Consider the following 143,661-nt stretch of genomic DNA (forward strand, 5'->3'; position numbering starts at 1 on the left):
TGATCGCAGAATGGTAGCGCAACAATGTTGGATCCAGTTGCACAGTTCCTCGAACATTGTTGGGGCGAGGGAGGTGCTTTACACAAGGTCTCCTTGGAGTTCACTAAGTTTTATGGGTTGCGTTCTTCCCACGATGCAGTGCAGATCCCAACATTGTTGGAAGTTGTTACATCCGTTTGCACACCACTACCAAAACGGACGCAACAACTCCCAACATGGTTGGACGGTAGACCATGATCATGGGCTCCTCAGGTAGCTTAATAAACGTAACACTGCAACTTATGGGAAAGCCTTTTTTCACAGTTTCTGTCTTGTACGTTGTTCCAGTTTATACTCTTTGGATATGCAGTTCAATGTTGCAGTTTTATCTCGTGGCACGTCACTTTTTAAATCGATCAAAACAAAAACGACTACTCCTGCTTGGCAAAATGTCTGCTTCTACTATTTGCTGTGTTATTTTGGGTTTTTGCATGAAGTACTTCATTTACCGAGCTTACAACAAAGAAAAGAAAGAAGAAAGAAAGCTGGTTATTGCCCTTTTTTCTCCTCTTGCTGGGCTGGTAGTAAAGGCCGCTTCACGAATTTGTGTTCAGCGTCTTTGGAACATCACGCATCCGGGATATTCGTACGTACTTTTAGCACCTTTGTATTTTGTGTCAGCGATAATGGTCCGTGGTTTACAAGCGGAACTTAACAGCCTCCAATCCATCGCAATTCTTGGAATAATTCACGGTGCTGCAGAAGTCGTAGAACGAAGCACCATAGTTGTGACTGATCACGTTTGTCATTCGCTTCGGACAAGAAAGGCATCTCCATGGGGAAGTTTTCGAACTCCTCGCCGAGAAAGGCTTGTGGCCGATGTAGCTATCATGAGTATGTTGTACGAATCAACCGCTATAGTTGCTGTCAATGGCTCCCTCTACATGTACCAACTGATCTTTCTAGAAACGACTGCTGTCACAAGCATAATTCAAGAGTTTGCCCTTTCCACTTCAGTCATGCTGGTAATAGAATGGTTTTTCATCAGCGTTTCTCTAGCGATTGAGACTCGATATCAGAACATGGCTGTTATGGCTGTATGGCGTTGTCAATGGAAACGACATACTTTAGTAGCAATCTTGAATGTATTATTTATAGGCGTATGGGTCATAGTGATTCCCTTAGAAGTCGTGCAGGGACACTTTGTAGGCGAGCCCTTAAAAAAGTGCAAAATGCCTTTTTCGTGATATTTCTTTTCCTGTAAAGTAATGTGGCAACTTGAAATCCAAAAAAGGAGAAGGCAACCTTTTGTGGAACACAGAGTTGAAATGACAAAGTTGTAACAACAACGTTTTTCACCAAGGCCTTCACTTCCTTAATCCAAAATTATCTCGCAAATATTAGTTCAAAACTGCTCGTCATGTTGGATAAAACAAAAGAAAACAAGTTTCCCATGACGTCATCCATGCGTTTGCACTCCAATGACATATCATGGGCAACGACTAATCAGAGTGCGCGTAAAATTCATCACATTGTATCGTATATCTGGTTAAGTATTTCATATTTCATATACAATCAACTATCTCTAACACGAACACCTTTGGATCCGGTACTAAGTGTCGGTCTTAGAGAGATAAGCAGGGAGAACTTTGGGTGTCAGTTTTACAGAGGTGTCTGTCTTATAGAGGTGTCCGTTAAGAGAGAGTCGATTGTAGTGTCTAGTGGTCTGAAGAGAAACTGTTATCAAGGTAGCCATGGTAGTTTTTTTAACACCTCCAGACCCTTCATCACTAGAAAATTGAAGATTCCACCTTGATATGCTTGAATCCGTGGGTACAAAGATTAACGTGTTCAACTTGACAAGGCTGAGCAATTAGCCAATTATTAAGAACTAACTTTTTATTGACAAAACAACTGACTGTTAAAACCTTTTACAATCCATTTCGTTAAAAAACAATAAAATCATTAAACGTAGTTGAAATTATGCTCGTTGAAACTTGTTTCAAACTTAAGATTAACACTATGCGTTTTAAAAACTCGTTTATAAACAGTTTAGCTTTTAAGCTATGTAATATACTAGAATTTAATTCTTGCTTTTTACCTTTTTAAAATTTCTTACACTTACTTGTAACAAAAGATATGTCTTTTTATCTTTTGATGAATAAAGACTTTACTTTTACTTCATTTTTCATTTTCGAAAACAGCCTTCATTCAGAGGAAACTTTTTTCCCTTCTCGGTGTGATACCTTTCGTTTCTTTGAATTATACTCCTTGGAAATTCGCCAACGGCTCCCAGGCGCGGAACGGCACAGGTTTCTACTGTTTTGCGGAAATCGGTCAGAGTTTAAACTTGTGTTAATTTTGTCTGATGACGCGATAACCACGCACGACCAGGTTTTGTCTTCTTGCCAAGAAAGAGGTCAGTGAAATCAGAGGTACCCAACATGTCTCAAATGTTTTTCTGTACGCTTTTTAGAAGCTTGTTTGGTTAATTCGGAGAGGGAGCTGCCTAAAAACTATTCATCTAGTCGGATGTCTTCGGGGGACTTGGGTGTCCAGAACGTTTTAGGCCCGCGGGCTTCTTCGTCTCATCCGAAACTGTTAGCTACATCATAGTTAATTGAGTGGAATGGTTATACAACCCGTCAGACTCCTTTGTTATATGTTTTTGTGGACCTGAAAGTGCATAACGTTCAAAAGAATTCGTATCATTTTGACTGTATTGACCAATAAAAACGTTGCATTAATTTATTCCGTAACAATTTGCCAACAGAAAACAAAGGATTGTGCACTTTCAGGGTGCTTCCAACATAAACTGCAGCACTGTTGTTTTTATCATTGGTGTTTGCCGCTTTTCATAACCAGTCTCCTCTAATAACTATGGCTACATGTACTCTGATAGGTCTGGTCCAAAGTTCTATGACATGGTGTACCGTACTTTCATTAGAAAACTCTAGGAAATTCTAGGAGACAACTTTTTGTCTAATTTTTCAGACGACGTTTTTTGAATAATCATCTCAATATCCTGGTAACAAAATGTGAACGAAACAACCCCCGAAAATCGTAGGTAGTAAGTTAGTAGAAAAGTTGCGAATATGTTAGAGAGGAATGGGACAATTTTTCAGCTACCTTTATCCTTTCTCGAGTTTCACAAATTTCTTAATAGGTAATATTTGCTGCTTCGAACAGTTATGTCGTTGGGCGTCCCTGTAAAATGATTATTAACATTAAATCTTAATAGGTGAGAACCAGACCAAAACATTGTATTTTAAGTAGTGCTTGCCTAAACATGCGTCGTGTTTCTTTGGTTTTGTTGTGGCAATTTCAGCTAGTAATGTGGGAGCTCCGCGTAAGGTGTTTCCTTATTGGTCGCAGAAAACAATAACACATCATTGTTTATCATTATTTCCTCACTGTTTCACAGTTGGGGTATCGAATTAGTAGAGCTGCTACACCCGTTTCAGCTACTCCTAATTATTCCGCATAAATTACGAAGTTTCCGGGTGTTCTATTTACAAGCTCTTCAAGCCAAAATGCAGTGAGACACTGCTACTACTAACAAAGGAAAATGAGTAGCGTTCCACTAATAGAAGCATTTGGCCGCATCGTGTATGGTTTTACACGGAGATTAACCGAGCACTACAATCCAGAGGAACCCGAATACACAGCAGAGATTTTAGGCTACCATCCCCCGTGGGGGGGCACTGTAGGAATTTCTGGGTGGGGATGTGCCGCTGGGACCCTGGAACCCTTAACCTATACCAGAGCTAGTTCAGCTGAATTTTGCTACCCTATACTAGAGTAAACTCCTCAAATCCCCCTATCCTAGAGTAGCTGTTTACCTAGTCTAGATAAAATCTTCAACCAACTGATCAGTTTCCTGAAAAGTGATACCCTATTCTAGACCCAAACGCTCTGATTTATATACCCTATCCTAGAGTAAACTGCTTGAAAACCATACCCTTCAGAGCGGCACATACCTATATAGCCCATATATGGCAGTACCCCCCCCCCCGGGTACCATCCTCTGGAAAGCACAGAGCGAGAATGGTATTATAAACCTGTGAAAGAACTAATTTATCTTCAGAATACGGTGAAAATAGATCATCACCACCGTCATTTAATCTCAACACAAGGATTATAAATGCGAGTTCTACACAGGAGCACGATGAACCACTGCAGAATGACGATACAGAAACAGCGGGAGCAATGGCTTGGAAGACATTTAGACCTTCTATTCGTCACACTATTTGTGACTCAATGTTTATTGGATCTTTGATCTCACTTCTGGCCGCCATTGGCATATTGTACGTTGTTCCAGTTTATACTCTTTGGTTATGTAGTTCATGTTGTGAAACGTTAGAATGCTTATGATTGTATTTTCTTATTTCATTAAATTTTCAGTAGTTGATAAAATAAGCCATTATCTCGCCACCGCTAAAACAGATGTTTAGATTGTAACAGGAAATATCGTGGGATAAGATAATTAGAATTAATCAATGTTGTATTTAATCGGGTATTACTAGCGTAACCGCACATAAGGATTAGCACCATGATTGTCAAGTAAACCCACGCTTAATAGGAAATTAGTTGAAATTAGTGCCCACGAATCGATGTTAAACGTGAGCAAAGAACTTGGACCGCATTTGATTATTGTGACCACGCCGGAATTACGCATCTGGGTGTGGACTTCCTTAGCTAATATACGCAGCATTTTTGTAGAATTTAGTTAGATTGAAATTGATCGTAGAACGGAACGTGTAATGTTGAATTAGGAAGAATAAAGTCAGATTTGTACGAAAGTATACAGTCCTCGATTGTTGAACCAGCGTGTGCGGAATCTCTCTCTATCGCAAGTGGGAAATTCTGCGAAACCTGGTCCTTCGAGCCGGATAGTGAACGAAGATGAGTGAGCTGAAAAACAAGAAAAAGTCAAGATCGGGCCACAAGAGTTACTTGAAGCACGCCTTGAATAAAGTGGACGAATGCCTTGCCGATTACTCCCCAGAAAGAAAGGATGAACTGGCTCAGTGGAAAGAATCGCTACAAGAACAGCTACAGAAAGTCACAACCCTGAGCGATCAAATTTTAGCTCTGATGGAGGCAGATGAAGAGTTGACCGACGAAGATTTGTCTACAGAGTTGATGGACACCAACACGTTAAAGTTTGACGTAAAGATGCGTTTGTCTGCAATAGAAAAGATTGTAACCGCGAATGTTGCTAACGTTACGAATGTACCACCGTCGCTGCCTAGCCCCTCCGCAGATTTGCACGCCAATCAAGCTCCATTCAATCCATGGCCGGTCCCGCAGACTGCTACAGTTCGAGCGAAATTGCCGAAACTCGAGGTACGCAAGTTTGGGGGAAACATCAGCGAATGGCAGGAGTTTTGGGACTCCTTTGAAAGCGCTATCGACCGAAACGAGACATTGGCCGAAATAGATAAATTCTCCTATTTGCGAGGCCTCCTGATCGAGCCAGCGCGGTCGGCGATCGCAGGATTTTCCCTCACTTCAGCGAACTACAAAGCCGCGATACAACTTCTAAAGAAACGTTACGGTAAACAGAAAGTTATCCAGAGAACATACATAAACGACTTGTTGAACTTGGAGCCAATTTACGGAGAACGAGACACACAGCGATTGAGGACAATGTATGACGTTGCCGAGACAAAGTACCGGGCATTGGAAGCGCTTGGCGTAGACCAAGAGACCTACTCCGCCATCGTGGTGCCGTCGCTGTTGGAAAAACTACCAGAGCAGCTCCGTTTGACCATCACAAGGGGAGAGGACCATCACGAATGGAACCTGGAGCAGTTGTTGGACGTCCTGGGCCACGAGGTCGAGCTGCGAGAGGAGTACAACAGAAGCGCACGACACGCGAGGAGCTCTCGTGACGAATCAGTGAAAAAGAAACACACCATGCACACTGGAAAACAGGCGAATTATCAGAACTGTGCGTTTTGCTTAGGAGGACACAAACACGAGGATTGCCAAAAAGTCAAGAACGTCAGCGAGCGTAAGCAATTACTAATTAAGTTTGGTCGTTGTTTTAGTTGTATTCGAAAGGGACATCTTTCTAAAGACTGTAGAGCTAATTTAACTTGTAAGTTTTGTAAAAGGAAACATCATTCGTCTATTTGTAGTGCCGAATCCCCAGGGGAGGGGGGAGCGTCAGAAAATGAACCAAGTAACGTTGAGTCAGTGGGCAATAGTATGCACATAGAAACCGGGAATAGTGTTGCTTTACAAACGGCACAAGCTCAAGTAGCAGGGAAGGGCAACGCGCGAATAAGAGTGCTTTTTGATACCGCTAGTCACACGTCTTTTGTTACGGCGCACGTGGCGCGAATGTTTAGTTTAGAAACTCTCCGGAAAGAGTGGCTCGCTGTCAACACCTTTGGGCAGCGAGCAGCGGGTTCAAACTTGAGGGACGTAGTCGGAATGCATTTGACCCCAGTAGGGGGAGGGAACGCAATTTATGTCGAAGCTTTTGTTGTTCCCGAAATCTCGAGAGTTCAGAACGAGCATCTGGAATTAGTGCGTGGGAACTACCCTCATTTGGCAAACATATGGCTCTCTGATGTTTGCCAACACAAAGATCAGTTAGAAATAGATGTCCTCATCGGGGCAGATTATTTGTGGAGTTTTCAAACTGGCAATGTTGTTCGGGGAGGTGTAGGGGAACCCGTAGCCATAGAAACGCAATTGGGATGGGTTGTTTCTGGTCCCTTAGAGTCTAGTCAGTCGACAGATAGAGAGCGAGCAGTTAGTGTAAATATTATAGGAAGAGATAGTACAGTTCCAGGAAGGTTAGAGCGAGATGTTCAGGTTCTTTGGGATTTAGAAACGTTAGGAATAACAGAGAATGACGGAGTGTACGAGGAATTTGTAGACAACATTACGTTCAACGGAAAGAGGTATTCAGTAAAGCTGCCGTGGAAGGAAGGGCGTGATGTTTTAGACAGTAATTACGAATTGAGTTTGTCACGCATGAAAGGACAGGTAAGAAAGCTTAGGAAAGAGCCAGAAGTGTTGAGGGAGTATGACTCAGTTATCAAAGAACAGTTAGCTTCAGGAGTGATAGAAAGAGTGGAAGAATCAGGAAAGGCGGATAGAGTCCATTATATCCCACATTTGGCCGTCATACGCAAAGAAGCCAGCACAACCAAACTGAGAGTGGTGTATGACGCGTCAGCAAAATCAGGTAAGGAAAGCGCATCATTGAACGACTGTTTACACAAAGGACCGTCTCTTACCCCATTGCTGTTCGACATATTGTTGAGGTTTAGAGAGAAAAGGGTAGCACTGATTGGCGATATAGAAAAGGCGTTTTTGAACATTGAGGTGGATAAGGAAGACAGAGATTTCCTGAGGTTTTTGTGGCTAGATGGCGTGAGTGACCCCTCAAGCGAGATTGTCGTGTATCGTTTTTGTCGTGTAGTGTTTGGTTTAAACGCGTCTCCTTTCCTTCTGAATGCCACGCTTAGACACCATATCTCGAAATTTAAAGATGAAGATCCAGAATTTGTGAGAAGAATGATCGAAAGCTTTTACGTAGACGACCTGGTGACTGGCGAGGACAACACTGCTAAAGCCTTCACGTTGTACGAGAAGTCCAAAAATAGGCTAGCGAGTGGAGGGTTCAAATTGCGTAAGTGGATGACTAACGACAAGGCGTTGAAAGATTTAATTGAGCAAGATGAGAACCGGAAACCAGAAAACGCAAGCGTGACAACCGAAGAGGAATCTTTCGCGAAGTTCACGCTAGGATCGGAGGTGAGTAAAAAATGTCCTAAGGTTTTGGGCCTTCCGTGGGATTTTGAGAATGATGTTATCCACTTCAACTTCGAGAAGATTGTGGCAAAAGCACAAGAAATCCCACCGACTAAGCGGAACTTGCTAAGTGTTTTGGCCAGCATGTTTGACCCTCTAGGAATTATAAGTCCCGTCATTGTGTGCATGAAAATGTTGTTCCAAGAGTTGTGTCGGGATAGTATAGGCTGGGATGATGAGCTCAATGGCGAAGCTAAAAAGAAATGGAACGATTGGGTTTTAGATTTGTCTAAGATTAAAGGGATCGCGATTAGTAGGTGCGTTTACGATAGTTTAAAACAAGAGGTGCTTGAGTGTTACTTGCATGGTTTCGGCGATGCGAGTAACAAAGCGTACTGCGCTGTTGTTTACTTTGTTTACCGAACGTGGGACGGAGTTCACGTAAGATTGTTGACTTCGAGGTCGAGAGTGGCACCACTAAAGGAACTGACTATCCCCAGACTAGAGCTTATGTCCGCGAGAATTCTTGCCCAGTTAATGAGCACGGTGAAGAATGCCCTAGAAGAACAAGTGACCCTTAACGGTACCAGATACTGGTTAGACAGTAAAACGGCAATCTGCTGGATTCAAAACAGGGGGGAGTGGAAACAATTTGTGAGACACAGGGTGAACGAGGTCCTCAAGCTTTCAGCTAAAGATGAATGGAGACACTGCCCGGGAGAAGACAATCCTGCGGACATTGGTTCAAGAGGAGCGCTGGGTTCCAAACTGAAAGATGAGGAACTGTGGTGGAAGGGACCACCTTGGTTGACTCAAGAAGAGAGCAGTTGGCCAACAAGCCAGGCAATCACCTCTACGTCAGAGAGCCAAGAAGAAATGAAAAAGACGTCGACGGTAATGATTGTAGACGTACAAGACTCAGCCTCTGTTGCAAAGGTAGTAGATATTGAGCGACATGGTACTTTGAGAAAACTGCTCAGAGTGACAGCATGGGTGTTACGTTTCGTCCAAAATTCGAAACCAAGATGTGCGAAGAGAAAAGGTAGGTTGACGAGGGAAGAGTTGATCAACGCTGAAAACGAATGGGTAAAAGCAGCCCAGCAAGGTTTGAAGCGCCAGAAAAATTTTCCGAATTTAGAAAGGGTGTTAGGCCTAGAGACGGTCGGAGGCGTTCTAAGATGTTTCGGAAGGTTAGAGCATTCAGACTTAGAAGTAGAAGCACAGAAACCAATTATCTTGCCGAAAGATCACGCCTACACAACAAAAACAATCGAAGAATGTCACGAGAGAGTGCTTCACGGCGGCGTGAGAGAAACACTCGCAGAGCTAAGATCAAAGTTTTGGGTTCCGAAAGGCCGACAACACGTGAAGAAGGTCATTAGTAAATGTGTAGTCTGTAGAAAGTTAGAAGGGAAAGCTTATAGTACACCGCGCAGTGCAGCGTTACCAGAATTTCGAGTCACGGAAGCGCCGGCGTTTTCAAAGGTAGGAGTTGATTTCGCAGGGCCGCTTTACGTCAAAGAGCGAACCACGACAATGAAAAAGGTGTACATCGCGTTATTCTCGTGTTGCGTGACGCGAGCAATTCACTTGGAACTTGTAGAAGATTTGTCAACGGGAGCGTTTATCCGGGCTTTGCGGCGATTTGCAGGGAGACGAGGGACACCAGTTTTAATTATATCTGACAACGCCAAAACCTTCAAAGCCGCTGATAAAGCTCTCAAGAACCTTTTCAATCACCCAGAAGTCGCTAACGAATTGTCCGGCAAAATGATCGAATGGAAGTTCAACTTAGAGAGAGCACCTTGGTGGGGAGGGTTTTTTGAAAGAATGGTTGGATGTGTTAAGCGTTGTTTGAGAAAGGTGTTAGGTAACGCAAGACTGACCTTTGACGAATTGTTTACTGTGTTGATCGAAGTAGAGGGGACTTTAAACTCCCGGCCCTTAACTTACGAGTATGATGAAGCGGGCGAGGAAGTTCTTACCCCGTCGCATTTGATTTTCGGAAGAAGAATTAAAACAGTGCCAGATGAAATCGTGGAGGACGAAGAAGAAGGTGAGAGTAGATACACTAGGAGATTCAGGTATTTGAGCGTTAGATTAGCGCATTTTTGGAATCGGTGGAGGCGTGAGTACTTAACTGACTTACGCGAGTTCCATCGGACCAAGGTAAGTAAAGACCCGAGGTCTGTACAGATAGGTGATGTAGTCACAGTGTACGACGAGAGTAAGAGGCGTGGAGAGTGGAGATTAGCAGTTATTGAGAGTCTTATCAAGGGAAACGATAATGTGGTAAGGGGGGCAAACATTCGAGTCATTGCCGAGGGAAAGCCCTCGCGTATGTCTAGACCCGTTCAGAAACTCTACCCCATAGAAGTGCAAACCGAGATTCTACCCGAAGCGCCGCGGGAAAGTGTAAAAGAGGGTACAAAAAACCTTAGGCGCAACCCTAGACGCGCTGCAGCAGCAGATGCGCGTTGGAAAACTAACTTAATGCTTGACTCGTAGACGAGTCAAAGGGGGGAGAGTGTTGTGAAACGTTAGAATGCTTATGATTGTATTTTCTTATTTCATTAAATTTTCAGTAGTTGATAAAATAAGCCATTATCTCGCCACCGCTAAAACAGATGTTTAGATTGTAACAGGAAATATCGTGGGATAAGATAATTAGAATTAATCAATGTTGTATTTAATCGGGTATTACTAGCGTAACCGCACATAAGGATTAGCACCATGATTGTCAAGTAAACCCACGCTTAATAGGAAATTAGTTGAAATTAGTGCCCACGAATCGATGTTAAACGTGAGCAAAGAACTTGGACCGCATTTGATTATTGTGACCACGCCGGAATTACGCATCTGGGTGTGGACTTCCTTAGCTAATATACGCAGCATTTTTGTAGAATTTAGTTAGATTGAAATTGATCGTAGAACGGAACGTGTAATGTTGAATTAGGAAGAATAAAGTCAGATTTGTACGAAAGTATACAGTCCTCGATTGTTGAACCAGCGTGTGCGGAATCTCTCTCTATCGCAAGTGGGAAATTCTGCGAAAGTTCAATGCTGCAGTTTTATCTTGTGGCCCGTCACTTTTTAAATCGACCAAAATGGAAGCGAATACTCCTGCTCTGTAAAATGTTTGTTCCAACTATTTGCTTTGTTATTTTGGGTTTTTGCACGAGATACTTTATTTACCCGGCATACAACAAAAAAAAAGAAAGAAGAAAGAAAGCTGGTTATTGCCCTTTTTCTCCTCTTGCTGGGCTGGTACTAAAGGCCGCTTCGCGAATTTGTGTTCAGCGTCTTTGAAACATCACTCATCCGGGATATTCGTACGTACTTTTAGCACCTTTGTATTTTGTGTCAGCGATTATGATCCGTGGTTTACAATTAGAACTTAACAGTCTACAATCCATCGCTATTTTTGGAATAATTCACGAGGCTGCAGAAGTCATAGAACGAAGCACCATAGTTGTGACCGATCACGTTTGTTTCACTTCGGACAAGAAAGGCATCTCCATGTTGAAGTTTTCGAACTCCTCGCCGGGAAAGACTAACAGCCGATGTAGCTATCATGAGTATGTTGTATGAATCAACGGCTATAGTTTCCGTCAATGGCTCCTTCTACATGTACCAACTGATCTTTCTAGAAACGACTTCTGTCACAAGCATAATTCAAGAGTTTGCCCTTTCCACTTCAGTCATGCTGGTAATAGAATGGTTTTTCATCAGCGTTTCTCTAGCAATCGAGACTCGATATCAAGACATGGCTGTTATGGCTGTATGGCGTTGTCAATATAAGCGACATACTTTAGTAGCAATCTTGAATGTAATGTTTACAAGCGTATGGGTCATCCTGAATCTCTTAGATGCCGTACACGGACACTTTGTAGGCGAACCCTTAAAAAAGTGTAAAATTCCGTTTTCCTAGTATCACTTTTCCTTGTTAATGTTGTTGTAAAGCGAAAAAAGAGAAAAAAGCCGTTCTGATACAGAACGTTGTAATGTTAGATTTGTAATGGAAATGAATCATAGTGCTATGTATTCAAATGAAAATTAAGAATTTGTTCATGCTTAGCGAATTGCTCAGCGCGCGTATATCGAGTTATGGATGCACGCATGAAATTTGGAGAGAGCAGGAAAGATGCGTAAGAGTTGCACGAGGCGATAGCCGAGTGCAAATCTAGCTTCTCGAGTGCTCTCCAAACTTCCCAAGTGCATCCATAACTCGATATACGCACAGCTAAAAGCATGGGCAAATTCTTTTATAACATAGCGGACAAAAATGCTTGCTTTTTGATTAAGTACAAAATTCTCGTAACGCGCGACGCAACAACAAAAGCTTTTATTGGCTGATTACAACCACACCACAATGGTTTAGTTTGAATGAAAATTCTTTTTGTAAAACTGAGAAAGAAAATTTGTTTATTTATTCCTTAACGATTAATTAAAACTAAAAAGAAAGAAAGGTAAAAGAGTCTTAAAGTCCACCTAAAGTGAAAATACTCACATGTTCGTTAGAAGTCGTGGAGTATGGTTTGGATTTGCTTAAAAGATGTTTATGTTTTGCTCTGCGAAATCCAGAAAACTTGTTTTTTAGCGAAAACGACTGTCATCCTACTTTAACCTTATATTTATTTACGAACAACGGCTGATCATTACGGCTTCTTGAGAAGACCTGGCAGCAGTTGTTTTTGTGAGTAATAAATTTCTGTCTTCTTCTGTAATTTGTCTTGTTATTGCAAGAGAAATGTTCTTGCTTCAGTCGGATTGTTCGGCGATAACAAAAGTGCATAATTTTTCGCTGTTGAGCTTACTTTATACTTGACTTGTTTTGTAGGACTTAAAACAAACGTTAAAAACGGAGGACACTTTATACAAATTCAGGGGGATATTTTCCGACATGCAGAGATCAATTTATGGTCTTTTTCCACTTAAATGTCAGTCTTTACGGCAGACTTTTCAACGAATCATAGCTAATCATTCAGGCTCTATTATTTGCAAAACATTAATTTCACCGCTTTTACTGTTGGTTTGAGTGAGCTAGAACGAAGCTTAATTTCAAAAAAAGCTTAGAAAGTTTTTTATCATTGCCGTCGATTTTTGGGTACTTGGGAAAAGAGACGAAAAACACACGTCACCATGAACAAAATCTTTATTCTAACAGTCCACTAATAGAGTTCTAATAGAAGCATTTGGCCGCCGCATTATTCGATTAATCAAACAAAACTAATCAAGTGACTGTAGTATAGCGATACAGTAAATGAAGACAATTCACATGTCGTTATTCAAAAGTATTTCCTTTTGGTTTACATTAAAAGGATGTAAAAGAGGACCAAATTCTATGACAGTCTCGTGCAATTGATAAATACTGGAAATCAGTTGTATTTTAAACTATTTTTTAAAATTGAACAGGTCGTATTTTTTTTAATGCTTTCTGAGCTGCCAACAATTTTGACTGTGTTTGATACTACCTAATACTATTGAAAGCTTAATTGGTACTATATATATATATATGCCATGTGTGCTCCTAGAAATATCATGAACAAACGGCTTAGTGAATTATTTTCAGAGTATAGAGCGGTTTTCACTTGACTGTCGAAAGGGATTGGTTTTGGTTTTGGTTTTGGTTTTACTACGCCCTTTGGTTGGCTAGTGTATTTACTTTGGTTTTGGTTTTACGACAGTCAAGTGAAAACCGCTCTAAATGGCCTGTAATATTGATATATTATAACTGAAAACAATTCCAAGTGGACAATGTTCAAGGTAGCAAATTTGACCAAAACAAGTTGAAACAGAACTTTCTACCTCAGGTGTGCCGTAATAATAATAATAACAATAACAATAATGATAATAATAACGCGAATATTTATACAGGATAACCTATCAGTTCTAATAAAAAGAACTGTTATCAAAAGGGTCCTGTAATTATCTCATAAATAGCTAAAAAATAAAAAAAGAAAAAAAAAGAAAATAAAATAACACTAAGAAATCTAAGATTTAAAAATCAAAATCTGTAAAAATCATCGACTTACAAGACTGAAAAGAGTTGTGAATTATATAGTAATTATATATTATGTAGCAATATATGAACTCTTGCTATTCGAAGATGATACCCGCTTGTTACTTCTTTTAATTTCAATACAATGATTACATAATGTACATTTTTTATGGTTATCAATAAGAGAGATATTGCAATAAAGAAGCCCGAATACAGGCAGTTATGGGTTTTTTCATTTAGATTCACTTCTCGACCATCTTTTCTCTCTCGTCCGAACATATCAGACCGGAAGAGCTTTGTGTTTTTTAAGTCACAACTTGATTGGCTATGCATTGAGCCAATCAGGAAAAAACAAGCTTTTCTGGGAAGCTCTGAAGGTCTTTCTCGGAAAGAAACAACAACATCTATTTCAAATGCAAACAAGCTTGCATTTTTCAATATTCCATAAAATAATTATTACATTTAGTCTTTGAAAATAACTGAAGCTTGAAGATTTGGTTATGTAACCAGGTAAGCATACGTGAATTATACAATGCAGTAGGCGGGAGCGGGAGGCTTCGCTACGAAAAGACGCCGAAATCCGATCCGTTCTTTTGTCCCATGTTATATGTGATCAGTGTTCATTTATTATAAATTTTCTCTTTAAGGGCTCTTAAAACATACTTTGCCTTCGAATTCTATAACTTTAATAATGCAGCTAAGCATGTCTACGGACAAACAAATTTTGGTTTGTACGGTGGTTTTACTGTTATCTTCCTCGCTGCGGGTAAAAAACATTTGGCTTCCTCATAGTCGCTCGTTGCAGACGAATAATAAAGTCCGAAATAAAAGATTCTAGTCAAGTCCTTTAGAGTCATTTGGCAAGACTAAGTTTTGATTAATGGAATTTTTCAATTAACAGCGCCAGTTTTCGCTGAAGATATTACTTTTACACTGATCAATGTGTTCCAGCGACAGACGTTTACAGTAGAGTACCGAGCGCCGGATGAATGCCAACGTAGTGGTGTTACCCAAGGCAATGGTAATAGTATCTATCGGTTTTTAGGTCTTTTAGACGACTATTAAATTCTCGAACCGTTTGGCTTTGAAGAAATGACTTGAACGGTTTGTGCGCGAGCCTTTGCGCGTCCCGCATTCTGCGTAATATGACTTCCAAAGACGAAAAGCAAAAGCACCTTCAATGATCGTTATCCGAAGGCCCAGTCACTTAAAACGCATCTTTAATTAGCTTAAAAATTTCAGCTTTTCAGCTTTCATTGGTAAAATGATGTCTCGAACTTTCTCACAACACTAGAGCTGTTACAATGCGACCCCTCTGCGAGATATCTATAAATTCGTGATTGATTTTTTGTATCAATGAAGGGATAGTATCAAACGGTATTAGCTTTCTTACAGTGCATTTTCATTATTTTAATAAGGACGGTAAACAAATACCATGCAATACAGTAGTTAAACATTAACACGCCATTCGAAGAATTCTTCCTGAAAGTCTGTGAGCGCCTTGATAAGGGCTCTGTCGGATGTGGAAGATCGTGCTCGAAGGTAACAGCTAAAAATTCAAAAGGGCTTGAGGTTAAAAAGATCTAGATAGCAGCAACAATATAGATAGTCGTATAAACATGACAACTTTCTCTAATTTTCCAGACATGTTTCGACGGTACATCCGTCATCTTCAGTGTTACATATTTTGAAATCGCCGTTGAATTTAAAGCGCGCGCGATTTTACAAAGTTCGTTACATTACGTTGTCAATATTGCGTACTAAAACAAAATTAAATGAGTGACGCTTAGTTCTTTACAGGGAGAGAGTCAGGTTAATGTGTTTCACCTGCTGGTTGAGATCGGGCTTCTCCCATTTTATAAACATGGATTCCTTAAGCTTCACTTGGTCCTTTGTAAGATCGCGCGCGCTTTAAATTCAACGGCGATTTCAAAATATGTAACACTAAAGATGACGGATGTACCCTCGAAACATGTCTGGAAAATTAAAGAAATTTGTTATGTTTATACGACTGTCTTGAGGTTAATTTTGTCGGGTAAATAAACTTCGTCATAGGATTTGGTCCTAACTCTTGACTCTAAAGACAAAACCTCGAGGTGTTACCATTCAAATAAAATCTTTTTGGTAGTACTTTCACATGGTAGTACTATTTTTCAAATGTACCTTAGAAAGTCGAATCTGTAAGTTCTTGTTTAATTTAGACTTTGACCACTCCATGGATTGAAAAGGTTACAAGGGTAATCTTCTCAACACTCACAAAACTACAGGGGGAACACCGACTTTTCGAAACGCCCTGGGAAAAGCAAATTTGAAGAATCGAGTGTAAAATTACAGTGTTTGTCTGGTGAAAGGTTTGGTTTGAATTACCGGAAATTTCGAAAACCCGAGGGTTCAAGAAATCGGGATTCTGCTGCAAATCATACTGCACATTTCATCACACAGCTCACAAGTTTGAGAAGTCATTGTCATTGAAACAATGTGGCGGGTAAAACAAATCAGTTGAAAAGTGTCTGCGAAGCAAGGAAGCCTCTCGGTACCTTGACCTTTAACAAAGTCCGAGACTCAAATATCTCTCTTGAAAACAGTAGGGATCGGTTATTTAAACGAAGTCTCACTTACATAGGCCGCGGCTTAACAAATCTTTGGACCTCCAGATCTCTTCCTTAGTGGGTTATTTTAATAAGATGAATGTTTTTCTAGTCTGCGCTTAACGAAACTTTTCACCATAAACGGTGTTTTGATAATGGAAAACTAAAAATGACTTAAAACGCGGTTTTGTTAACCGCTAATTGAACTTTGTTTAAATGACCGGCCTTATGATTTTCTTCTTCCTAGGAACGCTTGACCTGGATTCAGTGTAACAAACTAAGCCACCTTGTTGAAAGAATGTCTGCTAGTCACATAAAAAACCTAATAAAAGAGCAAAGAATTTTCCTGGCAGTATTAACCAGACAACATTTCTTTCAAGGGCAGTAAAGATTAAACGAACAAAATGTTTTACTCACCCGTTGGGCGACGCCAACTCGTATTTTCTCAGGGGACTGTACAAATCTCGTTAAGAGAATATAACTGAAAGATTCAAACTCAGGATGGACAACGAGGGAAAGAATGAATGAATGTAATCGACAAGTTCCCACAATCTTTTAACACTTGATTGACATCACACACCTTGATTTGGCATGTGTCTATTTAGCCTGACGTTTGGAATAACAGTCGTTTTTTCGCTTTTTTTAAAGTTTTATCTCAACTGCTTTTGCCCGAGTCATGAGCGTTTTGCCAAAAAAAAAATCAAAATATGCCAACCTTGGGGGGCTGCCGCGCCCCGCCCCCGCCCACTAACCTCTTAACAATGCTTTCCTGCGTTCTGCAATATTGTGTGTATGTTTCAGGCCCAGCAATCAGCCCTTGTGTTATTCCGGGATCAACATGACCTCGAACAGAAAGAGGCGGTTCAGTGAATTTGACGATTCCCATCCTCTTGGGCACGATTCAAGAGAAAAGAGGCGAAGAAGGGAGGAAGCTTTTTTCTCACGTGACCATAGAACTCGTCGTGACAGCTACAGGTTTGGTGGTCGCGGTACACGCGATCAGGGCACTGGCAGTGAAAGAAGACGTCGTCGAGGTGCATGCGAGCAACGTGGTCGTTTAACATATGATCGTCGGGAACATGGTCGGGAAGAGATTTCAAGAAAAAGAGTTGGAACGCGTCGTGACGAGGAAAGCGATAAGCTTAGCGAGGTCGAGCCGATAAAGTACAAAGCTTTGGAAGAGATTTGCACATCTAAGCCTCTTGAAAATGGGATTGTCGATCTCTGGAACAAACGTGAAAGATTTCAAGCACTACTGGCTTCAAAGGAAGAAATAAGACTTGGTTTGATGCAACTCATTATCCAAGCCATACACCTGTGTTGCTCCACAAAGGGAGTGCAACAGTTCTCGGAAGACTTGTTGCGTGTCGTGGTTAAGGAAAACTTTCTCCAGCTACATCTGAATAGTTTTATAAGCCGCATGCTCTTGTTTTCGTCAACAGAATTTCAGCCATTTCATGTCATCTCACGACTGGCCGATGTTTTTCTGGAAATGATAAAGAGATTCGGACTTGACATTGTTCATTCTATACCCAGCGCTCAACTCAAAGAAACTTTTGTGGAGCTCAATAAAAGGAACCGTATGAACGAAGCAGGCGCTTTAGAACGTAAAATTCACCAGGTAGAGGCCTTAAAGAGAGAGATAATTGGCCAACAATTTGTCCAATTTGACCATGACCAACCTGAACGTGAGCCCCAGAGCAACTTTCGAGATATCAGCGTTGTTCCACAAGCTGAAGATCTGAGCGTGAGTAGTAAGCCGTTTCTTCGCGTCAACGTAGTTAACAGGAGTTACAAGGATCTTGAGCATTACCTTGATGTACATTTTCGACTTTTGCGAGAGGACTGTGTTTCACCGTTACGTGATGGGATAAGGAGTCTTCGAAAAGACTATGGTAGTGTTAAAGCGAGTAATAGTAGCGGAAATAAGACAGCAAAAGAAGTCCACGTTTACCGTGAAGTCGAAGTATTGTACCCAGAATGCAGTAGGAAGGGAATGGTTTACAGAATTCGATTTGACTCGCTGCACCACTCCTTAAGATACGTCAACTGGGAGAAGAGCAAACGTTTCAAGTTTGGCTCTCTTCTTTGTTTTTCAGAAGATGACTTCTACACTCTCCATTTCGCAACCGTTGAGAGTCGAGATGATATTTGCCGCGGCGAGCTTGACGTGCGATTTGAGGGCGTTGAGCTTGAAGATTTAAACGGGTTTATTGAGACAAAGGTGAAGTTTGATATGGTGGAATCTCCAACTTTCTTTGAAGCTTACCGACACGTGTTAGAAGCTTTGAAGAAGATTGAGCCAGATGAAATGCCTTTTCAAGAGCACATAGTGAAGTGCAGTCCTAAAGTGCGACGACCTGTTTATGAACAAATAACGGATGGTTACTATGACATGAGAAGCATTTTACGTTCTGATTGGGCTCCATCTGAGAATAATATTTGGGCTTGCGCAGACGATGACAGTGTGGCCTCCAATGACCCAAGCGAAGATTTTGATGACTACAGCATGCAGTCCAATGATGAAAGTATGGCTTCGAACTACGAACTCAGCATTTACGACTTGCTTTACCACCGTGAAAGCCTCGAATTAAATTCTTCACAGCTGCGTGCATTTCAGATGGCTCTAACGAGAAGATTTGCCGTCATTCAAGGACCGCCAGGAACTGGAAAGACATATGTTGGATTGAAGATAGCTCAAGTTCTTTTACAGACCACCGCGCTCTGGGAGAATGAGGAAGAACGGGCACCAATCTTGATGGTGTCTTACACGAATCACGCCTTGGACCAGTTCTTGGAAGGGCTCTTACCAATGACAGGTAAAAAAAAACTTTACGTGTAGAAATTTTCAAAAATAATGCGACTTTTTAAATTTTAACAAACATTTTTCGACCCCTCACGGTACATCCGTCATCGTCAGTGTGACGGATATGAAATAGATATTTAACGCGCCTGTAACAATTTATACATTACTTTGCGTTGGAAAACAAAACGCTACATAATTTTATAGTTAACAAGCACGTTTTTTCACTGTAAACTTTCATAACTGTCATACTCACGATGATGAATGTACCGTGGAAACATGTTTGTTAAAATATAAAAAAATTCGCATTATTTTTGAAAATGTTTTCAGTTTTACTGCTGTCTCGACCATTTTACGTGAGCTATTAACGTTGTATCACATGTGACGAATTTCTTTTTCGTTAGCTCAGTATCCACACAACAGTTCAATAGCCTCATCAGTAGTTCAATGACCACACATTAGTTCATTGAGCGTAAACTACGTGTGGCTGGCGGAAAAATAGCTACAAATACGTTAGTTATTTTTTAATATGAATGTGAAGCATTAAGTAAGTGGTAAATACTCAATTAGCAACAGTACAAGAATTAAATTGAGAAAAAGCTATGGCACACTGTTATTAAGTTCTAGTGAGCTCACTAATCCAAACAGGAACATAGACTGATGTTAATTTAAAAGTTATAGTCTGCTCAGAAGGTCTTCCATTCTCATTAGGGCACACTGAACAGACCTGGAAAGAGAGTCAGCGCTGAAAAGGGAAAGCTAAGTCGGTCCGGACGAAACTTCACACTAAATAACCCGACAAAGTGCGCGTTGATAAAGCAGAAAACATAACAGTTAACGGTGGATGAAACCTTGTGTTTTGACTCTCTTTCCGCACGTTTCAAACCGTTGTACCACAGCTGGTCCTACGCATTTGTGGCTATTTTTTCCGCAGCTACATGTAGTTTACGCTCAATGAACTAATGTGTGGTCATTGAACTACTGGTGTGGTTATTGAACTGTTGTGTGGTACTTGGCTATACTTGGGCTATTCTGGTATACGGCAACCATGTCTTTCCCCTAAACTGCCCGCTGTGCGCCAGATCTGTCAGCTTAGTTTCCTGTAGAAGGTCATTGCACTCGTGCGACAGGCGTCCTATTGGATGGTTGTAAAAACAGAGAGGGATGTCTTTTGGGCGGGGTATCATGGTTGTAAAACCTCGTCATATTTCATTATCATCCTTACCTTTTTGTCCCTTTTGTATTTATTTACTTTTTTTGGCTTAGCCCATAATGAAAATGTTGAACTAAAGAAGTGCTGTACATTTTTTTAGATACAAAATGGTTTGCGTATTTTGTCTATATCTTCTTTGGAGTAAGGCCTGGTTCAGACGCCGCTCCACTCATGTGCCGAACCTAACTGATGAATTAAGTACGGCAAAAGAGCGGCGTCTGAATCAATTTGGTACGGCAGTCTTAGTTTGGTGCGGCAAAAGCGTTAAGTTCGACAGAGTCTGTCGAACTTTTGTCGAACTTAGCTTAGGTTCGACACACCTTGTGTGTTATTAACACATTTTGGGACGGGCCAGGGCAATCAATCCATCACTGTATTGATGAAAAATACTCATAACTGTTAAAAGACGTATTTTCCGTAGCCCGCTATAATGCCAAATCTGGCAGTTGGTTCGCTTTAGATTGATCATCTGGCCTAGAGTCGATAATGAAATTAACTTCTTTTACACTGTACGTTGGTCAAAGTCAAAGCTCTTTGGTGTTATTTAACAGGTATTGTTCGTGTTGGTGGACGATCAAAGAGCAAGAAACTGGAGCCCTATTTCCTAAAATGTCTTCGTGAAGAAGCTCGTGAAAGCAAAGAAACCCCCGCAAGAATACTCAGAGCGAGAAGAAAAACCAACAGGAAAATGAGAGAGATCAACGAGAATGGAGGCCTAGAGCTATCCACGACCGTCCTAAAATTTTCACGAAGAGGAGTTTTATCGTACATTGTGTTGAAGCAATTTATGTCAGAGCGTCATGTTAAATGGTTTGAAAGTGACAAGAGAAAGAGTGCTGTTGATGTGTTCTGCGAGTGGCTTGGAGTGGAGAGACGTGTTTCACGACAAGAAGTCGAGGACAGTCGTGATGACGGGTTTGATAATGAAGATTTTCAAATGCAAGTATCACTTCGTTACTACACAGACGAATGTGACGTTGAAGACGAAGAGAGCACGAGTATAAACCCATCAGAAGTGGTTATTTGTGAAGTAGAAGATGCTGAAACGCCCAGAGAGCTACGCAGAAAACTTGAAGATGAGGAAACGTTGTCTGAAGAAGAAGAAATACAGGTGTCTTTCTTGCAACTTTTAAATGATCAGCAGCGCTGGAAACTTTATAGGCTGTGGCGTAAGAAAGCTTTGAAACATCACCTGCAACAAATACAGAGCAAGCAACCAGAATACGAGAAAGCATGGCGTCGATTGAATGAGTTGATTCGGGAAGAAGATTACCATGTTCTTCAAAAATCACGCGTAATTGGCATGACAACCTCGTGCGCTGCTAGATACCGTCACATTCTTCAACGCATTCACGTTTCCCCTAAAATCGTTCTGGTTGAAGAAGCTGCCGAAGTACTGGAGGCTCACATTATCCCGTCTCTGACGAAAGGTTGCCAGCATTTGATTTTAATAGGAGATCATCAGCAACTTAGGCCAAATCCCTCTGTCTATGAATTGGCCAAGAAATATAAGTTGGACGTGTCAATGTTCGAGAGAATGATAACCGTTGGAATTCCATGCGAAAGGCTTTCCTTGCAGCATCGAATGAGGCCCGAAATTGCTGCCTTGATGAAGCACATCTACCCAGATCTTGAGAATCACGAGTCTGTAGAAGAATATGAAGACATAAAAGGAATGAAGAAGAACATGTTCTTCATTAGCCACAGTTTTCTAGAGAAGTCCAGTACAGAGTCACTCAGTCACACTAATGAGCACGAGGCAAGATTTCTAGTTTCTCTGTGCCGGTATCTATTGCAGCAAGGCTACAAAGCCGAGCAAATAACAATTCTTACCACTTATTCGGGACAAATGTTTGCTATAAGGGATTGCCTCAGAAATGAAAACGATCAAGTGATCAAAACGGTACGGCTGACAACTGTTGACAACTTTCAAGGTGAAGAAAACGACATCATCCTCCTTTCCCTTGTGCGCAGTAACAAGAAAGAGAAAGTTGGTTTCATCAAAATTGTCAACCGCGCATGCGTGGCCCTTTCCCGTGCCAAGATGGGGTTTTACTGCATTGGAAACTTTGAACTTCTCTCTAAATACAGTGAGTTCTGGAGTAAGATTGTGGCAGATCTGAAAGCGGCCGGTAGCATTGGAAACGCCTTGCCTCTTGCATGTCAAATTCATAGCAGTGAGGTTTTTGTGAAGACGGCCAAAGATTTCAAGAATAAAGTTCCTAACGGAGGTTGTTTGCGTCCGTGTAAAGTGCGTTTACAATGCGGCCATGCGTGCAGAAGGTCCTGTCATCCTTATGATATCGACCATGTGCAATACCGCTGTGGAGAGCCTTGTCGCAAAAACATCAGTGGTTGTGCTCACTTGTGTCCTAAGCTCTGTTGCGAAGAATGTGAGAAATATTGTAAAGTTCCAGTGCAGAGGAGTCTGCCATTATGTGGACACATTCAAACGATGGATTGCGGTAAGGACCCAATGCGGGTTGAATGCAAAACGCCATGTGAGAAAAGACTTCCATGCAATCATGAATGTAAAGAAAGTTGTGGCAAACCCTGCACGAAACAGTGCATGGAGTTGGTAAGGAGAGATGATTGGCCATGTGGACATAAGGTTAATGTTGCATGTTCCACCACGCCCACTGATTGCCCAGTCCCTTGTAGAGCTATTTTGAGCTGTAATCACCCATGTTTAGGAAAGTGTGGCGAATGTAGAATGGGTCGTGTACACACCCGATGCAAATTAAGATGCGGTCGCATGTTGGTTTGCTCCCACGTATGCAGAGAGGCCTGCGTCATGCCATGCCCACCATGTACAAGAAAATGTGAAAACTGTTGCATACACAGCGAATGCAAGAAACAATGTGGCGAACCTTGTAATGTCTGTTTAGAGAATTGTGCGTGGGAGTGTGATCACTACAAGTGTTCTAAGCTGTGCGGTGAGTTATGCGACCGGCCTAGGTGCAACCAGCCGTGCCAGAAGGTCTTACAGTGTGGAGGTCGCCGTCGTCAGCACGTTTGCCGTGGCTTGTGCAATGAGCCGTGTATATGTAGTGTTTGCGACGTAAATGATGGTCAGCAAATTACCGAGATTTTCTTTGGCACAGAAAACGAGGAAGGCACTCGTTTCATTAAATTGCCTGACTGCCAACATATTTTTCCGGTTGCTGAGCTAGACAGGTAAATGAAAGTAATGTGTAATGTTTTTGAACATTATTTTGTTGAAGCCTTCAGTTTATCTCCGGTAAGTGATAATTACCTCTACAAAGTTGGGAGGTCCTACGTGGCACTTAGTTTTACAATCCATAGACCAGACAGTTTGAGAGGTCGAGGTGTTCCTGACACCTCCTAGTTGGCTTGAAACTATTTTAATGATTTCGATAGTTACTTTGGAAGGTATTGTTCCCCGAAGTTAAGAAATCTTCCTTTATCTCTCTTCTTTTTTCGTTTCATAGGTACATGGACTCTCCCGATGATGATGGTGGTGGTGCAAATAATCACCTGATCAAAATGAAGACGTGTCCTCGTTGTAGTACTCCAATCCGCAAAAGCTTGCGATATGGCAATGTGATCAAACAGCGACTGGAAGACATCGCAAAAGTGAAGATTGCGGCCCGTGGAAATCCACAGGAAATAAGCGGAACCCAGGGAAGACTACTGGCACGTTTAACCGAACTACGGCGATTTGGTGTCAAAGATGACCTTGCCAAGGATCTTGAGAGGTTAGAGCGCAGTATTAACAGACTGGCGAAAGGAACAATGGCAGCTGTAACTGAAAACCAAGTGACTTTGATGGAGCGGTATTGTGCGATGAACGAGAGGATAAATCAACACCTCTGCGACTTACAGAAAGTAGCTTTAAAGTGGCACAAGAAGCAACACCTTAATCTGAAAGGTGCGTATTATTTCTTCAGTAGATATGTGAATATACCGACCTCTATACCCGCAGACTCGCATCACTGCTGATAGAAAAATAGTCGGGTGATACACGTAATGCCCTTGGCATACCGTCTAAGGTAAGCAGTGTACCATTAAATGGCAGGTTGTTTAGACGTTAGAAGTTTTCAGTCTACTTCTTGCTGACGTTTCATTCATTGAAAAATATCGCAATTATTGGTTGGGAGTCCTTGGCACATTATATTTCTGAAAATTTTTGATGATGTTTTTATGAAGATGATATAGTACACCACCACCACACCAAGGCTCTCCTGCAGAACCCACAAGCTGGCTAAATGGCTTACGCGTATGCCCTGTTCTACCTTTTCTCTTATTCCTAATTTACTGCTTTTTTACCAAACGTTCTAGAGAATGCCTTCTTAACTCCATTTGTTTTGGAATGTTTATCTCTAGCTTCCGCCTGTAAAAAGGAGTTGGATTTCTTAAGAAAACGCTTTACAGCTGCAGGCGTTACGGAGAGAGAACTTCGAGAGATCAACGTAGAACTCACGAGACAAAAGCTGCAATTTGAACTGCTCTTATTACAGTACGATGTCAGGAAGTTTGGTCTTAATCTCAAAATTTGTTACAACGGCGATATGGAAACTGTCAGAAGTGAACTGTCTAGTGGACGATTAATACCTGATCGGAGACTTGACCAACTGCTTGCAATGTTGAGTGCTATCAGGTATTTTTACCATGTTTCTATGCAGTTTTATCATCTTTTATCGTTAGGATAGTCTTTATTTTGTAGTCACTTTAGGATGACGCTTGTGACAGTGTAATGTCTTGATAAGTACTAGGGTGATCACGTAATTTTCCGATAGCCCAATTGTCTGCTGAGGTGTTCAGAAAAGAGAGCTCTATTTTGAAGGGCACCCAAGCATCCCTAAGGGTGTGTGGAGGATGCTGATAAGGTAAGTTTCCCTTGAGAACAAGAATATATACGCTGAAAACGTTGGTGCAACGCTAAGGACTCCTTTGACTGGAAACTCTTAGTTTCAATAAAGATTTAATTTATTTCTTAGTCGTCCTCGAAACTCGAACCAGATTTAGTGTATAAATTTGTCTGATAACATATGTCCTTGGGGAATCCGGATTTGAATTTTAAAAAGCCTGTTAGAAATCGAAGAAGGCCATTACAGAATAGACAATCATATACCGTAAAGTTTCCAAAGTGACGATCCGCCGAAAGTAGCGATAAAATTTTACAGCTGTTAGCAAAGGCTAAAAGCAACGACCCTCCGAAAGTAGCGACTTCAAAGTGATTTCTCTTCTTCTAGAAAAGACGGAAATTATATATAGTTACAACAAACTTTTTAAACAAACTGTTCCGAGATTCATTCTTTAACGGTTACATGGTCTTTGACATTTTTTTTATGTAACTCAAAAGGTACATTACATAATTTTTTTCAAAAGTCTTCTTTTCGTCCGTGAATACCCACACCGTAATCAAACAATTCTTTTGAATATTTATTTAAAATGCAATAACCAAAATTAGTTTCACCAAGTGAAAAGTGTGGATCTTTTCACAATTGTCGCGAAAATATTTCGCTTGTACGGCCAATGCACCCGAAAATAGCGCCCTCCTGAAATTAGCGACCCTCCGAAAGTATCAATAGGAAAGGCTGTAAAATCCGAAAGTAACGAGAGTCATTACTTTCGGAACTTCACGATATGTTACTGTAATTGACTGTGTTTTTCTCTATATTATCCCTTTCAGAGATAAGTACCGCTACCTATCTCCCATAACAGAAGAAGAAAAGAAAGAGATCGTGTCTGCCATGAATTTTTCTCAAGGCCGTTGGTACAAATGTCCGCAGGGACATCTCTACAATATTGCTGGGTGTGGTCGAGCTGTGCAGCGAGGCTCGTGCCCTGAATGTGGGCTGTTGATTGGTGGATCGCGTTATCGTCTCTTTCTTGGAAACACACAAGCTTATGAGATGGACCAGGTGGGAAACAGGTTTGGCAGCCTGAGGAAAAATATGAAATGAACAGAACAGATATAAGAAAGGCGCAGTGATGGCAGAAGATTGTACATTATACTAACCTCGTCCCCAGGGCGCCTTTCCCTGGCTTACGAGATGGAAAAGAACCCTGGGGACGAGGTTGATATAATACAAATTAAAAGATACATTGAGAGATAACTCTTTTCTAGAACTAAATTATTAGTTCTGCAGGTTAGGGTGATTTTTTCGTATCGGAGAGATAGTTTATTCTAAAGAGTTATCCAGAAAAATGGCTTTTATTAAGGTAGAAATTAGATTTACCGCTCTCTGAAATTCGTTTTAAGTGAATGAGGTCATTTCACTTAACCAAATCTATCAATTTCAGTGAGTTTAAAAGGTAAAATTCGCAACTAATCAGACAAAATTAAAGTTTCTTACCTTAACTGCAGCAAATGTAATATGATGCCTTGAATACTAAACACTGAGGGAAATTTTAGTTGTTATACCTCACTAGGAAAAACCCTCCTAGCCTTTTCCAGGCTCTCAGTTAGTGGGGAAGGCGCGCGAAAAAAGGAAAAAGAAGGGACTTTCCTCCCGTTTCCTTAACTGCAGCAAATGTAATATGATGCCTTGAATACTAAACACTGAGGGAAATTTTAGTTGTTATACCTCACTAGGAAAAACCCTCCTAGCCTTTTCCAGGCTCTCAGTTAGTGGGGAAGGCGCGCGAAAAAAGGAAAAAGAAGGGACTTTCCTCCCGTTTTATTTTCGTGTTTGCGCTTCCTCACTTACGCAGACCCGACTATCTCGGAGCCTGTAACAGGCTAACCACCCTCCCTCCCTTCCCTTAGGATCGCTCATAGCGCTAGATATTAATCTGGACGTTTGGCGTCTCGTTGTATATCCACTACCATTCACCTCTTTGTCGGTGGTTGATAGTCGTGTAGTATCAGTGATGATTTACAAAACATTACTATTATAAAAGTGGAAGCTGAGCGTAATATAACGAACCTCTGTACATATAACGATAAAATGGTAAAAGGAATATAACGAACAAATTTTGCCAGACCCTTGGCCTTTCGTTAAATCGAGGTTCCACTGTACCAGCTTTCATCACGTTTCATGAAGGAGTGTCGAGGGGTAAAGTTGAGCTCTAAAGTTGGAAAACAGAATACAGAGTTTTTCAAACAAGATCAGGAACTACAAGTCACCTTTGTCATGTAATATTATTTACGTACCTAAAAATGAGTTTTTTCTTTTAATTTTTCCGAACATAAGGATAGGAGTCGCAAGTTAACTTAAAATAATAAAAAACATGAAGTAAAAGGACGAGAGTCAGCCATGATGTGCTACGAGTGTACGAAAGGACTGGCCTGATTATCAGAAAACACAACACAACACTATTCAGTATGTGTTGGTCTAGATGTAAGTTTGACAACACGTCACCAAATGAATTAAGCCTACGTATCAGGCGCTTGGAAGTTTTTCGGATGAAAGAGAGAACGGGCGCGCGAGAGGGAGAAGCGTGTTGCACTCGCGCGCAACTTTCTTTTTTGCCCCCACTACTTCCAAGCGCCTGCTACGCAGACTACAAATGATTTTTAAGTTTTTACTGCTAAGAGGGCTTCAATAAAGGATTTTACAAGGTGTTATTGAGTTTCCCTTCCAAACCTTTCTCAAACTAGGTAAATTCCCCTTTAAAACAAAGGAAAACACAAAAACAACAACAACAACAAAAACAAACAAACAACCATAAAAACAAAAACACGAGTTATTTTATGATGTCCATATAAACTGTTTACAGTCCCCCTATTTTTTTTCCTGTAAAATTGTTGAAATCAAGTGCCTACCGTTACCGTTGCCTGGGGATGAGGTTCAAATCAACTTAGTGGGCCTGACTCTGTTTGACCTTCTCTCTAACCCCACCACTAGAATCCACGACGCCCGCCCCCCTGTGCATTTGAAACCAAGTTGGCTGTCGGTAACTTCGATGACATTACGATAAAATACGAGAATCTAAACAGACTAGAAAAAATTTTGACTTCCGTTCACCGGTTCTGTTCAGCTCTGTGTGAAATATTCAGTCCCATTAACTTTGACTCCTGCTGAAAGAGAGGGCTGAGGACCCCTGAAACTCACAATAAAGAGACGGAACATTTCGATGCCCCTACCAAACAGAAAGGAAGTGCTTCATTGAAGGCAGGAGTTTTCTCAGCTCTTCCATAGGACCAGGGTTTAGTATAGAGTTAGGTTTCTAAGATGTGGCTTCTATTCAGCCGAAAGGAGAAGAGATATAATATAGAATATAGCTCCAGTTTTACATCCACTTTATCACCTGTTTTATCATTGTCGTGTTTTCTTACTCAGTTTCCTTTAGAATAATTTCAGGATAGCTTTCCCATGAAAACTTGAAGATGATCGCCTCGTCTCCAGAATGTTGGGGACATTTGCTTAAAGCGTCCATTTGGGTCGAATATTCAAAAACGCCGATGGGCATTTCGACACTTAAACTGCAAAGGACCACAAAATAATTTGCCGCAGAACGTAGGATATATAGAAGACCTGATGCGCAAAAATATACACTAAGTAGACACATTGAATTCTCCAAAGCTGATCGTACATTTCTACCATTTTTCACTGTTATCAATTATCAATTATTAACGTTATCAACTACTGTCTATGTAAAGCAGGAAAAGAAAAATCTTTCCGCTTTTACTTCAAATACTAACGGCCGGCTGTAATTTGAAACAAATGTATCGGCAATAATCAAGATAGAATTATTCTATTTTGCAACAACCCAGACAGGGGCGCTGCCCATGAATTTTTAATGTTATTAGCGGGGAAAATGGAGGCTTCTATCCAAGGGGAATATTTTTGAGAGAGAAGGCTTATTTAACAAATATTTTTGAGCGAGGTAGGGCTTGTTAGAGTGAAAATTTGTCTCCACTTACATGACTTAGATGATCGTTCTGGCCAAAAGTGGACCCATTACCAATTCGGGCTACCTTTTACAAACAAGGACGAATTGCGTGCCTACATTCACGTTCAGGAGTCTGGGTATGAGGTCGTGATGTCAGTTTGTCAACATGGCGATGACCTGATGTCCCAAGCGAGGACGGTGGTTTCTCCTCGAAGGTGTGGAAAACGTCCTTAAAATCTTAAACTTGGAATTAATATCGTAAGATGATAGGATTTATTAACCAGTATGGCATCCAGGTGAGAGGAAACTAAGACAACTTCGCTTTGGAAATTGTTTGCAAGTCGAATTGATCAGCTTAGTCGACTGTCCATTTTAGTGTAGCTTCGAGAGGGATTGTTTAGCGAATGTTACCGTTGTCATGACTTTAATTTTTCGTTCCTTTCTAGCATGGGAAATGACCCAAAGATGGAGAAAACACCCGAAGAAAAAGGTACTTTTTATCAGGAATTAGACAACTCTTTTTTGCAATGATTGACAAGTGTTTCTTCAAGACATCCCTCGCTTTCCTCAGTTTTCCGCTACGCTGGGCCTAAAGGCTTAATGAAATTCTTGTACCTTGACGTTTCTCACTCGATCTAGTGACTTTTTTTTTACTCCTCTGTATTAATTCCGTTCTTGAGGCTGCATTAATACTTTGCTTTGCGGTATATTTTAATCGATATATGAGGTACAACCTCCCTTGATAACTTGAGTGCGTAACGAAACTTCTAAAAATAAGTAGGCTTTATACAGTAAACGTTGTCTCTGTAAGCGTATTAAACAATCTCGTTCACGTTTGCGTTTTGCTTTTTTTTTTTTCAAACCACCCACAAAAGCATAGCCATCACGAGGGTATAAGAAGCAAAAATAATAATGATTCAAAATAAACAAAATAGACAAGAAAGTGGTTAAAGGGGCTATGTCACCCCACACGCATGCGCGAGCCAATGAAAACAAACTTGAAAAAGTTGGCCCGTCTTTTTCAAGTTCTGTCGGAGATTTTGGAAGGCTGTTTTTATCTGTCTAAATCTCAGCCATCGTTCGATAGTTAGTGAAGTTTTGTATTAAGAATCGTTCTATGGTGATTATAGAATAATTTTTTGGCGTTATTTTGAAATTGTTTGCCTGTGGAATGTTTTTACGTGGATTTACCGTGTCCTCTTATCAGCGGCCGTTCTAATGGCAGAGTTAATGACGGCTACTCCACAATGAGTGATGGAATCTTTGATGGAATCTTCCCTATAGTTCACAGAACCTGTCTATTGAGTTATTTTACTGGTTGCTGGCTCTTGGAATTTTCTTGTGCTCAAAGTATGTGGACATATAATGAAGCGGCTATCGAGTTGGCGGCGGCCGTTTTTGGTAAACGATTACAAGAGCATCAGGCCATGAGTTTCGTGACCAAACTAAACTCCTGGTGAAGGAAACATTATAAAATTTGGCTAGATTCCTTCTTGTATTTATCTGGATTCACGGCAAAGATAAGCACGACCGTTTGCTCGTCCAGATTGTTCTCAACGGACTTAGAGAGGCACCTTAGTACGAGTTAGATCCTGTAAATGCCATGTTTTTGAACTGTTTGTGTTCGAGCATATTTTTGGAAAATAGCAGAGTTTACTTTCCCTTTTTGTCAATGGACTGCTTATAGTGGAGTAGTATACCAATGATACTTGGTTCTGTTTTTCTCCACGTCGCAGTGATTCGGCACGATCGAACAATTTTGCGCGATAATGTATGTTTCCCTAATCAAAACAAAGACTTGATGTTTCTTGTTCTGTCAGCATCTAAATTATAAAATCACTAGCGACAGACAAGCCTAATTGTTAATGATTTGAAACAGTCTTGGTCTTTATCTTCGGTCTAGCGTCTTTTGTAGCTCGTTTGTAAAATACAACTTCGATTTATTTTGTTGAATAAGACAATATGTTGTTGTTGAATTTTTGTTTGCGCACTATTTTATGAATGGCATGCGTTTTTACTCCAAAACTACAAGTAAAATTGTCGTCACAATTTTATTCTTGATCTAGCATAACCAGAGAAGAAACGTTCCGTAAATTCTATCGAAATATCCCTTATCTAAACCCATTTCGCTTGTTAACCTCTCTAAATTCGGAGCCTTGGACGTGACAGAGAACATGTAGAAAGTCACGCGTTAAAAACAATAGAATTTTGACAGTTGAAAGTAATTTGCATAACCTCAGAACTCACGTGGAGAAAGTCACGCGTTAAAAACAATAGAATTTTGACAGTTGAAAGTAATTTGCATAACCTCAGAGCGCATGCTCTCCAGCTGACATAGCCCCTTTAATGAATTACTAAATTAAATTAATGAATCAATTCATGCAAAAACTGTCCAGTCCAGCCTTGAAGCCTTTGAGATTTGGCTGAGTATTGACTTTGGGAGGTAGGCTGTTCCACAAGTTTATTGCGGCAGGAAAGAGACTCCCGTTGTACACGTTAGTGCCACACAATTTTTGGAAAAGCATTATGCTACCTCTCGGGTAAATCAGAGGACATACTACGCTAATGTTAAAAGAAAACTTCATTACCCATGGTAATGTTGTTTTGTGACTTTGACATCGTCCTAACTCAGAGTATAGTTTACTCAAGTGAGATTATTATTCCTCTTTACTGTAAGATGATTGACAATAAAGAAAATTCTCCGGACATAATGTCCCAGCACATGTGGGATTTCATTGGATACTAGCAAATTTTGGTTGGCTAATGTCCGAAGACCCAGTGTTATTTGCAGCCCTGACAGCAACAGCCTTGCTCTTTCTTGTCTTATCTTTAAAGGCACCCTGCAAACTAGTCACTGTCCTCAGTTTCTCTATCCCAGCCATTCATGCAGAAGTGGGTGGCCTTGCGCTGTACAGCCTGTATATTCTTATTTTCTGGTACTGTTGATGTGGTGACCATACAGAACTGGTGTATTCCACATCTGGATGGACCAGAGTGCTGTATGCTTGGACTTTCACCCACTATGGATACTACCTCAGATTTCCCTTGACAAAGCCTAGTGATCTAATTTTCGATTGTAGCAAGAGTTAAGCCTATAGGCACTTTGAAAAAATACCAGAAAAATCGTAGAGAGAATTAACAGAAAATGCTGTGCCCAAGCATCGAGACATAAAAGAGTTTCAAATTACACAAACATGTAAGTCGTTAGCTACAATAGACAGTTTCAACTGTTAGGAAAGAAAAGCTTCTCTTCCTAGCCCCTACAGGGACATAGCTAGGATTTTTTTTATTGGGTCATGGCAGAGTCACACTATGTCACAAAACCAGGTTACCAATTAGATTGTTGTGTCAAAATCCGTGCTGTTGTATATTAAAAGTGACAATTTTTTGATGTGCAGTGAGTGTAGGAAGAGGCGCAAGCCTGCAAAATGGCTTCATAGAGTCATATGCCAAGAAGAATTGAATGTGTTGACTATTTTAATCAAATTTTGGCCCATACAAGAAGCACCAAATGAAATTTCTTGAATCAAAGACATATTCAACAAATTTGCTTTCACATTAATGAAGGTTCTTACAAAACATTTTGGATAAGAGTAGGCCAAAATAATATCATTTAAAACCAGAAAATTTTAATATTTAGTGTGGACTTTATTTCATCAAATTTCTTGTGTTTTTGCACAGCTGTAATGCTGCAAATTATTCTGTTCTCTCCACATTAATTATAATAGAAGCAGATTATCTGCTTCGGTTATTTTCCTCCAAGTGGAATTCAAAGCAGAGATGGATGAGGAGCATTTGATCCAATCACAATAAATTATGATCATTCTCGATTTTAGAAGTGTCAACCCAAGTTTCCTTTTCTGTCAAATGATATTACTGTAGGTAATTTTATCTCAACGAATATTGTTACAGGGTCTGATCCTGAGGAACTCAGTGGACAGGAATTGTCGGAGCAACACCAGCATGAAGACAAACAGTGAGTTAAAATGTTATACATAATTATTCTTGTTTTATAAGGTGGAAGAGGGAACAAGTTAGCCATTTTTGCCATCAGCTCTCTATTTAATAATGATTTTGCATGGTTCTTTTTAGAAATTTCTATCTCTTACACCCCTATCCTTTCCCTCCATCCTTTGGATAGCCATGGAAATTGTTTTAGGCTAAATTAGGGTTTATGAGGAAAGGATGCACAAGTAGGATGCACAAGTAAGTTAAAGGAGTCAACTTACGACAGTACTGTTGAGTGCAGTTACATGTAATCCTTAGATCACTGGTAGGGTTAAGGTTTTCTCGTCTTGTGCATTATTAATATTTCAGAGGAAGTTTATTTATAATGAAAAGTAGTGTGCCCACAGATATTGAAAGTGAAAGTCTTTATTCTTATGGCCCAATAGCATCTTGCCCTTGTTGTAAACAAGTGCAGAGAGCCAAAAGCATGCCTCTCTGCAATGAGTGACATTAGGGGAACATATAACTGTACTACTGAGGCACTCTTAGGGAGGTTACACACATTTTTATTAAAATTATGAGTATTTTCATTGACTTTTATTCTTAACATTTTTCTAGTATTTTAAAGTGTACAATGTGTACATGTATGTACACGTATAATACTTGTATGTCATCTAGGCTAGAGATTTTTCTTATTTTCCTTTCTTTTTTTTTTTCCATGTGAAGTGCATTGAGGATGGAAATGCACCCAATAAGAGCAAATAATTATATTATTATTATTGTTATTATTATTATTATTATGTTCTTGTATGTCCGTGGTTTGAATTTCAAAACGTACTGTTTTGGGTATTGATGAGGAAGCAGGCTTTTAGCCAGACATTAAAAACTGGCTATCCAGAAGGCGTGCTTTCCCCTATAATTTTTAAGCGGTTAAGTGAACTTTCCTTGTATTTCTTCAAAAAAGCGGCATTTATAGGATGTCTGGACACCCTTTTGGCTAAAACCTTGCGAGGAAGGCATGTCGCTTTTGGCATTTTACTACTGTATTTCTGCTTTTCTCTTTTGCGGTTGCAGTTTCAACCATCTTTGTGTCGTTTGTTGACATTTCTGTTTTGCAATGTCACTGTTTCAAGGCCATGTTGCCTGTTGAAATTTACCCTAACGGGGCCTCAGAGGAGGAACAAAGTTTGAAAGGAAGAGTCCCTGTGCATTGTTTTTTCTCTTACTGAAAAGGGTCCACAAGCGTTTCCACCTACAAAATATAGCTACAATCATTGTCAAAAGTGTTGGGAAGGTTACTTTTTTTACCTCTTTATTCCCCTGCCCCAGACCGAATGTTGAGCAAAATGTTAATGTTTGTGCACGTAATAATAATTATTTGTTCTGTTTCATTGAATAGGGGGGACGGGGGATATTTAGCAACAGAGAAAACTCTCTTTTTTGAGGATCAAAATGGACTCCTGTTAATTTGTACAACCTTTCCAACCACTTGCTAAGATCCCTTCCCAGCCATTTTGTTTGTGAAGGCTTTCAACTCAAGACTGAAATTTTCTTGTTTATGTTGTTAGACTAGATGCATCATGCCAAGTTCCAGCTCTCTCCAAGTCAAGAGTGTTCTTCCTGAACATATCTTGGTTTGGGATGAATGTCATGTACCTCATTCTATCTGTTGAAGGTGAAACCTACACTGACATCCTGTTACTACTTTAAATAATTTGCACATGCAGCTGCGGTATTGGTATTTTGTACATTGTTTGTGTTGTTGAGCAAGTACAAGGTCAACATGACTGGATAATGGCAACTGGTTTTTCTTGCTGTTTTATGGATCAAGAAAACGTCAACAAACAAAAAAGAAACAACCAAAAACATGGCCACTGTTTATCCATCTTACTGAACAAGCTTGGCCAATAAGGGATTTATTTTGTACATAGCATGAAAAGTATTGTTTATTATTGAATCAAAGTGGGAAATCCCAAGCAGCCAAGGCCCATCTAACTCTTTCAGGTGGCTAATCAGAACTCGGGATTTACTTCATTTTCCCAGTCATGTAACTTGCCATAAGATCAATGACAGGTCACTTCTGCTCATGAAATTAAGTTAGTCACTAAAGAGGGTACATGTATGCAGCCTTAAAGTAGTTTGAGCACTGAACCTGCACCTTTTAATTGATCAACCACAGAGAAAGATGCTTTTGTTTCGTGTTAATTATACATCTATTTTGTTTTCATTGTTGTTTCTCAGTTGTGCCATCTCAAGTGTATGCGCTTGTGGGTTCTGAAAAGAAAGGTCAAGTGTTGGGTGGTATGGTGGCAGCAGGGGCTGGTAAGTTCTTATTAATATTAATTTTTCAGTTTGATTTCCATGTAACAGGGTAAACTTTCAGATGGAACGTCAGATAATTAAATTTTTATTGGACAGCACAATCTTTGCTGAAAATACAATTTTAACAAGATGAACTTTACATTCAGTAGACTGAATCTCAAATGTGTTTCTACCCCTTATTTCACTAACCTCCTAAAAATGTGAGTCAGTTTCCTTTTCTCCAGGAGGGGGGGCAGGGGGGTTGGGGGGGTTCGATTATCAGATTGAGACTGCACTTCTTAGGAATTAAGTGATAATCACTGAAGATATCTCAGGGTCATATACATGTACTTATTGATAACCTTTAAAAACCCAATTGTTAAGGCCTTGATGGTATGCCCTTTAATCACTGAACTATTTTTCTTGTTCCTTGAAAGCCCTTGAAGTTTTATATGCTTCGTGTTATATATATACTTTTACAGTGTATAATTTATTTAATTATTTTAGTAAATGGAACTTCTTTATTCTAGTTACTTTAGTTGCTTTTACATTTATTAATGAATGTTTTACACAATGCATGTTGTGAAGGATAGTATTGGGTTTAACTGGCAAAGTAATGAACAGTGTTGCCCATTGTTCTTCATCATAATTATGTTAATTAACTTTGGATGCTGATGATGACTTATATTTTTTCCTTCAGTTGTCACATTTTTCTTAAGTCCTCTAGTTGGGATGAAAAGGTAAATACAATTGTAAATTGCTAAATAAGGAATTTCATGACAATTTTTTTTAAATTTTTGTCATCTAAAATTGTGTTTTTGATATTGTGTTAGTAGATATTTTTTCTTAGTTAGAGCCATGTTAGGGGTAAATCAAGGCTCTATAAAGTCTTGTCTGATTGTCCGGGACAAAATGATTTCCTTTTTTACAAGTAATGTTTTAACCTCACTTCTCTAATGGGCCAGGCAAGCCATCTAGCAATTAAATCATTGCTAAGGTAACCAAGCAATTATAGCTCTAGTAAGCTTGAGCAAGGAAAGCCTGGAGATTTTAATTTTCAGCTTTTCATTTTCATGCTTCAAAAAAGCTTTATTAAGGCATTTTTCATGCCCTGTACAGCCTGTATAAGGATGGCCTCTGTTTTGAAATGTGTTGAATGTCCCTGTGTCAAATTATTGAAAAGGTTACTAATGTCTTTTACAAAATCATGGGAATATAAGAGACTCCAAACATTAACATTCTTAATGTATTCATTTTTGTTAACACATGTGTATAACCTCATTAATTTTATCAACAACAACATATTTAGTAAGAGCTACTGGAAATGTGTGTGAAACCTTTGTTACAGTTAAACTGTCAGTAGTAATGGAAAGTTGAGTTTTCAATTTGTTTTTTTTTTTTGATAATGAAGGGTTTTGCCAGACCATTCAGTTGTTTATGGGTATTATTTTTAGTGGCTCCTCTGTTTCTGTTTGAAAGCAATGACACAATGTACTTGTACAGTGCACCCTGTCCCAACTGACCTGAAACAGACCCTAAATACTGTCTTACAGTAACTGAACATTAGTTTTCTTTATTTCTAGTGACCGTCTTGTTTCTCAATTTGGAAAGCGACGTCCTCTCATGCTTGGTGGTACTGTGCTACTTTGGTGAGTTGTGTGATCACTCCTAGACTTCTTATTTTCTCTTTGGACGGAACATGTTTTTATTTGTAAACCTTTAAGGTTATTTTAAACTGACAACAAAGATATTGTTTCATAATGTATGTAAGATCCATCAAGAGTGGTTCTGTACTAAGTGTTCAGGGCTGTTTTTAGAGAAGATCTGTCTTATTTAGGATGAAATGAGCTATTTATATGGAAGTTTGCACCTAATTTAAGATGGAGATAAGTTACGTCATTTTTCCTCATATAAATGGCCTTATTGTTTCATACAGTTTGATTGTCAAATTATTTTCTTTGACTCATTATGGGTTGGAGAAGGGAAACTGATGACATTATTCATAATCATGAATATCATTAGGGATAGGAGACAGAGAAATTAAGAATGATGTAGCTTGAAACCATTTTAACCTTGTCAGTTAAATTTTAAATTAATACACTGGGGCCTGGTGTGTTTTATCTTTGCAGTATAGCTCTGTTTGGCATGGCATTCAGTGCCCCAGATATTGAAAGGTGGGAATGGCTCCATACAGTTTTTCTTTTCAGAGTACTCTTGATCAATAAGCTCATCAATATGGTTGCTGGTCATTGAATTAGCCGGTCAACTACTTTTTTATGATAATAATATTATTATAGCTGGTAAATCAGCAGGCCTCAGTCATGGTCAGTCCTGTTCTCAAACAATGAGTTAAGTAATCCTTCTTCACATCTCGGACTTTGTCCTACACTAATTACATAATTTTTGTGACATGCTTACCTTTAATATCTTAATCAATCAGTAAATTGTCTCGTCTATCAGTCTGTCAATCAATTCTTAATCTCAACTAGTCAGTCAGTCAGGCAATAGCTTAATTTTTCAGGCGGTGGTCTATCCGATCTTGTTAGTCAGGTGACAAACTATGTAAATGATACAGTGTATTATTTTATTGTGGTTTAAATACATGTATGAATTAAAGCAAAACAAATTTAAACCAAGTGCAAACTTGAACGAGAGCATTATATTATACTGTACATACAAGTACAAGTAGACAGTATTAATGCTGCAAAAATAAGATATCAATAATCAATATTTATTTCAACTTGAACTAGCTGATTGCTCTTTTTGTTTTGATTGCAGTGACATATCAAATGTAACAGTAAGTTCATTATGATTTAGTTATTTGTTTAGATTTTGTTTATTGTTATCCCACCACCATTATTACTGTCAGTTACTTGCTGTTGTTTTGTTGGTTCAGAAGTGTTTTTTCTGTCTTGTGCCTACAGTAAAGAGATTTTATTGATCTATTTCTGATTGTGATGTCTTTCTTCAATCAGTGTTCCATAGATTTAAGGCTGCGGCGATGTATTCCTTATTTTAACCTGTCAGTGTTAGAGAAGCAAGAAGATAACATGACAAGTGAATCTGATGAAAGCTTCCTACTTAGTATCCTCATGCAGAAAGAAGATTCACGAGGAAATATAGGTTTGTGTTGACTACATTTCCTTGCTTTATGCAATTTACTGGCAGTTTAATAGACTGAGGCACTAGCTTATGATCATAAGTCAAGAGCAGAACTTGCAGTGTACATCAAACTAATACTAAAAGACTGAAAGTAACTTTAGGTATCTCAGAGGCACCCAATGACCTTTTTTTGTTTTAAAATACATGTAACTTTCGAAGGAGCAAAAAATGGTACCACTTAAAAGTCTGCTTGGAGAGGTTCAACTGGAATGAATTTTGTTTGCACCAGAAAATTTCTTTCTCAAACTCCAAATCAATTAATAGTATTTTTAAGAGTACGTCGATTGACTAGTAATTAACTATGGAAGTAAAGAAGTTACATTCTGTATTGGAGGTGTAATTTATTTTAAATCCTTATTGTTAAGGGTATGATTCCTGTGAGTTATACATAATTATGCAGAAGCTGTGGAAATGTTTGGTGATTAGTGACAAGACAGAGGTATTCCTGGTGGCAACAAGGGATAATCAGGAGTACTAAGCATCAATTTAATCTGGAAATCTCAGAGTCGTGTATGGGTTTTTATGAGTAGATTTTAGATTTGGAGACATTTTGGTACAAGTTTTTTTCCCAGTTTCTGAACAAGGTCTTGGTGAGGGTTACAACTTGGTGTTATGGAGCGCGAGTTTATGGTAATTAGTATATGCATATATCATGGTTTACAGATAATCATTAGCATATACTAATTAGAATAAATTCATGCTCCGTAACACCAAGTAATAACCTTGGTGAGCATCTCAGTGAGGCTATGATGATAGTGTGACTATAAGTCGCCTATCAATTACTGTTGTTGTGTTTGTTGTAATTTGAATAGAAGTCAATTTCCTTTTCCATAGGTCTGTACATAGCTTTTTATCTGTGTGTTATGGCATGTTATTCCATTATGAGCGTGCCATATAATGGATTAATAGCTGATTTGACACCTTCATTTCAAAGAGGTAAGTTGTACGTGTACCCTGTGGCAATGACTTAGAACTGTTTGGTCATGTTAATCTGTTATTTAATGGGGTTACTCTCAACTCTCAGAAAAAAAAAAATTATAGAAACGTTTGATACAAATTAGTAATATTACTTATAACTACATAAAGAATGAATTCGAATAAATAAAATAATTAAATACTTTTAAACTTATTGATACATGTATTTTCTCTGATACTGTAGTTGTTTAATATGGAAAAATGTTTAACTGTATGTACATGTTTGAAGTAAAAGATGTCAAAAGTTACTGAACTTAAGTAAATCACTGCTATTGTTATTCATCCAAAAAGTGCATGTAAGTATTACAGTGTTCTTGACCTGACTACTGGAGTTTGCACATTGTGCAAAACCCTGCTTATACTAAAGTAAAAGAAGATTGTTATGGTTACTAAAAATGGAGAAAAATACTGCATAAGTAATAATAATGAGAGAAAAATACAATGTCACTATAATAATTTATGAAAGTGATTTTTCAGCAAAGTTGACAAGCAACAACCTACACCAGAGAGTTTAAAGTGAAGTTAGTTTTTGGAAACATTTACTAAAACTGAGTTTTACAGAAATAATTAAAAAACCAATACTTTGACCAGTACTTGACTTTTGAGGGACATTTGTAGTGGTAATAACTTTTAAATGAAAATTAAAAACAATTCTTAAAATAATAATCACAGGCTTTAGTTCTGGTGTTATGGGGGCCATGACATTAGTTGGAAATGTTACTGGAGCACTCATTGGGTTTTTCTTTCCGGTGAGTATTAATTTTGCACAACTAATCAATTGATCATAAAACAACAAGATTGAATGTGAATTGTTAAATAATTCCTTCTGAAAGATGGATTAATATTTGCTTATACTAATGTAGCTATAAAGAAGACAAAGTTATAATCCCAAACTTTAAAATAGTTCATTATATTTTCGCACAATTGGAAGACTGGTAAACATTTAAACTATTTCTAATTGAATTATAACTGATATGAAACGTTTTTAAAACAGAGAAGTGAGTTACTTTCATTGTTGAGAGTGTCCATACTGCATGAAGTTTCAACCTCAGCGGATTCTAGACTAAAACTTTTGAGATCTAATTGATGAATCTTTTCCAACTCAGGAGGAACCGTAAAATTTTGACATCATTCTGAGATCTATAACTAAGAGTGTCAACAATGCGATAATCATTTCAAAATAACGCTGAACTTTCTGAATGCCCAATTCAGGTGAAGTTTTTTGGCAATTTGCTCATACGTGAAAATAAATACACATAAAGGTGAAATATTGGAGTTGATTCATTAATTTTTTATTAAAAATGCTATTAAAGAAGTAATTTATCAAGCTTTCCACACATATTGAAAGAGATTGATTAACCCTTTAAGTCCCAATAGTGACCAAGATCAATTTTCTCTTAACGATATCCATACATTGTCAAGAGATTTGATCATGAGAATTAATAAAATGATCACCTACTGTTTTTTCTTTGATCTTTTATCAAATTCTCTCAACTCATTCTTTAAGGAAATATATAAAGATCAGTTTGGAGAATTTGTATGTGGATATTAGGGCTTAAAGGGTTAAGTATGGGTTTGCACCCAACTGGGCACAGAGTGCAGTGGTACCTTGCAACCTTGTCTCCAGCGGTTTTTTCCCTTATAAAATTGGATGCTCCCAGTTTGTAAGGGAATACCCTGGGAATGAGTGGAACGTGAAACTGTTTACACCTCGACTGAGTCAACTTGTATTGAAACGACTTTGTATCGAAACGACCAATACCCCGTACTTTAGACTAGTTTCAATGCAGAAATGGAATAAAACAAAAGAATCATCCTGCAATTCAGAGATAAAAAATCCATTTAATTTGTTTCACCAGTACTTGTTCATGACTTGGAGGCAAGTATGAATTTCGGTCCAAAAGGACATGACTTACCCGAGGTCTTTCTCTTTCACCCTGTTTTAGAAAATTGGAATTGTGGGTACATACTCACTGGTGGCTGTGCTGTACTTTATATGCGTGTTCCTCACAGTGGTGTCATGTCCTGAGCCCCCCATAAACGTGACCCATAAGCCCATTGGTGAGTAATGGAGTGTTATTGTACAGTGCACAACATGTATCAAATCTGGCTTTGTTTCACTTGACGTGAAATTAAATGTCAGTTGGTGTCACTTCTGTTATTACACATTGGTAATTCGACTAGAGACAGGAATCCATAAAAGTGGATATGAGGTGCATTAAGTAACCAATTTCTTCACTATGTGCTTTAAAGATCATAAATATCATGCTTTCTCTTAGGGTGAGAAGTTACTATCAGGCCTGCAAGTATTTTTTTTCCTGAAAAAGGACAAGATGTCTTGAAAAGGACAGATATCTGATGAGGTCACCATTTAACTTTGACAAACCAGAAGAGTTGTTGGACATACATTATGTTGACTTTTTATTTTTGTTATTGGTTTGAAAATCTTCAGCTACAAAGTAATGTGATAGTCTTAAGTACCTGATCTGTCCAGGATACATGTATTTGTAGTTCTGACTTTAACTAAATTTGCTGTGTTTTTTGCATTAATTTCTCGCATATGTGCATAGATGTGCCGATTTGTTTTTTCACTTTTACTTCGTAATACAGAAGTGTACAAAAAGTAAAATGTAAATGTTGTTTTTTTATAGGGTTGAAGACTGTATTTTTAGCTTACTGGGAGCCACTGAAAGGTGAGTGAAAACAAAATATAACGTGAGCAGTTTGCAATCATGTGTATGTGTGATATATTCTAATATGCTCTTTTTTGTTGTTGTTTTTGAACAGAGAGAGATTTTAGATGGGTGTTTCTCACCAGATTTCTCATGCAGCAAGGTGTTGCTACAGTAACTGGGTAAGCCTGCCTGCTAGATCTGCCTTGTTCCCAGTCGCTCTTGATCTCTTATGTTGAAGAGAAGTGAGAGACGAGAAGGGAAAAAAATTTTTCTTCCCATCATTTCCCGCTCGTGCTCCACGCTCGTCCCACGCAATGAAGTCCACGCGTGCCGCTTCGCCTTCTAAAGGCCTGGGGAGGAAGCAGCTGGTGGATTGACAATTCACGACTCGGGTCTTTTTCATGAGACAAATGTAGTCTGCTGTCATCCATCCGTTTTTCAAAATTATAAACACCTTTATCAAGTTTTAACAGAAACCCATAAGGGGTTGTTCAACCCCTTATGAGTTTCTGGTTTTAATTAGCAACCAAGTCTATTTAAAAAGTTTAGTTTGCCCCATAGAACTATATTGCATTTCCTTGATACTTTTTAACCTTAGTGACTGTTATTTAACCAGAGTAAACCGATGTTAACAATATTCTGTGTACTTTTTGATGACTTTTCTGTGTGGTGATTTTCAAAATTTTAATCTTCAATCAGCAAATGGATTGCGGAGTTTGACGCACTTTTTCATCACTACTTTGACGAATTTCTCTGGGAGTGCCCCGTCCGAGATCCGCCTTAATTTTGTTTGCTTTTGTTTGTTTATGAACTCAACAGGTTTTTAGAGTTTTGGCTAGGAGATATGGTGAATTTACCAAACTGCTGGTCACCTGAGCGAAGTGTTGCAATGCTTTTGTTACCGATGCTGTTTTCTGCTGCGTTATTGTAAGTCCGGGGCACTTAACAGAACCTAGGAACAAGGAAAACTCACTCGTTCACTTACAAGTTTGTTCAATTTGTAAAAACTTGAACGTTAATAAGATAATAATAATAATATTGATGTTAATGGTAATGATAAGTGATTGATAGGGAAAATGATAATGATAAAGAAAAGCACCGGGGAGGCTGCACAACGTTACCCTCGAAGGTTAGGCTTGATATCATGCACCCAGTCTTGAAATCAAAAATTAAATGATCAGGTACTATTATCTTTATCATTGAACTGATGAGGCCAAGTATGATATGAAGTAATATGCAGATGAGGGCGAACAACACCCTCTTAGAAAAAAGATGCAAGTAAGAACTTATCGTGGCAGAAATGGCATTCATGAAAATTTTAGCATAAAAAATTGGAGATAAAGGTATACTAGAAAAGTTGTTACAAAGAATTTTGGCTCTTCAGCATTTTTGCCACCTAGCAATTCTCCAGCTTTTGGTGGCTGATATGTATTTCGTTTAATATTGCCGGTAAAGAAATGAAGTTTCATCGATTTTTCAGTCAACCAATAATTTCAACTCTACTGTAGTTTTTGCCGTGACGCCTGCTATGTAAATTTAGCAAAAGCGTTTATGAGCGACGCAAGTCATCGGCGAGGCCTTTTTCTTTTTAATATACTGTGATGCTACAAGTTATAGTAGTGCTAAGTGTCTTTACCCGTGCAGAGACGATTTGCCAGAAATTTGGGCAAAATCACTGCCAAGAATGCGAAACGTCCACTTCCGTTTGACGTGCGTTGCTCAAAAGCGTCTTTCCTTACGCGTCATAATATTTTAACAAAACCTTTAAAACCATACCGATTTCGCCCATATAACCCAGCTATTGTATGTCTTCACGGATAGTAATCGCGCACAATACTTTTTAGTTCTGTTATAGGAGGGTTTCTCTCCGATAGACTGGGAAGAAGAAAACCTCTTGTCATAGGATCAGGTACATTTGCCTTTTTTGTTCGCATTGTAAGCTTGTTTTTTGGAGAGTTACAAATTTGTCAACTTGTAAAAATCCTATGTGTGGTTCTCTTTTTCAGCAATATTAATGAGTGTCTGTGCTGTCATATTGGCTGGATTACAGGGGAAGTATGCTTTTTATGCAGCAATGCCAGTGGCCTTGACTTTCGGTGAGAAGTTTAACAACTTTATACTTTTATATTCGGTTGATGTCCGCATCTATACAAATCAAGACTTTTTCCGTTAGAGCAGCTTTTTCACCTACTAACAAGCTTGGTTTGCATAATTTGGTTATTACGGTTGAATTAAAGCTCCCTCTGAGACCACATCTGAAGGCAACAACAACAACAACAACAACAACAACAAAACAAGAAAAGAGCTCAAATCCTCATGGGCCAAAATTTCTTGCTGATTGTCAACACCCCCACCCCTCGCACAAATCTTGATGTTGATGTAGTTATTGGTTGTATTTGACAGTGTATGTGAATTCCCTTGTGTTTTCAGGGGTGGGCTTTGGAGCGTACTGTGCTGTAGATTTTGCGCTTGTAATGGATGTACTTCCTAATGACAGAGAAAAGGCCAAAGATTTGGCAGTCTGGCATCAGGTGAGTGAGTAAAATTTTACTAATGTAAAAACAGGTTTCGTGGTTGGAAAGCAGTATTCAAAGCTGTCTTTTGAAATTTCGTTATGTTGTCAAATGCCAAAATTAAAAAAAAAAGAGAAAAAGGAAAGCTGTAGTACATCTGCTACTAAACAGCAGTCATTATAAATGATCACTCTACGCTTCATCCTTGGACTCGAGCGTACAATGCACGGGGGAGTAAACCTCACCAAAGTAGCCTGCAAACAAGCTCTCCATTTGAGGGATCCGCGTGAAGTCACGCGTGAGCCGCGGCACGCGAAAGGAGATGCGAGCCGCTTCTCCCGCCGTTCTAAATGAAGAAGTTGCTCGCAGGCTATGCCAAAGCAACTTTCATTTGTTTGGTTGCAGATAAAATTTTTTTCAATAGACTCGAGCTAAATAACTACCCACTGAAATCTTAGAATTGTCCATGTTGAGACTGGAATATGTCTATTTTTGTTTTTACAGGCTTTAGTTCTACCACAAGCTATAGCCACACCCACTGGAGGTATCATATTAGACATGTTTGAAAAGCTGAGATGTGACATCGGTCTTGGCTACATCATACTCTTTCTTGTAACAGCTGTCTATTTTGTCCTGAGTGGAATATTTGTCTTCAACATCAAGAAAGCAAAGTAGACAGGGAAATTGTCAGTCTGCGTGCTGACGTCTCAAAGAAATAGGTGTTTAAACGCCAGCCAGCCAACGCCTTTGTGAACAAAACTGCTCGGTTACTGTGATGCTATTTCGGGGTCTGGCTAGCCTGATTCTTAAGCCCCGTTCACACCAAAACGGATATAGAATTTTTTTTCTCTCACCTTCCACATACCCTGCGAGCAGCGGTTTCTCCAGGCCGGACGCCTGGAGAAACCACTGCTCGTAGAGTACCTTCCAAACTAAAACGGTCGGCGAAAAAGGCGTAAATTTTTAAAGAGGCGTTAATAGTCACTTGAGAGCCGAGTCAGCGCCCGATTGGGAAACGTTAACATTCTTTACCAAATCTATGACCGAAATTTATCCGGATTAGCGTGGATGGTGATATTATTTAGAACGCGCTTGGAATGATAATATCCGTTAATATGGACGGAACATTTTCACTCCTTTACTTTTTTTTAGCGTGAATGGTAGACTACGAGTAGTCCCCCATTTGTCCTCAGGGGTAGTAGAGCGAGCGAAAATCACCCAACGCGAGAAAAGGCGACACGTGGAGGGGAGCATATCACCAAAGAAAATTTCTTATGGGAGCCAGACAAAATGATTGTCAAATTTCACAAAATTACATCGTACACGTGAAACTTTCGGAATTTTACCTGTGTTTTCACAGTTCTTGTGAGATTTGCAATTCATTTTCTCGGACGTCCATGCGAAGTTGTCTTTGGTGTTATTACAGATGACTAATTACATATTTAGCCCTTGAAAAATGTAAAAAAGGATGGAATATTCTTTAAATTTTTCTGGTACAAGGTTTTTGTCCACAGAGAATTAAAATTACTCAATTTCCTGGTGGATTCCGTCTTAAAATCTGATGCCACATTCACACCTGTCAACTGAACATCTTTAATTAAATTAGGTTTTAAAAAGTGAAAATCGAGACACGGAATACTGGAACACAGGTCTTCACACAGGATTGACATTCAATAAGTTTTGTAATTTGCACAAATTTGCAATCAACTTAAGTCGGTAAGCAGCTTTAATCAAGGAAACAACGTGTTTTACTAAACAGCTTTTAAACATGTTTAAGCTTTGGTGTGAATGGGGGTTTAGTTTGAAATGGTTCTCACAAGTAAGCCAAGGGATTGAGTGGAAATAAAATAGAAAATGTGCATTCAGTTTTATGGGTTATATGATTAGGATTATTATTTTACAAGAATTTTACACTATTCTTTGTTTAGGCAAAAAATTGCCAGCGTTTTTCTTCATTTTTTAGAGGATAGTTGCTTCACATTTCTCGGGAATGGATGTTAAAGCAAGCCACTTCTGCTGTTAAGTCAACAAAACGTAGCCACACGTGTAAATTCACACTTGTAAAATGTTTTACTGAATTATTGCCAGCGTTGGATAAAGTTTATTGGTGTCTACGTTTTTTACCAAGAAAATAATAATTTCAGCTATTATATTGTATATAAAATTTCAAGAGATGGAAGTAGGGTTTTATTTATTGTTTACATTTACGTCGAACAGTTGATCATTTGTATTTAAGTATCATGTTACCTTTTACATACGGATTTATGGACTGAGATAATTAGATGAATAAACAATTAATGCGATTGTTAGGAATAACAATAAGGCAGATCAGTCCTGAGAAGATAAACAAGAATATTTATATAGGTACAGAGCACAGTATAAAAAATTGAGGTGCATTCAACAGGCACAGAATTTTGCAATCGTTTCTCCTATTAGGATGATGGTTGCATGTAAATGAACAGGGGCACCCATCGAGAATATAGTTCAAAACCACTTAAACATAGCATTGTTGAACGTATTTTAGTATTTAAACGGTAGATATAGGCATATTTTTATCCCCTGAAAATTTTTCATCTGTTCAGATTTCGTAGCTGAAAGTCTAGTGATCCGAAAATTATAGAGATCAAAACTTACCTTTGCGAAAATTTCAGCCAGAAAAAAGGCTCCCGAAAAATTCCAGGTGACTTTGTTAGGGTAAAAATCCGTTGAAAATGGGCAATTATACCATTTTTTAGATGTTTGAAAATCCTAGGAGAGGCAGGCAAGCAAAAATTTTTCAACAAATGTTTCGAAAATTCTAGATCTCAAATCTTCTTCCGAACAGATATTTTCCGAAAATTGACGTTGGGTGCCCCTGAATGAAGTTATATTTCAGTAATGAAATGCCCCCCTCTCTTTCCCACCCTACATGTAACATTACTGCACATGTTTAAATTTAATACTGACTTAAAAAAATAATGACACACATGAATCTCACCATAGATTTTATTGCATTAGATGAGCCCATGCAATGTCTACATTAGTGTGAGCACCAGGACCTTCCTTGAAACCTCCAGTTAACTGAAAGCCAAGATTATCTCCTGATAGAAAAGCAATTGTTCCGGCAAAAGGTTTTCTTTCTTTGTGTATCATAAACTGGTGGCCTCCATTCTAAGAAAAAAAAAAGATGCAAATAATGAATCATTAGGTAAGATGGTATTATGATAAAATGTTACAATGTCATTGATGCAGTTAAAAGAATTTTTCTTATTTCAGGTAATGAATTTTCAACCTATATCAATTCACAATTTTCTTTTTTTTACCAATCCTGTCTTTCCTGTGGTGACAACATAAATTATTGGGAGTCAACCCAATTGAATTTAAAGTTTTGTGGACTGCGACCGGATTGTACACACTGTATCTGTTTATGAATGTCAGAATATCTTTTATGTTTCTGGCTTAGTCTTGTAGCAAAGTTGTTCATTTTGCATAAGTATTGTTTCAATTTCTCTTAAGACGGCTGTAATACCCAGGAGAAATGAAAAACAAAGGTTACGCAAAATTTTGGGGGGCAAATAAGGTGCATTATGGGAGTTGTGCAAGTGGTGAATAAAGTTGTTCTTTGAGTGAGGGGCCGAATTTTATTTTCGTACTTTGTTTTGTAGTAAGGCCGACTTCCGTTCGGCAAATTTAAGCTCTGAGGTAATTTTTTTCAATGACTTTGTGAGGGTAGCCTCCAGGCGTGTGAGTTAACTGAGTAGTTTACTCCTGTTGAAAGGTCTTCACCTTTCATGAGACCTTTTGTGATCTTTTCTTAAGCTGAGTCTCGTGCGTGCACTTCCCAGATCCGAAGTGTTCTTTGATTGGTCTAGGTTTTTTACCTTTTTTACCACTCGGTTCAGCAGACGTTTGTGGGGCAAGAACCTCTAAGAAATTCTGCGTGGAAGGCTACAATTTGCATTGTTTTACGTAAGAATTTTAGAAGGCCAATATCCAACATCTTTATGTGCTAGATTACTGTGTGATAACGCGAATTCCCTCACGTACGAACCACGAAAGTCCTACTCTTTCACGTGCAAACTGTTTGACTGTACATCTCACGCAGACTGGCTTTTCACAGTAAATAATAGTAAGTTGACCGTATGAAGACCTCTTTAGTTTTGTAACCAGTGCCTTAAGTGAAGACTCTTTTCTTTAACTTATAACACTTGTAGTATCAAGTCATCTAAGTAAAAGACTGTTCCATGAAGTAGAATTGCACGTGGCAACCTCGTGAATAATGATGATGCAATCCTCTACAACGATGATGAAAACAGTAACATTTCTGAGCTATTCGGTATTCGAAGAACCACATTATCTTAAGAAACCTTCGAGTCTTCCCTCTAAGCAATGTTTGGTGAGTTGATATTTATAGTATTTTAACACTTTGTTTATTTCGCCCAAGATGTCCGAAGGAAAGACAAAGAAAAGTGAACCTATAGTATGAGGATCGACGAAACTGTGGGCAGCGTCTCGTGTTTTCATCAATGTACAAAATAGTCTAAATTTAGGATTAAAATAGTAGATTACTGGTACGGTTACACTGAAGCATTTAAAATAGCTCAAGCATGCTCGTTAAACGTGCCTATGTTTGCTAATCACTAGTAGTTTGGAGCAATTCTCAGAGTGGGTCTATTAGACAGGGTGGCGTTCATTAGAGAGGGGCGTCTAACAGCGTAGAGGTGGCGTTTATTAGATAAGAGGCGTTTATTTGGAAGTGGGCTTTTGTTAGGTCACTTTCTGCATAAGCGTTTTAAAAGATGTAGCACAAGCAAAATTTTGCCGTATGAAGATTCTTCCCCAGTTTCCAAAAATATACGCGTCCTCACGTAGCGTATTAGAATCGTTTTCGCCTGTCCACATGAAAATGCTAAAACGATGGAAATCCCTTACAAAGCATGCGTAATGCTAGTAGTATAATTTTATAATGTTCGATGTTTGACATCAACCTCCGTTTTCATCCATCCACTGTAAACGAGACGCCGGCTTTTTTAAAAACCCCCACTATGGGGACCGTTTTTGAAAACCTACGCTTTTGGTGCCCGAACACGCCCTTTACGTGTGGACAAAGGCTAAAACGGAGAAAACAATCATGGTATGAAGTCTTCAGACCATGACTCTGGCAAGGTCGCGGGTGTTCTGGCAAATTGGCCAACACTCTCATGTAACATACTGTCTATGTGAATTACAGCGCTATTGTTTACAGTCCAGCGCAGTTCAAGAGCTAAAACGACAAATCGAAACAAAGAAACGGTGAAAAGGGACGACCGCGATACGACGGAATGATAAATGGAACGACAAAACGAACTAACGAAGTGAAAATAGGAAAACGCTCACCACGACTTCACTGATGAAAATTGAGGGTGCCCTACTTTTAAAATATACATACCATATTTGCAAAGAGTTGTGCCCAAACCGCTTTTCACGCAATCACCCATGCTTTTGTCTCTCACTCTTGTCATATTTAATCTCCTCCAAAGTTCCTTTTCATCGCTCTTTTAATCTAGCCCTTGGCGTACTCGCCAGTTTCTCTTGTCATAATTACAGACCTAAATGCGTTAGCGAAAAACAAAAATCAAGCGAATGATGAGTAACATAAAGTGGATTCGGTTTCCTGAAAATGTTAAGCTCCTTTGTTTTCCTTTAATGGAAAACTGCAAAACTTCTGAAAACAGTGGAACCCCGCTCCACGGACGCCCGTGTACAGCGGACACTTTCGTTTGTCCTGGCGAACAGCTCATATGTCTTCTCTAAAATAAACCCGCTTAATACGGACAACGGGTCATTCGGAGAACATGTGCAAAGTGGATGGCAGCAATTGCGTTTACATAGCAACGGCAATGAGAAGTGTTCCGTAGCAGATCGTTCCCTTACACGTGTCTTTTCAGACTCCTTGTCTCAAAGAAATAACCGGCCATTTTAGACTCTAGTCATGAAAGCTACCAAAATTTACTCATTTCAGGAATGGAAACGTTAATCTCTGATACTAACCTTCAACTTCAAAACGTGGGCTAAGTGCAAAACTTTTCAGGTGATAATGAGTTTCATTTGCATGAGAATTAAATTTCATTTTCATAGCAATGGCTTCGCACGGAAATAAAGGCCAGAGGAAACTCCTGTTATATATATATATATATTTTTCATGATTATATGTCCTATTTGACAGTGAACTGTCGCTCAAACAAGGTCCTTTTTTCAATCCTGGACTCTGTCGTCTAAAACTCGTAGACCCGTTTTTTGCCCCACATCTAGGAATAAAGCAAATTAACCAAATCCATATACTCCCCCACTAAAAAAAAATCGACGAAATCAAGATCATAGGCTCCTGATAAAAGTTATTACATGTAATTTACTAAAAGAGATTGAATAATAAGAACAACATCACGCAATAGTTAAAGAATACATAGAACATTCATAAAAGTGAAAAATAAAAACGTACATGGTAATCTGTGTCCAGAGAGATCTCCTTTCCACGCACCGCTGTACACAATTCACTGGCCTCTTCCCTTGTCATATGAACCCCAGTCAGGAATAGGTGAGTCAGCTTAGAAACACTACTGAGATGCAGGCTCAGTTCAGTGATCCCATGACCCAGTGGGTTTTTGGATAGGTTAAGCTTCTCCAGTTCTGGTACATCCTTCAGTGCACGTGCTACAGCTGTGGCTTCCTCTTCACCCATTTGTGTATCGCGCAAGTTCAGCTCGGTCAGGTGAGGAACACTGTGCAGGTGCTGACATAACTCACAAATACCCCGACCTAGCTTGTTGCAATGCAAATCAAGGACCGTTAAGCGAGAAACATTATGTAAACTACGGGCTATAGATAAGACTTCCTCTTCACCCATCTGTGTTTTAGACAGTCTCAGCCCAGTCAGATGAGGCATACTGTGTAAGTTTTTGGCTACATGAATAAGCCCACGACCAAGAGGGTTTCCTGATAACCTCAGCACTTGTAAATGTACCAAATATTTGAGTGAAATGGCAAGTAATTGGAACTCTTTATCTTCATTTGCCATGTCACGTTCCGCACTGCAGAACCTGTTATCTGACAAGTCAAGCAGTCGTAGCTTGGGGGCCTGATGTAGTGACCTGGCGATTTCAGAGACACAAGCAGTTGTTAAATTTAAGTTATTGAGTGTTAGCCTGTAGAGATTGTCCGTAAAATAAGCGAAAACCTCAGGAAAACAACGTGTCAACACACCAGGGTAGGTGTTTCTACGAGAAAGTGCACGAATAAACACCACTTGAGGTCTCTTGAGAAAAGCTAACAAACCATTCACATTCACACGTTGTAAACCAGAGATACTCGAAATCATAAGTATAATCTCCCTGACATATGATAGAGAGTGCTTCTGAACCCGACGTGATGTTGTTGTTGTGCGAATAGACGGCATTTCAAGAGAAGTCTGTGGAGACTCTGATGATGTTAGTACTCTGGGTAGTTTTAACTGGTTCAGCATCCACTCATTGACAAGGACTAGGCAGAGAACCATTTTTTGTTCTTCTTTCTTTAGGCAGAAAGTATCTTCACTAAAAGCGTGGCACATGCATTCATTCACAGACCTGGTTTCGCCATAACAAGTTACAAAAACAGCTTTTAAATCACACATCATGGAGAAGATGTAATGATTATCCCCGTATGAGCTTGAATTTTCGAACAATAAATAGTTCGGTTTACATGAATTTAAAAACTTCAATACTTTCTTTTCGGCAATGCTACGTCGCTGATCCCTGCCTACCACTACAACACCGTGAACACTGTTTCGGAACAGTGGAGACACAGCCTGCATGTATGCGACCGGGCAGAACTGAAAGTAATCCAAACACAAGGTACAAAATTTTCTTTGACCCTCTGGCAAATCTTTAGTGATAGGCGCCTCGGCAAAGTTGTATTCTGTCAAACCTTCTTTTTCTCCTACCAACTGAAGAAGACTAAATACAGCTTTAGCACTTTCTTCTGACCACTGCAGCATGAACACAAGAATTTCCTTCACTTTTGAAACTTTACTTAGTGAATCGATGCTTGACAAACAGTCTGCCTTTCCATCCTTGAGACCTGCCTCGTGCATTATAAACCAGGCTGCCAAGAACTCTTGAATTGACTTGTGAAGAAAACAGACAATCTCATCAGGAGATGCACTAGACAGCTTAGAAATCTGGAAAAGACCAGAACGGATCATTGTTTCGCTCAGTATTTTACTTTCGGTATGAATCTGATTGAGGGGAAAATAAAGGGTTCCCTGTAACAGAGCATCTAGAGCCAGCTTTCCAATCTTGGTTAACTCTTCTCTGTAGAATTCAACGACGTTACTGCTCCTTTTCATACTTTTGCCCGACTCCTTTAAGGCCATTTGATAAAGCAGGGTCTCCACAAATCTCTCGTAGAGCTCTAGCTTTGATTTGGGCAATCCTTTACATTGTCGATCTCTCCAAACTAGACACATCATTAGCAAAAGCAATGGAAACTTCGCTATATGCCAAATCTTCTCTCTTCTTAAGTACTCTACAAGTTGCGAAGCTTCTTTTTCACCATCGACATACTTGCTGGCGAATTCTATAACTTGCTCTTCAGTATCAAAACCTATGATCTCCAGTTGGACGTCACTTGACCTCCTCACCTTGTCAATCTCTGTTAGTCGGGTAGTCATAGAGTGGTTTTCGTTTGAGTGTCGTAAAACCAAAACCAAAGTAATTACTCTGGCCAATCACATAGGACACAGACAATACATTGAACCAATCAAAACTCGAAGTAATTACATGTGGCTGACGCAAAGCGCGGGAAAATGCATGCGAGCGCGTCACAATTGGCTTTGGTTTTACTTCTGATTGGATGAAAAGGTGGCGCGAATCTTTTAAGCCAATCGCATCGTGTAGAAAGTGCAAAACCAATTACTTTTCGACACTCAAATGAAAACCGCTCTAATAGCACAGCAATCTCTAAGAAGATCTCTTTCCCTTATACGGTCGATGGGAGACGAGGCTCCAGCATGGTACTCATCATAGCCATCTAGGACTAGTAACACTTTATCTTGGTTCTGAAGGATATAATTATGCAGGTCCTCAACGGTGATCGAGTCATCGGCGGCCAATAGTTTGGAAGCCTTTAAAACAGCTCTAAAGTCTTCTGAGCCACAAACATCTCGCAACCTAATCATCAACAAAACATCGAACTTTTTCAAGATTTCTTTTCGGCCATTTGCCCAGTCGAAAGCAATTTTTTGAGAGAAAGTGGTCTTCCCTATCCCAGGTCTTCCATAAATAAGGATTCGTTTGGGGTTTGGAAAGCGATCGGTGCCCTGGAAAATCTCGCCGTAGTCCTTGAGTTTCTTCTGACTCGTACCACGGGGAGTCTTATGATCTCTCAGCCATGAGAGATTCGTGTACACCTCATCAATGTGCACCCTGTCATCTGGGTTCCATGGAGTGATTTGTACCATGTTTATCATGAGTTGTAGAATGTCTGCAGCTGATCTTGACACCGCTTTAGGTCGAATGGTTTGGAAGCTCGAACTGTTCAAAGAAACATAAATCATTTGATGAGAAAGGAGGCTTCTACCAAGTACTATTACAAGTACATTGCAATAAAACTACACTAATTATTGACATGCTTCACGTTTACTGTTCAAAGTATCCTGGCGAAATAAGACATAAATTTTAATTAGAGTCAAATTGCTGAATCATGAACCGGGAGTTATTTTATCAATGAAGTAATTACATCTGTTAACAAAAGCGTGTTGCAGAACTAAGTAGAATAGAGTAAGGATTTCGAAAACCATAATTATGACACTAACATTACCATCAAAATGAGGCCAAGAACGAAAAACAGCAGGATTGCCCAGGATATGCTTTACCAGAGAAGCCGCCATCACACTGGCACAGGAACACCAACTCTCTGTAGTCATGTGAGCACCATCTGCAAAATCAGCAATTCCTTTAACCAGCAGCCACTCAATCTCACTGTCAAATGCAGCCGTAAAAATGCCTGCAACAAAATAGTATTATAATCCTTAATGGAAAGAAGAAAAAGATAAAGGTGCATTGTTACTGGCCCACAAGCCCAACCAGGCAGAGCTTAACTCAGCACTTAAGGGTAATGCTACTCTGACCTGGAATAGCCTACATGGCAGGTATTTAAAGAGAAAAAGAAAGGGCGAGTTACGGTCTGCGAGTACGTAAAGAGCGTTCTCCGCACCTTCAGTTTATTCCTCTTCTTTTTTCCCTTACAAATGCCTGCCACATAGGGTACCCCCTAGAGAAGATAACATTCTACTGCAGGGTCATAGCGGAGCTCCTTGCGCGCGCAGCCCCATAGCTAACAAAATTTACGACATCCCGTCTGTACAGACGCTGAGGGAGGGGGAAGCAAGTCAGACGTCAGCCCGTGGGGGGAAGAATATGTTATAGCTGAGGTGAAATTTTGCATTTCAAGCACCTCGCTCGTTTCGGCGGTAAATCTGGCCGCCCGGACTTTTAGAGAGGAAAAAACAACAACAACAACAACAACAACAAAAACATTTTTCTACTAAATTTCAACGTCTACATTAACAGGGAAAGAGCTAGAGCTAGAAATAAATAACAACCGAGGCCAATTTCGTTAGAAGAAAAACATGAAAATTATATAGAGGCGGTTAGAAAATGAGAAATACAGCGGCTACCAAAGTGAAAATGAGTGGCAGTGAAAATAACAGAGTGAACCGGACTACAAAATATGATACATTTCCTCCATAAAACATGTAAATAGATAGTTAAAAGAAGTTTTCACGTTCTAGTCGTGTAAAACGACGGCAAGGAAATGTTCAAAAAGTGTGCTGCACGTGCAAAGTTGCAATCGTCGTTCTCGTTGTTTTCACCTTGTCTTTAGTATTACTCAATTTTATGTTTTCTTTGAGGAAATTACAAATATTAAAGAGAGCTTCGCTTCTAGCCCTGGCTAAATCTATGTATTATACATTGTACAACAGCACGTCGCCGGTATCTATTTACACACCTGGGTGAAGAGAAACAGAATGGAACATAAAAGTTTCTTGTCTAATTGAAAAACAATGCAACACCAAGGTTTACACCTGGACCTGCAGATGTTCAGGGTGTAAGACTGCTTGGCGTCCCCTCCCCCACCAGCGGGAAAGGAGAAAATACATGAAATTTTGCAGCATATTACGTTAACAATATATATGTTGTGGTTTTCCTTGGTTTAAAATTTTTCAAACCAGTATAATTTTTACTTTCCTTTGTCTAAAATCAATTACCATAATCAAAGAAAAAGAAAAACAAAAATTAAACTAGTTTGAAAATTTTAAACCACAACATATACACCACTGGCTGTACATAGTAACCTTCATAAGTAGTGACTAAATCATTAATTATTTTATCAAAACCATTCTTCACATGAAAAGCTAGGGACATAAAATAGTACTTATGTAAATGTACATTTTATTCATTCAACAGCCTACCCTAGAGATGTTGAGTGATGGTTTTGACAAAGAGGCCATTCTGCCAGTGCCAGGCATGCATATTAAGCGCGTCATGATTGAATACAAAAGAATCCCAGTGTTCTCCCTAGGATTTTGGAAAGTCCAGGGGCTCTTCTGACTGAGATTTTTAACAGTGTTTGTAAGAAGCCTGCTGTAGCCAGAATAAAATTTAATGAAGACTTGGGAATTTAATTTCAGTTGTTCACTTGGTTAGCAAGTAATTGTTTTTTTGTCTGTTTTTCTGAGCCCCCTAAATGGCAGCTTCTTTTCTTATAATCAAAGTCTTCTTCTGATTTTCAGTGTTTGGAATTAATCGATTTTGGAAGATTTGGTATCATTTTAGGTGACTCAACTTCTTCCACCGGATTTTCATCACTTTTCTGTCTCTTTTCCACAGTAAAAAAAGAACTCAATTTGTTTTGATAAGCTTTTCCATTTTGTTCCACATGTCTTGGGTTGACTTGAGTTTTCCACTGTGATTTGTGACACTACATAAAATGTGAGAGCGGGAATTTCAGTTCTTACTCCATGTAAGCTCCTTGAAGGGCCCTTGTGTTTCTCAGACAATTTCAAGATGACTGCCGTTCGTCCAAACAAATACATCACAGGTTTATTCATCCAACGGTAAATCACTCTTATATACAATTATTAATTCCAAGAAAAGAAACAAATGAAAACACCAAAGAAAATGTTTCATCAACGTTGTTGCGTGATTTTGTCTCTGAAGTTCCTACAATCTTGGACAGAATAACTGGAACAGCAAACCCCCATTCCCCCCTACATGTATATCAAAGATGAAGCCATGCAAAAGCCAAAACGCGCCATTTTCCCATCCCCGATTTTTTTGGGGGGAGGGGGAGGGGGGTATAAATTTCCCATTTTTATTTATTTTGTCCAAGATTCTAGTTCTAGATGTCAACATAAGCTTCCATTGGGATAAATCTTTGGTTTTTAAGCCAGGCGGCAACGATTTTCCAGTGAATTAAGCCAGGCGGCAAGCCTAGCCTTAAGTACCTGGGGAGAACACTGAATCCTGCTGGAATTTCAAGCAGTCAACTAACCTTCAGCTTCCATCTCCAAGGCAACTGCCTGGGGATGAAGCTCAGCAAGTTGTTTACGTCGCCACTCAGCACTGACAAGCTCTGGGCCACTAAGAAATTCACCACAGTGAATTTTGACTTCATGATCTTCAGAGTTCTTCAAAGGTGCCTGCCAGCCATCTGCACAATTCTTGATAAGATTAAGAAAGCGTTTGCTTACATAACTCCTCATACCAGTTGATTGCTCTTGGTTATTTGTTACTACTTTGGAAGCATACGTTGCAACTTTAGCTGAAACAACAACATCTCCCAGTTGAGTCCTCTCAGAGCTGCAGAGACCACTGCATATCCCAACAGAAATGATTGCCTTGGGTTTTAGCACAGTAACTGCATTCTTTGCAGTAATCAGGGCACTACCTGGACCAACGCTGCCTCTTTCACATTGCAGCAGTGCAACTTTCACCCTATCTTCTTGATTTTCATCCACATCTTCAAAGTAAACGTAACCAAGGTCATCAAACCACCATCTGTATGGATCTTTTAACTGTCGGTAACAAGCCAAAAACTCATATTTTTCCACTGTCAGTAACACAATTTCTACAGGCAGTTGTGGTTCCTTTGCTCTTGTTGTAATATCACTCACAGAAGGAAGATCAACACTAAGAAGAGGTGGGCAACTGTTGCCAGCCTCAGAGCAGTTAGCAGCGTCGTCTCCTGAAGGTTTTGGCACATCCATTACTAAACTGTTTGAAAAGGAAAGAAAGTGCAAGAGAGCAAAATATATACATGTAAGCAATTAATACATATTTTAACACATTTGCCCCTGAACTGCCCATAACTGCCCATGTGGATCCCCATCCCTTCTACCACTTGTGATGTTAACAATCAAGGACAGTTTTGTCAGCAAACTTGTGAAGAGTAAAGAGATCTTTCCAACCATACATGTACCAGGATGAGCGAGATTCGGTCAAGAAGGCAGGGGAAAAAAGCAAAAAACCATGCAATGTTGATGCAAAACTTCCCATGAAAATCTTGCTCCCGTACCCACCTACCTCTTTCCTAAAATCCTTCCCAAAAACATTTCTTACCAAAATGTAGCCTACTAAATGCCCAGCAAAAGAAAAAACAAGGTAAGAAAGCCTGAGAGGAGGGGAGGAGAGAAAAAGAAGAAAGAAAAGGTCAAGACCACTGTGTCATTCTTAAACCCAAAATCTACATGTATCTTGAAATTTTGGTTTCTGCACCTTTTAACATCGCAAGCTAATATTTGCATCTGGATTAGAAGACCACGAAGTGTACAGTGTATGAGCTGTAGCAGCTTTGTGGTACATGTACGTCTTAGCTCTTTATGCAGACCGTGACCAGAAAACCGTTTGACTACAGCTGTTGCTTCAAAATGTGTTTTTCAGCAAAATTCCAAGGGGAAAATACATGCAAGTTAATACGCAAAGAGAGGGGAGCAACAAATTGCTTGTTACAATATGCTTCAATTTCATGTACATTCAAGGCATACTACTAGTTTTTAACAGTTTTTTGACAAGCCTTATTCCCTTTTAACTACTGGTAGATTGAGCGAAAATTATATTACATTTACAGTGTATATATATCGTAAGATAACAGTATACAAGTCAGTTTTAGGACAGTTGTTGCCTTTTTTTCTGATTCTATGAATGTGTGGAAATTCTTAGATTCACACTTCTATGCATGAAACAGTAAGTTTTTTCTATTTCACTACAGAGTTTGCTAACTACAAAGTTTGGGCATTGCTACTTCCCATTTTTTTGTTAGCCTGTCACATGATCCAAGATAGAAATCTGATGTGAAAAACATGCAGGGGACTAACAGCCTGGCACATTAGTCCAAAATAGTGTTAAATAATTATTCTGTCAAACTAAATCAAAATAGTTTCAAACAAAATCCACAGACTAAAAGTGCTGCTTCTAGCTAACATATCAATCCATTTTGTTTTAGCGTTAACTGATAGTACATAAAAGTGAAGAATGATCATTGAAGTAAATTTTCCAATTTAAGCAATTGGAAAGAAGAAGCCTGAAAAAATCAGGGCTTCAACGGGATTCGAACCTGTGACCTCCACGTTATAGGTGCGTTGGGTTCCAATCGTGTTGAAGCCCTGATTTTTTTTTTTCAGGCTTCTTCTTTCCAATTGCTTAAATTGGAAAATTTACTGCGATGATCATTCTTCACTTTCATCTACAACCGCAGTTCAAAAATGAATTATTTCATATATACTTCACATGATAGTACACATTTTATTGTTATCTGTGTTCTCCAATACCAGAATGGTCAAAGTCCATACAACGCAGAACTGTAGTAATTTTTCACACCATGCTCAATTTAAAGTGTTTAATTATCTTAACTAAGACCACGACATTTACACAAAAGATTGATTGTCAAAAAGGTGCGCGCAATAGGGTTAAAAATTGAGAGTGCTTTTTGCAAAAATAGTGATGCAATGTTGAGAGTATAATGAAGTGTTTGAAAACAATACATTAATGTAAGAGACCTTGTGGAAAATTACAGATCTATTTCACTTCTGTCTATTGTGCCAGGAAAGTGTCAGGAGCATATACTTCATACTGCAATTTATTCCCATGTCTCTGGTTACCTATCTGATTGGCAGCATGGTTTTGTTAAAGGGAGATCTACTGCTACACAACTAATTTTGACTCATCATAAGTGGGCGAAAACACTTGATGAGGGACGCCAAGTCGACGTAGCCTTTTTAGACTTTTTTAAGGCTTTCGATCGTGTTCCCCATAATGTCTTGCTGCACAAGCTTTGTAATCTTGGAATATCTGGGAATTTGCTGAACTGGTGTAAAGACTACCTTAGTAACCGAACACAGAGAGTAGTCATAGATGGTTATTCTTCCTCTTTGTTGGAAATCACTTCCGGTGTACCACAAGGCTCTATCCTTGGGCCATTGTTTTTTGTAATCTTCATCAGTGATTTACCAGACGTAGTCTGTTCTGACAATACCATTTCACTGTATGCAGACGATAGTAAGATGTTTAGAGTAATTGACTGTGATGAAGATCTGATTTACTTCCAGCCAACATAATCAGATGGACTTCAACACTAAAAAGTGTAAGATCATGAGAATCACTAGGAAACAAGTACCCTTTACTAACAGTGTGCATATGAGTGATACCGTTCTTGAGAAGGTTAAAGAATTTAAGGATCTCGGAATATTGACTTATTGCAGTACTGTTTATCCTGGAACTCTCATACTGACATGATTACTGCTAAGGCAAACAGAATTATGCTGGGCCTAAAAAAAAGAACGTGCAAGGATCTCAAGGATACAGCCACTTTAAAGACCTTGTTTTGTTCCCTCGTCTGATCTAATTTGGAATACTGTTCGGTTGTCTGGTCTCCCTTCACAAAGAGAAACATAGACAAACTTGAAAGAATTCAACGTAGGGCAACCAAGTTTATTCTAAAATCCAATGATCAATACGATATTCGTTTAAGAGAACTCAAGTTGTTAACCCTTGAATAGAGACGTTTCTTATTTGATGTCACTTTTTTGTTTAAGGCCCTCAATGGCTATATGGATGTGGATTTTTCTCAACTTTTGGATTTTTATTGTCAAGAGGATCGCTACTCGTTTCGACACTTTGATATAAATAGATCTTTAAAGAAGAGATTTGCGAGGACAAATGTACTTAAAAACAGTTTCTTTCATAGGATAGTGGATAAATGGAACATTCTGCCGTATGAGATCCGCTCTGCTTCAAATGTCTACATTTTTAAATCCAAAGTTATGAAATTTTTATTGCAATGTAAATAATATTTAGCTTGTATTTTTTTTTAAAGTAATAATACTACTACAGGTAGTGTTTTTTTTTTACATATATACATACATATATATTTTTTTATATTTTGTATCATAATGTATCTTAAATAAGGTGATTTGTTTTGATATGGGGTCGCTGTAACTCTTTTACAAATCGTCCTCATGGCCTTTACCTTACTTACTGCCATTAAATTGTAATAAATAAAATGTTTACAACACATTACAATGCTTGCGTAATATGAGTTACCGGTAAATAGCACTTTACAACATGTTTTTATTAATTCCCTTGTGCTGATAAGTTTATGCAAATAGGGTCACATTTTACCTTCAACCATATTTATTGTCCTGAAAAGGATAATTCCACATTTCTTCAAAAGCTGTATATTTTTGTCACGTCAACTGAGTCCCCAGGGTCCTCTCAGGCTTCTAGGTCAGTGGCTGGTTACCAAGAAACTGACTCTGGAGAACAACATCAAATTTTTTGCACAAAGGAAACCTGCAAAAAATGAAAGCCAGTGAATGCCATGTACACATTTTTTATCAAATTGAAATCCACATCTACAGTGCAATTACTGACAAGTAGTGAAGTCTTAACTGCAGGAATTAATACATGTACCGGCCCTGCTACATGTATTTTAAAGTAAGCCCTAAAATGGGTGGATATGTGGATATGAGGATACTCAGTCACTACATGTATATATGTATCAGTGTATCCGTGAAACCACTTTGTCACTCTATATCTGCATATCCACTTAGTAAGATATCCTTTAAATAATAGACACTGAATCCACTACGATATGCACTTAAAACAGCATATAAAGCACATAGTATGTCGATTTGTCATTCTTAAAGCCCCTGAAGGAAGAAGAGCAAATAAAAGGGACAACTACGAATCTGCATTTCCAGCTTTTTCAGGGATACAGCTTCAAAGCAACAGGGTATTCTGCAGTTACTCTGTATGGACCTTCTATTTCACAAATGAAATGCACTTAGTTTTATTTCCCGGCCAGTCTCTCACCCTCTCTCGCAGCTACGGACACTTTTTTATACACTGTACCTCCCAACTGTTTTTAATTTATAGGCTTGACATTTTTTTTCCCTGAGGGTACCAGGGTCTTTTGTAAGGAGTCTGATAATATCTGAAAATGTCCAAGGACAATAGGAGGATGTACTGAAGACGTTCTGAAAAATTCCGTCAAACACAAACTAATAAAATAACAGAATTCAGAGAAAGTTGAACATTCACATGGACTTTTCTTTTCCCTCATTGGTTTCAGTTTCTTTGAATAATAAATATATTTTTCAAAACGGGTCAGTTAATGCTCTGATGGCTCAAACTTTTCTACCAGGCGTGAGAAATTGGAACACAGGCGTGAGTACACTGTAGACGTGAGATCGAAGTTGTGACACACAAAAATGGATGCTTGATCGGGGGGCCTTAACTACCACATTTTATTGTCGTTTCACCTTCGATTTGCTTATCGAAAGTGAAACTTCCGCCTTTATTTAGGACTTTCGCTTACGCTAGCAAGAACTTGATCTGAAATGATTCACTGTGATCACTGATTTTCATTACAAAACACAATGCATCACTATTCAATAAACTCATAAAACAGCGCAGAACACCGTATAACTCGATCATGGCTGCTCATGAATCTTCAACTCCGCCATGACCTCCCTGGGCACCTCCCTGACATGTCAGTAAGTGACAAACAGTTTAACTTTCATTCTACAAGTACATTTTGCTTTTTCAACATGGAAGTGGAAAAGATTGATTAAATCGCTTACCTCTGAAGAGATATTTCGCTGATAGTTGATCCAAGGCGCGAAAGAATTTGCGACTGACCGTGTGAGGCCTGGTGATTACACTATGGGTCGCCAATATAAAAAAATCCAACTAGAACATCTTCATGTAACATGTAACTATGTGTCACTGAACATAAGTACGCATCACTATCTATCACAACACACCACTACCCATCACTATCTATCACTGTCGATCACTACACATCATTATCCATCACTACACATCAGTCAGGGAGGTGCCCAGGGAGGTCATGGCGGAGTTGAAGATTCATGAGCAGCCATGATCGAGTTATACGGTGTGCTGCGCTGTTTTATGAGTTTATTGAATGATTTATTAAATAGTGACGAAACAATACAAATGCACTACAAAAACGAGGTAATAAAAAACTAGCAATGTATTAAGAACACTCGTTCTAGCATTAAACAAGAGCTGCAGATAAAATTTTCTCAAAATTGGTTTAAAGCTCAAAACGACATTTCGGAAAGCTCTAGACAAAAATATACAAACAAGGAAATTAAAAAAGATTATCGCTTGGAAGAATACCTAAAGATAGTTAGAAATCCAGCTCATAGAATCAGTATGACTAAACTGCGATTGGGAGTTCATACTTTACGTATACAAACAGGGAAATATGAAAATAAACTAGCTTCCATACCAGTAGAGGAAAGGCTTTGTTTAGTTTTTTCAAAAGAAACTGCATAGAAGACGAGAAACATTTCTTACCGTAATTGATTGTACTGAATACGAAAGCCTTAGACAACAACTTTATTTTCATATTTCTGACAATGATGCAACCTTCATCAATTTAACAGATCATGATAGAACGTTATATTTACTCAGATTAGACAATGACAAAACCTCACATATTATAGCTAAATATAAATATGCCCATATAACGTTTCAAAAACGAAAACAGTTCCTGAGTCAAAAACCCAATTGATTAGGTAATTAAATTATAGTATAATTCTTATCGAAATGGTATATGCCGTATGATTTTGTTGTTTCAGTTCATATTTCTTTCTTTTTAAATTTGCTGTAGTTGAAAAAACCTTTATTGTGACTAGACTGATGCCTCCCTTTGGAGAGCAAGGCGCGATAAAGATATACTATACTATACTATCCATCACCACACATCACTGTCCATCACTAAAGATCACTGTCCATCACTACACATCACTATCCATCTCTACACATCACTATCCATCACTACACATCACTCTCCATCACTTCACATCAACTATCCATCACTACACATCACTATCCATCACTACACATCACTGTCCATCACTACACATCACTGGCCATCACTATGCATCACTGTCCATGACTACACATCACTGGCCATCACTACACATCACTGTCCATCACTACAGATCACTTTTTATAAGAACCTATTTAGGGTAATTTGGAAAATCTAGGTTCTTATGCGCGGGTTTTTACTGTAATTGCAAGTCGTATTTGTGTAAGTTAGACAGCAAGTAGATCTAACGCTTGAAAGAATTGTGTAGTGATGGATAGTGATGTGTAGTGATGGGGAGTGATGGAGAGTATAGTATAGTTTATCTTTATTGTACCTTACTCTTCAAAGGGAGGCATCGGTCTAGTTACCATAAAGGTTTTTACAACTACAACAAATCTAATTTGTATATTTTTGTCTAGAGCTCTCCGAAATGTCGCTTCGACCTTTAAGCCAATCTTGAGAATATTTTTTCTGCAGCTGTTCTTTAATGCTAGAACGAGTGTTCTTAGCACATTGCTGGTTTTTTTTTTACCTCGTTTTTGTCACCATTTAATAAATCATAAAACTGACTGTGATTCCTTGCGTAAACAAAAGCTTCAGTGATGTCTAAGTGATGTGGAGTGATGGGTAGTAATGTGTAGTGACGGGTAGTGATGGACAGTGATGCGTAGTGACGGTTAGTGATGTGTAGTGATGGATAGTGATCTGTAGTGATGGATAGTGATGTGTAGTGATGGACAGTGATGTGTAGTGATGGCCAGTGATGTGTAGTGATGGAGAGTGACGTGTAGTGATGGGTAGTGATCGGTAGTGATGGATAATGATGGGTAGTGATGTGTAGTGATGGATAGTGATGAGTAGTGATTTGTAGTAATATGTAGTGATGTGTAGTGATATGTAGTAATGGACAGTGATGTGTAGTGATGGCCAGAGATAGGAAGTGATAGGTAGTGGTGTGTTGTGATGGATAGTGATGCGTAGTTATGTTGAGTGACACATAGTTAAATGTTACATGAAGATATTTTAGTTGGAGTTTTTATATTGGTCAGGAGCCCATAACCCGGAGCATTCAACTGCCATAAATTCGTGCAACGGCGTTTTTACAAGTGAGTTTATTTTTAGATAAGCTTTTCCCGCGAAAAATAACTGTTTCACGAGGTCAATTCCTCCATTTTATCGTCGTTTAGACTGTTAGTAGCTCGCTTGGACCTTTTCACAGTCGGCTATTTCGAAGATGATTTCGATTTAATTTCCTTTGCGTGAATTATGCGTTGTCGCCGATGAAGTAGACGTCCTGGCTAGGTTTTGCAAATCTTGCTCTGAACTGCTAGTTTCCGTGTAAATACTGAAATTATCGCTTGAAGTACTGTCAGAAGACTCCTCTGAAGATTCCTCACGTGTGTCCGCCATGTTTTTTTCAATCTGAAGGAGTTGTCCTAGTTACGTATTAAAAGTTTATCATTGATGGCGCAATTGTTAGTGATTGGCTTTTCGAAAGCAATTCGCGGGAAAGGCTTATCTAAAAATAAACCTACTTGTGAAAACGCCGTTGCATAGGCACAGTATGGAAGTTAGACGCTCCGGGTTATGGGCTCCTGATTGGTGTAGGAGAACACACATTTATTACCGCTATTGGGGCCTGATAGAGGCCTGGCCCCAGTTGCTCAAAAGCTGAATAGCGCTAGTGGATAACTATGAGGGAAACCCATTGCGTTATCCACTGGATAGAGATTCATCCGATGGATAGGGCTATCCACCTTATGAACAACTGGGCCCTGATAGCCTGACATGGTGCTCTCCTTCTCGTTTGCAGTGCTTGCAGTAACCCGGGAGACTCCAGATTTTTGAGCTTATCTCCCGGTCTCCAGATTAGCCGTATGAAATCTCCCGGATAATCGCCAAAGTTTGCCACTTCTTCGGTAGACTCGACTTTCTGGAAATTTAACTATTTTGCGTTGTTTGAGCTATTTTTAATGTTAACATCAAACGTTTCCTTATAAACGGCTCCTTTATGCCATTGTAATAATGTGATTGGTGGGAAATAAACCAATCAAGTCATATGTTACAAGGCAAAAACATTTTGTGCGCGCGTTTTGTGTCATCGCAAATTCATGACGATCGGAGAGTATTTTATGCATAAATGACGTCATGTGCTATACGTTATGACGTCATCTATCATCCCTTCCCTATCAATTCTCACTACTTGAATACGTGGGGGGTTGACAGCCCTGCGTTTGGAAAGAAGCGAATTAAATCTTATACCAATAGTCCGTTTTCGAGTTGCTAGGCGAATCAACCATCAAATCTTTATCAAAGCAAGGCTTGGTGCACAACTATCCAAGCGAACATGAGTTTTATTAATTTGTGTTCAGAATGAAACGTTTTTTCATTCTTTTTTTTTTCATATGAAAGAACGACTACCAGGAGTTGCTTTGATAAGGAGCCTGAAGGCAAATGGAAATCGGAAAAGGACTATTGTAGAACATGGCCAGCTCCCGGACTGGGAGGCATATTGTACTGGGTCGGAGTCAAACTCCAATTCTGACGTCAGGGCACTGGTCACGTGACTTCTTGACGTTCGCGATTAGCAGGAAATGCCAAAAAACTTCGATCTTAAGGTCTCTGATATAAAAGCGCAATGTCATGCAATTTTAGGCAATTTTGAGCAACATTCAAGAAATAAAAAAAGAAAAGAAATAAGACGTGGATGGTCACGACTGAAGAAGGTGGAGTAAACTTGAAAAATGTCGGCTCCACTTTTAGTTCAGTTTCGTGAGATAATCCGGCATGAAAGAGAATCGAGAGAGCACACTACCAATTTTACGCTAAGTTCCCAAAGTAAATTTTAAAAGCGCGCATAATGATAAACGGGGGATGTGAAAAAAAGATAGCAAAATAAAAAATTGTAAAAATCTGTAAAGAAATGGATTAACTCTCCTCCTAGTCTTCAGAGAGACAGTATTATATGGCGGCTTTCGCAAGTGCGCAAGATGAAGTAAATACTGTTTTCTGATTGACTATCCATCTCCCCTGTTGGGAGTTTGGCGCAGTTGTCCCTCAATAACGAGTTTATTCAGTGCCGGATCCAGACCCTGAGATAAGGGGGGGGGGGGGGCGGTCATCCTGGACCTTAGATAAGGGGGGGTGGTCTGGAAAAAAATCTTTTTCGGCCCTTAGGGCCTCAGTTTGGTCCAAAACTAAGCGGGTGGCGGCCCCCCCGGGCCCCTCCCCTGGATCCGCCACTGTTATTGACCTCAACACTCGGTCCATCAAAACAAACAAACACCCTTGCCCAAAATTTGCATAGCATTTGTTTTTCGTTTCTCCTGTGTATTACAGTCATCCCAAGAAAAATTGAAGACATTAGAGAGATTTAGAGTAAAGTTTACGGCAATCGGCAAAAGGCAAACGCGAGATTCAAGCTGAAAATGTCTCAAAGATGAACAGGTAAAAACTGATTTGTTGCAAGACAGGTTTTATGTGGGTGGTAAAACGCGCGACATCGCTATTCAACTTGTCTTGCAGCAATGTTGCAAAACATGTTGCGCGTTTTTTCTTGCCCGTTTTTCTGTACCTTTGAGAACGGACCTATGGAATCAGGGTAGCTGTTCACTGACCTCGAACTTTCGATCGGCCCTATCAGGCGGTTGCTAACAGTTTCGGATGAGAAAAAGCCACCTAAAACTTTCGAGACGACCAAAGTTTCCCTAAGACATCAGAACAGAAAAAAAGGTTTTTTAGGGAGGCTCCAAATCAACCAAACAGGCCAGTACGGCATAGAGAAAGCCAAACACGAACGCCTCAGTAAAGCTTCAGCAAGTTACAACAGGATATTGTGCAGTCTGATATGTCACACGTCTCCATCCCCTAACCCCACACGGGTTAGGGGATGGAGACGTCTGATATTTCAGACTAGAATATTGCGTTGCTTTCAATTCAAAGGAAAAGTAACAGGTATGCATGAGAAATAATATATAGATTTAGCCAGGGCTAAAAGCGAAGCTCTCGATAACATTTATAGTTCGTTCAAACAAAATGTAAAATACTGTAATGCTAAGCGGCGAAGGCAACGCCGGAGAACGGTGAAAAATAACAATAGGTCTAATTAGCAAAGAAGCAACTTTGCACCTGCAGCACACTGTTTTTGTACATTTCTTTGCCGTTGTTTTGCACGACTACGGTGAAATTTCCAGAAACTTCTTAGTTAAACTTTTAATGGAGGAAATGTCGTACGTGTTCTCGTTCACTGTTTTTCACTGCCACTCATTTTCGCCTTGCATTTGATTGGTGGCCGCTAGCATTTCTTATTTTGTCACCTCCGCTACAAAATTCCAACAAAAAAATGTCTCCTTTTTTTTATCTCACGATTTAGATCTCTGTCGCCCTATTTCTCGTTGAGCTTCGCAGGCCTGCCGCCTACTTCCTCTTTATCTCTGTGTTTCTCCTGCTGTATATTCCAAATTTGTGGACATGACAGTTAATCTAAGCTTAATATTTTAGACAACACGGATACAGAAACAATTTGCGCTTTCCGTTTTCGTCTTTATTGACTCTTTAGCTGTCTCTGCTTTACAAGACGCCGTTAGCTATGCAATTTTCCCGCCAAAATAACCTCGAGGTGCATTTGGGTTGCCATACCAGCTGATTGAGTTATTTTACATTGGTTTGCCTTTTGTGCGGACGGACGGTCGGGCGGGCGGGCGGGCGGGCAGGCGTACGGTCACGTGATTGCCAAATTTTCTCGGATGGTTTCGGATGGGCAGATTGCTTCATTTTCTTACCCATGGTGCTCTGCTGCGAGAGCTCTGCTATAATCAACTTTTATTTTTAGGTGGAAATAAGAAATTTGTGCCGTACTGTTGGCGTTTTAGAACTGAAGCATCAAGTACCTTCTTCGCCTTTGTAATTCTTCTCTTAAAGCAACTACTTTCATTTTTTTTGATCGGGCGCTCAGCGGAGCACCATGGGTAAGAAAATGTGGTAAACTACCCATCCGAGAAAATTTGGTCATCACGTGACCGCACCGCCCACCCGACTGTCCGTCCGCACACAGGCATACCAATGTAAAAAAGCTCAATCAACAGGTATGGCAACCCAAATGCAACTCGAGGTTATTTTGACGGGAAGTCGCATAGCGAAGTAGAGACAACTAAAGAGTCAATGAAGACGAAAACGGAAAGCGGAAATTGTCTCTATATCCCTGTTTTCTAAAGTATTGAGCTTAGATTAATTGTCATGTCCACAAATTTGGAATATAGAGCAAGAGAAACGCAGAGAAAAAGAGAAAGTAGGCGGCAGGCCAGTGAAGCTCAACGAGAAAAAGGGGGACAGAGATCTAGAGCGAGAGATAAAAAACAAAGGAGATATTTTTTTGTTGGAAAACAACATCAAAATTTTGTAGCAGCGGTAACAAAATGAGAAATGCTAGCGGCCACCAATGCAAGGTCAAAATGAGCGGCAGTGAAAAAAAAGTGAACAAGAAAACGTGCCTCATTTCCTCCATAAAACGTGTAACTAAGACCCTGTTTACATGGAGTGGGGGACCCCGGTTTAGTGGGGTAAGTTTTTTTTGTTTTGTGTCCCCCAGAGCGTGAAAACAAAAGAAACCAACCCCACTTGACCGGGGTTCCCCACTCCATGTAAACAGGCCCTAAGACGTTTCTGGAAGTTTCGCGTTGTCGTCGTTCAAAACAACGGCAAAGAAATGTACAAATTTGCTTTTTTTGCTAATTAGACCTATTGTTGTTTTTCACCTTTCTACGGCGTTGCCTTCTCTTCGCATTACGCGATTTTATATTTTGTTTGAGCAAACTATAAATATTATAGAGAGCTTCGCTTTTAGCCATGGCTAAATCTATATATTATATTTTAATTATTTGGTTTTAGTTTTTTTTTTATTCTACATCACTATTATAATATCTTATTATTACTATTTTGTTTATTGAAACAGGTCAAACAGTTCTTAGCGCCTAGGTCTAACAAAAGCGAATAACATAAATTTCTAAAACTATCTCTGCTTGTCATGCATAGGTCATGAGAGTATAGAGAAAAAATGTAAAGAACACCACCCTCCACAGCATATTTTTTAACGTGTTTGTCTCTGCGCCGTCTGCTAATTAAAATGGTTAAAGCTAAAAGTCCCTACCCCCCCTTCCCCCGCACTACTTATCAAACAACAGTTTCATCTCATCTTGGATAACAGCACATTCTTTTTATCACACACCCGAGTGCGCATTACAAAGTGCTCCAAATCAAAGACGCAGGCTAATGGCGACAAGGCCGGTCTCGAATTATCAAAATTCTCTTCTGAGGGAAATAAAGCAAAGTTAATGAACTATTCATCTCTGAATCTCAAAGCCATTTCCTTTGTTTTAGGCTGCGTGCAAACGGACACGGCAACAAACTTCCAACATTGTTGGCGCAACAATGTTGGGAGTTGTTGCGTCTGTGTTGGCAGTGGTGTGCAAACGGATGCAACAAGTCTCAGCATTGTTGGGTCCTACAGTGCATCGTGGGAAGGATACAACCCATTAGTCTTTGTAAACCATGCGTAATGAGCGTGCATGGCCACAACAATGTTAAAAGAGCTGTACAAACGGATCCAACATTGTTGCGCTACGCTTCGGTGATCACGGAACAAAAGAAATGTTGGGAGTTGTTGGCTGAAAAGTTTGACCGGTTTCAAACTTTGCGCAACAACATGCAACAGGATGTGGAAACGGACGCAACATATAACATTCAACAATGTTGGGAGTTGTTGGTCAACAATGTTGCGTCCGTTTGCACGCAGCCTTATACCCCTCAGCTTCGGTGCCAAGCAACTGGCTCGTTCCCAGGGTTCTTTCCAACTAGCAGAAGAGGACCTTCGGAACGAAGTTGGAGCTAAGTATGCATTCCTGAACTGGCCTATTGATATTGATGCGTGTTCACATGGATCTTTTGACACTCAGGTCGATCGTGCCTTCAACGAGTTCTTTTCTTCTTTTAATCCTTTCAATCATATCCTATTGGTATTATTTTATTTGTACAACCAGTTGAAATAGTAGGAATTTACGCTACGACGACGGCAAGGGTTACGAAAACGTCACTTAAAAAGTGAATTTGAGCTGCCCCAAACTTACTCTCGCTTATTCCATCTCGTTTAATTCGTCAAATGTTGGCAAATTTTTTTGGAGTTGAATTCTGAAGGACTGCATCAAAGTTCAGGAAAAGAAAAAGAAAGTTGTTGTCTTTTGTTCCCGTCCTCGGCAAACGTGAAATTAGGAAATTTCACGTTGTGGTCGTGCAAAGACGGCAGAGAAATGTACAAAAAAGCGTAATGCACGTGCAAAGTTGTTGTTTTTTCTCTTGTCTAAACCTCACCTCGCCGTGTTTGTTGCGTAAACTCCGTTTTATAAGCATTACAAAGAAGGATACAAACAATCTGAACAATTCGTTACAAGAATAAAATTCTGCCACAATCAATGATACAAAGAGACGGACCATTATTCTCTCTTGATTATACTCACAACTAGCACATCCAATCACCGTACAGATAAGAATTCGAAGGTTTTGTCAACTAGTTATGACTAGAACAGCGAAGTTACGCCGTATAAACACCTATTTTTTTTTATTAATTAGTGAGTTAAAATGTTCGATCTCTTTTCAAAGAAGACCACTTTCCAGTGGAACTTGATGCAATATTGAATTGTATTCATATAACTCTCTTTTCTTAGCCAAAAGACATAAGTTCGTATTCGCTGAAGTTGTGGCAGCTCGGGTGACCCCATTGCGGAGAAGCGATTGAAAACTGGTGGAGTCCAAGGTCACCGTTCCTTTTTTGCTGAAGTCGTGGCAGCTCGGATGACCCCATTGGCTCAACCATTTCATTCGTTAATGGAGTGCTATTGTCTCTACCGGCTATTTAGGAAAATGTTCAGAGTCTTTCGCTGGTGCCATCAGGAAGTAGTAGTCTAAGGGCCTGTTTACATTGAGGTGGGGGACCCCAGGTTGGTGAGGTAACCCGCGGCGGGTTACTCCACCCGATGTAAATGTGATCAAATTAAAATGACAGATTATATGGACCGGCGGGTTACCTCACCTATCTGGGGTCTCCCACCTTCATGTAACTGTCGTGACATAAAAACTTATTGATCTATTTAGACTGTCCTTGACTTTAAAACTTCGAAAAAGTACTGTATTGTTAACGTTATAACCCTGTAAAATGAATTTGCGATGAAAGTATTCGTCTCGCATTTATCTTAAATCAAAATTCCTAAAAATTTAAAAGTAGCCTTTGTTATACTGCCACGTGTATGGCAAGACTATGAAGGATATAGTTGTATTTTTATTCTTTCACCCAAATATATAGTGATAATCTATATGTGTAGCATAAATCAAAGGTTACATGACTCTATTTCTTGCACTGTGTGTCAGATTTGATAAAAACCTCCATTAATTATCTGTCTTCAAATAGGAACTCTGCTTGTAGGTTTTCCTTAAGCTAAAAATTTTACGTTTCGATATGGATGGCTTTTTTCCCCACTGTGTCCTTGTCTTTATCTTATAAATTAAGCGAGCAGGCTCCAACCTTCTTCCTCCGAGCCTCGAGTAAACTTTTAAATTTACTCAACTATGCTAGAAGGATATCAGCTAAGAATTATCAGCTGAGAATTTCAGTCTGTGTTAGAAACCTTGAAGTGAACGGCAAAGTGATTGACGATCCTAGTGAACTTCTCGAGCAATTTAACACTCATTTCTCAAAAATCGCTGATAAACTTAAGGAAAAGTCACCAGATCGATTTAAATAATGACTTGTCCAGATCTAGATTGACTAATTTTGTCAACTCCATAAAAGATCATGATGTTGTTTTCACTCTTCGAGATATTACTGTTACCCAACTTACTAGTATTCTGAAGATCGAGAGTTAGTACTATAATAAATCTGCTGGTATTGACGGGATTAATACTCGTTGACTTCATTTGGCTGCGCCAGTTATTATGCCGAGTATTGCAAGGATGATTAACTACTTATTCTCAACTGGAAATTTTGCCTCCCCGTTGAAAAACCGCTAAAGTTAATCCTTTGTTCAAAAAAGGTGATGCAAGCGACCCATCTAATTATCGTCCAATTTTTGTCGTTACAGTCTCATCTATACTTTGAAGATTATTGAACGATACGTCCACTATTCTTTGTATGACTTTCTTCAATTGAACAACTTGATTTATTCTAGACAGTCCGGTTTTCGTCCAGCATGGTTTTTAGACTGCTCTGATTAAAAACGTTGATGAGCTCATATTAATTTTGGACAACAACAGAGTGAGTGGAGTATTACTTGTTGACTACTGTAATGCGTTCGACCTGGTCGACCATATTTATTCTGGCTGAAATTAGAGGAGGATGCCTATATACCTAGCCAGAACTCGAGCCAGGACTCGACCCAGGACTCGACAATTTTCGCTTTCCCGCCATTTTCACGTCCTGCAAGTCCCATGACGGATGCCCATTAAGAGGAGGGTTTTTGTGGCAATCATGGAGGGAAAGCTAGAGTTAGGGTTAGGTTAGGGTTAGGACTAGGATTAGGGTTAGGGTTAGTGGTAGGGTTAGGAGGTTACGAGTTAGGTTAGGAGTCCCTTCTTTTGCTTTTATTTTACTTCTGTTTATTTGTTTATTTATTATTTTTATTTATTTATTTATTTTGCTTACAGAAAGATTAGAAAAGTCCTAACTTGGGTCCAGACTCGACGTCCTGGCTCGAGTCCTGGCTTATGGCGTTACCAACATAGCATATATTTGGTGTCATTCTTATCTCTCCGGTAGACGTCAGCTGGTCTGCATTGATGGCAAGGAATCGTCTTTGGCGTGTGTAAATCATGGGGGACCACAAGGATCTATTTTGGGTCCTCTTTTCTTCATCTTATTTATCAAGGATTTGTCGCTTTATATTACAATGCAGAGGAGGGGTTCCATCAACCCCCCCCCCTCCCAAACCCTATCCCTTCTACCACGGTGGGGGTATGACTTTGCGTGTACGCCCGAGGGTTCAGTGCGTGTTTAGTTCACAATATATAGTCTTACGTTTGCGTTGATTTGCCTGCGTATTGAGGTCAGACTTGGAGCTACTATCACCCTCATGATAAAGTCGCGCTTCTCTTATCTGGCCTCAAGGCTTCACTACTCCGCGCGTAAAAGTAAACAAAAACAAGCAAACAAACAGAAGTTTTTTTTGTCTTGATTAATAACAGAAGCATTATGTTCTTTACCTTTGAGTTCCTATGTCTTAGTTATTTCGTTTCTTTTGTTTTTTGGTTTTATTCTTCTGATTGGTTTTTTTTTTTTTGGAATTTTTTAAAGTGGTTCATTCGTTTCTTATATCCTCCTTCAGTGTTGTCGCAGCAATTGATATACATGTAGGCCACGTGCGTCTACTATTGATCGAAGCTACTGTACAGCTATGGGACACAATAACTGCGAGGTTGGTCAGGAGCCCATAACCCGGAGCGAGCAACTTCCATGCGCACGTGCCATGGTGTTTTCACGGACCAGTTTATTTTTAGAACGGTTTTTACCGCGAGTTTTGAATATCTTTTAAATTTCTTAAACCAGTCAGCAAAACCTACAGACCTAAAAACGATGTTTTTGGCCTTTTAATAACGTTAAGTTTTCCTTTTTGATATCTTATACTTCGAATGCACACATATTCATGGTAGAGATTCTCTTTTCGCGGGAAAATTTGCCCTAAAATGAGTCTAAAAATAAACTGCTCCGTAAAAACGCCGTGAAATAGGCCTAGTATACTAGATATATGCTGTGTGTCAACTGATGAAACATCCAACACTAAAAACACAGTAACACACCACGAAATGGCCCAATAGTACCTTTTTGAAGCTGAAAGTGACTCAAACAAGGTATGGGGGGATATATGGCGTACAAATCGGTAACAGTCCCTGCGCTCATGTAACTGAAGAAAAAGAGAGCCGAAGGTTATTCTGCCTCTTGGAACCAAAACATCTTATGTCTGTAATCGGACAGGTCAAATCATACAGTTTTGGTGACTTATAAGCAAAAAATGAAGGCTGATAAAAACTAATCAGATTGGAGCATTCTGTTATTTACCCGATCAGATGAAAAACAGTTGTAACTTGGGTCGAGGATGGGGAATGGGGGGAGGGGGGTGATGACCAATTTAAAAAAAAAATTGCAGCATCGGAAATGATTTAAAAAGCCTCAGCGAAGGGACAGGAAGAAGTGCGGCTTGTGGTTTCCTAATCAAACATTGACCTCGGAGGTCCGTGTTCAAGGGGAAGAGTTTTTTCAGAAAGGTGTTTTACGTCGTGGACATCAACAATCACAGTAAAACTTCAGTCTCCTTTTCTTTATATTTAAGGTGATTCCCTGGTTTTGCACTGCGCATCTCTTACTGCGCATAACAAGATGGCCGCCGTAAAAAAAGAGCATGTGAAGTAACATTATTAAAATGAGGTTGACTGAAGAGAAACGCTATTGGAATTTTTTTTTTTTGCGGTTGTTTCTTGCCGAGGTGAGACTCAATGTGTTGGGAATGTGCATAACGTAGGCTGTACGCGACTTCCTCACGCAGATGTAGTTCGACTTCCTCACGCAGATCCTCGATAGTGGATGTTTAACTTGGGCTTACTCACTTTGATTTTTATTTAAACGCTTTCTTTATCACATTGTATCCTAAATGTGATATCTCGATGTAAATTCGATAAAAACAGATTTTTTAATACTTTCTTCCCCCTTTCACATACATTCTATTTTGAAACTCGCCTCAGTCCTCTCAAAAAACTCGGAGAAAATGCATTTGGTGCGCACTTTCTGCAGCTCTACCGCAAAAACGAGTACGGTGATCCCCATTTTTTATTTCATGATTTTAATACGGGCAGTGCTTCCTTTCCATGAGAAAAAAATTGGCACAAATCTATGTTCAGTTTTGTGGAAATTTTACTAAATTGTACTGATTGAGCTATCACGGGTCGAATAGCGCGTGTCCAATTCAATTCTACTTTGGAGCGTAAAATAAAAATAGGAGCATGAAAAGGTATTTCTCTGGTATGTAAGTAGATAAACAATACAATAAAGTCAAATTCTGTGCGATACCACATGCATCATCGAAAAAATCTCTCCTTTTTGTCTAGTTTTGGGCTTCGCGCGGTTTTTGACAAAGGGTCCAAAATAGCCGTATTTCTCAGCATTGTGACGTCAAAACGAGCACGGTGACCCCCACTTTTTATTACTTTTTTGTAATCTTCTTGACTTGTTACATCAGTGTACCAAGTTTCATCTACAATCTATGTTAGGTTCTTTTACTAGGGAATCACCTTAATACAACATAACAAGGCTGAAAGTTACATCATGAACTGAACACTGTACCACGCAACTTGCCCAGATTAGCTACAAGCAGTTGATGTAATCAAGTCGACATAATGATGTAAATCTACTAAATAAATGCTGAGCACTTCTTAAAATAACCATGGCCATGCTATACGTCATTGGCTTGGAAAACGCTCCACCTTCAGGTAGCTAAAAATTCGTTAGATTCCCGGTAGAATAATCCTAGCTTAAAAGATTGAGGGACATATAACTTCTTACCTCCTAACCACAGAACGATGCTGAACAAGTGCTCTGGAACTGATCTGTTTAATCAAGGCACAGCCTTACTTTTACAAAAAATTAAGTTCTCCAGTCAATAAAACATTAAAAAAGCGTGTCACTGTTATTAGAGAGATTAAGATTCACGTTTACGCCAAACGGCAAACGTGAATTTGTACCACGTGACCAAGTTTTCCCCTTATTTTTCGTTTACCGTTTATTGCTTCTACACAAAACTAAGTAGTTTTATGCCAGTTTTATCCAAAAGAATCGTTTTGGACTGTTTCTATCTGCTTATTTTCTATTTTGAGAAATTCTCAACTGACGTTTGCCGTTTGCCGTGTGCCGTAAACGTGAATCTTAATCTCTCTATTAAGCAATTGAACTATCTGAACCACAGTTCGGGTACTTATATAAGATAACAACAATATTATAAGACGGTCCTGAAGGGAAGAATACCAAATCCCAGTTCCCAACCTAATTTGGTCCAAATCCCATTCCCAGTGGTTGTTTGCCGGAAACTGATGGCATGCACATAATAAATGAAAAACTGCACTGATTGACATCGTCTGGATAGAGGTACATCAGTTCATTTGGAAAGAAAAAATCTCTCATTCTTCTGGACAAGTGAACAATCATTCTCTTCCAACTCTTGTTGGCATAACCATATTAAAAATACTTCTCTCAATCTCACTTTCAACATCTTCATCCGACTCACGCACTATCTCTACTTCGCCGCGTCAGTAAGTTGCACGGTTCAGTCGAAATCAGTTAAAGATTATAGTTTGAATTTTTTTGTGCGGATTACCGCATTGTTTGCTGAACTCAAACATTTCGATGACCATAATTGTGCAAAGTGCGGGAAACATTTTTTAAATCAGACGCCATTTTGATCTTTCTCAAATGGGCATGTCATTTCAGCGACAACAAACCATTGAACAGGGAAGCTGACAGAACTTCATTTATGCATTGCTATACTTTGGTTTACTGATGTATGATTGGATTTCTCCATTTCCAAAAGTAGGCTTATTTGTGCAAAATTGTGTCAAATAATTGTCCAAGTCCTCTAAAGAAGAGAAACCACAATGCCATTTTAAAAATAGTTCATGCCTCTTCCAGTTCAGTAAATCTCATTTTCCCACTCCAAAAAAAGTGAAATCCCAGTTCCTATTTTACCCCTTCAGGACCTTCTTATAACTGTTATGTCACTCAAGGAATAGTAAGTTACAGTTTTAGCTAAAATGGTATTTACTAACTTAATAATCAGGCGGACCCAACGACAGCTTTATCACGAAAATCACCTCTGAAATGCCTCTTTATAGGCTTAATGGGGTTTTTTAAAAGCAAAATAAATGAATAATTTGCATCGCTATAAAAATTTTAGGCATACTAGAGAGCTTCGAACATTAACAGACATTTCCTACAAAACGGTCTTTGGGTGCCCCTGACTAATCTGTTGCGATGCGCTTTAGTTTGGAGACGCTTCCGTTTATAACGCGTTCTGGCCTTCCATTCAACGTCATCCACTAGGCCAAATTTAGCCTTTGAAGTTCGTGAATGTATTATCCTTTGACAAAAACGTATATTCATTTGTCTGGACGAAGTAAATTTTCCGTCAATTTGCCAATTTCCCTAGTCGTTACGCAAACAAAATGTTACACTAAGCACAACAAGCTAAGGTATAAAAAATCATTTAGGAAACTGATTTTTACACTTTCAGGGCAAACTCCCAATAGTTAACGCTGAAAAAACTAAATTTGCGCAAAATACTTTTAACAATATGTAAAGTATAAGAATATATAGCAAAATCAACGGTCCAAAACTGTAGATATTTTATGCTCTATAGATTTGTTCTAAGGCAATGATTAACCGAAGGAACACGTGCGTAAGTGAAAGTACCATTTGAGGAACGTATTTCAACATCATCAAAGCAAGCAAAATTTCTCTATCAGCTAATGTGGCTTCGCTGCAATAGTTTTAGGGAGTAAAATAGTATAATATTCACTTTCTTCGGTTACACGAAACCTTTTTTCCTCAGGTAAAATAGACTTTGATATTATAATGTTCCTTGCATTCAGCAGTACTCTTTCTATGACATCTCCCTGCAATCAGCACGGCCCCTGTAAATAAAGTAACGATTGATTAATTAATACGCTTGAACAGCGAAATAACGGCCTCAATACTACTCGTTCTATGGAGGTTTTAAGATAAAAAGCCTTAGATTACAGGATAGCAAGATTGAGATGAATGTAAAATCAAAGTTAAGCAGGAGCTCAAAACCTTTCATTACTTTACAAAAAGAGAGTATGTTAGAGCTACTTGTATTATCTAGCTATATGGTGTAAACACAAAAATGGGTTTTTAGAAACATTTTTTGGTCTATTTTCGGCCTATTTAACCTGCTTTTCTGCTCATAACAAATCATAAAATAAAAGTTTTAACTCTTTTTGACAAATATGACATTTCTCTTTTGAATTGCGTAAAATGATGACTTAATGGTAGTTCAAACTAAAATGTTGAGGCAAAAACTAAGAATTCTCAACGCATAATCCAAAGCCAGTATGTCACGGCAACAGCCATTTACAGTGAATGCTGATTTTGCACTTAATGATATGATTATTGAAAGATTTCTATAGTGTTCAACAAACATTTTTAAACAATTTTGTATCACAGAAATGAAATCTGATTACGTAAATCCAGAATGATTGTACATCAACGAACCATCCATATTATTTTTTTGTTAATATTATTCACACTGTCTTGCTTTTACTGCTTATTTGTATTTAATTTTGTCAATTCCTTTACATTTTAATTTGAAGACAATAAAACCTTAAACTTTATTTAATATATTAGGACCCTACGTAATCTAAAACAAAAGAAAAGTCTGTACTTACAGCTTTCTCAACGGTTTACATCAAATTCAATCGTGACGTCATCGCCAATCAGCACAAATGGAGCCCAGTACTTTGGGGAGGAAAAGTCGTCCGAATCTCGAAGGCGTTTCATGGCCTTCTGCAGAGCAGTACTGACACTTTCTCCAACTCTCAGGTGTTGGTAGAAACATTCCATAAACACCATTGTGGCTTCATCATCAATTGCCCAGAGTGACGCCAGCACAGAACGAGCACCAGCAAACAAGAAAGCCCTTGCCATACCGACCACACCCTCAGACGAGACCTCTCCTTGACCACTATGGCAACAACTAAGAACCACTAGCCTCGCTCTCAGCTTAATGGCTTGTAAATCAGACATTTTTAACATGTAGTCCTCTTTCGTAGGGATAAGAGTCTTGGATTGCCACTCGGGGTTGGGAGCCAATGCAATTTCACCAGTTTCCTGTCCTCCGTGTGCTGCAATGTGAATCAAAGCAACTGAATCTATTCTCCGAAGCACCTCTTCTTTGGTTGCAGCTTCCCCCGTGAGTGGGTGGCTGTTAAGAAGTTTTCCAATCATCTCCACTTCTTTTTTTGCGAACTTCAGCTGATCATAAATGGGTTTATCCCTTTTATTTGTAACTTTCCTCAAACATGGATCTCCAACAAGCAGGGCGCCAGTTTTACTGTGGTATTCACTTGAAGAATCTCTTATTACTTTCAGACTTGTCAGTGAGGGAATAATACGGATCCTTAAAGTTTCACTTAGGGCTGTCCAAGGAGCTAAACACAAAGCACCATCAGGGACTACGACCAGTTCATCACCATCAAGTAAGTCTTCAATGGGACCAAAAACTATATCATGCAATGGCTGTAACCAGTCGTTATTCTCGTGCGACGGAATCGATGTTTTATCATCACCACGAGTACTGGAAGTTGACTTATCGCTTAAAACATCAAGTGACCGATTCTCGCATCTAACATCTCTGCCAGTCCCAATTTTATTCAAAGAATTATTCAAAAGTGCATCAAAGGGATCTTCGTGTGCACCTCCACTTTTTAGTACTGCTTGCCTAAAAATAGCGTTGGTTTTCTTTCCCAGTACCCACAAGCTTATTGTTTCTTCGTCCAATGCAATAAACATTGTCAAAACAGATATGTTCCTTGAAATGTATGTGAAATCTTCCTCAGTTTCATTTGAAATGGGCGAAAGGGATGTAAAGCCGTAATTTATTTTCAAGGCATCTAGCAAAGCCCCTGCTCGTCCCCGTTCGGCCGCGTACAAAGCCTCATCCGTCTTTTGAAGCCCTATAAGAACTTGACATAAATAACGATAGCTAGATATGAAATGCTTACGAAAACTTATTTTACATGCATCTTCCGAAATGAAACTTTCCCTAATAGTATCAAGCGTTTTTACGCTGAATTTGAAATGAACTACAGCCTCATCCAGAGAACCTGACAACATAAGAGTTTTACCCAAGTATTCATAGGCCATTCCTTCTAGGAACATGTCAGCCACTTCCTTAGCAATTTTGAGCTGTTGCTTGTGGTACTCGATTGCTTGTTGGAATTGTTTAAGGGACCTATAAGCACGGCCGAGAGAGGCATAGGTATATCCCTCTCCACACCTGTTACCCACTTCCTTAGCAATGCTTAGGCTTTGCTTATAATGCTCTATTGCTCCTTCGAAGTCGCAAAGGGATTCATAATCTGAGCCGAGAAGGCGATAGACCGTTCCTTCTCCATTCCTGTCGCCGACTTCTATTCTAATGCTAAGGCTTTTCTTGTGGTGCTTCATTGATTGTAGGAAGTCCTGGAGATTTAAATAACCATTGCCGAGATTGGCATAGGCACGTCCTTGTCCGGCCCTGTCGCCGACTTCTATTGCAATGGCTAGGCGTTGCTTGTGGTACTCTATTGCTTGTTGGAATTGGCCAAGGCTGTGATAAGCATTGCCGAGATTGCCATAGGCACCTCCTTGTCCGGCCCTGTCGCCGACTTCTATTGCAATGGCTAGGCGTTGCTTGTGGTACTCTATTGCTTGTTGGAATTGGCCAAGGCTGTGATAAGCATTGCCGAGATTGCCATAGGCACGTCCTTGTCCGGCCCTGTCGCCGACTTCTATTGCAATGCTCAGGTCTTGCTTGTGGTACTCTATTGCTTGTTGGAATTGGCCAAGGCTGTGATAAGCATTGCCGAGATTGCCATAGGCACGTCCTTGTCCGGCCCTGTAGCCGACTTCTATTGCAATGCTCAGGTCTTGCTTGTGGTACTCTATTGCTTGTTGGAATTGGCCAAGGCTGTGATAAGCATTGCCGAGATTGCCATAGGCACGTCCTTGTCCGGCCCTGTCGCCGACTTCTATTGCGATGCTCAGGTCTTCCTTGTGGTACTTTATTGCTTGTTGGAATTGGCCAAGGCTGTGATAAGCATTGCCGAGATTGCCATAGGCACGTCCTTGTCCGGCCCTGTCGCCGACTTCTATTGCAATGGTGAGGCATTGCTTGTGGTACTCTATTGCTTGTTGGAATTGGCCAAGGCTGTGATAAGCATTGCCGAGATTGCCATAGGCACCTCCTTGTCCGGCCCTGTCGCCGACTTCTATTGCAATGCTTAGGTCTTGCTTGTGGTACTCTATTGCTTGTTGGAATTGGCCAAGGCTGTGATAAGCATTGCCGAGATTGCCATAGGCACCTCCTTGTCCGGCCCTGTCGCCGACTTCTATTGCAATGCTCAGGTCTTGCTTGTGGTACTCTATTGCTTGTTGGAATTGGCCAAGGCTGTGATAAGCATTGCCGAGATTGCCATAGGCACCTCCTTGTCCGGCCCTGTCGCCGACTTCTATTGCAATGCTCAGGTCTTGCTTGTGGTACTCTATTGCTTGTTGGAATTGGCCAAGGCTGTGATAAGCATTGCCGAGATTGCCATAGGCACGTCCTTGTCCGGCCCTGTCGCCGACTTCTATTGCAATGGTCAGGTCTTGCTTGTGATACTCTATTGCTTGTTGGAATTGGCCAAGGCTGTGATAAGCATTACCGAGATTGCTATAGGCACCTCCCTGTCCGGCCCTGTCGCCGACTTCTATTGCAATGGCTAGGCGTTGCTTGTGGTACTCTATTGCTTGTTGGAATTGGCCAAGGCTGTGATAAGCATTGCCGAGATTGCCATAGGCACGTCCTTGTCCGGCCCTGTCGCCGACTTCTATTGCAATGCTCAGGTCTTGCTTGTGGTACTCTATTGCTTGTTGGAATTGGCCAAGGCTGTGATAAGCATTGCCGAGATTGCCATAGGCACGTCCTTGTCCGGCCCTGTAGCCGACTTCTATTGCAATGCTCAGGTCTTGCTTGTGGTACTCTATTGCTTGTTGGAATTGGCCAAGGCTGTGATAAGCATTGCCGAGATTGCCATAGGCACGTCCTTGTCCGGCCCTGTCGCCGACTTCTATTGCGATGCTCAGGTCTTCCTTGTGGTACTTTATTGCTTGTTGGAATTGGCCAAGGCTGTGATAAGCATTGCCGAGATTGCCATAGGCACGTCCTTGTCCGGCCCTGTCGCCGACTTCTATTGCAATGGTGAGGCATTGCTTGTGGTACTCTATTGCTTGTTGGAATTGGCCAAGGCTGTGATAAGCATTGCCGAGATTGCCATAGGCACCTCCTTGTCCGGCCCTGTCGCCGACTTCTATTGCAATGCTTAGGTCTTGCTTGTGGTACTCTATTGCTTGTTGGAATTGGCCAAGGCTGTGATAAGCATTGCCGAGATTGCCATAGGCACCTCCTTGTCCGGCCCTGTCGCCGACTTCTATTGCAATGCTCAGGTCTTGCTTGTGGTACTCTATTGCTTGTTGGAATTGGCCAAGGCTGTGATAAGCATTGCCGAGATTGCCATAGGCACCTCCTTGTCCGGCCCTGTCGCCGACTTCTATTGCAATGCTCAGGTCTTGCTTGTGGTACTCTATTGCTTGTTGGAATTGGCCAAGGCTGTGATAAGCATTGCCGAGATTGCCATAGGCACGTCCTTGTCCGGCCCTGTCGCCGACTTCTATTGCAATGGTCAGGTCTTGCTTGTGATACTCTATTGCTTGTTGGAATTGGCCAAGGCTGTGATAAGCATTACCGAGATTGCTATAGGCACCTCCCTGTCCGGCCCTGTCGCCGACTTCTATTGCAATGGCTAGGCGTTGCTTGTGGTACTCTATTGCTTGTTGGAATTGGCCAAGGCTGTGATAAGCATTGCCGAGATTGCCATAGGCACCTCCTTGTCCGGCCCTGTCGCCGACTTCTATTGCAATGGCTAGGCGTTGCTTGTGGTACTCTATTGCTTGTTGGAATTGGCCAAGGCTGTGATAAGCATTGCCGAGATTGCCATAGGCACGTCCTTGTCCGGCCCTGTCGCCGACTTCTATTGCAATGCTCAGGTCTTGCTTGTGGTACTCTATTGCTTGTTGGAATTGGCCAAGGCTGTGATAAGCATTGCCGAGATTGCCATAGGCACCTCCTTGTCCGGCCCTGTCGCCGACTTCTATTGCAATGCTCAGGTCTTGCTTGTGGTACTCTATTGCTTGTTGGAATTGGCCAAGGCTGTGATAAGCATTGCCGAGATTGCCATAGGCACGTCCTTGTCCGGCCCTGTCGCCGATTTCTATTGCAATGCTCAGGTCTTGCTTGTGGTACTCTATTGCTTGTTGGAATTGGCCAAGGCTGTCATAAGCATTGCCGAGATTGCCATAGGCACGTCCTTGTCCGGCCCTGTCGCCGACTTCTATTGCAATGGCTAGGCGTTGCTTGTGGTACTCTATTGCTTGTTGGAATTGGCAAAGGCTGTGATAAGCATTGCCGAGATTGCCATAGGCACCTCCTTGTCCGGCCCTGTCGCCGACTTCTATTGCAATGGCTAGGCGTTGCTTGTGGTACTCTATTGCTTGTTGGAATTGGCCAAGGCTGTGATAAGCATTGCCGAGATTGCCATAGGCACCTCCTTGTCCGGCCCTGTCGCCGACTTCTATTGCAATGGTGAGGCATTGCTTGTGGTACTCTATTGCGTGTTGGAATTGGCCAAGGCTTTGATAAGCATTGCCGAGACTGCCATAGGCACGTCCTTGTCCGGCCCTGTCGCCGACTTCTATTGCAATGCTTAGGTCTTGCTTGTGGTACTCTATTGCTTGTTGGAATTGGCCAAGGCTGTGATAAGCATTGCCGAGATTGCCATAGGCACGTCCTTGTCCGGCCCTGTCGCCGACTTCTATTGCAATGCTCAGGTCTTGCTTGTGGTACTCTATTGCTTGTTGGAATTGGCCAAGGCTGTGATAAGCATTGCCGAGATTGCCATAGGCACGTCCTTGTCCGGCCCTGTAGCCGACTTCTATTGCAATGCTCAGGTCTTGCTTGTGGTACTCTATTGCTTGTTGGAATTGGCCAAGGCTGTGATAAGCATTGCCGAGATTGCCATAGGCACCTCCTTGTCCGGCCCTGTCGCCGACTTCTATTGCAATGGCTAGGCGTTGCTTGTGGTACTCTATTGCTTGTTGGAATTGGCTAAGGCGGTGATAAGCATTGCCGAGATTGCCATAGGCACGTCCTTGTCCGGCCCTGTCGCCGACTTCTATTGCAATGGTGAGGCATTGCTTGTTGTACTCTATTGCTTGTTGGAATTGGCCAAGGCTGTGATAAGCATTGCCGAGATTGCCATAGGCACGTCCTTGTCCGGCCCTGTCGCCGACTTCTATTGCAATGCTCAGGTCTTGCTTGTGGTACTCTATTGCTTGTTGGAATTGGCCAAGGCTGTCATAAGCATTGCCGAGATTGCCATAGGCACGTCCTTGTCCGGCCCTGTCGCCGACTTCTATTGCAATGGTCAGGCATTGCTTGTTGTACTCTATTGCTTGTTGGAATTGGCCAAGGCTGTCATAAGCATTGCCGAGATTGCCATAGGCACGTCCTTGTCCGGCCCTGTCGCCAACCTCTGTTGCAATGCTCAGTTGTTGCTCGTGGTACTCTATTCTACTCCTTTCTGTCATTTAGCAGTTCTTGTATGAAAAGTGTGGCTGTTTCTTAATGGTAATATACCTAGAAAAGGAAAATATAAAGTTATCATTCTTTCCTGTCTGCTACTTTTCTGTTTTCTTTAGAGTTGTGCGCGTTGATGTGAAGATATGCAGAAAAGTGATTTCTAATACATGTTAAACTGAAATTAGTTCTGGATTGGACCGACAAAAATCTACACTCTAACCCACAGACAGCGGATTTACTGGTTTCTTGTGGACGAATGGCCGACGCGTGTAAAAAAAAAGTGCGGTTTCAAAAATATCAAGTTTCGTGCGGACGGGGCCTAAACCGGAGGTTTGTTGTTGGTGCAGATCACAGATTGACGTAATACGGAATCCTTATCGCTCCTTCGTAATGATTGTCGCTGTCGTCAGCGTACAGTTTGTTTTTAACTATTCAGGATATTGTCTCCAAGTTTCATTTTTTACACGAACAGCAGCAACTAACAATGCATTTGAAATATGCAGAAATCTTAGTTATTGTTTTGCACCAAAATATGAAACTCGGAGACAATAGCCGGAATAATGAGAGGCTCTCGTAAAGACAAAATTTCGACAAAGTAATAATAGTCAATTTTTTATATTGTAGCCCTTATGTTATTCCCTTACAAGTTATCAAAAATATTGAAACTCAAAGGTCATGTAAAATGACGGTTAATCTCGATAATCTCAAATTTTTAAAAACATTTATCATGCGGTTTCAAAATTATTTGTTCAGTTTGGTAAAGTAGAACAAAATATTAAAAAAAACGCCAACAAGAGCACCTCAATGTTTATTACATCTCTTTTTCTTGCGAACGGCTAAAGCCATCCCCATGATCTTTAGAAACACGTTTAAAAGTGAATGAAAGTACTATGAGCCAGAATTACGTTTCAAAATCGCTTCGTTTTCTAAAGATAACGGCCAAATACTGAATACTGAATACTGAATTTCTAACCACAAATACTTCATTCCAAAATATCTTCAAAACGCTCTCATAGATTGCAAAGGTCCTGATTTGAACTGTTTTTGTAGAAAACTTGGTAGGCACTTCATGTAAGCCTTACGTATAATGTCCTGAGACATACGTGGCCTTACATGTCGATGATGTCACAGGTACGAAGGCAGTTGCGTAGTTATTCTAGTACAGTTGCTGTACTGGCTGTAAACTTTGTAGTTTGCTGCAGTTACGTCAATGTAACCCGGCTGATCATAAGAAATTTTTGTCTTTATCTGATACAGTTTTTGTCAATTGTGACGTAGCTAATGCTCAAACATGGGAGGTATTAACGCTGAAAAACCCAATCAAGCCACCTTAAGAAAATGTACAGTGAGTAGCTCTTCAGGCCCCCTCCACCACTTTCCCTGTATATAACACGCTACATTGGTTTCTTTAAACAGCAAAGATCTCAAAGTTACCAGGATAACATCACTAAATACAAGTCACAAGTACCGTACTTCCGTCTATCAACTGTATCAACAGGTAGTTGAATAAAACGAGTTTTAAATCTTGAGGCCTGTGGTTCAATCTTTCAGACAAAATAGGCCAAATGCTCAACTTTAACCCTTTTTGTCAGGGACACTATCAGTCACTTTGAAATGTTACATTAACAGTGATTCGTACACTATCTTTGGGACCTTTGGATCATCTTCAGAAAATCGTTTTCGGGGCATGAAGGGTCATAGGGAGAGATTTTGAAGGTGTACGCACAGGAAGAAAAGTTAGAGCGCGGAACGCACTCCAAAATAGGGAGTCTGGGCGCATGTTTCCTAGAATGTTTTTAAATTGAAGGTCTTGGAAATGTCATTTCTTGCGTTTCCCGCAGAACATTTTGAGTAAATAAGTACGAAGAAAAATGCAGTAGGGGGCAGGGAAGGGTACATTTTTTTCGTTTTTCATCCTACTAAAACGCTTCTTGCCGTCCGTTTATGGAATAAAAAATGGATAAAGGAAATATTCAAACAAAAACACCCATATAATACGAAAAAGTTATAAGTCACGCGATTAAATTATAAAAATGCTTTCAGGAAATTAAAAAAAGGTCTTTTTTCCAGATTTCAGCCGTACGCACGGGCGTATGTGCGTATATGGACGCTACGATCCTGCAATGTTAGTCATTATTAAGCTCAGCACAATATATAGCAAAAAGGTTTACGCTGCATTGACAGCCGCTGTTTAGCTTCCTTAACTAATTCACAGAGATCAATTCTAGGTAGATAATAATATTTTTCTATTTTAGATCTTGACGGCATCGATTTTTATTACCTTGTTGTGCATTTTATTCGTCGCCTTAGCTTTTGCAGTTTTTTTTCTGCTTTTGTAAGTAGTATAATTGCCTAGGCCGGTAGACCCGCAATTGCATTTTATTCAGGACGATACTTTTACAATAATGTCTTCCATAATAATAATAATAATAATAATAATAATAATAATAATAATAATAATAATAATCTGAAATACGTGTCTATATGCTTTTACTTAGGGCTTTTTATGGACACTGGTTTAGCCGTCATTAGTATAATTCGATTGTATGATCTTAATATCTCTGCATAATGGAATTCTTAATTCTATAGAATTTTGAACTTTTATTATTAATTATATCTATTTCCTCTTCCTCTATGTAAGGTTAAGTTACTTCTATCTTTTAGAATTTGTAAATGAATAGTTTTTTTTTTCTTTCTTCACTTATTATAGGATTGTTTTTGTTCTCTAATGAAGGAATTGTAGATAGCGTTTTGATGAATTAATTAGATTTTTTGTAACAGCAGGTTGATTGTAAATAGGATTTTAATTGAGGTTTTGTAGTAAGGATTTTAAATTTTATAATAATAATAATAATAATGATAATAATAATAGCTTCTTTGTTTAGAATTGAGCTTAGTTGAAGCTGAACCAGCCAAAAAGTTAGAGTGAGCAAACAAACAATTCATATAGACTTATCCATCCAAAAAAACGTAAATAACAGCTTTCCGAAAGTAGGGGCCAGGACATTCAAAAAATGCCAGCTCAAAAACATAAGAATGTGCCGTTATGGTGATGTGACTCTGGTCAGCGGATACCCTATTTGAGAGCTGTCAATTGACCATAATAGCAGAGCTTCACGCGCGCGGGCAAAGCCCCATAGCTAAGAAAATTTGGTAGTCACTTGATCATACGCCCGACCGTCCGACCGTTCGTCCGTCCGCACCACAGGGAAACCAATGTTAAATTTCACACTTTCTAACTAGTAAGGAAGCCTGCAGCCTGATATTGCACATTCATGTTGTTGCCAATTGACGGCTGTCAAACAGGGTATCCGCTGACCAGTATCACATTACCGTATCGCAGGCTTAGGTGTCGACTCATTTTGTTTGCACGTTTTTTGAAGTTATCCACTGACAATTTATTAGTTTTTAAATGATCGCAGGCTCAAGTTCAAGTTTTTTAAATGCACGGGGAAAAAGTTGTGTTAATAAGTCGTTCTATTAACATTTTGATTGACTCCGGACGCGAAAACTCAGCCAGTTTTTACAGGCGGGCAGGCAATTGCTTTTGGCTTTTCTCACCATGGTCACTCATTGGTCACGCTCTTCGTCCCATTTTCATGCTCTGATTGCTCAAAATTTGACAGGTGAGTTCACGCGGAAAATCTATGCATTATCTGGAAACTTGTTTAGTGATAGCTGAAGCTAACAGTTTTGTGTCATCTTATTCTTGTACAAAATGAAAGACAGCTGCTATCAAGATTCTTTTGCTATTCATGGCTTGTTGGTTTATTAGGTTTTTGGTTGAGAAATGCGCCGCTTTTCCAAGTCATCGGAAATCCGTTTTCTGATGGCATCGTTTTCAAAAATGAGCCTCTACCTAACCTTGCTGGATGCGTAGGAGGGTTGAAAAGTCTGAGGCGATTCTGGCCTTACTTGATGGCTTTCAGGAGCTGCATCTCGATTGGTAAGCCTGAGTAATTATTGCATTTGATGTTTTTTTTTCTGGTAATTTCATGAAGTCCAGCGTAGTTTTTGCGGCACGTTTTTAAGATTTGAGACAATGATCTGACCTAGTATCATGCCAGGTTTGATATACAGAACTTTAAAGGCCTTTAGACATTTTTTGACCACAAATAGAGAGAAAACGTTCTGAAGAATATTGATTGTGAAAAAGGAAGCTTTGAAAGATATTCTTGCCTCGAGTTCATCTTGAAAAAGTAGCAAACACCTGAAAGCCGGTTTATATCTGCTAGGTTTCTTATATGACCGTCAGGATTTTCAGAAACACTTCACTCTCAATACCTGCCTTCGTGAATAACAATTGTTGTCTCTGTAAATGTTTCACCGAATTATATTTCTTGTCTTGATTGTTAGTAGTCTCTTTCGCTTTTTTTTAAAATGGCAATGCCGGTTGTTTTCAGTCGTACATGAACATCGCATGCGGGAGTACTCAAAATGCCCCGCGTATCAAACGCGTTTAATGATTACACACAATAAAACCATAAAAAAAATAAACATAATACATGCTTTGTCATATTGAAGCGTAACTCTATTTACTGTTCATTCAAACAAACAACAGCTCGCACTGCCAATTTGGTGCTTGTCAAAAGTCGGAACCGGCTGCCCGTATAGGTGAATTTTGAAGTTAAATAAAAATACTAGGCTTTTTCGAACGTTTCGCTAAAAGCCCATTATTACCCTGCATAATACATAGAGCAGATTGATCTCACTGAATAGTCTCGACATCGTGGTATTTTCTTCATGAAAACGTTTTATAATGGTTCACTTTTATAATTTGTTGTGCAAGGGTTAGCCCGTGCTTCGATCGTCGTGAATATTGAATGAGTGCAATTTGTCTTGCAAAATTGTGAATAATGAAAAAAAAACCCACTATTCTGTCCGAAGTCTGTACGATAAACAAAGAGCGCCTGATGGTACTGTTTACCTCATATGTGATGTATAAAAGTGTAAAAGGCTGGTTTACACGCCATCAAATTTGTCGGCAAGATTTTGGAAAGTAAACTTGTCGAACACAAAAAATCCGGGCTGATTTTAGTGCCTATCGTGTCTTATAACTGGCCTTTAAAATTATATTTCGGAGCTGTCCAATTAACCCTATAAAATAAAGGTGGTGTAGGTGGGTGACTAGGTTATTTTGTTTGGGAAGAATTTGTTTTCCAAACCTAATCTACTGTGATCAAAGGTGCATGATTGCCATTTTTTGGGTGTACAAATAAGACTACCAACTCAATGTAAGATTTGCTTTACTTTTGGACTGTTTGCAAATTATTTTTTCTCTAAAATCACTTAGCTTTTATCTCAAAAGTCATATGGATCTGCCTTAAACTGGTTTGTGGATTACAAGTTTATTGTTTGATTTAAATAATAAATTTATTAAAAGGGACTTCGCTTTTAGCCCTGGCTAAATCTATATATTATTTATGTCTATTATCAAGTGAAACACAGGTTACAGGTTCCCACACTAGGTAGAAAGTTTGACATTATACATTGGTTTTGTTGCGGTGCGGACGGACTGGCGTACGGTCTCATGATTACCCAAATTTCTCGGGTGGATAGATTACCAAATTTTGTTAGGTATGTGGCTTCGCTCGCGCTTGGAGCTCCGCTAATAACTAAAGTGCGTAGACATACTTCTAGCCTATAATGCATTACTGTAAAAATATATTTCATGTTTTAAATGTAACAGGGACATGAAAAATATCTTATGTTTCTTATCCTAGTATATACACTACTGTGCAAAGTTTTCCTGATAAACCATTAGTGGCAGTCACTAGTGTTGAAATTTCAAATTAATTGATTGCAATTTTTTTGCGTATACGAAATGTTCTATCATTATATTGCTTTCCATTTCTACACATTTTGAGAAAAACTGTTTTTAATTATACTTCAGGATCAGTTTCAACATATCGTCATCGTCAGTTTCTTTAACAGAGAGAAGATCACTTTAAGAGAATGTGGTGACCGTTTTAACAGAAACAGCTCCAACGCAACTTTTAGATAAAATATTTTTTAAAAAGTCAGGAACTTACAATCGTTTGTTGGCAAAGTCCCCTTTTTCTTCTCCCTTTTCTTCGCTTCGGCGAATCAATCTGAAGATAACAAAAGATGAATTGTTCAGCAAAAAACTTGAATGGATAATTTTTGCTTCTAAATGAACAGTTTAAGTGTCAGTTCTTCCTAAGGGCGACTAGCGGACTGAGAGGAGACTGGTACTCGGGTTGTAAAATGAAATTAGTCCAGGTTTGTTCTTCCAAGCGTGATTACAGTTAAATTGTCAATTAAACAGTCAACGGATAAATGATAAATATTGTTTGCATATGAGTAGCTGTAAACACGCATTTGCGTTTATAGACCTAATGACGGATTGATCGCCTGGACATGGCTTTAATGTGCTATCTTATAAAAACAGGTTACAAGATACGATGTGTCCGCCTACCAAGTCACATCCAGAGCTTAATTTAAGTACCTAATGACTGTACGTTGAACCAAGAGTAAAACTAAAAAGCATAAAACTTCTTCTCAATTTGAGTTTTGGCGCTGGTATAGAAATGGGCCCAAATAGAATTAATGAAAAGAAAACTCTCTGGTGAAGGTGATCTTTGAATTCGATTTTCTGGTAGCCTGTTTTCAATTTCTACAGATAATGCTTAGCAGTTTGCTGTTAACACATTGTCTGATGATTGGAGACATGTTCTCAGAAATATTTATAAATGGCTAGAATTATGTTGTACAGGTAACCTGAAGCACATACATTGATAAACATTCCAGATTAAATATAAACGATTCGGGGGAAGTGAGGGAGGGGGAAGGGGGGAGGGGGTGGAGGAAGAGCAAGCAAGCTCATACCGTTTGATAATCAGGGTACATAATGACCTTCAGCGAGCTAACCGTCGTTTACAAATACACAGGAAGGGCTGTAGTCTTAAAAAGTGACATTACAAAACAAACAAATTAAAATAACTGCTATGAAATGAAATATAAACTAACGCCAATTTGTACAAAACAGACACAACAAAGCTCTCAAAGATCAGCTTAAGATTCTGGCTCCTGCTCTCCGTTCTATCTGAAACGAGTTTCAGAATCACACTCAGATGACAGGTAACTTAAATGTGTATTATCTTGTTAGAGACAAACTTAACTTTATAAACAATAGTAATCGATCATCCCTAAGTTTCGCTACGTATTATCTATACCACTTTTGGTATGACATATGACATGGATAATCTATATATAAAATGCTTTCTAAATTCTGTATGAATATGAGTACTTAGACCATACATATAGTCCTCAGCCGGACCAATATCCTTTCGGAGGAAATATAAAAAAAAAATCTAAATTTGTTTTCTTCAGAATATATCTTCTAAGGAAAATATTTTTTGCAAGATAAACGAGAAACTTCAAAATTATATCCATGGCAACTGCCTCAGTTGCCTCTATGCTGAAGGGACCTACAGTGTAACCATGCATTGATACTGTACAAGGCTAAAGGTATGTTTATTCAAAACGTACCAGTCACAGATGAAGGGGAACAGCTCGTACGTCTCGAACCTTGGACGCAATGATCCGCTTGAAATAATTCAGCTCTCCCTGAAATGAGGTATACAATTCAAATTAGTTAAAGTGTCTTCAGATAATCAACAGAGATTGGCTGCCCGGCCTCCAAATTTATATACGCACTCGGCCATGGCCAGAATCTACATAGATGTGGTGGGAACGCCCCTTACTGGAAGGCGAAATGCGATGTTAATCAATCAAATAAATTTTTGTTTTTCAAAAACTTACCAATTCTTGATGAAAGGAGACCAAAGAAAACAGCAGTAAGGTCAGGAACCTTGCAATTGGATAAATGGTTGTACCGTTGATTGGAATATGTAATTTATCTCTTCCTGAAAGAGGGACAATTTTATGTATCAATAAAAAAAATGTTTTGAAGATATCCAATGAAATCATCACTTATAAACACAAAACATTAAAAACTCCAACACCTACAGTGTAAGAAGTAACAAGGAAAGATAATTTAAACAAACTTTAAAAGTTTAACTTGAAACGTCTGTCAGAGCTAAACGCCGAGTCCGGGACACCCTACAAATTATCGAACAAACATACTTAGTTTCGCTGTCGCAACCTAGGCTAAATTAAAAGTTATTTCTGGGGATAAAAAGCCGGAGAAGATAGGAAACTAAGGAAACTACGTACAGCGGAACGTGACCAAAAAAACTTTGTAAAAAAAATATCTTCTCAGGTTCGGAAAATTCAAATTAAACGAGCATCTTTCCTACCTGTTAAACGATTTCAGTAAAATCTCCTAGGGAAATTCTCTGTCTAGTAAAGTTGTCTTCAGTGGTTTGCAGTTTAGATGCCACTGAATAACGATTTAATTTATACTGTGGCCGATAGAAACAAAACAGAAAAACAGAAAGCCTCAAACCCAAAACCGAAACACACGAGCCAAAACGGTAATCTAATAGCGAAAACAAGACAAATCCACAACCAGAAAACAGGAACACAATTCCCGAAACGGAATTAATACATCACCCAAAAGGGAAAGACACAAAAAGCTCGACAATCCAAAACAGAAACAAACAAAAATTGTAAAACTGTAATTATAATTAGCCATAATGCATTTTCTTCTGCCTCCTCCACTGGCTTTCCCACAGGCTAAGTGGGGAGCACAGACTTACCAGTACTGGAGACGCGCGAGACGCGCGAGAAATGACGTAATTTAGACGTATACCTTAAAATGCGAAGCAGCGCCGAGATCCTTGTTCTTGACCCAACAAACACAACAAATTACTGCAAGTGCGTTTTGAATTTACTTTCATCCTGAGTAGAAAATCCACAATGGCTGTTTTTTAGGCTAATCATGGCCCGTACTCAAATCCTGATACACGCGCGCGACTTTGCATATCACACAACAGTAGGAATCTAACCAAAATCGCATATAGCAATGACCACAGGTACCTCGAGCTCACGAAAGAGAATCGTTGTTGCATAACAGAAATATTATGAGGGTTTGTACTGAGATTTAAGCGATCGTTATGAAGGGTCAAAAATAGTAATAAAAATACATCAGAATTCCTTACCTTGTCTCCTTGTCTAAAAATATTGTGTTTTCTTAGCATTTTTGGCCGTTTCAGGGTGATTCCAGCGAGTTTAAGTTCTGCGGTTGACGGCTTATAATATTTCTTTTATGAAACAAGGATTCTCACTCGTGTATACTGCGCACATATCACTAGAAGTGACTAACAGATAAGAACCGAAACAAGGGACGAAATAATTGTGAGCCATGTTTTATGTCACCAATAAATTGTCCGCGTTACCCCATTTTTCGTAAGAGATGGAACAACAATTTTTTTCACTTCCATCGAAAAATATAACAGTGAGCTGGGAGCTATTTTCCACTGCACAAGACTCCTGCTACCGTCAAATGCCCGCATGCTTGCGTAGTTACGGAATACGTCATGAACTTGCATATAGATAAAGTGTGAGGGCGGATCGTAGTGTAATGATAAAAACCTCTTTCTGAAGATCTCCAATCGGAGACAACGAGCGGGGCGCCCGGCACTTTTTTTCCCTTAAGTTTCTGTTTTCCTAAGATGTATTCGTTTATTTATTGTTTGTTCGAGGTGAAAGCTAGTCATATTTTGTGCACCAATCAAGACTAGACGCTCTATTCAGACAACAGCAGTTGCCTCGTCTCTGTACGTCGCTTTACCAGGCCTTCTCAGTGATGTATCGGAGTCGAAAAAACTCGCTCGTACCACGTAACCCTAAACACATAGGCCTTGTGGCCTAGGGAGTAGTATATCGGCTGCTGAAGAGATCTTTGTTTTTGAGCTTCAATATATGATTTATTATCCTGTGAAGTTTCTTGCAGTAATTAACGTTTTATGCTTGAACGGATCTAATATACCTTTCAACTCCTGAAATCACGGGTACGCCTTTCGGACGGAGCGCCTCCGTGTTATAGAGATTACTCCACGGGCATGAATTCGCATGGAAGGTTATAAACCCTTGTGTCTTTGCGTTCTGCAGCTGGACAACGACAGATGAGCATTCGCGCTTAGAAGTTTTGTTTTGAATGTCAGTCCATTTAACAAAATAAAACGACAATTTGTCCTTGTCTAGTTACTACTTAGACGACAAGTTCACATTTTCTATGAGTCAACAGACGTTCATGAGCTCTAGGCGCGTTGCGCTGAGTTGACTATTAATTTTGACTCTTTAGCTTAGAAACGAGAAGAAGTAGTCTAATGGAAAGTCTAATTGTAGTTTTAGTGGAAGACAGACGGTATGTACTTTCTTCGATCCCATATCAAGTTTTGATAAAGATTAAGGGATTTAGGGGTTGACCGAGAGGACAGCATGGCCACGTCTTTTTTTTCTGAAATTTCGTATCATTTTAAAAGAATTCTCAGTAAAATAAAGTTTATTTGATTTGGATCCAGGAAATTTTGGTTTTTCTTCTTGTTACTATTTAAAATAGTTATTCTGTATTTTTGGCAATTTTTAGCTTTTGGTTTCCAGGTGGGATGGCATCATTACTTCATTCACCTTCCTCTTGCTCAGAAACTTGGCATAGACAAATTTGTCAAAGAAGTTGCCATTACTTTGCTTTTCATCAAAACGGTGGCTTGGCTCAGCCCTAAACCCTTGGATGAAATATCCCAAGATTATAAACAGTGATTTTTTTCTGGCCTTTTCACCACTCCAAAACATCGTCATCATTATTTTGTGGCCTGTTTTGAGCAAAAACAAGAAAACGAAAAAAAAAAAAATAATAATAAAGGTTGTCAAGAAATCATAGGCTTAATCCTCTTTGGAAAAAATCCAAAGATAACCGCCACACATCGAAATGTTGTGGTGTTATGTCACCGCATCGAAAAAAACAAACAAACACATTTTCTTTTCATTTTAATTTCTTGCGTTACTGCGCGTAGAATGGCGCGCACCCTGGTACACTGTGTATGTGCGTGGATGGTCGCGTGGATGGTCATGCGCAATTATCAGAGTTTGGTAAGATCCAACGGCAACGATAACGTCGCTTAAAAAGTAAATTTGCTCTCTTTGAGTCCTTATCGCAATTATTCCTACCCATTTACTTTGTCAAATGTACAGTGTAGGCGAACCCTCCTGGAGCTGAATTCCTAGGGACCATATCCTAGCCTGCGAAAACAGCCTTCTCTCCCCGCTCTTCGCCGTTGGAGACGCTTTGCGCGGAGGTTATTCCTCGCGAAACGTCCTCAGTGGCGAAAAGCGAGGAGAAACGGTCATGTAGCAGCTGCTCGGAAGAGAAGTCACCAATGGTGTCTACATGTAACCCTGCTACTGAAAAAATTGAAAGAATGACACCCGAAATTAAGGCATTTTCACGTCTTAGTCGCCAAAAGAGTCGCCAGTTTCAATACCCGGGTTTCAATAAAACCCATAATCGATCATATGGCCATAAATAAGCTTGCAAACCATGCAGGAAACAAGACATACACAAATGTGGTTAAATCCTTTCACATTCGTAGGCTACAGAAACAGCTGTGTTTTCTCCCATAAAAATCCTTACATTTTCGGAACGTTACGCAGTAGTGCCGATGATCTCATCTCGAGCTTGGGCCATATTCCTCGTGCGCACCCGAGAACCAGACCCTGCGGATAGCCTTCGTACATGTAGTATTTCACTACCAGTAGTCCACCATTTTTCCTCAGGATAGTAGATAGAGCGAGCGAAACGCGAGCGCGCGTGAAAATCACCCCACGCGAGAAAGGCGTGACGCGGCTCATTTTTCTCTCTCCCCGTCGCGTATCGCCTTTCCTCGCGTGGGGTGATTATCACGCGCGCTCGCGTTTCGCTTGCTCTACTGTCCCTGAGGACAAATGGGGGACTAATCGTAGTCTAATTTAGTAAGATCCGTATTCGATCATTATACGTTTCTGGGTAACCGCTCGACTACCCCTCCCCTAAGCCAACACTTCCTTCTCACTTAGGGCAAAATGTTGGCTTGGGGGAGGGGTAGCTGGGCAGTTTCCCAGAAACGTATAATCCGCATATTATTCAAAGGATTTAGCGAGAATGTCGAGTTCCTGGGTGCCCCACGGTCGAGGTGGGGAAACAAGTTATTTCATGTAAGAATTGTTGTCATTTTGTCATCAGGAGGGTGCTTAATGAAAAAACGTAAAAAGAAGCTTTAAGGTTAAATTTTTAACTCAAATGTTATGCTCATAGTCAGTCGTCCTTAAGGTCTCTAATCGTTTTCCAGTTGTGCATAAAAAATATCCATAGAGAAAATAAAGAAAAATTCTTGCAATACATTGGATGAAATAAACCGTGCTTATGGCTTGGTAACTGCAAAGAGGATTCAGCTGTTTAAAATATTGTATAATCGGCAAAACCCACAAGATGATAGAATAATATGCCGTACATTAAACAAATAATCACAACTGCACACAACAATGTAGAAAGAGCAATTATAATTCTTAAAAAGCTACCTATCATTGATTTAAAAAAATGCATACAGTACAAAATGTAACATATAAATAGCTATTTTAAATACATCTCTTAGATGTACACCCTTAACAATGATCTACTGCTGGTGTAAAAGAAAACTGCTTAACGTTTCAATAAGACACTACATCTAATTCTGTGCCTGTGGCCATGTGACTAGAGGCCAATGACTGTTGGTCAATGAAGTTTTATTAAGGGAACTGATGATGTGCATAACCATATCAACTCCCCACTTTAGAAAATACAATAATTATTATTTTGTCCCCTCCACCCCCTGTGATGAAGCCAAAAGCTTGACGGATTTAAGAGAAACGATGGAATGCAAGCAGTCTATCTACAGTATATTCCACCGGCCCTGGTTGTTCAACTGTTGGATAACACTATCCACTCGATATACGTCTATCCACGGGATAACGCAATTGGTTTCCCTAATACTTATCTGCTGGATAGTGATTTATCTGGCAGATACCGTAATCCAATGTTTGAACAACTGGGGACTGGTTTTTAAGGCATTCTTGTACTCAATACATCTCACAAACATTGAATTGACTATCTTCTTGATCCCATGAGCGTGTATTGGATCTAAGATGATAAACAGCCACGACGCACATAGTGCCAACTTGGCTTACAATCATTTATATCCACCAAGCACTAGAAGAGTACTTCACTAGCTGCACTATTAAAACTCTATTTTGTAAAAGAGAACCAGGAAGAGACAAAGGCCTATAAAAGGTGACATCTCTTTTCTGTGCCTTGTTTTTGATACTAGGCCAGTATCCAGCCATGTTGAATAGAGCTATCCACCGGATTAATCGCTATCGAGTGGATAAGGATTACGAAAACTAATTGCGTTATCCAGCGGATAGTGTTATCCACCTTTTGAGCAATTGGGGGCCTGGTCAATAGTCGATTTATCATATTGCAAAAAAGAGAACTTTTACTTGTGGGACCAAAGTAAGAAATCCTAAGTGAACAAGATGGACTTATCATGCCTGCTTGGGTATCCAATTAAAACAGAGGATTCGCTTCATCTTGCTGGCTTGTGGGACCAGCCACATAAAATGAAATAAAAACAATACAAATGTACATGTAGCTCATACATGTACAGGTAAAATTACAAGAAATTTTTAGGGTCAATGGCACTTTTTAAGTACAGTGTAGGCTTAACTGCTACATGTGCATTGAAGAAAATAACTGCCTTCTTCAACTGCATACTAGTCATATCACTGTAATATTCACTTTGCTACTCTGCAAGTGTGCAATAACTGCATTATGAACAATACATTTTTACAAACTACAGCTCAGTCTTGGTGGTTACTTTGTCCATTAAGGTTGAATGCATTTTCTTTACCTGAATACAAAAAGGAAACCAAGTTAGTAAAATTTAATGCAATCAAATTGGAAAATGATAAACATACATGTAAAGGATTAATTTCAAGAATGTTCTTAGAAGCTGATTGGAGAAAGTAGTGATGAGCTAAATGTTTTGAGCCTCCACCAAACAACATCAAGAAATACTACCTTACCTCCTTGGAGTATAAATATTATGGAGTTTCAGCATTAACATATACAATGGCAATGGCAGCAAAAATGTCACAAAAAAGTGAATTCATGCTTCTTCAAACTCTTTTGCTCTTATTCTATCTCCTTTAGTTATCAAATGTTGGCAAATTTTTCTGAATTTAAATTCTAAAGGACTTTATCTTAGTTCAGAAATTAAAAAATTAAGTTTTCTTTTGTTCACACCCTCCACAAAATGTGAAATTAGGAAGTTTCACATTGAAGCATTGCAACAACAACAAAGAAATTACAAAAGGCATGATGCATATGCAGAGTTGTTTGGCCAAACTAAACCTGTTGCTTTTTTGCCGTTTTCCTTGTTATTACCATAGTTGTTACTAAAACTCACTATAATTTTTGCTAAGAGGCTACATGTACCTGCACCCTGTTCAAGAGCAATAAAATAATTAATTAGCCATAAGAAAAGTCCTTACCCATCGGCCATGCTCCTTGGCCTTTTTTACTAGTGAGTCATGTTTGTCTTGAAGATGCTGATGTCCATCCTTCAAAAGACGTTTAGAATCCCTGGCTTCCTCTTCAAAATGCTTGTGTTTCAGTATCTTGTGATCAAAGTGATGCAGTTCATTCTGAGTAGATAATAAAATTCAGATTTCTAAGCACTACAATAAATAATTATTGGACAAAGTTTTTGTGACATCTGGAATAATCAGGGTGGTGGTAATTAAGGGTAAATGTCCGAGGCTGATAATACATGTACTTACCAAGACCTTGATTATTCAACATTGAGATGTCAAGTGAACCCATATTATATACATTGTATTGGACAAAATAATGACATTCATACTGTTGCATGGAACAAAGTTTGACATTACTCTTGGAAATAATGCACTGTGTGTGTAAACTAGAAATTAGTCAGTTATCTGCTAGTAAACATACATGTATAATAATAATTACTACTCCATAGGTTCCGTTGTGCTAATTTCCAAAAAGTTTGGCTGAATAATAAGCTTGACAAACATTTACACTACACTGTTGTAATAAAATTCTACCGTATTTTCGTAACTGAGTTGGTATTCTGTTTCATTGTTTCTAAGTACCAAAACCACTCTGAATTTCCAAAGGATGGTAAGCGAAAACCTGTTTAAAAATTCTGGAAATTCCTGGGGAAGGGGGGGTCATCAAAGACCCCCTGGAATAGAAAATCCTGGGGGGTGGGGGGGGTGCAAATCAAAGAGTCTTCCATGGTGGGCGTATGGATATTTTCTGGAACCACACAATACTGTACATGAAATAAGAACACTGTAGTCTAAAACATACAGGTTACAGGCAGCAATGCCACTAAATCCAGCATAAGAGCTTTGCTCTTACAGTAATAAATCATCATGTAATAAACCATCAAAATTTCACAAGAATTGTGATTACACAGGTAAAATTCTGAAAATTTCACGTATAAGATGTAACTTTGTGAAATTTGACATTCATTTTCTCGGGCTCCCACAAGAAATTTTTTTTTGGTGTTACTACAGATGATTTATTACAACTTTAGCCCTTGAAAAATGTAAGAAAGAATGCAATATGCTTTAAATTATTCTGGTACAAGATTTTTGTCCACTGAAAATCAAAATTACTCAATGTCTTGGTGGATTCATCTTAAAAGGCAATGGAAAATTATTAACCATCCGGCCCAAAAAGTGCATGGTCGCAGGGCAACTGGGTTTGACACCCGGGCAAAAAATTGACAACCCTAATTTCATCATGATTTGATACCAATATCAGCCACACAAATTGGTTCTCTTTTAAAGGAGCTGTGTGACGAAATTCAGCCAAATTAGGTAATTACAAAATGCCCGTTAATTAACTAAGAGAAACATAAAAATAACCGCTTAAAACATTAAAGGAAGGTTAAAATAACACAACAGATACAACAGATGCCATGGATGGGCAAAACTGAAGAAGATTGAAACGGATTGAAATTAGCGTTTTGAAAACTGTCCAGCCTAACAGTTTTTCAAAGTGTATCTCTGCTGCATGCAACCTCAAAAAAAAATTGCTCAGGAGACATATTTGTTTGTCTTGAGTCTCTGATTTTCTCATTTACATCTAATTTCTTTGCTTACATGTACTTTAAGTTCCATAGCAATTGAGGGCAAGTAATTGGCAAAATTAAACAAAATGAACTGGACTGCCGTGACACAGCCCCTTTTAATAGTTCATAATCTTATTGACGTAATTATTGTTACATTTTAAAAGGTATTTTTGTATTTTCAGCCCAGACAAGAACAATTTTAGACTTAACTGACCTCTAAGCCTTTTCTCCGCAACACTCAGACATTTCAGAGATGGTCTTTTATGGAGCACAGTTCTTTTTGCACTGCATTATGGGGCGATTTTGCGATAAAGTGGAAATATTTAGATGGTGAAGTATGTTTTACCTTCGAGAAGAGTAATCAGGAAAAGGGCACGATTGTAAGTTCTTTTTTAAAAGTTCTTTGAGATGTTAAGCAGCAAGACAAAAGTCACGTTCACAAACGGTCAGTTTGCCCCGTGCCAAGCCCATGACATCTTTTTTTTAAATCTGTAATGCATAAAACCAGCAGTGTGGTCTTAGTCATACTCAGAACAAGGAATTCAGTACATGTAGATTCAGAATAGTATGAAGCTTTATTCATACTACAGTAATTGAACATGTATAAGACCACAATGATATCCAATTATCCAATTTCAATGAAGAATCACTTTACCTTAAAAGATTCCAGTTCATCTTCACTAATCCCGCCATCCTTAGCTCTTTCCCATAGTTCATTTACACGAGGATCTCGGAACAACTTCTCCTCTTTCTCCCCTGTCACTTTCTCCTTCAACCTGGCAAAGTTTTTAGTCAGTGTTTCATGAGTGTCTTGAAGTTTGACATGTAAGTTTTCAACATCATCGTCTTTCATTATCCCCTGAGAGTAAACAGAGTTTTCAGAGAGACTGCCCTGGTCCTCTAAAATGTTTAAAAGATGTTTGTATTCTTTCAGCTTCTCTCTGTGGTGGTTAAATTCAGTTTCAAGATCATCAAGCTCATCAGCACTGAATTTTCCTAAAAACAAAAATTATAAGTTAAGTTAATAACTACAAATAGAGTAAGAAAATGTACTATGTTTATCATAAACAGAATCACATAATTATTAATAACATAATTAATAACTTAAACTGCAAAAAATATAATAATAATCATAATTTTATTACTTATAATGCACAAGTTCTTATATGTATACATATGTATATGATCAAATGCATGTATATGTTGTAGTTATTCTTTTATCTCAGTTAATTTTGATTTTTCCATTGTTTTTGGGTATGATAATGAATGCTAATGAATTTGAAACAAAGAAAAAATATAAAAATTAACTGAAATAAAAAATTAACTGCAACATATATTTAACCATCCAGAATATTACAAAACAAATCCAGTGAATTGTGGATAGCAGTACCCAGTCTTAAAGAACTTCAGTTGGGAAGTGCTACAGAAAGCACTTAGGCTCGATTACCAGCCACTGTTCGGGAAAATGAGCCTGCAGTCATCCCCCCCGAAAGAGCGGTTGGAGGCGTGCAATTTCCTTTGTTGATTTAAACCAATCACGCTACCGCCTGCAGATTTTCATCTGGCAGAGATTGCCACAGAAATTATCACATCAAAACAAAAAGTAATTCCTTGATTCATCGTATGGTGTAGCGATTTTGACGGCGCAGAGACTAGGCGAAATTCTAGAGTCTGAAGGAACACAACGTTTTGTTCTGTTGTTTGTTGTGAACTCTTCTTTCAATGACTGTTGTTGGAGAGATTTTGCATCTTCAAGGATCTTTTCAAGGTGCTTTAGGTCTCGAAAACTGCTTTTGTTACAGATGTAACCGCCCAAGTTTATATTTGACAGAGGAACATTCAATACGCTGGAAATTCCATCTGGTAAATCACAAACTTTTCCACTTAATTTTTTCAGAGCATCGTTGTTTTGGCCTTTTTTTCCATCCATTCGAAGATCAAAGAAAGTTAACTGCATGTCACAGTGTACAGAAATGAACCGAAAAAGTATTTCGAAAGTCATTTGGGTGGGTACGGGAGTGCTTGATGCAATTTTGAGCCAAATAAACAAGAAAACTGGAAACCAGTTTCACTTCCAGTGACATCGGAGATGGGTAAATTATCAATTTTCCAATTGCGTCACAGACAAGGTCAACGGATCACGCGTCCAGCAGTCTCTAATCGGGGAGTATCAAAGACCGGACCCGGGAGACGGCAGAAATCGAGCCTAGAAACCACTCCAGGGTTTAATTTCTGCCTTTTTCTACATGGACTTGCAGACCCACCATAAAAAAAGGTTTCAGTACCTAAGCGTATCACGGCTGTGTCCTAGATTTTCACTAACAGGTGACTAGAAAATCTTAGTTTTTTCATATAAGTCATAATTATTCTGGGAACCCTAGATTTTACAGGTTCAGAGCACTGGGCTCCCTTCAGTTTTCCTTGGAGGGCAGACTTGCATATAATTAAAGCAGGTTGAAAACTGTCACCTTGGGGATGCAAAAGTGTCACAAACTGAGAGTTGTTACTGTTCCCAGGATAACGTGCAAGTGCAATAGCTGCCATTTTTATAACTGTTGGTAATAGTTATAATTCTATGCCTATGCATGGTTCAATTTGACTGGTTACCATCTCTCCTGGGAGTGGGGAATTGTTTGAAGCAGTTCGGTCCTGGGGGAAGAGGGGTGGGGCAAATCAAAACTATGTTCTCTTTGATTTTGTGAAGTACAATGTGTGTTGTTTCTCACGCGGTTTGCACGATGGTTGCAGACCTCAAGACTACGTATGTTAATAACCTATCAATATCGAAGTCTGTATTTCAAGGTATGTTTTAAAATTTCAAATGAATGTACACAATTATGATGCATACGTGGGGGTGGGCAATAGACCAGCAAGAAAGAAAAAAGTTGCAAATCCCTAGGGGTATGCCCAGGGGGGGGAGCATGGTTACATGTCAAATTGAACCAGGCATTATTGTTTCACTTTTCTGTGGCTCCACCCGGAGCTGGATGTATGCGATTCACTGACTTCCTGTTTCAGAACCACCCGCTAAGGCCTCATACTCAGCCTTTTCCAATAACTGCTAAGTACTTAAGATATAAAACCCAGGGCTCGAAATAATTTTCGGATAGTCTCCGGTCACGATGACCGGCCAAATTCATTTTTGCTCGGTCACGTATCGTTTCTGGCCGGTCAAATGTATATGATGAATTACTCTTTTAGGGGCCCATAAACCGAAGTAAAAACTTGCAAGAGGTGACAGGCCGTACATCTTCACCGGCGTGAAACCTTTGAAACCTTTTATATACTGCTCCATTGAGGAGACTTCTTTCAGGGATCTTACAGTTTAAAATTTGAACGATGACATCGCTTCTATATAGCGGACCAAGATACAGCTCGGTACAGTTTATGTTCAGCAAGGGAAAATTGTGTAAGTTGAGCAGAACCTTTAAAATGTTCAACAGACAATTTATTCAGTTCGCTTGTTTAATTCCTGTTGAATTTGTAGCCCGTTTATCAGATATGTCTACTCAAAAATATAATAATTTTTCCATAGCTGCCGTTATCTTAGAGTAACTGCTTTTCATATCTCCGTAAAGTTTAGGTTTATGCGATCTCAGAGAACAATTTAGCTGTACACAGCACATAGTACAACCTTTCATGTTTACATTACGCACGCGGCCGATTAACACATCAATAAACTTACGAAGAGTGAAATAATTATTGTAACGTTGCTATGAATTATGGTCCCTTTGCAGTACACTGCTTTTGATAATATTTATTCCGCTTAAGGAATTAATTTATATGCAGGGACAAATGTACAACTTGAAAATTACTAATAAAAGTGGAAATATTTGGTAATTTTGTGATCGGAAGTGGGCGAATTCCGATGTCTGTTTCGATGCGCGAATTGTAAACAACGGCTCTAGTTGCATGTCACCAGGAAAACATAGCAAAGTTCCGCAATACACAGCGACTCGATAAATAACAACTGAAGCAACTGAACAGCAGGAACCTTAAATTTATTTCATTTTCAATACGATTGAATTTTGACCGGTCAACATGACCGGCAAGACGAAAGTTTGACCAGTCAAATCCACAATCAGTCCGGACATTGTCCGTTGACCGGCCGTTATTTCGAGCCCTGAAACCCTACCACTGTAGCATAATATTTTAGATTTGAAACAATAGACAGATTTACAGTGTGGGCTTTTCACCCAAGCCTTTGAGCTAACGTGAAGCAGAGGCCTAGGTTAACCTTGTTTTGATTGAGACGTTACTGAGGGTGTAAGCGACTCCAAGTCTGCTATTCAGGCTACCTTCTGTTCTTATTACAATTATACTGAAAACAAATTAGTGCTAGTTAGGATAAGAACCGTATGATATTACATAGTAAAGAAGGAAGGGTTGTGTCAAACCCCCAGCCTCGTTTCCACCTACAACTGTAAAATTAGCTATTTATTATTTAAAAATTTATACTACTACATGAGAAATTTCTGCAATTTGATTGGCTTAGAGCAGTGGTATTTCAGCTTAATTTGAAATACCTACATGTGAAAATTACAAACCGTTTGTGGGTAGTAGTATAAACAAATAATAGCATGATTTGTACGTGATATTTGACATAAATACCATTTGTGATATTTCAAAATTGTCTCAAATTTCACTCGCCTAACGGCTCGTGAAATTATGTTTAACAATTTTGAAATATCACTCGTGGTATTTATACCAAATATCAATACAAATCATGCTATTACCTATACTAATTTAAAAATCATCTTAGCACAATTTTAGAAAATTTTATTATTATGCAGACCCTTAAATATCTTCATAGTATTACTTAGATACTTGAAGAAAGTTCATTAATTCATTCGAGATCAAACCAGGAGTAGGAGGAGCTGTCGTGTACACAAACCTTCCTTTTGGACAGACTCCCACAACTCGTTCAAGCGTTTATCGCCATGTCCCGCCGTGTTGTCCTTGATTTCGTTCCCATCGTCAACTAAGTGATCCAAGCCAAATCGTTCCAGCAAACGAGAAAATTTGCGCCTTAGCATCGCTTCCATTTCACCATCTTCGTCTCCACCGTTGGCTTTTAATTCTTTCCACCTGATTTCTGCTCGGTCTTGCAGCTCGAGGAATCGGCGAAACTCACTCAATTTTCGTTCTGACATTTTGTTTTGAGCCTTTTTCCATATCATGCTGAGCTTCTTTATTCGAAATGGATTCTCTTCATCACCGTTAAGCTTACCAAGACAGCCCTGGAAAACCACAAAAATCACAAACAACCACGACAATACCGCAAACGACGCCATTTTGCAAACTGCGAAAAAAGCCAGGCATGCATCAGGTCGGCATTATATTCTACCCACCAAAACCACATCGATCGAGAGGGACTGAGATTGAATTTTGGACACCTTGTGACATGTTATACCAATGAAAGATGCCTACGATGTTTTGATGTATTCGCCTCTCGAGGATCCGCCTTTCTTTCGCTTTGAGCTTTACTATATTTGGGAGATCGCGTTCTCGCCAACAAAGGATGAATATAGTGAGTATAACTGTATTTTGGCAAATATTGTTCATGAAGTTTTAAAACATGTTTCAGATATTTCATGGGTCTACGTGATACACATCTAGCCACGAACACTGTTGGTGGTTTTGGTGGATGTTGAAGTCTACATCCACCAAAACCACTCGACCTGTCCAGACCGCACATATGAGCCTTTACCTACAACCATTGTTAAATCTCCAAAGAGGCAAAGGTTTTAATTTTTTTAGGCGCATAGTTACGCTTCTGCAAAGTACTGACGGGCTTTTTAAGATAAAGCATAATAATTATTGACACAATGGAAATTTTAATCATGGTTTTTACAAGTTGTTATTGTTTACACATACAAAATTTTTATTTTTTTACTTTTATCCCCGAAAACAAACAAGAAGATCATGGCGGGAATTTTAAGTTACGAACCCGCGTTCGATAGGAAAATTGCTGAGAACTCATCGCAGAGTTTGAAACGAGATCGACGACCAAGTTTTCCTGCTTCAAAGTGGACAAAGATTTTGGGAACTTTGGTGTGTATCCATTACTGCGCTTTTCACAAACATGCCAATTCTGAAGTTCAAAAGCCAACTGACGATTGCATTTTTCGCTGCCGTCAATCATCTTAACGGACCTCTCAGAAAATAAAACTTTACTTTAACGGGTTCAAAAGGTCAAGGTTTGTGATTTGTGATTGGTGGATTTCGATCCGTTGAAACTCGCTGTAATTTACACCTAGCTACCCTGGTTCCAGAGGTTGTTCTTGATTTTTCTCCGGGTGAGAAAGAACGAGCACTTACCAGCGAGCTTCGCGATTCGTTCTCGCCGCTTTGCTCGTTTCCAACATCTTACTAACATCTCAGTCATTATGCATGAAACTGTACCCCCCTGATATATTTTCTGCACCCCCACAACTGTGAAATGGACGCAGCCTTTCTCGAGCCTTTCTCTTTCTTTCAGCACCCAGGACAGAAGTGTAATACACTCTGCTGGTATAGTAGAATTCCGACTTCACTAACGCTAGAGCCCTGGTGGTTCAGTGGTTAGAACGTCCGATCTAGTATTCTGATGTTCGGTTGTTCGTGCATATCATCCGTACATTTTCCGAGAATCTTCGGTTACGACTTTTAAGTTATTCAAAATTCAATCTCAGTCCCTCTCGATCGATGTGGTTTTGGTGGGTAGAATATAATGCCGACCCATGCATCACTGCCGACACGCACTTTTAAGGTAGCGCGCGAGGCTCGTGTCACGCGCGTCGCGACAAGACCGCAGGGTCATGTGGGTAGGCAACCACCGTTTCCAATGATTTGTAAATTTTTCAGACATAAATTTGTCATTTGCCTATTTAGTTTACACTCTTGTTTTTAAGAAGTAGGCTATCACTGTCTTGGCCTGATGCATCCAAGAATCAATAATTTTGAGTTTTGGCTAGGACTGAACAATACCATTTGAGCCGGGGGGATTTGAGCCTAAAAAAGTCTCTTATTAAGCTGAGATGTTCTTTAATTTCATGTCGCAGAAATGGAGTTAGAAGGTCAGCACGACTTACAGCTCATGCTTTGAGGGTCCAAGCATTTATGGCATTTAGTGATTTGGCTCGTTAATTGCTCATGTTGAAATTGTTAGATTCAGAAGCTCCTGTTGGAATACAATGTTCTTGTACAATGTTCCTATGTTCGAAGGCTGAAGCTGGTGGAACCTCAGCCTGGGGTACCACAAAACTCCGAAAATAGCCCGGGGCCTATATTTTTAAAGGTTCGTTCAAAAAGACATGAATTAAAAGCAAAACATTCTCTCGAAAAAAGAAAACTCGTATTACTTATGTTAAGTAGATTAAAACACTCGGTACGGCACACTGTGCAAAGTATTGAACACTCACCGAGTTTCCTTCGCTATTGGGCGACGGGTGAGGAGGGAGAAGTCACTTTAAATTGCTTTGCATTTGTTTTGTCTGCGAACCTTTCACATTAAGATGATGAGCTTCGACACTCCTCCCTCATAAATCAACAAGACATATGCAAAATAGAAAAATATTCACTCAATTGAGATTACAGTAAGTCACGCTCAAACAGTCAATCACTCGAGTTTGACTTGACTAGTCAGATCCGCAAATCTGTTGCTAAACTCGAGCGATACCGAGTTACTGGCGATCTAGTGATACCAGGATAAACTTATGACAGTCAATTTTATCATCATTTGTGCAGTTTGCTTGAAGCAGAGGCCCAGTTTGTCAATTTAAGGCTACATTCCAGCGTTCCCGAGAAACCAGCTGCGTGTCGCGTGCTGCACGCGTTTCTAATCTGTATCTACAAACTTGCCGTTTATAATCTCCAGTCAGCAATGAAGTTAACAACAGTTGCTTTGATAACCATTGCTACATTTCTTCTGCATTCCTTGGTGAGTCTTTCAGTGGCGATGTAGAGTTAATTTTAACATATTGGCCACCATTCTGTATTCTGTGAAAACGCTTGTCAATGCTTCCGCTTTCGACTAGCTAGTCGACTAGCAATACAATTTTATGAAAATTCGTACGGCTTTTCCGGCCTTTTGATTACCCATAGTCCATATGTTTTGTTCAGTAAACAGCCTAACCAACGATCAGCTATAAAAAAAGCAAGCTGTTTCATTGTTACGTCGCAAAGCAAAACGTCAGTGTTTCAAAAAGTGTAACAAAAGTGGATGTTGATTTACATCAGACAAAATTTGCAAGCTCCTTTTTTAGATTAAAAAGTTTCAACAGATCAGTTTGCTTTAAAAGTATTTTCGATTCACTAAAGAAAAACAACACAGAGATGAGACTTGATGAACAAAGTGCATTAATTGTTTATGAGTTAACTATAGATTTGCAAAAGTCGACAACAGTCTTAAATCAAAATTATCCATAGGGGCTTAAATATTTGGCTCAATGGGCGCTGTGCTACTTGTTTAGTTGAATCGAAACAAAGAAGGAAACTAAGGGCTGCTATAAAGGTTCCTTGACTACTTGTGATATAACAACTGGAGATGAATTCTATTTCTCGAAGATCACTGAGTAATCTTTATAGTTTTGCGAGGAAAAAATGTCAAACGTCGAAATTTGCATAAGTAATGTCTGCGGGCTGGTTATAGAAAATATATTATGCAGATGAAAACAGAAACGCTTTCAGAGTCTGATTTTTAACAAAGCCCTTTTTATTTTCGCAAAAACTTGAAATAATTAAAATTCGTCTCTCACAATAGTCTTTGTGTTTTCAAGGTTTCTTTGCTTGCCGTTCTTGCCACACCAAGATTAATTTCACTTTCCAATATGAAAAGAAATTTTTACGCATCTCGAAATTAAGTCAGTTTTTTCATTGAAAGATGCTTTGTGGCCCGAAAGTCTCATTGTCAATAGTGTTTAGCCTTAATCGTCCAGTAATATAAATTGTGTGGGCCTATCGAATTAATAAGAAGATAGTTGCGCAACATGTTTAAAGTGTCAAATGTAGAGTGTGTTTTGTCATATAGTCACGTCCAGCTCCGACTGGCAGTTAAGAGTAAAATAAAAGGAACGGTGTGTTGAAGATTCTGGGAAAGTGCCGACCTACCCCTCCCGGCCTAAACAAACATTTTGTCCTAAGTGAAAAGTTAGGGTTAGCGTTAAATAAGGGGAGGAGAAGGTGGGTCAGGTCCAAGTACAACAATCACTAGTATTCTCTGGTCTCGAAACACAGACATAAACTGAATACGTTTTGCCTAACATCAGGGACACCAAACGTCAATTTTGGGAAAATATCTGTTCGGAAGACGATTTGAGAGCTATTTCGGAACATTTGTCGTAAAATTTCTTGCTTGCTTGCCTCTCTTACGATCTTCGAACATCTAAAAAATGGTATAAATGCCAATTTTTAACGGTTTTTTACCCTAAAAACGTCACCTAGAATTTTCGGGAGCCTTATTTCTGGCTGAAATTTTCGAAAAGGTAAGTTTTGATCCCTATAATTTTCGGATCACTAGACTTTAGCTAGAAAATCCGAACAGATGAAAAACTTTTAGGGGATACTTGAAATATGTCTATATCTACCGTTTAAATACTAAAATACGTTTAACAATGCTATGTTTAAGTGGTTTTGAACAAAATTCTGGTTGGGTGCCCCTGTCACATCTTTTTTTAATTCCTTATCTAGGCTCACGGTGGTGCGAAGAAACGAAAGATCAATTTGACCAAAAAGCCACAACGTAAGTAACTTAGTAGTGACGGTCTCAGCTCAGCTCCTTGTCTAGTTATCCCACGGTGGAATGCGTGTAACATATTTTGCTGGCTTGAAACTGTTGAACGCCCGCTATAAGCCTTTCTAAAAATCCAGAACATAGAAAAAGAGAACTCCGATCATTGTGGCCTCTTTGGATACTTTAAATAAACTTCCCTGTAGGATTCTCTATCAGAAAAAGGCTCTTTGTTTTTACAGGGTGGTGATTATGAAGTAAACGGAAATCGAAGCCCTTTTACAACTAACCGATAACTCGATATGCATGCTGAAGCCGCTAAAAAAAAGAAAGAAAGAAAGAATTTTAGATTTTCGCTTTCCACTTTTCTGAACTTTTTAGTTGCTTTGATATAAAATTGCACTCTCATGTTTGTTTGATGCATAATCCTAAAAGAGGATGAGCTCTTTCTCTTCGATTCCGGGCACATAGAAGTGCCAGGTGTAACCTGTACGCGAGCAAGCTCTGGGGGGTTCGAGGAACGGGGGAGGTGGGGTGAGGCAAACATTTTGTCGAGGTTAACAACGTGACTTCATGCTGAGATCTGATGGGGAGAGGCAAAAACAACTGGACTTTGATAATTATTAAGTTGTTTTGTTAGCAATTGATCACGGATTACTTGTGACTTTATTACAGGTTGTTCACGGATTTGTCCTCCTGGTCGAGAATGCCAGGTTCTCTCAGATGGCAGCACCAAGCAATGTGTTTGTTTGTCAAGGTGTAAGAAGAAATATAAACCTGTGTGCGGTACAGACGGAAAGCTGTACAACAACCACTGTGAACTGCACAGGACTGCTTGCAAAACAGGAAAAAAGATAAGAGTTGATTGGGATTTTAAGTGCTTCAAAAAAGCGGACAATGGTAAAAAAGGTAGGCAGTTACATGACAACCTGAGAAACTGAATAGACTTGCGAAGATTGTTTTTTCCTCTGAGAAAAAGAAGCGACAGTGTGCTGGTTGAAAGGTCTTTGAGTACATTCCGGGGGTGGGGGGGGGAAGGGGGCACTTAAGGGAATTTTGGGTAGAGTTGTAGCGCTAACGCCTTCACAACATGACCCTGTTTATGAAAAATACTGCGTGCTCATTACGCTACCCTATTTAAGACAATATACCTTATTCAATTACCCTGATTCGAATCGTTTTGCATACAGAATTAAGATATTTTGAAACTACCATTGTGGAGTTAGATTTCTTTCCTACTGATAAACAGGTACTGCCAAAAGCCATAATTGGACTTATGGCATTATGGATCTTGTTGCTTGCTTATAGACATTCGTAGGGAGGGACAACATTTATCTTATGTCTCAATTAAAATCCTGTCACATTCAATGTCTGCATTGTGGTCACGTGCTGATTCAGGATGTTGGACAGCAAGATATTGTACTGTTTGCGCTCTTCCTCAGTAATTTGTTTTTAAGAACGCATAAATATCCAACTTCTTTTCAAGTATCGGATCGAGGTTATCTGAGCTGGATATTACACTCGACCAGATGCTGAGTGGTTTTCTGTTGATCTGTCGGATAAAAGTCTTATGATATGTCGTCACCCTCGATCACCCAATGAAGTCAATATGGAAAAAAAGACATTTTGACATGCTTCAAGCTATGCTGGCTGTCGCATTCTAACTTCTGTGCGTTGCATTATTAGATTGCCCTAAGAAGCAGTTATCTAAAATGCAGCAGCTCATTTTGGAAACCTTCCAAAAGGAATTACATGGGAAAGAAGTGACGTCAAAAGTCCTGATTGACGAGCTATACTTCAGGTATAACGGCGATCGCGACGACAGCATCAGCGGTTCTGAGCTGAAACGTCTGGTTACCGACTACCTCATGTATCCAAAAGTCAAAAAGCTTGTGGAAATCTGTCACTCAAAGCAGTGGCTTCGAGCACAAGACAAAGACCAAAATGGAATTCTCTCCAAGGACGAATTTTCGCGTAGTTTCGGTAAGAAAAATTTGCTATCTTTATGTTCACCGAGCATTCTAAATTTACTTTCCCAAATTATATGCTAATTAGACGTAGTTAGAAAGGCAGCGTGGCCGAGTGGTCAGCGCGTCTGGCTGACAAAGCAGCAAACCGTGCCGATTAAGGTCCCAAAGAACTGTGGGAATGCTTCAGCTTCGTAAGCGAATACCTTCACCGACGGCAGTAATCATTAAAGTGATATGTTTTCAATAAGTGGAATGTGAACCCAGTGTATCTGTATTCTAACAAAATTAAGACTGAATCGGAATAAAACCCCATTTTTGCTGTTTTGACTTAGTGCTTGGGAGGAAAGCAATTACGCAAACAAGCAATCATGTAAAGAGAACTTGCTGTAAGAAGGGAAAAAAACCCAGCAACTTAAGTGTTTTTTTTCCCTACGTTTTAGCGAGCAAACCAGAAATAAGCATTCTGAAAAGTGAAGAAGAGCCGATATCTGGTTCCAATCTCACCCTTCAATGCCAAGCTCGAGGTTACCCTGTTCCTGTTGTCACGTGGTATAAAGACCAAATCAAGTTAAACAAAACTGAGCATGTGTCAGTTTTCTCTGATGGGAAACTTTCAATTGAAAAGCTCGCGCCAGGAGACAGTGGTGTGTACACATGCAAGGCCTTAAATAACATGGGAATGGATAAGAAACATGTTGAGATCAAGGTCCAAGAACCAGTTCCCCGCGACTCTTCAGTAACAAGTAAGGAAAAAGAAAGGAGTTGTAGACAGCATAAAACCTGAAAGACATTCAACAGACAAAAACATGTATACTGGACGATGAAACAAACGGATTATTGTTTTAAGATCAAGTCTGATTTCTTTCTTCGAGGACTGCAAAAAAATCAAATGTTATGTCTGCTAAACTATGGGTTTTTAAAACCCTTTTTATTCCATTGGCATTTTCACGTAGTTTTCACTATTAACAGCTTTATTGCTGCTCATCTGTGCGCGAAGGTCTGATAAAACAGGCTGATTGAATATAGAAATCATCTGTACGTCGTTTCTCGTTCCTTTTTCATATGGAAACATACTTTATGTTCGCATGCAGGCAAAAATGTTTGATTAAGTTATAGAATGAGAAAGAAGATTGTTTTTCGTTTTTTTTTCTTAATAGCTGTTCAAGGAGGAAACATGTTTTACGTCTTTGCAAACGACGGCGTCTACGTCATTAATCCTGAAACGTCAACGACTGTCAATCACATTCCAGCTGATGACGTCATAAATGGTACGACAAAACCCATATGCACCAGAAGTCAACAGAAGGCTTGTAACTGGGGTGGAGCTGTAAGCGTCAACTTAATTTACGTATACGTTGCTGACTTTCTGGGCCAAAGGGTTTTAGTCCTGGATATTGCCGCACAAAAGTTCGTTGAGGAAGTGCCAACAGATTACTATCCCTATCAGCTAAAATATTTAAGGTGAGAATATCTAAATTATTCTTACATGTTTTTTTTTGAGCCCTTAAGGCTGACAAGGGAAACTGATTTGATTTCATGTAGACAAATTGTTTGGCATGTGTTTTCAGCCTAATGCACGGAAGAACTTCACGGCTTTAATGATACGATGTCTATTTCTACCTTCCTTTTATAAATGCATGGGAGTTTTATTTCATACTTTTGTCGTAGAAGCTGCTTTAAATAATTCTTAAACTCGTTGGTCAATCATACATGTGAGTATTTTTCTGTAGGCCAAACTTATATAATAATCTTAATCAATTATTCCTACCTTTTCAATTGCAATAAAACAGCTTTGATTTTAAGGAACACGTAGGAATAACCTGTAGTCGCAGACCTTTTGAGAAATATGTTGGTTGTTGTATCCACTCAGCTCGTTTAATTTTTGCTATTCTGAGTAGTATTTTTTGCCTGATTTAACTAATTTATTCTATGTTTGTAAACTTTCTTTATTTGGCAAACAAAATGGTTGGTGTGTTGTTGTTGTTGCCGATTGTAGTAATATTTTTGGTCTCTTTACAAGGTCCCTCGATGCCGTCTGGATTCTCAGTTGGGAAAACAGCTCTCTGGAAGTTCTCACTGAAGATGAAGACGATAATGGAACGCTGTCAGTAATAAGCAATGCCAGCAAAATGATTCTTCACACCGCAACCAAACCGATGATGAATGGTTTCCATGATGCAGCTCATGGTTTCTTTGCGGCGGAAAACTGCGAACTGACAGAAGACAAATATGGTTACGTCACTCATATTATGGAACCTGGCCTTCACGAAGTTGACCTGGCTACAAGGCGCTACACTAAGTTTTATAACTTTAGCGAACATCAGTGTTATGGGACTTTTGACTTGGCTCTCTCTCAACCTCATAAATATGCGTTTGTGCAGTGTTATAAAAATAAAGATCTTGATAGCAAAGCGCAGTTGGTGATAGATTTGAAAGAAAATCAACTCGAAGCCAAAAGTGAGCAATACTTTGGTACATCATTTGCTTCCCCGGATGGTCGCTTTATTATAACATTGAATTATTATGCAATTTTAACCCAATACATCGACCCGGCAGGACAAATTTTCTTGTTTCCAGAAATTGAGTCCAATATTCTACTCAGCCACCTCGCCTTCTATCCTCGCAACGCTGGGTATGACGTGTACGTGACGTCAAAAGACCAATCTACAATCATTGTGCTACACGTGGATCCAAGGGGCATCGAAACACTGAAGTTCATCTCAGGTGTTGGTAAGCCTTTGCAGGAGGACTGGATTCACACACAGCGTCCAATCGTGATTGGATGTGAGGCTGGCGCCCGTTACCTGGCAACACCGGCAACAGGAGAAGACGCGGTCATTATTCTAGATGCAGAGCGGAAAGAGATGAGTGGAAAAGTTGGAGGAATTAAAGGGGCACAAACCATTTTGTGGGTTGGAAACCAGCAAGAATAAAGTACAGGATCATGATCGATGTATTAATTGATATTATGTGAACTGTTTTTAACAAACAGTATCCGGGGGCAGAGTTTTGTCAAGTTACAACACGATCCACGGCCGAGTGTTTTTAGCTTGGATATTTTCTTTCTCTATTTTGCTATTCTGGGCGAGTTTATTGACCGACTTTGTAAACGTTATTTTTGATCTGCACGCTGACTCTTTCCCTCTGCATGGAGCTTTATTAAGATTACTTTTTAAATGAAAATAGTTTTGACTTGATCACCGTTTTCAATATTTTTTATTAATTTCAAAAAAAAAGTTGTACATACGACAATGTTACTGTAGAGCGTTCTTTTTTGTTGTCTTTTGAAGAAAATCTTGGAACAATTTCATCTATTTTTAACATTGTGGAGTTGTGCTTATTGGATGGCAATAAGTCACGTGGCGTTTAGAGGCCGTCGGAGCAACCTCGTTCCTAGTGTTCTCTGCTACTTGTCCCCCCTCGTTTCCAGGGTTCTCTTTTTCTCGCTCTGGAGGACAAATAGGAGAGAAACCTGAGAACGAAGTTGAATGCGGTGAAAACAGAAGGGGGCCAGAATATGAGATTGCTTGATCCACTTCCAGTTCCTCATTTTTGCCAAGATCTTGCTTGTTCCTGGCCTCACTGGGCATGAGTCTGAGAAAAGCGAAAACAAAGCTCGCGGGGAAGATTGGAAGGGAAAAGAGGAAACAAGGGACGCTTCGCTTTTTAGAGAGAAAACAAGACCGATTTGTAATGACAAGAGGACGAACTGGTACTTAAACATGATTTTCCTGATAACAGAGCCGTCTGTACTGAGAAAACTTTTATTTGTAATATCCTTTAACCTATCTACAAATGTCTTGTATTAAGATTCATCGTACATTAGAATAAAATGAGTATAACATTTGTATAGAGATATCTAGAGATCCTTCTAGAATCCTTGGCTGTACCTTCGAACCTGAACATCTAGTGAAAGAAACAAACAAACAAGTAAACAAATAAAACCATGTCAGCTCATTCAAACTAATTCAACTTTCAAAAGGCAAAATGATCGTTAAATTCAGTGATTTCTTGATTTGCTAAATAATGGAGAGAAGATCTCTTAGATATGATCTTGTCCCAAGACAGTTCTGGTGACAAAGCCGGGTTTCAAAAGGATTTGCTAACTTACCATAAGTTTTAATCATCTATTTGCCGTGTCGATTCATTCGTAAACGTTGAGGACCTGCAACAAAGAGATTTGTACTTTCTGGTGAAGACGACACCACCGGTATTAAATAAAAGTATCACTTATTTAATAAAAAAAGGCCATCGCAGTTTTATAAATAAATTAGTAGTCAATGGCCCTGCGATAAACAATACGATACAGCACTCTCTCATGGTCTTGAAAAGTAGTTGAAATTCCTTTCAAGGCAGACCGAGATCGCTCAGGAATACTTATCAAACGCATTAATTCGCCATTGGTAGCTAGCCGATAATAGCAAAAAAAGTTGGCTTATCCATAATTTCAACATTGTTGTTTGGCCCATCGTTTAAGGGAAACGTTGATTATATAGACACATGCTAACTTACTGTCCTCAGTATCCATGCCTCTTGTATCGTACTCGACGTATTCTGAAACAATTTCAAAGTTTTGATTTGTAATTGTTTTCCCAACGTAATAGAGATAATACTTCCCTGAATAAAGTAAGCCTCAAGACACTTTTGACCAAAAAATTCTTAAACCCTTGGTTGAATAACCCCTGCTTTGAAAAAAATGTAATGAACAACATTGCAAAAAAGTACGTTGAAAATATCTAGTGTTAGCCCTTGATGGATACGGGCTCAAACCTCACATGCCCTTGTTTTTTCCGTCTTTTATTATCTTTAAATTTTAAGTTTTAAGACTTTTTTTCATGCAATGTAAGTCAAAATAACAATCTCATTTGGAGGTATCCATTCTAACCCAACCCCAACCTATTCCAGCCCAACCACTCAGCCTAAAATTCTACTAGACAAGAAGGATTAATGTTGAGCCTTATCAACAACAACAACAACAACAATAACTTTATTTATTAGAGCATGCATAAGAATTGGAAGAGGAGAAGTATCTACCTGCAATTGGTAATAGCTAATCGAGATGGGTAGTTAGACCAAAAAAAATTGTTACCAATATAATACAAAGATTATAAAAAAAGTTACACTAACATATACAGTGTATGGCGCGAAATACAAGAAGCTACAGCTAATAAAGAGATTAAGTTACAAGGTTATTATAAAAGGATCAATGTTAAATGTTTTTCATTATATAAGTAAATGAAGATGTCCAAGGGTACGAGTTTTCAGATTTCAGGATATTAGTAAGCATTTCATGTACTTGTTATTTGAATAACTTTTTGCTCTCCGATTCTCTCAGATTATTCTGAGGTAAAACCTCACTTTGTACCTTTTTCTTCTCCAAGACCTGGTTCTGGGTTACTGTCCTGACTGTTTACAAACCTAAAAAAAGAAAGCAAACATAAAATATACCACAAAATTCCGAAAATAAGCCCCGGGGCTTATATTTTTCAAAGCCGCTTTTTGAGGGGTTTATTTTTGGAGGGGCTTAGATTCGGAGGGGCTTATCTACGGAGTGAAATTTGTGTTTCAAAATCGATTGGGCTAGCTTTATAGTTGGAACTAAATTTACCGTTTTTGCTTTGTTTTACCTTGTATTTGAGGGCAGTTTTCCAAGTACAAGCCCCCGGAGGGCTCATATTTGGAGGGGCGATTTAACTGAGGGTTTTTTGAGTTACCGGTTTGGGGCACTTTTATTTGGAGGGGCTTATACATGGAGGGGCTTATTTTCGGAATTTTACGGTACTCCCAATCTAGAACACGCCCACCAGGCTAGAATCTGTTCTCAGTGACCAAATAACTGGTTTAAGACCGAATTTCTAGAAAACTATGCTTAAATGTGGCTGAATCCTGGGTTAACGTTCTGCATCTTGGCCAGAGCACTGACGATTTACTTCATGGTTGTTATGCTAGATAAAAGGAGATAAGACAGGTATCAACCTCACCCTCTTCTGCCGTGGCGGTTGATTCTTAACCTAGGAGGAATTTGTGGATCTGAAGAAAGAGATATTTAAGTTATTTACTGCCCGATTGGTCAGACAAAAAACATATGTTATGATAGAAACTAATGGAAACCATTTGGCCTTTAAACCGCCTTTATAGAGCGTCTAGACGATACGTGCGCAGGCTAGTCTTTCTTTGGAATGAAAATTAAGCCGTCTTTCTGTGACGAGCAAAAAGATCATTGGTTCACCCTGCGGCTATGGTAAAACGTATAGCATGGGTCCTCCTATAAACTCCCTTATTAAAATTCCCCCCAAAATAGTCACAACATACGAAATACTGCTGGTTTCAATGACAGGATTTCATCCACAGGGTGAAAAATTTTAACTGCTTACTAACCGTTTAAAAGTACTCTAACATGCGGTGTCATTTGAATAGTGGCTTTGAAGGATTACATCCACGATCTCAAAAGATAGACCTACATTGAACCTCTTTATAATTTAAGTCTAGAAATAAAGAGGGTCAATTGAACAAAGTCCTCACCCTACGTATTATTCAACAACAACAACCTGCTCAATATTACCTACTAAAGCATCATGTGCAGTAAAAGCCCTAAATTCTGAAAAAGGAAAGACAGAAATAATTCAATTTTCGTTTAAAACAACTGTTAAGTGTTAAGGCTAGAGCAAAAAATGTTACTTAAGAAAAAGATCAAAAATTAAAACACCACCTTTTTTGAGTTTCATTACGGCATTACTTGGCTTCACACTAGAAGCTAAGTTTGTTTCAAGTAAGCACTTGATTCAAGTGGACTTGGAAATCTTAAGTTGGTCTGTAGAAAACATGGCTTCACACTTGATCACAGAATATATTACTTGAAGTAAAAGCTATCAATCTCTCCGTTCATTAGAATCTTGGAACCGCTGCACGTGCTCATCGTGCACATGACTTCCATTTCTTGTTGGTCAAGTGTGTTCTCAAGTGTGGTGTAGCCCATACTTGGCGGCGAACTTCGGCTTCTTTGAACTACAAACGTTGCCATGGTTACCAAGTAAAGTTGAAGTGGGTACATTTTACCCCTTCACACTCAAAGTAGGTTCCAAGTATACTCACATTATACTTAAAGCTCTAGTGTGAAGCGAACAATTGAAATAAGCACTACTAAAAAGTGCTTATTGAGGATCCTATTATGTTTCCTATTGTAGACGGAGTGGCTATTTTTCATAGGTCATCTGAGTCACACGATGGTTTCTGAGCTGTTTGCAGTACATTCAGTTCTTAGTTATTTTTTAAAAAGGCCCTGAATGATTTTTAATCCCATCCCGGGGATAAAAACCTCATTCTGCTGTAAAGCATCAAACCCTTTAAGATAGCCACAATCCCGGTCATAATTTGACCATAATCTGTTGAAACACTTCCGGAAAACACAACACAAACTTAGTCGTTTCATGAATACACGTATTGCTTCCCTCCCCTTTACGCATTTGCTTCACAAAACAATTTATTTTAATTTCTTATTTTTTATTTCCTTCCATTTTAATTACTTTAACCGTATGTTGAAAAATTATGAGGTAAAGTACCATGACTGAACAAAAGGTTGCAGAGATTCAGTAGAACAAACCAATAACAGAGTATGTCATCATCCGTTTGCCCGTTAAGCGACAGTCACACCAATTTCTATCCATATTTCAAGTCATACCTGTGATCACTTAAATCCAGCAATAAACAATCTGAAAACGTATTTGTTGTATTGGCGTCTGTTACTACAGTTTGAAGATATTACCCACAACGAGCGAGTGTTTTAAGTTCCTCAAGTTCAAAATCCCGTCTTGGTTCCTTTACCAGTAAATGGTTGTGCTACAAACTCACATAATTTTAAAAATAAATTGGGTCTTGAGCGTCAATTTTACTAAATACTGCTCGTGAGTTAGTGAGTTCGTCCTGACAATTTATTCTACTCACCATTCTCTACGTGGCCTGATGGTTTCGCGGTTGCTGTTACAAAAATAATTGCTATAATGACCGTAAAGAAGCACACTATCTTAGAAACCATTGTGAAAATTCTGAAATAAAATCGTTCTAAAGCCCTGCAAGAAAAATCAAGAGATTATTTTTAGACGAAGATATATAGATAGATTATTAGACCAGGCATTCAAGTCTAATTTAAGAGATGCAAAGGTTATTTCAGTAAGCCCTTCCATCTTGCCTTGGTAGATTTTTCTTTTTCGCCCACCCTGGAGATACTCGTGTAGACAATTTGGTTTCTAAGATATATATATCTGATATACTGTCGAGGAGTCGGACTCGGAAGTTAGCTAACAACTCTGTCGGAAATTATCCTACAAGATCAGCAAAATCAAAATTAAATTCAAGCAAGTCTTGTATCTTCGTGCCTGAAGATTATTGACAAATCGGGCAACCATGTCGGAGCAAAGTACAGTGTAGATTAAAATGGAACAAAGTGTACGGAAAAACCTTAATATGTTTGATCAACTTAAACCTGTTTCATCCGAGTGGCGATTGACAAGAGGCTGCGTGATTGACGGAAAGGGAAAAAAATGCTCAAAACTCATTTCATTTACCACCACTGGACTAAGTGAGGATTTTTTTACAGCTTTTTTTCGAACAATAATAAACTCCCCTCATTGTAAGTACGGTGTTTGGAATTTCAAAGAACAAAAGGGTATTGCCAGACAAAAAGAAAATGTATCTTCAGTGGCGGATAGCACAGCTGCACTACCGTTAACGTAGAATTCAGTCAAACTTTGAAAGGAAGTATCTGGGACTGTAGTGTGTGATAATTTGTTCTTTTGTAGCATTTCACAGTTAAGTTGTAATCGTTTTTTTTATAAAGTGCCTCAATATCATGCCCTTGATAGGTTTACAGAGGGTAGGATACCTGTTTTCTGCGAAGAGAAGTTAAAAGAGACGTCTTTCAGTGAAGTATTTCTTAGGTTACGCCTACTTTGATAGACCTTGATGGGATGGCAAGTAAGTTAAGGTTTTAACAATAAATTGTATTTTATCGAGTGAGTGAAGCGAAAATATGCCGTCTAACCGTTTCTACCGTTAGAGTTTTTCATTGAAATTATACTTGTGAAATGTCTTAATACTCATGTAACAGTTGTGATTTACCGTAGATTAGGCGAATACGAAAGCCATAATTTGCGAATTATATTGGGCTAGTTTTAGAAGGGCATATATCTATCAACCAGTATATTGCTGCACGTAGTTGAGCCAAAGCTAAATAAAGGTCTACCAGTTCTCTCATCTCTCGTAGAAGAAAGATATGAATAACAGTTACCTCTACTTGAAGATAAACGGTTTTAAAACGTACCATTACAGTAATTAACAAGTTGCCGAGTCTGTGAATCTAGTTTTTCACTTACCTATTCTGCAGCCCACGTTTGTTGTGTTGTAAAAACTCTAGCGATGTTGAAACTGTTTCCCGCTTATTTATGAGCGTCATCTTACGTGCTCTAAAAAAGCTATTTGCTATCCGCGTTTCCGTGCCCCTGTTGTTTCGCTTGTTTCAAAACATCCGCCTTCACTTGAGAAAATTAAAGATGGTGATAGAATTAGCGGGTAATTTCAATCTATCACAGTGAGAAGTACTTCCTTTCACAAGATGTATTTTACACCTAAACAAAAAGCCTAAGATTTGAAGATTTTTTTGCGGCCTTTGATGACTCCTTTTTCTGGAGACTGTTTTTTTTTAAGTTACTAACTTTTCGCTCCAAGAACTTTAAGGTCTATCTGAAAACATCTATTGTTTTTCCCGCTTATGTAACTTAAAAAAAAAAAGAACAACTACTGCGTATGTATTGGCGTGAAAGAAAAACGAACTGTATAGGATACAAAATATAGTTAAAAGCGCTCTTACGAAACAACACTTGCGAGCGATTGTTAAATATAATTGTAATCTCCTTCGAAAAGAAAACTTTCAAAGCAAGGCACACTAAAAGAACCATTGTATGAGGTTAATTATCGGTAAAAACCCATTCGATTAAGCAATTATCATTTATTATATACTAGGTGGAAGGAATTAATTGTTATCACAGATAAGATGGTAGCGGCAACGTCTTTACCGTGAGAGGATCGGTTATAACCAGAACAAACACATTTAAGAGACGATGATAAAAGTTAATCGATAAATGGAGATGTTTTGTTTTTCAAAACAGAGACATAAAGTCTGTTGCTTTGAAAATAGAAAGAGGAAAAAAGGAAAGAAAAAAGAAGAAGAACGAAAAACGGAGACAAAGAGGAACACTAAGAACAAGAAAAAAAGAAGATTTGTATTTTGCTGGTTTTAAGTAATTTTATAGTGATGGGTTAAGGTCATACAAAGTTGAGACAAGAAAAGTTCATTCCGTCCTCGTTGAATACTGTTAGTATTTATATTTTAAAATATATCTTTAAAATGTGTTGCTCGTAAAGTTTACAAAAATAGAATATTTTTGTACATACGGGAGAAAAAGTATTGCGTATATAATTATCCACTGATGTTTTACATTTGGTATGTTATAAACTGATAAGTTAATATGTCTAATATCATGTTAGAATTCCGGCTCATTATCTCACTCTGAATAAGATCAAATGAAGAAAACTTTTAACGCTTGCGGTTATCCTGAGCCTTTTTCCTACGTGATAAGGCCTGTTACCCCTAGGAAATTTGCAAAACTGTATGGCCTGGGAGATATTACCATGCATGTAACCATGGAAATGTCAAGTGAAAGTTGAAAACAGACGACTATGACAACAATGTCGGCATCGACAACTTCCGAAATGTTTATCTCGTTTTTGATTAGCACGACAAAACAACCAATCATATGCTAAGCTACCCTGAAATCTCCGGCGAAAGATTCCGACTGCGCGCAAAAGCAAGCAAGCGATGACACCAGTTAAATGTACCGCTGGATAAATAATGTGTTTTCCCACGGTGTGAGTAATCAATTGTCAAACCTGTTATGCATGAACCTTCTATTTTGACAAGCGACCTTATTATGGTTTTCTTTCGAATACAAACAGCTCCTACTATTTTCTGTGACTAGAAACATGTATAATGCATCGTCCTAGATCCAGCGACGCAACAGCAACGAGAACGTCGCTATAAAAAGTGAATTTGCGTTCTTTCATTCTTTATCGCGATTATTTCTACCCATTTACTTTGTAGAAGAATCCTCTTAAAGTTGAATTCTAAGGGACCACATCCAGGTTCAAGAAGAAAAATAAAATTTCGTCGTTTCTTGTTTACGTTCTCCATCAAACGCGAAATTAGGCATTTTAACGTCGTGGTAGTGAATAAACGGCAAAGAAATGTACAAAAAAGTGTGATGTATAAGCGAAATTGTTGTTTTCGGCTCATTAAAAATATTGTTTTTTTTTTACGTTCTCGTTGCCGTGGTGTCGTCTCTAAAGCAAAATATATCAGATACAGTAAACACCCGCACGAAGGATAGGAAACGTATACAGTAACTTATATGTTTACTTAAATTAAATTAAATAGTATTTTTCAAGAGATCTCTTGTATTTATTCAGTATTCTTTTATTTGAAAAGTATTTTTTGGAGTAAGTAAAGCCCCGTGCAAACGCACGCAACATTGTTGGCTAACAACTCCCAACACATTGTTGGATGTTACATGTTGCGTCCGTTTGCACACCCTTACATGTGTACTGTCGCAATTTGTAATAATCATCGCACTTTGTAATACCTGTCGCAATTTGTAATAAACGTTGGCGCACTTTGTAATAAAAAAGCTGTCGCAATTTGTAATAACAGTCCATCGCACTTTGTAATAAACTAAGCTGTCGCAATTTGTAATAATTCCATCGCACTCTGTAATAATTTTTTGAGAGTGATTCGACTTACTTCGTCAACATTAATATAATGCCAAAATATGCATGGTACTTCATAAACAAAGATGATGACGTCTGCTAGCACGTAACATCTCCGTTCATTCAAACCATTTAACTTTATTCACAGTTTTTTTTAAATTAATGTTGATTAGTTATCTGACTTACGAAAGGCTCTATTCTTAAACTTTGCTATTGTACTAGGTGGTTTGCATTCAATGGTTACCCGGCGGGTGTACTTCCTTATATGGCCAATACGGGGATGTGCCTCTGGACAGAGCTAGACACACTAGACACAAACGAGCCATTATTAAAAAGCATTAAATTTCCGCAAATCGTAACATCCATCCTGTGTCATTCGAATAAGGACAGCAGGAAGGCTCAAGCTTTTCTGCTAGATCTTATAACAGGTTGACACAACACGTGCTGCACCGTCCTTGTCTAACGCGCAATCTTAAAGAAGTAATACTGGCTTCCATATCTTGGCCAACTTAATCAAACGAGGCCTCAAGGTTCAAAATGTTTACTGCAAATAAACAAAAAACGTCACCAGTGGCAAGCCGTCGAACCACAACAGAAACATAAACACAAAACCCAATTAGTCGCTGGCCAATACCTTCGTATGTATCTGTTTTTATAAAACTTACTTGGCGTCTTACACTGAGCCGGCTGGCCATTTGGTCCTTTATTCTTACTTGATTTGGTCCCATACAGGAACAAAAGGAGTACTCATTCCATCTTAAAACAATTTTTTCTATATGGAGTCCTCTAAAGCAAATACCCTGGGGATAGTAAAAAATTCTCCTTCCCTACGTATATACAACTCGTAAGACCTTGCAATTCTTCCGAGCGTGTTCAGGATCACTGTTTTTTTTCCCACAAAATGGAAAGGATGGAATAAACCATCCATTACTACATGAGTTACCCTATTTAAGGATCAAACCAAAGACACAAGGCCAACAAGGTAAAAAATGATACCCTATTAAAGGCTCGAGATCCACAAAAACCATACCCTATAAAACGGTACTTACCTATCTAACCTATCCATATATGAAATTATTCCCCCCCCCCCCCCGCCCGAAGACATGGATTTCGGCGACGAATGCCAGGTTAGTCATAAATTTTCTGTTGTTAAATGTTGCTTTTGTTATTTAAATTTTTTTAAAATTTAAACATGATTCATGTCTTTTTGGTGATATGTCTCAAGAAGACATTGGTGATATGTCTCAAGAAGAGTGATGTCTTTCATAAAAGCGATTCTAGTTGGTCTCGTGATTAATCAAGGCAGAATAATTCATAGCGGAAGATGTGCGTGTTTGACCAAACAAAATGTTACGGAGATGTTACGTGCTAGCAGACATCATCATCTTTATTTACGAAGCACCATGCATATTTTGGCATTATATTAATGTTGACGAAGTAAGTCGAATCACTCTCAAAAAATTATTACAAAGTGCGATGGAATTATTACAAATTGCGACAGCTTAGTTTATTATAAAGTACGATGGACTGTTATTACAAATTGCGACAGCTTTTTTATTACAAAGTGCGACATGGTTTATTACAAATTGCGACAGGTATTACAAAGTGCGATGGATTTATTACAAATTGCGACAGGTATTACAAAGTGCAATGATTATTACAAATTGCGACAGTACACCCTGTTGCATGTTGTTGGATGTTTTTGCGTGTTGTTGCGCTATGTTTGAAACCGGTCAAGCTTCTCAGCCAACAACTCCCAACATTTCGTTTGTTCCGTGATCGCCGAAGCGTAGCCCAACAATGTTGGATCCGTCTGCACTGCTCTTCCAACATTGTTGGGGCCACGCACGCTCATTACGCATGGTTTACAAAGAACTTATGGGCTGTATCCTTCCCGCGATGCACTGCAGGTCCCAACATTGTTGGGAGTTGTTTTATCCGTTTCCACACCTCTGCCACCACACACGCAACAACTCCCAACTTTGTTTCGCCAACAATGTTGGGCGTTGTTGCGTCCGTTTTCACGCAGCCTTACATCTCAAAAGTAGCGATTGCAACGGCCGCCGTGAATTAGAAGAATTTGTATGGGAAAAACAAATCTTGCAACACAGCCACGCTTGAGTAATTTTCCATACTAATTATTATAAATTCCGAAATTTACAAACTGTCGTGAAATATTTCCTAAAGCATTCCGGGGTTCAAATCTCCTTTAAATTCACAATGGGCAATTTGTTACCTTAAATGCTTGAGGGAAAGATTTAAAGACCATTAAAAAATTTCAAATTTTACAAGGAATTTTGTGGAAAACCACTTAAGCGTTACTGGGTTTCAAGAGTTGTTTTTAAAGTTATGAATATATGAAAATCATATATAGTTATAAGAACTGCGGGGTGAAGAACTATATGAAAGAAAATCATCAAAGTTATAGACGCAACTCAGTTGCTGTTTCGAAAAGAAAGCCTGAAAAAAATTCAGGCTTGTACGGGATTCGAACCCTAACCTCTGCGATACCGGTGCAGCGCTCTGCCAATTAAGCTAACAAGCCAATTGGGAGCAGGTCGTTGAATTGGCTCGTTATAAACCGGTGAATAGATGATTTCAAGCTTTCATTTCGCAACTGCAAAAGTTGCGTCTATTACTGCGATGATCTCCTTTCATATAGAGTGGTTTTTCTCATGCAAATCCTTCTAATTTTCGCGCCTGTTGCAATTTCTCCTCTTGAGATATACCAGAATAGTGAGTGAACGTTTTGAAAACAAACCAAAAGTTCTGAGAATGTTGTTACAAGGTTTAAAAGAATTTGAACTCTCCTCAACATGTGACTATAAGAACAGACTGAATTTGAATTTTTGAAATCTGGAAAAATCAACTTCTCAGTTAGTGTTATAAGACTTACCCCGATATCACAAAACTCTTATCCAGTAATTGTTTTATTATTTCAAAATATTTAAAAGTTCTTAACAAGTTTACCCTCTCGAAAACTTTCTTTAAATTGGTTTGGCCTATTTCTCGGCTCGGTTTCAAAGTAAAAACAGATTTTTTTCCTTTTGAAGATACTTCTCAAAATTAGATAACATCCATCGAGCAAAATGTTTTGCGTATTCTTGCGTTTCTTACACTCAGTTTTCATCAGAAATACATCTATTTCGTCTTTGGATAGCCCTGAAGGTTGATCGATGGGATATTTGCGTGAAAAAAAGGCTGCTTGGATTCGATGGTACTATATTTCTCGCATTTTACAAATTTGGTCAACGACTGATGGTTATGAAGAATTAGCCAGAGGATTTGAGCCAATCAGAAACGGCGCAATATTTTGAATTATATAAATAATCCTAGCCTGGGATTGGTAACATAAGGTAAAGCACAAATAGAACTAAAAGTTAACTTTTATTTACACACTTCATAAAGATATTTAACTTTAGCTTTATTCTCTTGACGTGGGTCTCAGTCTTGCTCAATAATTGTTCTTCTTCGTGTTTCAGAAAACTAAACCTTTTGAATCTTCGTTTGTGTGTCATTTACTATGCTTTTATTTCCTTTCCTATTAATTAAGCTTCATTGATCTGCAGAGCATTAACCTAGAAAACGAAAGTCAAGGAAACGTTCAGTCTGCGTCTCTAACAAAGGATAAATAATATAATTACTAAACTAAAGGTTACAAATTTTAAGTTTAACGCGGCGAGCATCAGATCCCGGTTAGTAAAACATCATCTGAAAAACGATGACCTGGCATATACATGTTGTTAATTACAGACCCTTTTGTTGGGTCAATTTATAGTTGTAGGATAAATGACTGCAAGATAGTCCTGCAATCACGAAATTCTTTGCGATTTGGTTATTGGCTCGTTTACAGACATACGAAAATAGTTTGAAACTGTTAACGTCCGCCACAATGTGCGAAACCTCGCGTAATAAGAACGTGCGATTTAAAATTAAGTTATGATGACCCGAATGGATAAACTTGCTAAAAATCTTCTTGCATGAAAAAACATTAATCCAGTTTTTAACACCTAAATAGCGACAGGACACCCAAAATACCACAGGAGACCTAAAGATGTAGTGTGTAGAACAACTACCGTATTTTCTTGAATAATAGCCTTTCCTCGATTAATCGACTCCCTCGAATAATCGTCCTCCCCCCCTTTACAAAAATATTTGAAATAATCGCCCCCGTCCCACCTCTCTTGTCATCTTTTCATTCTTTTATTTCCTCCCTCTCAGTTTAAAAGTTGACACCTTGGATTAACCAAATTTGGAACACTTAAAAAAGCCCATGTTCAGTTAATTTGATGTGATTATTGTTTGATTTAATGGGACGAAAATAAAAGAAAATGTTTAGGGTACGACTTCCAGCTAGTAATGTTTAAAATTTCTGTCTTTGTGCCACAGGAACACCAGATTAGGATGCGTTCTGACGAACGCGAAAATTGCCTCCACCGAATAATCGCCTTCCCTCGAATAATCGCCCCCTTTTCGTGCAAAAAAATATGGATTAAGAAAAAAATTATAAATAATCGCCCCCGGCTATTATTCGAGGAAATACGGTAGCGTCAGACAGTCTCCTGCAATACATAGGATTGTGAAACTAAGGTCTAAATAGAATTTTATCGCTAGTTTTAGTTCATAAATGGGAAACAAGAGGTAACCTTACCTAAGTCTATTTAACTATTCTCTTAAGCAGTATATGATCTCCTGTACGGAAAAAAAAGTCGAGTCAGTTGTTTAATGGAATCCATCAGTTTCACATAATATTATTCAAATCTGCTCAGCCAAACAGAAAACATATTTCACCTTTTTCTTCCAGGTCTGATCATGCCGGTCCCGGGTGGAAAATTTGCTCGCTTACTAGCACCTGAAAACAGAAGGGTAAATATTCCAAGTTATCTGTCGGTTTACTATCTCACTCATGACATATTTTGTCATTATCGCCTGAAGTGAAAGAAAATAAGGGTGGAAATTTTATGACGGACAGTCAGCCTACTTCCGGCGCTAAGTAAGACAATGTTGCTGGCTTTGGTAATTATTTTGGTGTTTGCCAAAAAGTTGCGGATTTGCCTGCCGGATTCACCGGACACGAGTAGATGGAAGCCGTACCAGGAAAGAAAAAGATGCGGACTAAAAAAATCTGGATACGAGTAGACGGGGCCTTATATGCTTCCAAAAATATAAGATACTAACAGAGGCTCGGTTGACGGTTGCCCTGAAAAACTGTGGGCAGTTTAAGATATTCCCTGAGATTATTAAGATCTGCCTGAAAATCTCATACAATCGTTTGTTGAGATTGCCTTATTTAGGCGCGCTTTCCATTTGTCAAAACTGACCGGCCAGTGGGCTCGATTACCAGCCGCTGTTCAGGAAAACGAGCCCGCACTCATCCTCCCGAAAGAGGATGAGGATCAAAGACCGGACCCGGGAGACGGCGGAAATCGAGCATAACCGGCCAGACCATTCCCGCGATCCCGTCGAATTGCGAATTTTACTTTCAATCAAGACTGTCGAGCCAGATCATAAATATTATGTAGGAGGAGATGGTTTTTTGGCAAAATGTCTTGAAAAAGCATATTTTTGTCAAAATGACTGGTCCGGCCATGGTCTGCCCGGCCAGTTCTGACTTTTGGAAAGCGCCCTAAGCTGTTTCAAAATAGACTTCTAACGAGTAAAATCATTTCCCTGCCTTGTACTGATAATGTAGTCTATCTTTTCAATCTGCTATCGACTAAATTCTACAGTGCAACCCTTCTAAAGAATTCTTTCATATGGCTTTTTTCGGAATGCTTTTCAGTACTGTATGCACAACAAAATTTATTTGAGACATTACTAGCAATAAAGATAAAGTTAAGAATGAATGTACAATACGAGAGAATTACCTGCTATAGGATCGATAACACTAAACATGTCTGATACGGTTCTGAGGGAGAAGAACATATGACTTGCATCATGAAAAGTAGACCGTTCACAGTTTCCTATTTTTTCGTAAGAGCGTAGGATCGAGTGCTTACCTGTGCGGGCGGCCATTTTGGTTTCATATGTACTGAGCAGGCGGGCGTCGGGGTGTATAGCTGTCGGGGAGGGACGATGCCCACCCCCTAGGTACATATGTCTAAGCTCCCCTAAGTAGACTTGACACTTATCCAAGATGGCCGCCCGTAAAGCAAATTGCTCGATCTCGACTATCTTACGGAAAAATAGGGGACTGTCAGAAGTCTACATCAAAAGCAATGAGGGAAAGAAATTAGCACGGATCTTAAAATGAAACGTAAGCGCTGAAGATTATAGTAAAGTAGGAGTAGAGTTAGAGGAAGTTGGAAGGATAAAAAAGATTTTCACGTTTGAAAGGACGTGAAGGGGGCGGGGGGTGAGGCGGATTAAGGCACTGAGGTACATAAAGAGCATGCGCGACCACGCCTCAAAACAATATTTCAGCTGACCATACCAGCCTTCTTCAAGTTTACAACATGTTGTAACATCTGTAATCCTGAAGAAGGCTATTATGATCAGCCGAAGCATTTTTTCAAAAAAGCAACACACGTTGTAATATCAGCTTTGCAGTAGCCAGTCTTCGGACTTCTCGTTTTTTGTTCTTATAATATTAGCTGATTAGAACTGTTTTCTAGAGATCCCGCAGCGTTGACAACCAGCAGGATCTTCGTCCTCGTTCTTGCAGTCAATTTCTTCATGCCTCGATTCTCTTTTCTATTCCCCCTCAAACGCCTGCCACGTAAGCTGGACGCATTGTAATAATAGACATTTTTACCGATACGGCGGCCATATTGAATTAATTCAATTTAAGGAGTATTATAGGATGCCCAGGGAGCATGAGCACATTTCGTTTGTATTTTCGAGCGCTTTCTGGGACATTTTTTCTTAAAGCTTTCTTAGAATAAGATTGTAAGGGGAAAAATGATCCTTGTGCCGTGTTTGGATGTAATAATGATCGCCTTTTTTCTAGTTTAGTTTTCGAAATACGGTCTTTCACTGTATATTTCTCGGCAAAAAAGGCGATCATTATTACATCCGAACACGGTACAAGGATCTTTTTTCCGATCACAATCTTATTCTAAGAAAACTTTAAGAAAAAATGTCCCGAAAAGCGCTCGAAAATACAGACGAAATGTGCTCATGCCCCCTGGGCATCCTATAATACTCCTTAAATCAAACTAATTCAATATGGCCGCCGTATCGGTAAAAAGGTCTATTATATACAAGGAAAAGCAAGGGAGAATGGGACAAGAAATTTAGGAAGGAAGTGGGGAAACAATGTAACGGTTGCCTCCGCTAAAATTTATCACTCTTTAATCACATGTAGATTAAGGACTACCAAACCGAGCTTTAGTTGACGTGAAATTTTCAAAAACGGTTTTAAACATCGCGCTTCAACATGTTCAAACTCCATTGTACCGGTTACGACAAATTGACACAAGTCTTACCGTCTCCTGCCAGGTCTGACCATAAAATTGTTACCAGTTGCTAGTTGATACTCAGCTGAAAATAAAAATCCAACCAGAAATATTCAAGATCAATCAATGCGTCATAGTGATAAAGTTTGTAAAAAAGTATAAGAATATATCTAAGAATAATTAACCCACTTAATACACTTCGCAGACGTTACCAACCGGGGTTAAATAACGTCTGCGAAGCAGGCTAGTTTACAGACTCGATCTGCAGCTTTACCTTGAGACGGATCGTTGACACTTGAAAAATCCGATAATGTCCTGAGAATATAAAAAGGAAAGAATCAACATTGGAATGTATCACTAGCTGTAAACTGGTGTCTAGAAAGAAAACAGGACAGCAATGAAACATTTGAGTGAGTCTTATATTACCTAAGACAAGCGAAGAACTAAACTAGCTGGTAAACATAGGCAAGCTTTGTTAGACATGAACATGAAATTCATAAAACTTTACTAGTTCATGCTACCCCACAATGGTTTAAAGGAATAAATCATGTTGCGTAGGATGGAGAACTTGCATCTGGGACCTGTGTAAGTCTCATTTACCCAAACTATCTTTGCTCATTTCTCGTATACCGTGATGAAAATACGGCAAAGAGTAGTTTATTTAGTTTATTATTCATGATAAACGGGCAGTGGGCCATAGAAATGTCAGCCAGATGATGACTTTTCCGAGGTACCAACTTAAACAGACTCAACAAAGACGGAACAATTACATTTGAACTTTTAATACGCGGCCACTCTCGCGAAAGAAAACAATAAGCCACTTTCTAGAGAGTCACCTAAAGTAAAGTTAACTGTACTAGAGTTTTGATTCATTCAATGAAATAGTGAAAAAATTACAACTCTGTCCTGAGCTGCATGTCAAAGCGTCGTGTTTTTCACAATGTTTAAATTTCACTATCATTATCGTTTAAATTTCAAAACTAGAATATTCCTGGCCTTTGAACGTCAAAAACAATGAAAACAAAATTTCTTCGACAGGAAAGGAAGACGCAAACACGAAATTCAAAGACGCTAAGGCCTTGGCTAAATGCCGAACTTTTCACGAGACGAACCAAACCCTAAAACATCTGGGTCGACCTAAATTAAGTTAAGACGGTCGTTTTGGGTCAGACGTCAGACTCACGTTGCGTCAAAGGGAAACCAATCAACTGAATCAGATCAGTAATAAATTTTCTCCCGAAAGAGGCTAAATATACATGATCATGATACCAATTTTTAATGTCGTCACATGTAAAGATCGACGTTTGAAGCAGAAGAGCAGAACGTGTCGGAAGATCCAAACTCATTCAGATGAACTGAGCCAAACGTCAAACTTTTCATGAACTCAACTCACTTATGTAAGTTTGTTTCGTATCATGAAAAGTTCGACGTTGCCTAGGCTTTAGCTCAGTATGTATTGGCTCGTACCTTTTTCTTCCCGGTCTTGGGAATCGCTGTAGTAGGTCATTATCTAGGAGAGGAAAATTTTGTCAAATGAGTATAATGAACATGGCATGCGTTAAATTGATTAGGGAAAGTTATGGTGGCTGGCGGCAGTTTCCATCTACAGTCGAAGCTTTCGTAAGCGACCAACTCGGAAATTCGAAAAAAAGGTCGTAACTAGAGCTGGTGGCTTACGACAATCGTCGTTTAAAATAATAGAGGTCGGCCGCTTACGAGAGCTTCAGTCGAGATGCATTAATGATTTATAAATTAAATGTTTAATGAATGACTTTATATCTGATATACGCACGGCCAAACTTTATGTCCAATTTTTTAGACCATTAGCGCAGTGTGTAGTTTCATTAAAGTATTGATTTATTATAATAAGACTCTACGTGGTCGTTTACGAGGGCTAAACAACAAAAGAAAAGTCCCGTTGGGTAATCCCAAAAGTGATCGCAGTCGCTTACGAGAGCTTTTCATTGCAAAGTTTAAGTCACAGTTCAAACGGGGATCCATCAAGGTGGTCTAACTAGAGCTGGTCGCTTACAAGAGTGGCCTTAAGGAGAGCTTCGACTGTATTTCAGCATTCTTACATTTTCTTTACTGGAATCGGTGAATTATAGTGACAAAATAATATGATAAATGATAAATAAAGACGGTGGCAGTGGTATAGCAAGATTTTGTGTAGTTTGTTTTACACAATTTTCACGCTTAAATTGAAAATAAAAGCTTTTTCAGACGACTCACCTGTAACAAGGGAAGTGACATCAAGCGGAATTCTGATAATAAAGTGTGGAATTATTGTTAGCAAACTTCATTTCATTAAAAAATTAGACTTTATGCATTCTTAAAACGTTGAGGAGAATAAGATTTTTTTTAGTTGTGTCTTGAAAAAACCTGCCCTTGACTGGAAGCGATGTTGGAAGTGACTTTGCGTAGCTTTGCGTATAAAATGCATCAAAACAAAGTGACCGCCAGGCCCACTTCCCCTGAAAGGCTGCAATGAGGGACAAAAGTGTGGGGACACTTCAGCTATAAAATGGCCCCTTTTTTGCATAGTGGGCATAACTATCCCCATCCCCTGTGTACCGCCAGCCCTCCCCCCTAAAATCAATGTTGTATTTTAGATCCCCAAGTCTTTCTTTTACTACAAACAACATTGATTCGGGGGTGGGGGGATTTACGGCGTTTAAATAGAATTAAATGACAAATAAATGAAATTGTTGTTAAATGAGCGCAAGTGTGAGACAAGTGTGTCAACTAATTTTGTCCGTGATTGTAAGTTTCTCAGTATACAACTGCATATTAGTTAATTGAGGATAAATAACATGATAGAAATAAACTTACACTTTGTTTAATTCGCCATCTTCTGAATCATCTGTATCAATAGACATATTAATAATTAGTGCCTTTGAGCGTTTTTGTACATATATGGCCATAGCATGCTAATGTAGCAAGTTGTTCTGTGTGAAGTTTCAGAAGTAACAAGGATAACGCAAAACTCTGATTTCATTAGCATCTTTGAATTAAATCAATGCAAAGCTATTGTTACGACGGTGATCAAAAGCTTTTGGGGCAATAAGCCATTTCCGAGTTGTCCTCAAGCCTCTGTTTCGAAGCGAGGCAAAGTGTGAAGTCATTGATTAGTTGAAAATGATTAGTTATTCTCATGCAGATAAAATCCATTTTTACAAGAAAGGATTTTTCTCTTAGCCTCGTTTTGAAAGGGAGAGTTTTCCGAACTTGGGGATGGCCTATTAGTATACTCGAAACGAACAGTTTGCAGTTTCGGCGTGATCAGAGAAAAGAAAGTCAATGTTTAATTTAATCATTTACTTTTCAAGGGACGTCTGTCGCTCTTCTTAGCATGCAAAGCTTCCTTAAATTACGTTTTTTTTTTTAGTTTATAAGGTACTAAACTCTCAAATGTATTCAATCGATTTTAGGCAATTGCATCCAGTCTCCTGCTCGTTTAAAACGTGGCTAATTAACACAAAACCATTTTTAAAGGTAATTTAGTTTACACGCACTATTAGTAGGAAAAATATTTGATAAAATTTGTTGTTGTTGTTGTTGTTGTTGAAAGTGCAGCATGTAAAGCCGTGTCAGATGCCAACACGTCGTTTTGTCAATTTTTTTGACTTAATTTTCGACGCAAAGTGATTTCAGGTAGTTGCTGCCAGTAAGGAAAGAACTATAAATCTGAGCGTATGACCATCATTATATAACTAACTTCTAGTTTAAGCCCTTTCTCGATTCACAAACGCTTTACATAGCGCAATGGTGTCGATAAAACATAAAACAAATATTTTCCCGCAAACCAACTTTACAGAAAATTGTGGAAATTAAAGCACCTTGAAGTTCTGATCCTTCGTCATTTGCGACGTCATCTGAAAACAAAGTAGAGTAACATAGAGGTTCTGTAAGCCAAAATTTTTCAAAACAGGAACACAAGGTTAACAAAGCTAATTAAGCACATCGTAGATAAACCTTGATCTGGTAGAATAAGAGTGTCTTCATATCTAGAGCAAGCTAGAGTCATTACCCTATGAATATCCAAGATATACAAGATGAAGATGCAATAAAATCAAAAATACATTTAACTTCATTTTCTGATTAAAATTGTTTCCTAATGGATAATCCGTAGTTATTTTCATTTTATTTATGGAATAAATAGGTAATACAGTCAAACTCTGACAAAACGGTCACTGAGGGGGGCATAGAATTTGTCCCGTAACAATAAGATGTCCGTATTAAGGGGGTGTTAGTCAAACCCCGCTTACGGATACCTGCTTAATACGGACTTATCATTATTACGAGACACTCGTATTAATGAGGTTTGACTGTAATTTGGACGTTTCTGATGACATGGAGCTAATCGAGAAGGTGTCTCAACACGGAACGTATGGACTAGCTTGACCTCTGTTTTCTTGAATTTATTGACCTTCCATTAAAATTGGTGGTCAGCTATACATTTGACTACTTAAATCAAACTTTACTGAGAAGTTTTATTTTTCCATATCATAAAACTGATGTTAACCTTTCTTCCCTGGCCTCCATTGGTTCTTTCGCAGCTGGGGTTCATCTTCCCGTGTGGGTACTGGAACTGAGAAGCGCGTATAAGTAAAAGCAGTATGACGACTAAAGTCCCCAAATTGTTCTTGAGTTAGACTATGCAAACCCAAAAGAGCTGTCCGTCATTTGAGCCTGATCCCTCATTAAGGATTTCTTGACTCATAAACTAAGACTAGTCTTAACGTGATACTACACAGCCTTGAAAACACCTCAAAAAATTGCTGCAGAGTAACTTTCATTTGGATGGAGACAGTCTTGGGAATTTTTTTTGAGAAAAATTAAAATTGCTAGAAAACGAAATTCAACTTTAAGTTAAGCATATTAATCCTTTCACTCCCACACCAAGTCTTGGATAGATTATTTTTCATAATAACTTTTAAATCGGTGAAAGAAATCCAGTGGTGTTACACTGTTCAAATGAAACCTCCCAAAGGGTTAATACAAAAGTTAGTACGCTAGCCCAATACTATTTATAATTCACATCGAAACTAAAAAAACGCATTGCCGCAGGTTAATGAGATGTGGTGTACACAACTCGAGAAATTCCAAAGCCTTTATCATGCATTCTCTATAAACTTCCCTTGTGCTTTCACTACTCTTTATACGCACGCTAAACATGAACCAGTTCTTAGCCCTTAAACTCCCAGAAGTGATTGGCACGTTAATTCTCCATAGAATATCTAATACATTGTCCAACAGATAGGTGGTGAGAATAGGCAAATTTATCGGCCAAAGGATGTTATATTGATAAGACCCCAAAGTCCCTTATTTAACATTCAATAAAATGAATAGTGGCGGAAAGGAGAATTATTAATCAGATCTCGAAAGTTTAAGGATTATAATACTCACCTCCATATGTTAAAACAACCAAAACCCCTATGATCAAGATAACTTCAAGGCCTCGCATTATGACTGATTCAGTTCTGTGGAAATAAAGGAACTGTTTTGAACGAGTTTCTTATAAGAGGATCGATCTCAATGGGGTTAACCGTCAGCCGTCAAGCAGCCTAAAATTTAACCGTCAACCTTCAAAAGAGGTATTTTTTTACCGTCAACCGTCAAAATAGTCTCAAAGTATTTCAAATCTCACTTTTTCAGTTAATATTCATGAGATGCCGGCTCCTGAAGAATCTCTAAACTGGAGAAACCAGTTCTCATGTTCTCAAAAAGACTGTTTCTAGACATTACAAGACTTTACAAATAATTTTATGTTATGTAAAAGACCAAGTCAACCTCCTATATCAATTCATACAGAAGTTAAGATCTACTTTAACTTTTGTACTTAGGGACTGTGCATAATTATCAGGAGGGGGGGCTGAAAAACAAGAGGGGGGGGGGGGCATTACATAAAATTGCTGCCAAGATGGGGGGGCTCAAAGTAAAATCACTGATTTGACGGAGGGGGGCCTTAAGTTTTATTCGAAATGTAAATAAAATTAAACGCAATAAAAGATTCTCAATACAGGCATCATGATAGACTGTAACAAATATCATTACGAACAGCTGTTGAACGATTATTAAAAATATTCCATCAAAATGAAAAGCAAATTCACAACTGATCAATTTTAACCCGTCTTCTAATTAATTGAGCTGATACTATGTAAAGCAAACATCATGAACTTGTTTTTCAGCTTTCCCCATAAAACAATGGGAATCAGACAGATCTCGTGGACAAGCTTTGTCGGTTTTTGATGTGAATAAAAGTAATGTTTCCTCATAGACTGAATCGATTTACTGAATTCCATATATATCTGGCTCATAACAAAGTTCAACAGGCTCTCCTCCCAAGGATCTAAATATAATGCAAGCTCTTTTTCGTCTGTTATTTGAAGCGTTCAGTCTCCTGTTCTTTGATTTTTTTCTCTGCTCCTTTCTCTTTCTGGCTTCAGAAGTTTTAGATTTTGAGCCAATGTGGTAAGCACCCCGGTACTTAGCAAATGCTTTGTCTAAACAGTCTAAATCTTCAATCAAGCGATCAACATCCTTCTCGATACTAGATGTTACATAATAACGTTTGTCATTATTGAAGCTGTGATGGCAGCTCAGTCCAGTTTTGAGTTTACCAGTGTTTTCAGAGAAGAGGCTGGGTGGGTGGTGGGAGGGGGGGGGGGGTGCGACGTTATTTTTCACATAACAGAGGGGGGTTAGAGCTAATTTTCTTTGTTTTGGAGGGGGGTACTGTCTAAGTTTTTGCTAGATAACTCTAGTTTTTCAGCCCCCCCCCTACTGATAATTATTGCACAGTCCCTTATTGTCCACGACCGTCAAAAGCTGTAGAATTTAACCGTGAACTGACAAAATTGGAAAAAAATTAACCGTTTACCGTCAAAGCTACCACACCCCGTTGAGACTCTCTTTTAAAAGCACGAATGTGTGTAATTTAGCTGACTGTCAACAAAGAGGCTTAAATATACAGCGAAAAAGTCCAGCAGCTGTAATTTATTTGTCACTTCTAAATAAGTATAGGTAACAGCATGATTTGTAGTGATATTTGGCATAAATACCGCGAGAGATATTTCGTAATTGTTACACGTAAGCGAGCCGTTAGGCGAGTGAAATTTAAGACAATTTTGAAATATCATGAGTGGTATTTATGCCAAATATCACGTACAGATCATGCTTTTATTAATTTGTTTGTACTACTACCCGCAAACGCTTTGTAATTTTCACTTGTAGGTGTTTCAAATTAAGCTGAAATATCAATGCTCTAAGCCAATCAAATTGCAGAAATTTCTCATGTAGTGGTATAAGTTGAATTATTAAGTTTTATTGAAATATTTTTAAAAACGTTTTAGAATTAAAATAATTGAGCGGTCTAAAGTCAATAAATTATTCGATGAATGGATGGTTGCATAAATCAGCACGCTATATAAAAGTAAAATGGGTTTGGATGTCTCAAAAGTCTTCTACAAAAGTAATTTTAGGGATTGCCATAAAATTTCTTTCATGATAGACATTAGTGTTGGTTGAATACGTAAGGATAGTCTTTCAAAAATTCCTCTTCTTCGTTCAATATTGCCGTTCTTTTGAATTCAAATACTCGAATATCATTCATTTAATAGAGCAGTATTTAATCACAAGACATCACACACTGAAGATGCAGGTTGACAGCTGTTTTTTTTTTTGCTTTTTACTAATATAACGATCAAAGCGTGGTTTAAGATATATCCGGGCAAGAAGTTTTTGAAATGTTCGCCAATGCTTGGTTGTAAAACGGCATTATTTTGGCCGACAGATGTGTATGAACTGTGGTTCAAACTTTGTTTTGAACAAAATACTTACCTCCAGAAAATAACGCTTGAACTTTATTAAGGCAAGTCGGATTGTTTTTTTTTCACAATTCTTTTACTGAGTACGGTGTACGCATTAATCTCATTTCTGTGTTTTCAGAATGACAAAGCCTTTCTTGGCGGGGGAAAACATCATATTATCATTAAGAAAAATGATTTTTTTTCCACTGCCAGCAAAAAACTCTCGAATTTCTTGTGCTTTGATTTAAAAAAGCCTAAAAAATCACAAGTTTTGTTATAGTCATGATTAATTAGAAAAGGAAACTTCGTGTCGTTCAATTCGGCCTGTTATCATACTCGTGATTAAACAAATCAGACTCCACTCAGTCCTATTACCATTATTAATTCTTTATTGAGAGGATGTGGAATGGAAATTAAGAAACTGGGATAAATTACTCCATCATCACTGAAAAAAAAAAAAAGTATTTTGCATCTGAGGCCCAAATAACTAAGTTATTCTTGTCATCTTATTAATTAGATCATCTTGGTTTTAAAAACTTATCGCATTTCAAACTTATTAATAAACAAATATTTAATAGTCACTAAGCTTTACATGGTCTCAATTATTTTAAAAGTCAGTTTTTAGGTTTTTTTCGTGCGAAATTCAAAGCAAGTAGAAATATAACGTTTTAAATGTTATTTAGAAAATGGTTAATAAGCATTCATTATTGCATAAAATTTCATTCAGGGTAAGATATATATAGTGATGATCTATTCTTGACATTTTAACCAGCCATTCAAAACTTTTTAATTATATTGATTTATTTTCGCCTCTATGACAACAAATGATATGAAGTCTGTCGCAGGGTCAATGGGAATAATTAAGTCTTTTTTTCCTATGACCTGACTTTTTTGACGTCGCTTAATTCTAAATCGGTTTCATTGATTTTTTGGAGAATTTGCTGAGGGTACGTCAGCACTGAAAAGTTAAATTAAAAAAAGAGCAGTAAGATATCACGAGGTCATAACTTTTGAAAAAAATCAGTTCGAAAAAATAGAAAAAATAATTTTCTTTGCAAAATCTTTAACAGTTCTGAAGGCGCAATAGTTGCAACTAAAATGTTGTGGAAACATTTATAAAGGATAAAGTAAAAAAACCAGTCCCTTTATGAAATTCTAGTCAAGTACTGCTTCTTTGTCTCATCACTCGATTTTTTTAATTTACCTGGCTAAAAATTATCACTATTTTAAAAATGTGAAAGTCCAGAAAAAGAATTTTAAGAAAAGAGAATAATGTTGCCCAAAAGTAGATAGCAAACAACCTCTTATTTTTTTTGGAATCACATTAGATGGGTAATTTACTTTTCCGCTCACCGTTCGTGGCTCAGAGGAAACAAGAGCTTTGATTAAAATGTTTTAAACTTTGGCTTTCACAGGTCATTTTAATCCATAGACTTAAGAGCTAAAATCATCTTTTACTATGAACGTTATTGTAAGTTCTTTTAAATAAAAATGTTGGTTTGGCACAATGCTCTTTTAGAAAATCACCAATGTCTTTGATTCATCCACAGTGCTGCAAACTCAAAGCGACAAACTCAAGCCTTCCTTTACAGTAGTGTGATGCTCACTAACGTTCAGAGCAATAGTTGGGAATTTACCGTTATGGAAAAGTTATGGTAAAATTTTGCTCATTGCTTGAGTGGCTTATTTTAACTGAAAACTCGACTGCTTTTATTTGGTTGAGCGTAAAACATGCCGAAAAGCTGTTTGCTCTTTTTTCTCTTACCTTTTAACGATGTTGTCTTTACCGCTGTTACTTTCGCGTCTTAATAACTCAATACTACTCACTAAGGTGCAGCCTCTTAAATAACCCCATAGATAGGAAATACGATAATTATTGCCTTCCAGCGGCACATTGCGTGTTGATTAAGTCGAAGCTTATACAATTGTCTCCATGGTCAGATGCAAACAGAAGGGACGCCCATTTACTCAGATCGGAAAACGCGACAGTCGCATAATAACCGCCCATGTCTTCCGTCATTCTACGCATTGTTGTTTGTATTTCAGACTTAAGGAAGGAAGGGAAAAAACGTCTAAAGCCTCAAAATATAATTACTTCAAGAGACAATCAATATTTCAATCAAGCTGATAGCGTTGTTCATCATACAACCGGTAATTAGTAGAGCTGCCTGCAAGGTAGTCTTAAGCCGGAACACGTTGCACTGATTTTACATTTGAAAAGCCTCAGCGTTAATTTTCAAGCTCAAGTCAATTCCATCGTATTCTTCATGTGGTATTTATCCTTCCAAGAAGACAACAATGCCTTCCAATGTAGATATCAGTAATGTCTAGCATCCTGATTTGAAATTAAAGTTAAAAAATGTTGTCAAGTATTTTAGTTTAGTGGTATAATATTCTCACACCTCCAATAAACTGTTAATCCAAATGGTATCAGCTAACATATTTTTTTTTACCCTTGAAAGTTTTATGTTATTCTTGTTTACCACCATTCTTTTTTAAAACTGCATGACAAGTATGACGATGATGTTTTCTATCTCATAACCGTTTTTGGTAAAATAATATCACTCACACATCAAATAAACCGTTAATCAAATTGGTATCAGCTAACATATTTTTTTTACCCTTGAAAGTTTATGCTATTCTTGTTTACCATCATTCTTTTTTAAAACTGCATCACAAGTATTACGATGAAGTTTTCTATCTCATAACCGTTTTTGGTAAAATAATATTACTCACACATCGAACAACCCGTTGATCAAATTGGTATCAGCTAACATATATATGTTTTTACCCTTGAAAGTTGTATGCTATTCTTGTCTACCGTCATTTTTTTTTAAAAAAACATCAACAAAAGTATGACGTTGAAAGTGATTTGGTCGAAAACGAAGTTGCTATTTTCAAAACTCTCATTTTCTTCGAATTAAACCCAACTTTTATTTAATTGCGTCATTAATCTTCACGAAATTTTGTTTTTCATAATCTTTTGTGATGTAACGAGAAATTTGGCATTTGGCCGTATACTCAGCGGATTATATTTCTTTTCAATTTTGGATACGAATTGATTAGTGATTAAGATGAACGATAAACCTGGTTCATTTACGGAATAATTGCTTTTCCAATTTTTTTTTTCCAAAACCGCTTTTTTTTCGCCAAATATCTCCCTAAGTTAGACTAATAAATATATACTCCAAGCGCTGCTAAATATTTTTTTCCGGCGAGGTTGTTTGTTTTGCTGTTATTACCC

The 143,661-nt window shown here is 38.9% G+C and overlaps 8 protein-coding genes, 2 long non-coding RNA genes and 2 pseudogenes across 12 annotated transcripts; 5 read left to right on the top strand and 7 right to left on the bottom strand.

The window, feature by feature from the left end:
* Window positions 1-4,329: 4,329 nt before the first annotated feature.
* On the top strand, window positions 4,330-10,741 carry LOC140928811 (uncharacterized). The gene has a single exon (XM_073378591.1). It carries the CDS (start codon window positions 4,885-4,887, stop codon window positions 10,261-10,263), a length of 5,379 nt encoding a protein of 1,792 aa, XP_073234692.1. The 5' UTR covers window positions 4,330-4,884; the 3' UTR covers window positions 10,264-10,741.
* Window positions 10,742-17,182: 6,441 nt separating this feature from the next.
* LOC140926309 (NFX1-type zinc finger-containing protein 1-like) lies at window positions 17,183-27,892 on the top strand. Its single transcript, XM_073376065.1, has 5 exons — window positions 17,183-19,163; window positions 20,912-23,537; window positions 23,813-24,252; window positions 24,708-24,981; window positions 26,017-27,892. Exons 1-5 carry the CDS (start codon window positions 17,183-17,185, stop codon window positions 26,288-26,290), a joined length of 5,595 nt encoding a protein of 1,864 aa, XP_073232166.1. The 3' UTR covers window positions 26,291-27,892.
* Window positions 27,893-29,323: 1,431 nt separating this feature from the next.
* LOC140928812 (uncharacterized) lies at window positions 29,324-48,348 on the top strand. 3 transcript variants are annotated; one of them, XM_073378592.1, is made up of 20 exons: window positions 29,324-29,461; window positions 29,612-29,655; window positions 33,078-33,141; window positions 34,682-34,788; window positions 35,355-35,435; window positions 36,115-36,154; window positions 36,998-37,063; window positions 37,544-37,588; window positions 38,193-38,211; window positions 38,390-38,537; window positions 39,411-39,512; window positions 40,224-40,300; window positions 41,498-41,612; window positions 42,203-42,244; window positions 42,339-42,405; window positions 43,046-43,153; window positions 44,071-44,135; window positions 44,233-44,322; window positions 44,657-44,757; window positions 45,244-48,348. In XM_073378592.1, exons 1-20 carry the CDS (start codon window positions 29,451-29,453, stop codon window positions 45,412-45,414), a joined length of 1,563 nt encoding a protein of 520 aa, XP_073234693.1. In that variant the 5' UTR covers window positions 29,324-29,450; the 3' UTR covers window positions 45,415-48,348. The 3 variants fall into 3 exon arrangements, with proteins under 3 accessions (XP_073234693.1, XP_073234695.1, XP_073234694.1); XM_073378594.1 differs by lacking the exon at window positions 43,046-43,153; XM_073378593.1 differs by lacking the exon at window positions 37,544-37,588.
* Window positions 31,085-31,512, bottom strand: LOC140927094 (uncharacterized). The gene is made up of 2 exons (XR_012164525.1): window positions 31,474-31,512; window positions 31,085-31,400 (listed from the first exon to the last, which is right to left on the bottom strand). It is a non-coding gene; the product is annotated as an uncharacterized lncRNA (long non-coding RNA).
* LOC140928814 (NLR family CARD domain-containing protein 4-like) lies at window positions 47,752-61,577 on the bottom strand (annotated as a pseudogene).
* On the top strand, window positions 60,354-61,081 carry LOC140926310 (uncharacterized; annotated as a pseudogene).
* Window positions 61,578-77,102: 15,525 nt separating the features above from the next.
* On the bottom strand, window positions 77,103-85,647 carry LOC140927095 (uncharacterized). Its single transcript, XM_073376751.1, has 2 exons — window positions 79,621-85,647; window positions 77,103-78,846 (listed from the first exon to the last, which is right to left on the bottom strand). Exon 1 carries the CDS (start codon window positions 85,616-85,618, stop codon window positions 79,628-79,630), a length of 5,991 nt encoding a protein of 1,996 aa, XP_073232852.1. The 5' UTR covers window positions 85,619-85,647; the 3' UTR covers window positions 77,103-78,846; window positions 79,621-79,627.
* A 5,885-nt stretch (window positions 85,648-91,532) lies between these two features.
* LOC140927257 (uncharacterized) lies at window positions 91,533-94,066 on the bottom strand. Its single transcript, XR_012164552.1, has 3 exons — window positions 93,893-94,066; window positions 93,123-93,200; window positions 91,533-91,702 (listed from the first exon to the last, which is right to left on the bottom strand). It is a non-coding gene; the product is annotated as an uncharacterized lncRNA (long non-coding RNA).
* Window positions 94,067-98,058: 3,992 nt separating this feature from the next.
* LOC140928818 (alpha-2-macroglobulin receptor-associated protein-like) lies at window positions 98,059-107,038 on the bottom strand. The gene is made up of 4 exons (XM_073378599.1): window positions 106,611-107,038; window positions 102,372-102,712; window positions 100,104-100,256; window positions 98,059-99,460 (listed from the first exon to the last, which is right to left on the bottom strand). The coding sequence occupies exons 1-4, from the start codon at window positions 107,008-107,010 to the stop codon at window positions 99,404-99,406; spliced, it is 951 nt and encodes a 316-aa protein (XP_073234700.1). The 5' UTR covers window positions 107,011-107,038; the 3' UTR covers window positions 98,059-99,403.
* Window positions 107,039-109,275: 2,237 nt separating this feature from the next.
* LOC140928819 (follistatin-related protein 5-like) lies at window positions 109,276-117,247 on the top strand. Its single transcript, XM_073378600.1, has 7 exons — window positions 109,276-109,637; window positions 111,386-111,437; window positions 112,101-112,334; window positions 113,112-113,408; window positions 113,836-114,138; window positions 114,553-114,856; window positions 115,416-117,247. The coding sequence occupies exons 1-7, from the start codon at window positions 109,581-109,583 to the stop codon at window positions 116,326-116,328; spliced, it is 2,160 nt and encodes a 719-aa protein (XP_073234701.1). The 5' UTR covers window positions 109,276-109,580; the 3' UTR covers window positions 116,329-117,247.
* Window positions 117,146-122,843, bottom strand: LOC140926311 (uncharacterized). Its single transcript, XM_073376066.1, has 8 exons — window positions 122,764-122,843; window positions 121,337-121,461; window positions 119,958-119,993; window positions 119,377-119,425; window positions 118,761-118,813; window positions 117,908-117,949; window positions 117,507-117,560; window positions 117,146-117,301 (listed from the first exon to the last, which is right to left on the bottom strand). The coding sequence occupies exons 1-7, from the start codon at window positions 122,841-122,843 to the stop codon at window positions 117,523-117,525; spliced, it is 423 nt and encodes a 140-aa protein (XP_073232167.1). The 3' UTR covers window positions 117,146-117,301; window positions 117,507-117,522.
* A 5,734-nt stretch (window positions 122,844-128,577) lies between these two features.
* On the bottom strand, window positions 128,578-142,354 carry LOC140927096 (uncharacterized). Its single transcript, XM_073376752.1, has 13 exons — window positions 142,183-142,354; window positions 138,016-138,089; window positions 137,132-137,197; window positions 136,446-136,481; window positions 135,439-135,469; window positions 134,839-134,870; window positions 134,074-134,116; window positions 132,881-132,921; window positions 132,637-132,691; window positions 131,077-131,117; window positions 130,001-130,061; window positions 129,861-129,901; window positions 128,578-128,787 (listed from the first exon to the last, which is right to left on the bottom strand). Exons 2-12 carry the CDS (start codon window positions 138,071-138,073, stop codon window positions 129,883-129,885), a joined length of 483 nt encoding a protein of 160 aa, XP_073232853.1. The 5' UTR covers window positions 138,074-138,089; window positions 142,183-142,354; the 3' UTR covers window positions 128,578-128,787; window positions 129,861-129,882.
* Between the last annotated feature and the right edge of the window lie 1,307 nt (window positions 142,355-143,661).

Source organism: Porites lutea, chromosome 2, assembly GCF_958299795.1.
Source record: "Porites lutea chromosome 2, jaPorLute2.1, whole genome shotgun sequence".
Taxonomy (NCBI): domain Eukaryota; kingdom Metazoa; phylum Cnidaria; class Anthozoa; order Scleractinia; family Poritidae; genus Porites; species Porites lutea.

Bases quoted from the DNA above. Each gene is read 5' to 3' on its own strand.
- LOC140928811 (XM_073378591.1), top strand. From the start codon at position 4,885: ATGAGTGAGCTGAAAAACAAGAAAAAGTCAAGATCGGGCCACAAGAGT.
- LOC140926309 (XM_073376065.1), top strand. From the start codon at position 17,183: ATGACCTCGAACAGAAAGAGGCGGTTCAGTGAATTTGACGATTCCCAT. The intron at 19,164-20,911 runs GTAAAAAAAAAC...GTTATTTAACAG, and splicing joins AGGGCTCTTACCAATGACAG to GTATTGTTCGTGTTGGTGGA. The intron at 24,982-26,016 runs GTATTTTTACCA...TATCCCTTTCAG, and splicing joins GCAATGTTGAGTGCTATCAG to AGATAAGTACCGCTACCTAT.
- LOC140928818 (XM_073378599.1), bottom strand. From the start codon at position 107,010: ATGGCGTCGTTTGCGGTATTGTCGTGGTTGTTTGTGATTTTTGTGGTT. The intron at 100,257-102,371 runs GTAAAGTGATTC...TTATCTACTCAG, and splicing joins ATGAACTGGAATCTTTTAAG to AATGAACTGCATCACTTTGA. The intron at 99,461-100,103 runs GTAAGGACTTTT...TTTTGTATTCAG, and splicing joins CCAAGGAGCATGGCCGATGG to GTAAAGAAAATGCATTCAAC.
- LOC140928819 (XM_073378600.1), top strand. From the start codon at position 109,581: ATGAAGTTAACAACAGTTGCTTTGATAACCATTGCTACATTTCTTCTG. The intron at 112,335-113,111 runs GTAGGCAGTTAC...TTGCATTATTAG, and splicing joins AGCGGACAATGGTAAAAAAG to ATTGCCCTAAGAAGCAGTTA. The intron at 114,139-114,552 runs GTAAGGAAAAAG...TTTTCTTAATAG, and splicing joins CCGCGACTCTTCAGTAACAA to CTGTTCAAGGAGGAAACATG.
- LOC140927096 (XM_073376752.1), bottom strand. From the start codon at position 138,073: ATGCGAGGCCTTGAAGTTATCTTGATCATAGGGGTTTTGGTTGTTTTA. The intron at 134,117-134,838 runs GTGAGTCGTCTG...TTCCTCTCCTAG, and splicing joins TGTCACTTCCCTTGTTACAG to ATAATGACCTACTACAGCGA. The intron at 132,922-134,073 runs GTACGAGCCAAT...TTATATTCTCAG, and splicing joins CCAAGACCGGGAAGAAAAAG to GACATTATCGGATTTTTCAA.
- LOC140926311 (XM_073376066.1), bottom strand. From the start codon at position 122,843: ATGACGCTCATAAATAAGCGGGAAACAGTTTCAACATCGCTAGAGTTT. The intron at 119,426-119,957 runs GTAATATTGAGC...CTCTTTCTTCAG, and splicing joins TGCACATGATGCTTTAGTAG to ATCCACAAATTCCTCCTAGG. The intron at 117,561-117,907 runs GTAAGTTAGCAT...TCTTTGTTGCAG, and splicing joins AGGCATGGATACTGAGGACA to GTCCTCAACGTTTACGAATG.
- LOC140928812 (XM_073378592.1), top strand. The intron at 44,323-44,656 runs GTGAGAAGTTTA...TTGTGTTTTCAG, and splicing joins GCCAGTGGCCTTGACTTTCG to GGGTGGGCTTTGGAGCGTAC. The intron at 44,758-45,243 runs GTGAGTGAGTAA...TTGTTTTTACAG, and splicing joins ATTTGGCAGTCTGGCATCAG to GCTTTAGTTCTACCACAAGC.
- LOC140927095 (XM_073376751.1), bottom strand. From the start codon at position 85,618: ATGACAGAAAGGAGTAGAATAGAGTACCACGAGCAACAACTGAGCATT.